The 136,143-nt window shown below is 47.3% G+C and overlaps 2 protein-coding genes across 4 annotated transcripts; one reads left to right on the top strand and one right to left on the bottom strand.

Moving 5' to 3' along the window:
• The first annotated feature begins 64,447 nt into the window (after positions 1-64,447).
• On the top strand, positions 64,448-83,048 carry MGST3 (microsomal glutathione S-transferase 3). Of its 3 annotated transcripts, XM_008263951.5 has the most exons (7): positions 64,448-64,496; positions 76,579-76,633; positions 78,228-78,351; positions 79,377-79,450; positions 80,381-80,438; positions 82,222-82,294; positions 82,794-83,048. In XM_008263951.5, exons 3-7 carry the CDS (start codon positions 78,235-78,237, stop codon positions 82,928-82,930), a joined length of 459 nt encoding a protein of 152 aa, XP_008262173.1. In that variant the 5' UTR covers positions 64,448-64,496; positions 76,579-76,633; positions 78,228-78,234; the 3' UTR covers positions 82,931-83,048.
• An 8,674-nt stretch (positions 83,049-91,722) lies between these two features.
• On the bottom strand, positions 91,723-123,059 carry ALDH9A1 (aldehyde dehydrogenase 9 family member A1). The gene is made up of 11 exons (XM_051858419.3): positions 122,819-123,059; positions 120,596-120,741; positions 109,271-109,400; positions 108,486-108,620; positions 104,341-104,537; positions 103,559-103,699; positions 98,337-98,525; positions 98,016-98,103; positions 95,154-95,295; positions 93,960-94,072; positions 91,723-92,461 (listed from the first exon to the last, which is right to left on the bottom strand). Exons 1-11 carry the CDS (start codon positions 123,003-123,005, stop codon positions 92,367-92,369), a joined length of 1,563 nt encoding a protein of 520 aa, XP_051714379.1. The 5' UTR covers positions 123,006-123,059; the 3' UTR covers positions 91,723-92,366.
• Between the last annotated feature and the right edge of the window lie 13,084 nt (positions 123,060-136,143).

The raw sequence follows: 136,143 nt of genomic DNA, 5'->3' as shown, positions 1-136,143 counted from the left end.
CAGCGCTGGCTTAAATAAAATCTTTTTAAAAAAAAGGAAAAAAGAAAAAAGAATCAACCAATTAAATGTACAGATGCAATGTGAGTGAAAAGGGGAAACCATAAATAGAACGTATGCTCATGAAGGCAGGAATTTTTGCCTGATTTCTCTACTAATATCTCCCAAGGCTTAAAACAAACACTACCATGAAAGAGGTTCATTTTTCAGGTTTATGTGTTTGAAAGGCAGAGCAACACATAGAGACAGACAGATCTTTCATCCGTTGGTACACTTCTCAAACCCCCACAAAAGTTTGAGTTGAGCAAAAGTCAGGAGCCAAAGTCAGGAGCCCAGGACTCCATCTGGGTCCCCAAGTGAGTGGTAAGGACCCAAGTACTTGAGCTATCACCTGCTGTCTCCCAAGGTGTGCACTAGAAGGAGGCTGGATGGGAAGCAGAGGCAGAGCTCAAACCCAGGCACTTTGATATGGGATGTGGGCATCCAAGCAGTGGTTTAACCCCAAGAGGCACTATTTTAAATACACTATTGAACACATTAGAAGAATGCCTGTAAGGGAACCAGTGAGCATGATTACATAAAGTAAGAGATGAGCTTGGGGGCCGGTGCTGTGGCGTAGCGGGTAAAACTGCCGCCTGCAGTACCAGCATCCCATATGGGCACCGGTTTGAGTCCCAGCTGCCTCACTTCCGATCCAGCTCTCTGATATGGCCTGGGAAAGCAGTAGAAGATGGCCCAAGTCCTTGGGCCCCTGCACCTGTGTGGGAGACCTGGAAGAAGCTCCTGGCTCCTGGCTTCAGATGGGCACAGCTCCAGCAGTTGCGGCCAATTGGGGAGTGAACCAGCGAATCCAAGACTTTCTCTTTCTCTCTCTCTCTCTCTCTCTCTTTTTTTTAAAAAAGATTTATCATGTTATTTGGAAGGCAGAGGCAGAAAGAGAGAGAGAGAGAGAGAGAGAGAGAGAGAGAGAGAGAGAGATGAGCTTGGCATGGGCCATTGATGACAATGTGCCATTAAACTGAGGAACATGAGTTGTCAACCACCTGTGTATGAGGCTCTCAAAGCAGGTAACAAAAAGTAGTCTGCCCACCCTGCCCTGGGTCCACCTGCTGGAGTTTCTTTCTCCAATAGGACTTTGCATAAATAAGCCCTGGCCATGGGAAGGAACTCTCTGAGGTTGCAGGCTGAGTCAGGGTAGCACACAACCCCACCCCATCTCTTCACACTTCCTCAAGCACCAAGGAAGAGAGGCCTGGGCTCCAGATAGAACAGTACCCGACAGTGCTGACTGATTTCCAGCGCACAAAGCTGAAGGATGTTACTGACCCCATTGTATGGATAAGAAACACTAAGACTTAAAAAGATCATTAGTCACCCTATGTCACTCAACTGGTAGCTGGCAGAACTGAGAGGTTCAATGACTTGGGTCTTCTGCATACCACCTTTTGTGTTTCCTCTACCACTTTACTCTTCCCCTATGTACAGGGAAAAAGACTTCTGTGTTGGGGAAACTAATAGCATACTTTTTCCCAGATTTCATTTTCCATGACCCTGCTCTCGGTTCCTTTCTGTTCCTGACTGCTCTCCGTCGCTAGAATTCAAACTCAAAAGCTGTGCGTTTGACACAGGCTATGCAAAAGCTGGTGTTAGATAATGAGGCCAAACAAATCATCTATTACTATTAAGTCTTTAACAGGATTATCCATTCTTTACAAGCAGCCAGATGGTGGAGACTGCACTAGCCATCAGCACTGGCATAGCACGTGTGATTCTTCTGAGGGGTACGGAGGGGCCACAGAGAATGTGGGGAAATCTCACAGCATTGCTAAGTGTCAGACAGGAGTCAGATGATGAAATGGTGCACGCTGGCTGGTTTATTAAGCAGGCCAATTATTTAGGCTAAGAGATTAACACTGGAGAACAACACAGTCAGGTACATAACTTGGGGTCTACTTGCCCACCTCTCCCTGGGCTCATTTAAGTAACCACCAGCCTCATTCCCAGCAAGTAAAATGGAATAGAACTGGTCTATTCCTGTGATCTTATCTCCCTCAGAAATTGTCCATGACTCAATTGTCCATGGACTTGGTACCAAGCAGGACACGTGGTAGCAGCTCCAGGAAGCTCCCTGGATTGCAAGATCACTTCATGCAGTGACTTTACATGGAAGAACTGCACCCCACAAGTCTCCTACTCAGAAGCCTCTGGGGATTACCAGGCTCCAGGGAAAAGCCCATTAGGCTGATCTGGTCTTAACCTCTCACCCCACCCAATAAACAAGTAAAAACCTCACCATGATGAGGTTTTAGTATCAACGTGGACATTTCCTTGTGAGTTGTGTGGGCCTTAAGCATGTTATCATCTGTCGTTCTCATTTACCTTCATCTTGAAAATGAGAATTAAACTCAGAGTTCTAAACTTCAGAAATTCTTTATAATAAAGAACTCAATAAAATCCTCAAAGTAGGTCCTCAAAAGTTAATGAATGAGCCACCTTCCCACATCACAGACAAGATTCTTCCCTTCAAGGAGAACATCCTAGACTCACATTTTTATTTCCCTTTTTTCATAATTTTACTTATGTACTTGAAAAGCAGAGAGACAGAGACGGAAAGAGAATCAGACAGGCAGAAATCTTCCACATGCTGGGTTACTCCCCAGACGTATGCACAGAGTTGAATCAGACCAGGATCGGAAGCTCAGAACTGAATCCAAGGCATCGCCTGCTGACTCCTGAGGTGCACAGCAGCAGGAGACTGCCATCAGGATCAGCAGAGCCAGGACTCAGACCCAGGCAGTGAGCTGTGGGATGCAGCGGTCCCAAGAGACGTCTTAACTGCTGCAACGTGCCTGTAGCACACTTTTGTTCTCACTTCACATCCACCAGCTGCATGACTTCAAGCAAATCATCTCACCCCTAAATAAAGATTGTGGACAGGAGCTCTAATATCCCTTCCTCTTCCAAATCTTTTTAAAGATGTATTTCCTTATTTGAAAGGCAGAGTAACTAAGAAAGAGAAGAAGAGACAGAGATCTTGCATCCGCTGGCTCACTCTCCCAAAAAGGCTTCAGTGGCCAGGGCGGGCCAGGCTGAAGCCAAGAGCCAGGAGCTTCATGGGCATCTCCCACATGAGTGGAAGGGGCCCAAGTACCAGGGCCATTTTCTGTTGCTTTCCCAGGCACTTTAGCAGGGAGTCGGATCAGATGGGGAGCAGCCAGAACTCAGACTGGTACACATGGACTGGTACACCAGTATGAGAGGTTGCCATCACAACCAGCAGCTTATCCCCCTGTGCCACAGGACTGGCCCCTCCTCCAAATTTTCAAGCTTGTCATTATGGAGTTTAATCCCAAGAACTCTTCATGTAGAGGATTTTAGTTTCCTTTTTTTTTTTACAGGCAGAGTTAGTGAGAGAGAAAGAGACAGAGAGAAAGGTCTTCCTTCCGTTCATTCACCCCTCAAAAGGCCGCTATGGCCGGTGTGCTGTGCCGATCCAAAGCCAGGAGCCAGGTGCTTCTCCTGGTCTCCCATGTGGGTGCAGGCCCAAGCACCTGGGCCATCCTCCACTGCACTCCCTGGCCACAGCAGAGAGCTGGACTGGAAAAGGAGCAACCGGGACAGAATCCAGCGCCCCAACCGGGACTAGAACCCAGGGTGCCGGCACCGCAGGTGGAGGATTAGCCAAGCGAGCTGCAGCACCAGCCTCGGATTTTAGTTTCTAACTGGGCTTTTGCATCATTTTATCAATCATCAAAAGAATTTGAAAAAAAATTAGAGAATGAATCAAAGCCTAAGAATTTATAGCCCAGGCAGAGAGTCATAAGCAAATAATATTAGAATGTGCCTTCTGGGGCCAGCGCTGTGGCATGGAGGGTAAAGCAGCCACCTGTGGCACCAGCATCCCATATGGGTGCTGGTTCAAGTCCCGGCTGCTCCACTTCTGATCCAGCTTCCTGCTAATATGCCTGTGAAAGCAGCAAAGATGGCCCAAGTGCTTGGGCCCCTGAACCCATGTGGGAGATGCAGAAGAAACCCCTGGCTCCTGGCTTTGAATTGGCTCAGCTCCAGCCATTGCAGCCATTTGGAGAGTGAAGCAGCAGATAGAAGATTCTCTCTCTCTCTCTCTCTCAGTGTGTGTGTGTGTGTGTGTGTGTGTAACTCTGCCTTTCAAACAAATAAAGAAATCTTTTTTTAAAAGGTGCCTTCTACACACATACATAACGCATATACTTTTTTAGCCTATAAATCGGAAAACAACTCTCTTAGCCTGGAGATGCTATGGAGGGCCTCTTTAAGAAAGAGACAGCTGAGCTGGAATTTCAAAGGTGGAGGTCAGAGTGAGAACATTCCAAAGAGCCAAAAGCATGCACAAAGTCCCCAGGGTAGGCGAGAGCATGCCACCTTCAAGGACTTGAAAAGAGAGAACATTGACAACATAGTCAATAAGAAGAGTGGTGCGAAGATAAACTGGGAGAGACAGAAAAGGGCCAGGTCATGCAGGGTCCTGGAGGATGAGGAAAGGATTTGTGTCTTCCTCCCAAAAGCTATGGAAATGGGGCCAGCACTGTGGCATAGCGGGTAAAACCACCACCTGAAGTGCCGGCATCCCATATGGACGCCGGTTCAAGTCCCAACTGCTCCACTTCCGATCTAGCTCTCTGCTGTGGCCTGGAAAAGCAGTAGAAGATTACCCAAGTCCTTGGGCTCCTGCACCCATGTGGGAGACCTGGAGGAAACTCCTGGCTCCTGATTTCGGATGGGCACAGCTCCAGCTGTTGCAGCTACCTGGGGAGTGAACCAGCAGATGGAAGACCTCTCTTTCTTTCTCTCTCTCTGACTCTCCTTCTTTGTGTAACTCTTTCAAATAAAATAAAATAAATAAATCTTAAAAAAAAAAAAAAGCTAGGGGGCCGGCACCATGGTGTAGCCGATAAGGCTGCCGCCTGCAGTGCCGGCATCCCATATGGGCGCCAGTTTGAGTCCTGGCTGCTCCACTTCTGATCCAGCTCTCTGCTGTGACCTGGGAAAGCAGTAGAAGATGGCCCAGGTCCTTGGGCCCCTGCACCTGTATGGGAGACCCGGAAGGAGCTCCTGGCTCCTGGCTTCGGATCAGCACAGCTCTGGCCATTGCAGCCAATTAGGGAGTGAACCATCGGATGGAAGACCTCTCTCTCTCTCTCTCTCTCTCTCTCTCTCTCTCTCTGCCTCTCCTCTTTCTGTGTATCTCTGACTTTCAAATAAATAAATCTTTAAAAAAAAAAAGCTATGGAAATACCTAAAGAGTTTTAAACCAAAGGGAGAAATGACCTAGTTTGATTTTTTTTTCAATAACTCTGGCTATAGCTGTAATGCAGAAAAACACAAAAGGAGAAAGGGAAGACAGAGGCCCCATCAGCTTGCTTTACCCACCCACTCCTTGGTGGTGGTATTCACAACTATGTTCCAGAATCTTGGGGCAAAATTACACCTTTAACGTATTAAGTAATTAGTTAAGCAAGAAATATTCCTCACTCACTATGTTATGTGCTCCACTGGGAATACTCTGCTGCCTTGCAGCTCCCACAGCCAGACTTTGCAGGGTCAGCGCGGGCACTAAGGGCCACTGGAGCAGCACAAGCGTGGGAGCTTGCCAAGCCTGGCTTGTAAATCCTGCCCTGGCTCCTCCTGGCTCTGTGACCTTGGGAACAGGACTTTGTCTGAATGTAAGTGAATGTGGATGGTGATCACTAACTCAATAAGTTGTTTGGAGGTGAATGAGATGGGCTTCTCCATCGTGGATCCTTAGCTTCTGCCTTGAGCTGCAGAACGATTCTGAGAGCAGACACACACACACACACACACACACACACACACACTTGCTCCTTCCCCCACCCCAGGTTTCCTCCCCTCCTTGGTGGCTCATAGAAAACTGTATAACAATCGCCACAGGCAACAAATAGCAAATCCCAGCTAAATGCCAACATTTTTCCATGTCATTTCTAAATATTACCTGACATCCTCAAAACTTTGAAGCCAAATGAGTTTCATTACACTCACTTTGGACGTCAGTAAGCTGAGAGGCTAAGTGATGTGCTGCCCATCACAGCTAGTCTTTCTCACCCCCCAAGCCATGCCTTTCCAACTTGTTGAGCTGAGCTGTGTACTCTTAGCAGCTAAGCTGTGCACCTCTCTCCATTATCTTCCATGAGACTTCTGAGAGAAAAGCAAGTCTCCCAGGCTGAGCTGCACAGACTCTCAACAAGGTGGTTTGTTCTCCCTAAACTATAAATCATTGACCTAAATTAAGGGAGAGACTTCTGTATTCACAGATTTGGAAAACTCAGTATTGTTGTGGGGGCCATTGTTTCCCCCAAACTGATATGTATAGGTTCAAGAACACTCACTCACAACAAAAACAACACTACAGGCAATTTTCCAGAAATTAAAAGGCTGAATTTAATATTTACACAGGAATGTAAGAGATGCAGAACAACCCAAACAATTTGAAAAATAAAAAAGGACTTGTTGGGGTCTGCACTGTGGTACAGCAGCTTAAAGCCCTGGCCTGAAGCGCCGGCATCCCATATGGGCACCAGTTCAAGTCCTGGCTGCTCCACTTCCCATGCGGCTCTCTGCTATGGCCTGGGAAGCAGTAGAAGATGGCCCAAGTCCTTGGGCCCCTGCACCCATGTGGGAGACCCGGAAGAAGCTCCTGGCTCCTGGCTTCGGATGGGCACAGCTCCAGCCATTGTGGCCAATTGGGGAGTGAACCAGTGGATGGAAGACTTCTTTCTCTATTTCTATCTCTCTCTCTGTAACTCTGTCTTTCAAATAAATAAAATGAATCTTTAAAAAAAAAAGAACTTGCAAAATACCATTAAATCACAGTAATCAAGACAATGTGGTACTGACCACAAATAAATATATAAATCTAAGGAGCAAAATTGGAAGTCCAGAAATAATCCTTTATATTTCCTGTCAATTGATTTTCCACAAAGACACCAAGCAATTCAAAGAGGAAAGGATAATCTTTTCAAAAGATACTACTAGGACAGCAGGATACCCACAGGCAAAAAGATTAATCCAGATCCCTATTCACATTATGCAGAGAAACTAACTCAAGCAAATCACATGTCTAAATATAAGACCTAAACCTGAAAATTTTAGGAGAAAATCCTGATGTTGGATAGGCAAATATTTCTTAAATACAATGCAAAATGCGTAATTCAAGAGAAATAATTGATAGAGTGGTTTTCATCAAAAGTAAACACTTATGGGTTTCAAAAGACACCATTATGAAAGTGAAAAGTCACAAGAAAACACTTGCCAATCATATATCTAATAAGGGACATACTATCCAGAATATATAAAGAACTTTTACAATTAAATTGGACAAACACACCACTTTGGAAATGGACAAAAAAGTTGAAGACAGTCAAAGATGTATGAATGACATATAAGTACATGAAAACACCACTAGTGGAATGCAAATTAAAACCACAGTGTGACCCAACTTCACACTCATTAGAATCAAAAAGAGACACTAATAAGTGTCAGTGAAAATGAGGATAAATTGCAACTTCATGCATTACTGCTGGAGTAAAAGATAGTACAGCCACTTTGGAAAACAATTTTTTTAAGAGGTGAGACATAAATAAACAACCCTGCAAGTCCACTCCTAGCTATTCACCCAAGGGAAATGACACCCTATGTGCGCACACAAACTTGGACATGAATGGTCATGGCAGCATTATTCATAATACCCAAAAAGTGGCAACAATCCAAATGTCTATAAACTGATGAATGGATAGGTATCCACACATACTGTTCATCACAACAAAAAAAAAGAAAAAAATAACACATTGATGCATGCTACATCATGGGTGAAATAAGACAGAAATGAAACAGTATATACTGCATGACTCCGGCTCTATGGAATACTCAAAAATTGCAAAAACATAGACAGAATGAGATTCCTAGATGCTTGGATCTTGGGCTGGGAGCAGAAAGTGACAACAAACAGGCATGGAGGCTCATTCTCGGCTTATGGAAATATTCTAAAACTAGCTTGTGATGATGGTTGCAGCACTCTGTGAATCTGTTAAGATGCATTGACAAGGTAGAGTTTTCAGGTATATAAATTATACCTCAATAAATCTGCTTTTAAAAAGATATGAGTTACAAAAGGCTTCCATAGCCTTGGCAATTCATGACAAGAGCCTAGGGTGATTACTAATGCCATAAACAAGAGTGTCAATTTGTTAAGTCAACAACAGGAGTCACTGTGCACTTACTCCTCATGGAGGATCTCTGTCCTTAATGTGCTGTACATTGTAATTTAATGCTATAACGAGTACTCAAACAGTAGTTTTCACTTTGTGTTTCTATGTGGGTGCAAACTGTTGAAATCTTTACTTAATATATACTAAACTGATCTTCTGTATATAAAGAGAATTGAAAATTAATCTTGATGTGAATGGAAGGGGAGAGGGAGCGCGAAAGGGGAGGGTTGCGGGCGGGAGGGAAGTTATGGGGGGGGGAGCCATTGTAATCCATAAGCTGTACTTTGGAAATTTATATTCATTAAATAAAAGTTAAAAAAAAAAAGATATGAGTTGGTTCCTCTACAAAAAAAAAAATCCCAAAGTGAAGGAGGGAGCCTGAGTGAGATCCCTCCCAGCCCTCCTTCTCTCCCCCCCTCCAGGAAGGACAGCCAAGTCCCTGTGTCTCCACGCTAACAGAAGCATTCCCTGAACTGTGAGCAGAGGCTCTGAGCAACTCCTCTGCTCAGTGGCTCTAAGCTGCCCCAATTCAGGCCACTGGCAGCAAAGCTCACCTTGCAGAAATACTGTAAGAGTTATAAATACTTTAAGTCCTTGGGGAGCTCTGTCAGTTCTCTGCGATGGCCCCAGTGACCTAGGGCAAGGAAGCTTCTGTTCCTAGGTCTACTGAGTGGCAGTGAGCAGCCTGGATCAGGGCACTCTGCATAATAACCTGTCTCTTTCATGGCATGGCTTGAACTCCTAAAGACACCTATACTTGTCTGAAAAAGCTAATTCCTACAAGCTAATTGCAGCCAGCACCCCCTGGAGAAACAGGCTGCATACAAGTAATTCGAAGGGAGCTCAGTCAGCAGGAGGAAGGGCTCAGGAGGCTGACTTGAGAGCAGTGGAAGGCTCTCAACCTCAGCGTCATCGCTGAATCCTATGCTATGCTTTTTAAAACACTATACCTTGGGACCGGTGCTGTGGCGTAGCGGGTAAAGCCGCTGTCTGCAGTGCCCCCATCCTATATGGGCGCCAGTTCGAGTCCCAGCTGCTCCCATTCCGATCCAGCTCTCTGCTATGGCCTGGGAAAGCAGTGGAAGATGGCCCAAGTCCTTGGGCCTCTGCACCCACATGGGAGACACAGAAGAAGCTCCTGGCATCTGGCTCCTGGCTTCAGATCAGTGCAGCTCCAGCCGTTGCAGCCATTTGGGGAGTGAACCGGTGGATGGAAGACCTCTCTCTCGCTGTAACTCTGCCTTTCAAACAAATAAATAAATCGTTTTTTTTTTTTTTTAAAAAAAGACTGGGTACCTTAGAATTCTTCAAATGCTAACCCTAATTAGATATCAGAAACTGGATGTTTCTCCTTGCCCAGACTGATAAGAAGCTGCCATTGTTTCATCTGCTTCATCAGTCTCCAGAACATTCTGTGGACAGGTCTCTGCACGTGCGTTTCTCTCCATCCGAAACACATGTGCGAGCACACACACACACACACACACACCCTCCTCGGTTTGGCAAATTCACACTCATCCTTCAGTTTCCTGCTCAAGCAATACCTCTGCTTTATTTTTTTAATTGTATTTAAGGTATACAAATTTCATGTATTTCATGTATACAGGTTTAGGAACAAAGTGATACATGGTGTAGGGTTAATGAGTATAAAGTCAAAGTTAGGAGAGGGATTAAGAGAGGAAAGAGGAAGCAGGGTGGGTGTGTAGGTGGAAGGGAGGGTAAAGTGGGAAGTATCATCTCTGCTTTAAAACTTTCCCAGACACCGTCCCCACCCATCCCCACTGCTAGTGACTGCTCCAAGAACCTGAACAAACTCCACCAATCTGATCCTACCACACTCTGATGACTGAGTTCCTGGCCCCCTCACCTCCAGATCATGGATTTCTCCAACGAGCAAACATATTAATCTTTGTATCCTTGGCATTTAATATGCCAGTAACTAACAAGTGCTCCATAATCTGTGAATTTAATGCATTCCATACGTAAAACGTGAAATTACGAAACTGACTTTTGTAACTGGTATAACTGTCTCATATTGCTGTCTTTGGAAGCCCAGGTCAGAGAGAAAAATCATCATCACACAATTTTGGTCTTTATTTTTCACTCTGAATCAGAATTACTCAACTTTACCCTCCCCACCTTATGCATTAGATTTGGCCCAAATTACAGACTGCACCTCATAAAAGGGAGATTTGCCACCACTGGGGGCATTAAGAAAATTGTCTCTGACTGCAAAGGCAATGCAATGAACACAAAGCCTGTAATTACATAAAAAGAATACTTTCAAAAGTGTGCCGATGCTGATAGCAGAGCCCCTCTCAAGGTACAGACCTCCTGCCTGACTGGCAGGTTCTTCCCCAGCCCCTCTCTAAGTGGCTATATTTTTATCGTTGTCCTGATACAAGGAGCTAAGAGCTACATGTCCACACTGGCTGCAATCCCAGTTTACTTCGCTGCCCCAATCCTAGATTGCTCCATTATTAATCCCTGTCCATGCCCGTTTCTTGCTATTTCCCGTGCCTGAGTTTATCCTTTCCTTCAAATCATCGATGATCACCTTTCTTTTTTTTTTTTTTTTTTAAGCAGGCAGAGTGGACAGTGAGAGAGAAAGAGAGAGACAGAAAGAAAGGTCTTCCTTTTCCATTGGTTCACTCCCCAATGGCCATTGAGGCCGGTGCACTGCACGGATCTGAAGCCAGGAGCCAGGTACATCTCCTGGTCTCCCATGGGGTGCAGGGCCCAAGCACTTGGACCATCCTCCACTGCATTCCTGGGCCACAGCAGAGAGTTGGCCTGGAAGAGGAGCAACCGGGACAGAATCCGGCACCCCGACCGGGACTAGAACCCGGGGTACCAGCGCTGCAGGCAGAGGATTAGCCTAGTGAGCTGCGGCACTACTCACTTAAAAGCTACTGGTGGTGCAGCAGTGAAGACACTGCTCGGGAAGCGTGCATGCCACACTGCAGGCCTGGGCTGGAGACCCAGCTCTGCTCTCCATCAGGACTCCCGCTAATACAAAACCTGGGAGGCCGCAGGTGAGTCCCTTCCACCCATGTGGGAGGTGCACATTGAACTCCTGGCTCCTGGCTTCCACCTAGCCCAGCCCTGGCTATTGCAGTCACTTGGGGAGTACACCAGCAAATGGGAACACTCTCTCTCTCTCTCTCTCTCTCTCTCTCTCTCTCTCTCTCGTTTGTGTATGTGTGTGTGTTTGAAATACATAATTTTTTAAAAGAAAAGCTGCCATTTATTCAGTGGCTGTACATGCCAGACCTTCCCTATCAGAAGCTTTACATATACCCTATTATCTTAAATCCCAAACTACCTGTGGTCAAGTATTATAGGCATCCTCACACAAAAGTAGCTTAACAAGGGGTCAGTGCTGTGGTGTAGCAAGTAAAGCTGCCGCCTGCAGTGCCGGCATCCCATATGGGTGCCAGTTTGAGTCCTGGCTGCTCCACTTCCAATCCAGCTCTCTGCTATGGCCTGGGAAAGCAGTAGAAGATGACCCAAATCCTTGGACCCCTGCACCCTTGTGGGAGACCCAGAAGAAGCTCCTGGCTCCTGGCTCCCAGCTCCTGGCTCCCGGCTTCAGATCAACCCAGCTCCGGCTGTTGCGGCCAATTGGGGAGTTAACCAGTGGATGGAGGCCATTCTCTCTCTGCCTCTCCTTCTCTCTCTGTGTAACTCTGACTTTCAAATAAATAAATACATCTTTAAAAAAAAAAAAAGTAGCTTGACAAGTGAGGGAACTCTGTGTGACTGCAAAGCCCCTATCCTTAACCACTGAGGGCCACGCCTTTCATTCACTCATTAGATTTTCATGTAGTACTCTACAGATGAGGTACCATTATTCCTATTTTACAGATGAGGACACCAAGGCTCAGAGATCATAAGACTTCCTGGACCAATTCCAGATTATTTGAGCCAATCTGGTTATTCATCTCTGCAGGCTGTGGCATCAACCTTGCCAACATGGCAAAATTACAACCAACCAGGAGATGGGAAGAGCAAAAGGATGGGAAAAGATGGGCCCTCAGGACACGATCCGCGTGTTTTCAGTCACACAAACCATTAATTTGCAATTTTTCAGCTGTTTGAGTCCCCGCTGCTCCAATTCCAATCCAGCTCCCTGCTAATGTACTTGGGAAAGCAGCAAACAATGGCCCAAGCCCTTGGGTCCCTGCACCCACGTGGGAGACCCAGAAGAAGATCCTGGTTCCTGGCTTCGGCCTGGCCCAGTCCCCGTCATTGTGGCCATTTGGGAAATAAACCAGCAGATGGAAAAACTCATTCTCTCCCTCTCTCTAACTCTGCCTTTCAAATAAATACAATAAACCTTTTTTTAAAAAATTTGTGATTTTTCAGCGCCGCAGCTCAATAGGCTAATCCTCCTCCTGCGGTGCCAGCACATCGGGTTCTAGTCCCGGTTGGGGCACCGGATTCTGTCCCGGTTGCCTCTCTTCCAGGCCAGCTCTCTGCTGTGGCCAGGGAGTGCAGTGGAGGATGGCCCAAGTGCTTGGGCCCTGCACCCCATGGGAGACCAGGAGAAGCACCTGGCTCCTGCCTTCGGATCAGCGCGGTGCGCCGGCCGAGGTGTGCCAGCCGCGGCGGCCATTGGAGAGTGAACCAATAGCAAAGGAAGACCTTTCTCTCTGTCTCTCTCACTATCCACTCTGCCTGTCAAAAAAAAAAAAATTGTGATTTTTACCTTAATTAGTTTGACTGGCTAAGCCTAAGTGTCCTCCAAAATTCATGTGTTGAAGTCCTCAGCCCCAGTGTGGGTGCTCTGGGGTGATGCCTGGGTCATGGGAGTGGGGCCGCCAAGAGTAAAATTAGTGCCCTTATGAAAAAGGCCTAAAAGAAGCACCTTCCACCCTGTGAGGACACAGCACAAATATGACCTCCATACACTAAGAAACCTGCCCTCACAAGACACAAAAACTTGGCCGGTGCTGCGGCTCGATGGGCTAATCCTCCGCCTGCGGCACCTGCATACCGGGTTCTAGTCCCGGTTGAGGCGCTGGATTCTGTCCCGGTTGCTCCTCTTCCAGTCCAGCTCTCTGCTGTGGCCCGGGAGTGCGGTGGAGGATGGCCCAAGTGCTTGGGCCCTGCACCCTCATGGGAGACCAGGAGGAAGCACCTGGCTCCTGGCTTCGGATCAGCAGCGGTGTGCTGACCACAGAGGCCATTGTGGGGTGAACCAATGGAAAAAAGAAGACCTTTCTCTCTCTGTCTCTCTCTCTCTCACTGTCTAACTCTGCCTGTCGAAAGAGAGAAAGAGAGAAAGAGAGAAAGAGAGAAAGAAAGAAAGAAAGACACCAAACTTTCCATTGCCTTGACCTCGAACACCCAGAGTCTGGAGCAAGGAAATAAACACCTGTGGTCTGTAAGCCACCCAGCCCCTGGCACTCGATTGGAGCAGCCCAGACTACAGCAGCTAGGCCTTTTAACTGTTGCTTACTGCACAAAGAGGCTTATCTGATGCAGAAAAGAGCACCTGCAAGGTAAGGCCATACAAGAATGTGGGTGACTTTTTAAGACTCACACACCAAAGTGTATTCACTCAAATGAGGGCAGTTTCTTTCAAAGTAGTCATCATCCACTCAATGAAGCTGCACGTGTAAGCTAGCAACCAAAGGGAGGTGGGGAGCTATGAAAAGATGACCCACATTACAGTACTGATCAAGCAGTGGCCAGTGATTTGGAAGGAACAACATCTATCATTTTGCAAGCATGGTTATTTCATCTTATTGTCAGAAGTAGCTCAAGAACAAGAAAGAAAAATATTTGCTTCTATTCTTATTCAAACTCCAGTCTCTTGCTCTGTCAGTTGGCACAGGAGAAGTCCATTCTGGACATGGGTATATAATTAATGAGGAATCAGCTTCATACTCTTGAACTAACAACTTTGAAGCCTGCAGATAAAGTCCAGGTCCTCAGCAAGATTGAACCTTGAGTCTCCAGATGTTAGACAAGTCATATGCCAAGGTCTACCTTTGGCCTCAGAGTCTGCTGTCTTGGCCACAGCTCAGTGACTTCTCTGCTGGGACAAGGTCAGGGGTTCAGCTAGGGCAGAACATTTCCATGGCAGTCTGTGACCCTGGGACAGCTGCCCAAATTATTACACCAGTAGAATCGGGTGACAAGACCATGTTTACCACTAGCTGAGAAATGGGGGAGAATTGAAAAAAAAAATACTCCTTTCACAGCTGTGCTGATTCTCTTTCTGTGAATAAAAGGATCCTCCTGTTCATTATGCAATTGTAGAGGAACCCAGTTAGCACCAGGAAGAGTTTCTTGGGTTAGAAGAGAAAACAAGGACTTCAGAAGTGAGCCTCATCAGGAGGACAGCCCCTCAGATCCAGGTGTGGGGATGAGGGAGAACCTTCTCCTTTGCCTGCTCCTCCAACACAGTGCTGTTGGGATTGGAAGGAACAACGTCTAACATTTTGCAAACATGGTTATTTCATCTTATTGTTGGAAGTAGCTCGAGAACAAGAAAGAAAAATATTTGCTTCTATTCCTACTCAAACTCCAGGCTCGTGTGTGCTGTTGGGATTCAGCACATTTTTGCCCTCTCTTTCCTGACCTAACTTGCACATGAGAGAATGAAAACACAAGCCATCTTCTATGGTACTGAGCCTGTATATGCCACAAAACATATTTCTGACCCCCTTTTTTTAAGTATTTATCTATTTGAAAGGCAGAGTTACAGAGAGGCAGAGACAGAGGCAAAGAGATCTTCCATCTGCTTGTTCACTCTCCAAATGGCCACAATGGGGCCGGCGCCGCGGCTCACTAGGCTAATCCTCCGCCTAGCGGCGCCGGCACACAGGGTTCTAGTCCCGGTTGGGGCGCCGGATTCTGTCCCAGTTGCCCCTCTTCCAGGCCAGCTCTCTGCTGTGGCCAGGGAGTGCAGTGGAGGATGGCCCAGGTGCTTGGGCCCTGCACCCCATGGGAGACCAGGAAAAGCACCTGGCTCCTGGCTCCTGCCATCGGATCAGCGCAGTGCGCCGGCTGCAGCGCGCCTGCCGCGGCGGCCATTGGAGGGTGAACCAACTGCAAAGGAAGACCCTTCTCTCTGTCTCTCTCTCTCACTGTCCACTCTGCCTGTCAAAAAAAATAAATAAATAAAAATAAAAATAAAAAACAAATGGCCACAATGGCCAGAGCTGGGCCAATCCGAAGCCAGGAGCCAGGAGCTTCCTCCAGGTCTCCCATCTGGATGCAGGGGCCCAAGCATCTGGGCCATCCTCCACTGCTTTCCCAGGCCATAACACGGAGCTGGATTGGAAGTAGAGCAGCCAAGACTCAAACTGGCGCCCATATGGGATGCCGGCACTGCAGGCGGCAGCTTTACCAGCTATACCACAGCCACAGCACCAGTCCCCTGAGCCCCCCTTTTAAAAAAGAGATTCCCATCTCATCTTCTGTTCTCTACATGGAGACCCCCTCCAAAGTTCCTAATGAATGGCAAGCAAAGGCATCAAACACAGGTGAAACGAGGGCAGGAAATAAGAGGCCTAAATGAACAGGGAGAGGTGTGTAGGGGCAGGTGCTGTGGTGTAGCAGGTTAAAGCCCTGGCCTGAAGCGCCAGCATCCCATATGGGCGCTGGTTCTAGTCCCGGCTGCTCCTCTTCCGATCCAGCTCTCTGCTATGGCCTGGGAAGCAGTAGAAGATGGCCCAAGTGCTTGGGCCCCTGCACCCGTGTAGGAGACCCGGAAGAAGCTCCTAGTTCCTGGCTTCAGCCTAGCTCAGCCCTGGCTGTTGTAGCTATTTGGGGAGTGAATCAGCAGATGGAAAATCTCTATCTTTCTCTCTCTGTAACTGCCTTTCGTATAAAAATAAATAAATAACTCTTAAAAAAAAGACCAAGGGAAATTAAATTCATTTCTGGGGCAAGCATTTGGGGCAGCTGTTAAGACACAGCTTGGGCCATGTGCGTCTGCTATTGGAGAGCCTGGGTTGGAGTCCTAGCTTTGCTTCCAATTCCAGCTTCCTGCTAATGTGCGCCCTGGGATACAGCAGGTGAAGGCTCGAGTACTTGGGTCCCTTCCACTTACGTGGGGGATCCAGACTGAGTTTCGGGCCCCTGGCTTTGGCTTGGCCCAGGGTTATTGTGGGCATTTGGGGAGTGAAACTGCAGAAGAAAGACATCTATCTACCTCTCTATTTCTCTCTCTTTCAAGAAATAAAAACATAACTTAATAAAAGTAAATATGTTGCTGACTCTCTGCCTGGTATAGGATTTGGCAAAGATCAAGTTGGTAGTCCTTTCACTCCAAAAGAGCAATTGAGCTCTGCCTCAGCTGGTAAGAAGGTAAGAACTCCATCTGGCCTTGGGCTCCAATTACAAGATCTAAACTTGACATTGAAACCCAAATAAATGTAACACACAAGATATTTTCCATTAATCCCTCCCTTGAGTTCCACTGCATTCTGCTTAACAACCGGCTCATCCCCGTGTGGCCAGAGAAGAAAATAGCCCTCAAAGGCTGGAGAAGGCCAGAGAGACCCATGCTGGATAGAAGGCTTAGCCATGGAAACTCCACACTCCTGATTGCGTTTCAAAGGCGGGACAGACAGGCACCACCTGCCTGGGGCCAGCCTCCTGTGTGTGGTTCTCATTCCCTAATCTGGTTCCATCTATGAGCAAAGGAAAACCTGGAAATGTTATGCAGTCATCAAACATGAAGACTTTCCAAAGGATCCGCGATTCCATCCCCAGGACAAGCACCTTCTCCTGTGACCTGGATGTCTGGCCACCTACAGAAGCGCCTTGTAAATGTGGCCCTGGAGAGGCAGCTGCATCAGGCATCTCAAGACGAACCACACTGGGTGTCGGGATGCTCCAGGGAACTGCAGATTTCTCCCCAGACGGGAAAAGGAGCACATCTTAGAGCACTTCTGAGGAGCCAAGTCTGTGCATAAGCCCTCCCATTGCAGACACTGAGACCACTCAGAATCCACAGCCCCCTGGCTATGGGCCATGATCTAGCTGAGCGCTCGGGGACCAGGGAAGGCTCAGTCTAAAGCAATGCTTAAGAAAAGAAATATCCTTGTGTGGGCACAGTCTGTTGAACCCTTTGCTTAGTATATACTAAGTTGATCTTCTGTATATAAAGATCATTGAAAATGAAACTTGATGAAGAGTGGGATGGGAGAGGGAGTGGGAGAGGGGAGGGCCGCGGGAGGGAGGGAGGTTGGGGGGTACGCCACAACAATGCAAAAGTTGCACTTTGTAAATTCACATTTATTAAATAAAAAAAAAGAAAATAGATCTTAGTATAAAATAAGAATGGGAAGAGGAGAAGGAGGAGGAAGAGTGGGAGTGCAGATGGGAGGGTGGGTATGGTGGGAAGAATCACTGTGTTCCTGAAGTTGTATTTATGAAATGCATGAAGTTTGTATACTTTAAATAAAAGGATTCTGGCGGGGGGGAGGAAAAAAAATCCTGACAATGCACAGATCCGGACAGTAACAAGAGCGCTCCCCCACCCATTCATTCAGGAAATAAATATTCAATAGAACACCTCCATATAGAATGCACACATGACACGCAAAGAGAGAATATATATGTATAAAAATACATCAGGAATAGAACTTGCCTTCCCACGCCAAATCAAGACAGGTATATGAGTATAATCAAAGAAACCACAAGTAAGGGATAATGCATTCATTGTCCTAAGAGGGCCACCACTAAAGTGTCATATTCCCCAGAGCCAGCGTTGTGGAGTAGGGGATGAAGCCGCCATCTGCAATGCCAGATTCCCACATGGGTGCCAGTTTGTGTCCCAGCTGCTCCACTTCCAATCCAGCCCCCTGAAAATGGCCTGGGAAAGCATTGGAAGATGTTCCAAATGCATGGATCCCTGCTACCCATGTGTGAGACCTGGAAGTAGCTCCTGGCTCCTGGCTTCAGCCAGGCCCAGCCCCAGCTATTGAGGCCATCTGGGCGGTGAACCAGTGCATGAAAGATCTCTCTGTGTCTCTCCTCTCTCTGTAACTCTAACTTCCAAATCAATAAATAAAAATAGAGAAGGAGCTACCTGAAGTGGCCTTTGTTGATAGGAAGGATTTAGGTATAAAAGATGAAAGGGTTGACCTAAGCAATGGATCTGAGGAGACAGAAAAGCCTGGTAAAAAAAAAAAACAAGCCAGAGCCACTTTCAAGGAGGCCTTCAGCTAGAACTTGGCAAGGAGTAGAGCCCTTGATGGCCTCTGAGCCAGGGAATGGCAGCTGACACTGAGGAAGGATAACCCGGCGAGTAGACTGGATGAGAACGTGGCCGGGGCAAGGACACCAATCAGGGCAGAAACCCAATGGTGTAGGGAAAAGGCTGAGAACTGGGGTATCAGAGAGGGCATGAAGAGGAAGGGGTGGGTGAGAGAAGGGTGATCAGGTTAAGGTCGGCGCAGCTCCTTGCATGAGCACAGGGGACGTCAAAGATCATCCTGGGGGCAGGTTAAACTCCAGATGGGACACCCACACATAGTATCAGAGTGCTGGCGTTTAATATTTGCCTCTGTTCCAAATTCCAGCTTCCTGCAAGTGCAAACTCTTGAAGGCAGTAGAGATGGTTCAAGTGGTTGGGTTCCTTCTGTCCATGTGGGAGATCTGGATGAGTTCCTGGGGCCATTGCAGGCATTTGGAGAGTGAACCAGCGGATGAGATCTCTCTCTCTCTCTCTCTATCTCTCTAGCTCCCTTTTAAATAAATTTTTTTTAGAAAAAGAGGGGGCCGGCATTGCATTATAGCAGGTTGGGCTGCTGCCTGTGGTACCATGTGCCTGAAAAAGCAGTAGAAGATGGCCCAAATGCTTAGGCCCCTGCACCCACAAGGGAGACCTGGAGGAAGTTCCTGGATCCTGACTATGCTCAGCACATCTCCAGCCTTTGCAGCCATTTAGGGAGTAAACCATAGAATTGAAGATCTCTCCCTATCTCTCTATCTCTGCCTCTCTATTTCTGTAACTCTTTCAAATATGTAGTAGATAAAAAGGAAGGAAGGAGGGAAGGAGGGAAGGAGGGAAGGAGGGAAGGAGGGAAGGAGGGAAGGAAGGAAGGAAGGAAGGAAGGAAGGAAGGAAGGAAGGAAGGAAGGAAGGAAAAGGAAGAAAAGGTTCATGGAAATGGGATTAAAAGATCAGTGTTTTTTTGGTGCAAGAAATTTTTAAACCCATGCATAGTGTTTGGCTTTGCATTTTACTATTTTATTATTATTTGAGAGGCAGAGAGACAAAGAGAGAACATTCATCTGCTGGTTCACTGCCCACGTTCCCAGAATCGCAGGCCAAAGCTAGAAGCTGGGAATGCAATCAGGAAGCTGGGTGAGTGGCAGGGAAGCAGTAACTTGAGCCATCATCTTTTGCCTCCCAGGGTCTGCATTGGTGAGAAGCTGGAATCAGGAACCAGAGGTAGGACTCAAACCCAGGTACTCCAGTGTGGGATGCAGGCTCATTAACTACTAGATTATGTGCCTCTTCCCCAGAGTTTGGGTTTGTTTTAGGTTCTTTGTTTTGCTTTTGGTGTTAGGTTTTTAATGAGAGACAAGAAGAAAGAAACAAGGAGTGATCTCCCAACTACTGGTTCACTCCCCAAATGCCTGCAACAGGCCAAGGTGGGATGGTAGGCAGAATCGAGGTGCAAGGAACTCTATCCAGGTCTCTCACGTGGGCGGCAGGAACCCAATTACTTGAGCCAGCATCACTGCCTCCTAGGGTCTGCATTAGCAGAAAGCTGGAACTGGGAGTGAAGTCAGGACTCAAACCGAGGCACTCTGACAGGGAACATGGATGTCGTACCGTATCTTAACCACTATACCAAGCACCCACCAACCCTCCATAGGCCATAGGTTTTCTTTTCTTTTCTTTTTTTTTTTTTTTTTTTTTTTGACAGGCAGAGTTAGACAGTGAGAGAGAGAGAGACAGAGAGAAAGGTCTTCCTTCTGTTGGTTCACCCCCCAAATAGCCGCTACGGCCAGCATGCTGTGCCAATCCGAAGCCAGGAGCCAGGTGCTTCTCCTGGTCTCCTTATGTGGGTGCAGGGCCCAAGGACTTGGGCCATTCTCCACTGCACTCCCGGGTCACAGCAGAGAGCTGGACTGGAAGAGGAGCAACTGGGACAGAATCCGGCGCCCCAACCAGGACTAGAACCCGGTGTGCCGGCGCCGCAGGCGGAGGATTAGCCAAGTGAGCCGTGGCGCCCGCCATAGGTTTTTGTAATACATATTTTCCATAAATTTTTTGAAGACCTCTTGTAGAGGCACAGCTCTAAAGATAGCGTTCAGTCCTTGTCTCACCTCTGTGGTATTTGCCACTGTTAACTCCTCATCCTTGAAATTCTGCTCCGTGGCTCCTGGACGGTATCTTTTCCTCGTTTTCTTCCTTCCTCTGCAGCAACTCTTTCCCAATCACCATGAGCGCCTCTTCTGCTTCGTGCCCCGTCTCTCCTAGCACCAGCCTGGAACACTGGCTTCTTCTGGATCTACAACCTGCCCGTTACAGTCTCATCTGTGCCTGATGCTTCAATTTGCATGCCTACGCTGATGGCTCCAGTGGAGTCAGTGGTTACAGCTGCAGGCTCTGAGGAAGAGGAGTTCTGGTGTTCCCCAGCACCACTGATTACTGCAATTTACACCTGTTAGACACAGGCTACTTCAAAAAATTCATGGAAAATGGAATTGACAGATAAATTTATTTTTGGTGTGAACACATTTGAAATCCATGTATAGTTTCTCCATAATGTGCATTTCCCATGCACTTTTTGAAGATCTTTCATATTTTATTACTAAGAGAGAGGAGTTCACACATGAGCTCCCGACACAAAGAAATAACAAATATTTAAGGAAATGGAGATGCTAATCCCCCTGATTTGATCACTTACACATTGCATACATGTATTGACTCATCACACAGTACCATGAATATACACACTTAATGGTTGTCAATTTAAATTTTAAATGTTTTAAATAAAAAGCAAATATTTGAAGCAAGTCATTAAAAAAATAATGAATGCAGACTCTGGGATCAGCCTGGGTTCTCATCCCAGCTCTGTCACCTGCTGGCCACGTGACGTGATCTTCCTCAAAGGTAAAATGTGTTTATAGGGCGGGGAAGAGGACTTAGCATCATCATCTCACTCCTGTTCCCCTGTCCAAATTCATTCCCCACCACTCCCCCACTCTCCCATCAAACCCTCACAGTCTGCTCCAACTTCATCTCAAAGTGCTCAGCACCCCGCACAAACACGAAGCAGCCCAGTGTGAAGGACTTTGCACGAGTCTCATCTCCCTGGGCCCTCCTTCCAACTTCCTCTGCCCAATTGAGATGGCTCCTTTTGCCTCTGGGAACTCAGCTTGGGGTACCTCTCCCTGTGAAGCTTTTCTGAGCCAGAAATTAGGTGTCTTTCTCTCTGCTTCTATAGCAAGTGTGTTCCCCTGTTGTGCGGCTTACCACACTAGAATTATTGATTTGCTTGCGTCTCTTCTCCAGCAAATTGTAAGAATTTGCAAGCGAGGGCTGTGCCTTTTTTGTGGCTCCACTCCATCCCCCACCCCCCATCTAGCATAAAATGGAGAGCATGGCAAGTATTGAAATACATAAATAATAAATCAGTGACTGATTAATCAGACAAGCCAAGATAATCCTAGACACTTCCTGCTCTTTTGTTGTTGTTATTGTTGCCAGCATGGTTAGTCAGAATTCATGCTGCTTGATCTATAATTCAAAAGCTTTTCTGGGTTAGGCCACACCTCTGGAACACTAACCCATTGCTTTCTGCTCTGTTTTTCAAGATACGCATATTTTAAAGCTAAAGTGGGGTTTGTATCTGCTCCTCGGTGCTCTTCTGCATTCTCCAAATGTTGTCTGGTTGATTGCTTGATCCGTACCAAATCAAATGACCCCCTGACGAAAATGAGAATAATCAAAGGAAAGCAACCATAATTAAACTTTCTCTACTTCACACAGCTGAGTAGCATGGTTCCTAATGATTATCGCTCTAAGGGCCAGCTATCCTTGCATTGGGTCTTGGCAGTAGGGAGAATGGATAGAAATTCCAGGTGACAAAATACAAAAAAAAAAAAAACAGAACTTTTTTTCAAAACACATTCTTTTAGGGGTGGGCATTTGGCCTAGCAGTTAAGCTACTGGTTGAGACACCTGCCTCCCACACCCAAGTGCCTGGGTTCAAGTCTTGGCTGCTCCTGATTCCAGCTTCTAGCTACTGCACACTCCAGGAGCCAGCACATATGATTCCACGAAGTTGCCTCCTGCTACCCAACGTGGGAGACGTGGTTTGGGTGCCACGCTCTTGGCTTTGGCCTGACCTAGGCCCCAGCCACGTGGACATTTGGGGAATAAACCAGTGGATAGAAGCTCACACGTTATCTCTCTCTCTCTCTCTCTCTCTCTCTCTCTCCTTCACAGATCATAGCTGATAGATGATGATAGGTAGATTTAAACACACATAGATTCTTCTAATTCAAAAATGACAGGTCTTTCCTGTCATGAATGGGGGATGCAAATGAGAAATCCACTTCCCAGTTGTTACAATGAACCTTCATGAAGACCAGTCTTCGATGCCTGCCAACAGCTTCCATTTATGTAAGATGTCACCATCTTCATCCGGCTTCTTGGGGTCTACTTTCCTACCCTTTATTCCTCACATTTTGATCTTTGGGATGGGGAGGGTGGTTCCTGCTGGGAAGTAGTCTCTCTGACATGACCTGCCAAGACTCCTGCCAGGCACCCACCCTCAATAGGTCACCCCTTACTGGGCACCCTGATGCTGGGCCAGAGCAACCTCCCCTGGTGTCTGAACGGACAAGAATTCTGTATGTATCTGGAGTTCCCCCTGGTAGTGCGGAGGCTGACATTGTCTGTCACTGTAGAGGACTTTTTTTGATTAAAAGTTCTCATGCAGGTTGAGAGAATACAAGGTGCCAAAAAGGAAACTTGAAAACTAGTGACTTAGACAATGCTGCCACCTATTGGTCAAAAATAAAAGTACTGCTGGTTCTTTTCACCAAGGTTACTGACTTAAGGTTAACACTTCCATGGATTTGAACCGGGCAGTTGGCTGAATTGTTATTGCCATTACTACTGGTGCTTCAACAAGTAGGTTTTGATATTCATAACAACCACCAATTACAGCAGGCCTATAAGTTGGGGCTGCAGCAGATATAAAGCTCTGAGAAGGTGTAGCAGGAAACTAGTTCCGGCTCTAAGACAGGAAGTAGAGGGAGAGAGAGTGCCCTGGCAAGAAAAATACATGGAGAAAGAGAAAGATAACAGCACCTGTAGACGGAGCACCTCCCATGCGCCACACCCTGACTCAGTGTGGCTCATTCATGTACTAATTTCAAAGACTCGGATTCCTGTCCCTATGATAAGGTCCCCATCATTAGAGCGTAGCCAGAGAGGCCACAGACTGGCCTAAGTGTACAGCTTAGCCACCCAGGGCTGCTTTGACCTTTGACCTCAGGTCTCTCTGCCCATCTGCAGAGTCCGCTCTTATTCCGCCAGACCAGGGGCACCTGTTCTCACTTCTCAGCCTTGCTTAGGGCAAACACTGAGTACAAAGCCTCCTGGGGTGTTAAATAGAGAAAAGCAGTGTTTTCAGTTTGGAGTCTAAGTGGTGAACAGAAGCCTACCCTAGGAAATTTAGTTCCACAAATTCTCTTTATTTTACAGGGGCTCATTTTTTCTTTCTCCATGCTGCCCCACCCCCTCTCCCTTCTGAAGCCCTCTGCTGACTATAGCTACAGCAGCAGTTGAGAGCTTGGCTGTTCCAGTTCAGCAGTCACCGTCTCCACATAGCTAGTGAGCACTCGAAACACAGCTACTCTAAATTGATAGGCATTGCCCACATAAAAATATACAGCGATTTGTAAGACCTCTTATAAAAAATGAAATATAAAATATTTCATTAATGATTTTTATATTGATGGTGAAGTTTGGACATATTAGGTCATATAATTTGCCACAAAATGACCTGTCATTGAACAACAGGCCAAATGGGCAGCAGTGGTCCCATAAAATTATAATGAAGCTGCAAAATTTCTTTTCCCCAGGGACATAATAGGCCTCGGAGGGCAGTAATGCAACACGTTCCTCACGTATCTGTGGCAATGCTGGTGTAAACAGACCTACTGCACTGCCAGGCCTTATAAAAGCATGCACACACAATTATGTACAGAACATGCTACTTGACAGTAAGAGCCCGTGTTAACTGGTTTGTGTATTTATGCATGTACCATGCTATTCACCATTAAAGTGTGCTCCTTCTGCGTACCGTAGAACACCAGGCTCTTATACCAGCAGCCACCTCATATATCCTGGGCTTACCACGTCTCCGGATGGCTTCAAGTGGCCGTGCGAGTGACTGAACTGTGCCCTCTAGGTCCAGGTAAGTGCCCTCTGGGACACTCCCTCATTGAAGAAGTCACCTAACGTGAGTTTCTCAGAATGTGTTCCTTGGTTAAGCAACATATGACTGCCTGTCGTTACAATGATCTTCATCCATTTCTCTTCACTTTTTTTAATGGGACTACTAAAAAATTTTTTTGAATTATCTAACAACATAAATAGCACTGTTTAAAGACACGCAAACATGGTTTTGTAAATTAGGGGCACTTCACACGTTAATTAGTACAAGATCTTGGGCATGAAATTGAAATCCATTTCCTCCTCCATTGATGGGCAGAAAACTGCCATTTGAGGTTCAACTGAGACATCTATAATTATTAACCAGGAGTGGCACATCATGCGGAAGCTGATCTCGTCTTCTCCGGTTGTATGTTTCATGGTGACTGGCTTATTCACTAGTTTTCTCAAAGTTTTCAGCCGATTACATTAATAGTAGTGTAGGAGTCAGCACTGTGGCACAGCAAGTTAAGCCAGCTCTTATGACACCTGTGTCCCATACCAGAGTGCCAATTTCAGTCCTGGCTGCTGTGCCTGGGAAAGCAGCAGATAATGGCCCGAGCACTTGGGCCCTTCTTACCCATGTGGAAGACCTGGGTGGAGTTCCAGGCTCCCGACTTCAGCCTGCCCGAGTTGGTTGCTGTGCTCAGCTGCGGAGTGAACCAGACATGGAAGAGCTCGCTCTGTCTCTCATCTCTATCTCTCTGTCCCTCATTTCCTCCCTCTGTGTGTGTGTCTATTTGTCTCTCTGCCTTTCAAATAAATAAAAACCTAAAAAATAAAATGGTATAATTTATATACTAGAAAAATGTGACCTGTCAACAAAGAACCTCCTAATACATTAAAGAAATGGGAGCTACCAGCATTCCATTCAGAAGGGTGTTCCTAAGAAAGACTGTGGAATGTTCTTGCCTCTGCCTCTCCATGTCTCTAAATGATATGGGAATATTCCTTGTGAGCCAAAGACTGGTTATGCTCCAGGATTAAATCAGTTCCACCTGAAAGGCTAATTTCAAGTTAGGATTTCTTGGGGGTTTTCTATTATTAATCTCATCAAAAAAAAAAAAAACCTTGAAAGTGGTTTTAAAGAAATCTACAGGAGGGCTGGCTCTGTGGCATAGAAGGTAAAGCCTGCATGCCAACATCCCATGCAGGCATCCCGCACTGGCTGATCCTTTCAGATCCAGCTCCCTGCTGATGGCCTGGGAAAAGCAGTGGAGCATGGCCCGTGTGTCTGGGCCCCTGCCACCCACATGGGAGACCCAGAAAAAGCTCCTGGCTCCTGGCTTCGGCCTGGCCCAGCTCTGGTTCTTGTAGCCATCTAGGAAGTGAACCAGGGGATGGAAGAGCTCTCTCTCACTCTCTCTGTAATTCTTTCAAATAAATAACTCTTTTAAAAAAGAAGAAGAAAGAAATCTTACAGACCAATAGACTCCTAAAGAAAAGATAAGAGTCATGGTTCCTAACCAGAGATTGAAAGGACAAATTTAGTTAGTGACGCCCAGTGCTGAGAAACCACTGGTCTGAACCTGCGGAGTTACCTCGCCCAGAGCCCTCAGATCTTGGACTTGAACGCCCACTGCCCACCTGTGAGGTTCAGGGAGCCTCCTTCTGCCCCTTCATGTCAGGCTGTGTGTCCACAGTGACATGAGAAGGCAGATGGGCATATAGGCAGTCAGATCCCTCCGGTTGGAATGAGGAAAAGGGAAATCTAAGAGTGTGCAAAATGTTTGCGTCTCCCCAACAGTGGCCTTTAGTGAGATGAAATACTGAACCCCACTCCTGAGTTTCCAGGTTTCTCACAGAACAGAAGGAAGCAGTGATTCTACCTCGCTGAGTTTTGGGTTATTTACCGTGAGACCCGGAAGGAGAAGTTACCAGGCACATGGTTCGGATGGCTCTCTGTTTTATCCTGAATGAGCTAGACACAGGATAAACAGCGTTACAAATCCGGCCTTTTGAGGGGTTTTGTTCCCACCCTCTGATTGTTCGCTGCCTGTTCTGTTTCTTTCCCAACCCCCAACCCCCAAAATTGTGCTTAAAAGACTCAACCAGTGCAGTTTCTGGGGTCTGCCTCTCTTGGCGCCCCCTCCTGGCTGCTGCAGGAGGTTTCTGACTTAAACAAATCTTGCTTTGCTCACTGCCTTGTCCAAAAGGAAAGTTTTCTTTGAGACAAGATCCAAGGTCTCCTTTCTTAGCCACCATTCTACCCGTAATAATGACACTGAGTTTCCAGACGAGAGGAGGATGCACTAATTGATTTCTCAAGTTCACCTTCAAAACCACACTCTGATTCCCCTACTCTCCACAAAAGGAAACACACCCAACAAGTTTAAAAAAAAAAAAAATAACCTTGGTCTGAGGTCTCCTAGGAATCCATTTGAACAGTGCACAAAGCAAACTCCACAGATATCTCCTGCCAGCTCTTTTCAATTTTCTGTGCTATGTGTGATATTTTCCATGGATGAGACCAGAGATGTTTGGTTGCAAATGATTGTCAGATGTTTAAACAAGTCTATTGCTGAAACATGATAATTTCCAGAAGCCCCTTTCTCTGAACACGGTATCTCTTGGTAAGACCCACCACAAAGAAAATGAGTTGTACAAGAAGAATGGCAGAAGATCTGGAAATTAACCAGGAAACTGGACCATCACATGCCTCAAACAAAACCAAAAAAAAAACCATTAATAGGAAACAGGCCCGTGTGTAAGGGTCAAGGAAAGCATACGCGCTGGGTTCCCAGCAACTGGCCGTGTTTCAAAGTCGGGAACCTCCAACTTGTCAGGGAGGATTGTGGCTGATGCTGCGAAAGACATGTGCTGAAAGATTTCCAGTTGCCCTTACATTCCTGAATTTCTACTCAGGAGACCTTGCCACACATGTGCAAAGCAGAAAAGCCTGGTGAAATTGAAATGGGTTCTTCTGTAAGTAAACCCAACATATAAAATTTCAGCTTATAAAAATCAGTAAATTAGGAGGCGACCATTTATACCAAAAAAGTATTAACTGTAAAAATATTTTAATAAAAATTTCCCTATTCACATACCACCTTGGATCATTTGTAATTGCCAGTGTTTGACTGGAAAACAACCTCAATATCCTGCCAGCTCCATATGATTCAACCTGTACAGTTTATTAACAACACAGATGCTATAAAAATTTAAAGAGAACATTAGGAATCCCTACAAATTTCAAGGTGACAAAAATAAAGTTTTTTTTTTTTAATCTATACCAAATGGCAATTCAAACTCTACTGGAAAATACTCTGATCGATGTTTTCCATTTTTTATGAACATAAATTTCAGGAACATACATATGCTTCTTTTAACTTGGATTATTACCACAGATTAGTCAGTAGAATAAGAATTTTGGCAATGCCTAAAAATCTAGGCAATGTTAAAAGAACAGTAATGCTCCACATTTATATGTTATCATATTTCAAGGCTGCTTTAAATTAATCTTTTTTTTTTTTTTTTTTTTGACAGGCAGAGTTAGACAGTGAGAGAGACAGAGAGAAAGGTCTTCCTTTTTCCATTGGTTCACTCCCCAAGAAGCCCCGAGGCAGGTGAGTTGTGGCCGGCGCGCTGCACCGATCTGAAGCCAGGTGCTTCCTCCTGGTCTCCCATGCGGGTGCAAGGCCCAAACATCTGGGCCATCCTCCACTGCCTTCCCGGGCCACAGCAGAGAGCAGGACTGGAAGAGGAGCAACCGGGACAGAATCCGGCGCCCCGACCGGGACTAGAACCCGGGATGCCAGCACCACAGGTGGAGGATTAGCCTAGTGAGCCGTAGCACCGGCCATGAATCTCTTTTTTAAGATTTATTTATTTATTTGAAAGGTAGAATTACAGGGAAGCAGAGGCAAAGAGGGAGAGAGAGAAAGGTCTTCCATCCACTGGCTCACTCCCCAGTTGGCCACAATGGCCAGAGCAGGGCCAACTGGAAGCCAGAAGCCAGGAGCTTCTTCCAGGTCTCCCACGCGGGTACAGGGGCCCAAGAACTTGGGCCATCTTCCACTGCTTTCCCAGGCTATAGCTGGATCAGAAGTGGAGCAGCAGGGACTGGAACCGGTGCCCTTATAGGATGCCGGCACTGGAGGCAGTGGCTTTACCTGCTACACCACAGCACCGGCTCCTTAAATGAATGTTTAATGCCCAAATCCTTTGTGAAAATGAGACAAGGATGGGAAAGAGTTTGCACATCCAAATGAAGACAGCATTCAAAGGAGGTCCCATGGCCGCAGCCACCCCCCAACCCCAGGTGACACAGCCACATGGATGGGAATGTGTATATAGAATTCCTCCTTTGCAACCCCCTCAAAACTACCCAAGAAAATCAGAACACTCCTTAGCAGTCACATTTCTTCTGTTTCTTTGTAAAATCCAAAATGGTATTGTTAGTGAAATGGTGCCCAGCCACCACCCCGTACACTAAGTGCAGCCTCTCCAGGACCCAGCCTGGCTTACTAGAGTCAGGTGACCAAATGGCCCAACCGTAGGCTTCAGCTCCACTCCCACCCTAACAGGATCTCTGCTCCCACTCCCTCAGCTCTGCAAAGCTACGGTAAGACTCTCGCCCTCTCCCTCCAGCCTGCTGGGTTTCCCCCACCTGACAATAAACCTGTCCTTTAACTGTGGTGTTCGGTGGCTTTGTGGTGGCCTTTCAGGCATCAACCAGGTTATTCATCACCTACTGATTTCTGAAACTTAGTTCGCAATTTTTTTATTAGTATTTGCTAGTGACATCAGCATATGCCTTTACTCTCCCAGCTCCTTCCAGTGGATCCCAACACAGAAAGCGGGTAAATCGCACTGCTTTCATAATGTGGCAGAAATCCATGATGCAAGCCCCTGATGAGAAGAAATGTACCATAGCCACCTAAATAAAATGTGAATGTATATGCAACAAATATATTTAACAGCACTTCTTACACTTTTTTAACAAGTACATTTTTTAAAAAATCAGGGAATGCGATTTTACGACAGAAACGGCCGAGGGTAAGCACGTGAGAGCAAGGCTGACAGTATTCTGTTTACTTATTTAACAGTTATACGGACACATCATATAAATGCATTTCCTCTGTTACGGGATTCTTTAAGGATGACGAATAAAGCAGTCTGAGTTTAAAGAATGAAAATGAGCGATCCCCTCGCTGACAGAGAGGAGGCGTTCGGGGTTGTCCATCTCTCCTGGTCAATCCAGAAAGGCTTCCTGAAGGAAGCGGGTTAGTCCTTGGGCTTCGCGGTTGCTACGGCAACAGCCCACGCCCGAGCCCCGACACCCACTCGGCGGTGCGCGCCTGGGCCACCGCGTTTCCAACCCGCTCCGACTGCCCAATGAGCTGCGCCCTCTCTAACACGCTCTCCGCGATCCACCAATCAGGAGCTGCCTCATAAAGCCCGATTCACAGAAGGGGCGGGGCGGGGAACCAAAACGAATCATTCACAGGCCGTGTGCTCGCGTCCTGTGCCGTGGGGAATCGTGGCTGTGGTCCAATATTCCAGTTCGGGGAGGGCGCTGCCTCAGGAACCCGAGGCCGCGCGCTCGGGCGTGGGAAGGGCCCACGGAGCCCCGTCCAGCCTGAGTCACACACTGCTGGCCCTGCCGCATCAGGTCCAGCCTGTGTGGCCAGAGAAGCACCTGCTCAGCGCGCAAGGTGCTCTCTTCAGAGAGCTTCCGAACCAGTCCCAGAATGTGATGTGTGTCCTTTACCAGAATTCTCTCACGCCCACTTCAGTTTTTCTTCTCGTTCAAAGCACACGAAGCCTGCCCTTGGGCTTCTGAGCGATCCCTTTTCTGAGAGGAATGGCCATGATGACTCTTGGAAGCCTGGCGTGTGGCAGACCGCTGTGCTACTCTATTCTATTTTTTTTTTTTGATAGAACACATTTTTAAAAAAACTTTTATTTAGTAAATATAAATTTCCAAAGTACAGTTTATGGAATACAATGGCTCCCCCCCCCCATAACTTCCCTCCCACCCGCAACCCTCCCCTTTCCCGCTCCCTCTCCCCTTCCATTCACATCAAGATTCATTTTCAATTCTCTTTATATACAGAAGATTGATTTAGTATATATTAAGTAAAGATTTCAACAGTTTGCACCCACATAGAAACACAAAGTGTAAAATATTTTTCAGTACTAGTAGTAGCTTTTTTTTTTTTAATATTTTTTTTTTTTTTTGGACAGGCAGAGTGGACAGTGAGAGAGAGACAGAGAGAAAGGTCTTCCTTTGCCGTTGGTTCACCCTCCAATGGCCGCCGCGGCCAGCGCGCTGCGGCCGGCGCACCGTGCTGATCCGATGGCAGGAGCCAGGAGTCAGGTGCTTTTCCTGGTCTCCCATGGGGTGCAGGGCCCAAGCACCTGGGCCATCCTCCACTGCACTCCCTGGCCACGGCAGAGGGCTGGCCTGGAAGAGGGGCAACCGGGACAGAATCCGGTGCCCCGACCGGGACTAGAACCTGGTGTGCCGGCGCCGCAAGGCGGAGGATTAGCCTAGTGAGCCGCGGCACCGGCCTACTAGTAGTAGCTTTAATTCACATTGGACAACACGTTAAGGACAGAGATCCCACATGAGGAGTAAGTACACAGTGACTCCTGTTGTTGACTTAACAATTTGACACTCTTGTTTATGGCATCAGTAATCACCCTAGGCTCTAGTCATGAGTTGCCAAGGCTATGGAAGCCTTTTGAGTTCGCCGACTCCAATCTTATTCAGACAAGGTCATAGTCAAAGTGGAAGTTCTCTCCTCCCTTCAGAGAAAGGTACCTCCTTCTTTGATGGCCCTGTTCTTTCTACTGGGATCTCACTCACAGAGATCTTTCATTTAGGTTGTTTGTTTGTTTGTTTGTTTGCCAGAGTGTCTTGGCTTTCCATGCCTAAAATACTCTCATGGGCTCTTCAGCCAGATCTGAATGCCTTAATGGCTGATGCTGAGGCCAGAGTGCTGTTTAGGACATCTGCCATTCTATGAGTCTTCTGTGTATAGCGCTTCCCATGTTGGATCGTTCTCTCCCTTTTTTATTCTATCAGTTAGTATTATGTGCTACCCTATTCTTGTCACTTCTCCCTTGACACGGTGCTGCTAGCTCTCCCGTTGTCCCGATGGCCTCGTCTCCCTCCCAACTGAAGGGCCTGCCCATAGCTCACATCAACATACGGTCTATGCCTTCATTAGCAAGCTTGCTTCTGTTTGTTTTTTTTAATTAAGATTTATTTATTTGAAAGTCAGAGTCACACAGAGAGAGAAAGAGAGGCAGAGGGAGAGAGAGAGAGGTCTTCCTTCTGCTGATTCACTCCCCAGTTGGCTGCAATGGCTGGAGCTTCGCTGATCCAAAGTCGGGAGCCAGGAGCTTCTTCTGGGTCTCTTAAATGGGTGCAGGGGCCCAAGCACTTGGGCCATCTTTCACTGCTTTCCCAGGCCATAGCAGAGAGCTGGATCAGAAGTGGAGTAGCCGGGGACTAGAACAGGGACCATATGGGATGCTGGCACTGCAGGCAGCGGCTTTACCCGCTACACCACAGCGTCAGCCACAAGTTTGCTTCTTAATATACCACAAAAGGTGCTGTAATTCTGGGCTTCTATCTGCAGAGTTTCCAGGAATCTTCTTAATATAAAGAAACGTTGTCCTTTTCCATTATGGTGATACACTGATGCTACTGAGCTTGTAATTCATGGTCTTCTGGGCTCTGTCTTAGGAAATGAGTTTTACTCTAATTAATTTTCACTTCTGCAAGCAGCTCTTCACAGTGAGGTCTCCATTTGTCTCTTAGGAGTTTCTTCTGTTTCCTTTTTGGATCTTAACAGCTGGAATCTGTCTTCATTAGGCATCTAGCATCTTGTTCTCTGAAATGGCACAGCAGAGCCAAGGTGCAAGAAGCAGCTGGCTGACTCCTATTTGCCTAACTTAAAGAGGTCATTGCTTAGGTTCTACTGTGTCCTGGCTCTCTCTTTCCTTTTGTCCTATAGCTGATCACTTCCTGGTGCTTTTTTTTTTTTTTTTTTTTTTTTTTTTTTTTTTTTTGAGAGTTAGAGTTACAGACAGAGAGAGGTAGAGATGGAGAGAAAGGTCTTCCTTCCATTGGTTCACTCCCCAAATGGCCGCAACAGCCGGAGATGCAGCGATCTGAAACCAGGAGCCAGGAGCTTCTTTTAGGTCTCCCACATGAGTGCAGGGGCCCAAGGAATTGGGCCATCTTCTACTGCTTTCCCAGGCCATAGCAGAGAGCTGGACTGGAAGTGGAGCAGCCGGGACTCGAACTGAAGCCCATGTGGGGTGCTGGTGCCGCAGGCAGAGGATTAACCTACTGTGCCACTGCACCTGCCCCACTTCCTGGTGCTTTTAAGTCACTCTGTCCATGAGCATGAGACTTTAGCTTAATTATATCGCAGGTTATCAGGCCATTTAAAGGGGCAAGCAAGACCACTGATATCTAGCACTGATTCACTGGCCTTAAGAGCTCAGTAGGCAGGCGCCGCGGCTCAATAGGCTAATCCTCCGCCTGCAGCGCTGGCACCCTGGGTTCTAGTCCCAGTTGGGGCGCCAGATTCTGTCCTGGTTGCTCCTCTTCCAGTCCAGCTCTCTGCTGTGGCCCAGGAGTGCAGTGGAGGATGGCCCAAGTCCTTGAGTTCTGCACCCGCATGGTGCAGACCAGGAGAAGCACCTGGCTCCTGGCTTTGGATCAGTGCAATGTGCCGGCCGCAGCGGCCATTGGAGGGTGAACCAACGGCAAAGGAAGACCTTTCTCTCTGTCTCTCTCTCTCACTATCCACTCTGTCTGTCAAAAAAAAAAAAAAGCTAAAGCGAAAGCCTTTTTTTCTATTTTATTTATTTATATTCAAATTACAGAGGGAGAGAGGGAGAGAGATGTTCCATTCACTGGTTCACTCATCAGATGGCCACAACAGCCAGAGGCTGGGCCAGTCTGAAGCCAGGAGCCAGGAGCTTCTTCTGAGTCTCCCATGTGGATGCATGGACCCAAGCACTTGGGCCATTCTCCTCTGCTTTCCCAGGTGCATTAGCAGGAAGCTGGATCAGAAATGGAGCAGCCAGGACACGAACCAGCACTCATATGGGATGCGGGCACTGCAGGCAGTGACTTAACCTGCTACACTACAGTGCCGGCCCAAGTGAAAAGCCTTTCCTCAAAAGCACCTGGTTGGGGAAACAACTCTGTAGGGAAGACTATTACAGAAATAGTGGGATCTGCAGAAGAAGAACCTGAGTTCACAGGCAGATCTGAACTCGAGGTCCTAATAAAGCACAGATGTGAGGAAGAGAGAACACCCGAAGGGCTTTGAGCACAGACTCCTGGGTTCAGATCCCAGCCCCGGCAGTTACTCTCTGGGTGACTGCAGGCAAGACACACAGCCTCAGTCTGCTTGTCTGCAAAAGGGGTATAATAGTGTATCATGTTCATGGGGTTGTTAGACATATAAGTGGACTAACAATGTTAAGTGGTTAAAATAGGACCCGACATTTGCAAGTGCTAAGTAAGCATCCCCTGTTGTTATTCTAGAGCCATTGTTCCCAGCTCACAAGGTGTTGCTGTCAACATGTGTCTATGAAAGAATCATTTTTTGGCTAAGGAGAACGGGGCATGCTTTCTCATACGTATTTTCTTCTTGTAATGGGATTTACTTGGTGTCCAGGACATTAATTAAGCAAACAAGGTTTTGCTTAGAATTCAAAGAAAGATGGAGCTGGCACTGTGGTGCAGCAGGTTAAAGCCCTGGCTTGCAGCACTGGCATCCCTTATGGGCACCAGTTCGAGTCCTGGCTGCCCCATTTCTGACCCACTCCCTGCTAATATGCCTGAGAAGGCAGTGGAGGATGGCCCAAGTGCTTGGGCCCCTGTGCCCATGTGGGAGAAGCTCCTGGTCCCTGGCTCCTGGCTTCAGCCTGGCCCAGCTCGACATTGTAGCCATCTGGGGAGTGAACCAGCAGATGGAAGACCTCTCTCTTTCTGTCTGTACCTCTCTCTCTAACTGTGCCTTTCAAATATATTTTTAAAAAGTAAATATTTTTTAAAAGAATTCAAAGAAAGCTTCAGAATCTGTTTTCATTTCTACTACCATATGAGGATGAGGATGGATATGAGTCATCATCCACGATAGTGGAATTTCTGGACAGCAGCTCCTCCATGAATGTAGGAGCAGCAGCAGCACAGGGAGAGACATATCAGAACATCCTCACTCCCCATACCTCTCCTGGGTAACTCTCAGTACTCCACAATCCAAGCCTTCCATGCTACAAAGCGTAGGCCAAAGCAATCAGTGTTCTGAGACCCTCTTCTGAAATTCAGTCCTGCTTCTGGGCACAACTCAAGTGACCTTTGATTTATAAGAAATAATATAAAGGAAGTAAGAGAATGGAGAGCCTTTGGCGGGAAGTGATAAGGTGGCCACAAGGTGGCACAGCACGACAGCCACAGGGTGCTCCCTCTCTCCCTAGTGACCGGCACGTCACTCAGTTTCTGCTGCCCTCACCCTCTTACATCTTGTGCCCTTGAAAGCTGTCACTGCAAAGGCTTGTACCTCCTCTTCCACATTCCACAGTCTCTGGTGCCTTTTCTTTCCCCAGTCCTGCTTTCCTTCCAGTGATCTCAGTTCTCATTGTTACAACCCCACATCCCCTTCTCTCTCAGTTGAGCCTGAGTGCTGGTCCCGTACTCAGCTGTTGCTGTGGATTCGCTCTGAGAGGAGGAGCGGGTGGGGGCAAGAGGCGTGGAGTCACCACACAGACCCCAGGAGTCGGGTGAAAGCGGGCCAGAGGCGAGCAGCCCACAGACTCCTTTATTTCAGTTGGTACAGCAGCTTAAATAGCCAAGGCAGCCAATCCAGTCGAGGGGCGGTTTATGCCCTAACCAATCACAGCCTGTTGCCAGGTAGTATCCGAAGCCATCCAATCACAAACTGTTGCCAGGCAGGCTTTGTTGCCAAGTGGTTTCCAAAGCCATCCAATCACAGCCTGTTGCCAGGCAGGCTCTGTTGCCAGGTGGTTTCACAGAGGGTTTCACAGGGGTTTCCGAAGCCATTCCTGAGTAACTGGCTCGCTTGCCAGTGGCCATCTTGGCATGGCCTTCTAATTCCACCACATTCAGCAACTCCCCTTTGTGGAATGTTGGCTCCTCTGGTGTATTTCTGAGTCACACATTTAGGGGTTTCCGAGTGAGGGATCTGAGCAGGGTTCCACTGGTTTTTCATGAGCCAAGCTGGAGTTCAACAGGGCTGGGTATGGAAGACTGCTGGTTTACCATACATAACCTTCCAGAATTTTTGGAGCAATGTCACAGCTCTGCCATGGAGGAAATAGATTGAGTCAGTAAAAGGGGAGGGAATGCCCCTCTGGACTTTGGGATTTATTATCCCAGGACAACTGGGCCCTGAGACCTGGCTTCTAGTCCCAGCCCTGGCATTTATTATGTGTCTTTCAGCCAAGTGCTTACTTTTTCCGAATGGCATTTCCCTGTCTGTAAAATAGGAGTAATATCTATCCTGTAGGACTGATAACATATGCAAAATATCTAGCTCAGCAGACATTAGTTCTCCCTTCTCCCCTCATCTACAAAATGAAGGGGACCAGACCACCTCTTCATGTCCCTCCCAGGGTAGTATTCTGTGTTCCATGTTTTGTCACAGTGGTCCTCACAAATTGATGGAAAACTAGCAGCAAGTGGATAATAAAGGATCTCCCCATCTGAAGAGTCAAGAGGCCATCAACGACTATTTTAGGGTTGCTTTATATACCTGTGAGCATCCTAGCCTTTCTCTATATAGCTTTTTAAGGTAAAACAGTTTTTTTTTTTTCATTTTAAGGTAAAACAGTGTCTAATTCCTCAACTAAAGGCTAACTATGAATAGAGAGTGACCTCCAGCTTCAGACAAAAGACTCGGTGACCTTCCAAAGCACAGGGTCCCAGCAGAGCAGCTCACACAGTGAAGTGTCCCCCGAGACTAGCATCCTTTCAATGCCTCTGTTACCTCCTCTCAGAACCCCTAGAGAAACTACATACCCAGTGTCCAGGATGCCTGCAGTAGAAGCTCATGATTGCATGAGTCAGCTCTTCCTGCAAACCCTGGCACCTGAGTCCAATGCTCCAAACCTGAAACAGAGGTTGCATAATCCCAAAATCCGCTTGCACCTGTTTCCTTCATTCTCCCAGTACTCGGCTTCAACAGCACCCCTCACCCCCAGAATCTTCTTCCATGTGGGACACGGGAGGAAGCTACAAGTGACCATTGGATCAATCAAAGGAATGCAGGGGTCACTTGAATACTTGGAACCTGAACATTAATAAGGACAACAATTGAAATCACTTTAAATGCTTCAGACATGTTTCAGTCCGTGGATTTAAATCACACATTCTTGAAAAACCTATTTCATCGCCCTTGGAATATGATGAGGATGAGAACCGGTAAATAAAGAGAAAGAATCAGATACTTGTTCCTGCCTTTCCTGTGTGAATCAAATCACTAGGCAAGAAAATAGTGGGAGGGGGCAGGAGGTTCTCTAAGCAGCCATATTAGAGCTAATAAGTGGGGCAGGCATTTGGCCTAGAAGTTCCACCCATGAGGGAGACCTGGATTGGGTTCCTGGCTCCTGGCTTTAGCCTGGCCCAATCCCAGTTGTTGTAGGCATTTGAGGAGTGAACCAGAGGATGAGAGCTCATGTTCTCTCTCTCTCTCACTCTTTGTGCCTAAATAAGTAAAAAGCAATTTTTTCTAAAATGCTATCAAGTGAAGGAAGAGGGATTGAATTAGACTATCATCATTGTGGGGCCAGCACTGTGGCCTGGTGGGTAAAGTGCTGGCATCCCATATGGGCACCAGTTCATGTCCTGGCTGCTCCTCTTCCAATCTAGCTCTGCCTATGGCCTGGGAAAGGAGTTGAAGATGGCCCCAGTGCTTGAGCCCCTGCACCCACGTGAGAGACCCGGAAGAAACTTCTGGCTCCTGGTTTTGGATCAGCGCAGCTCCGGTCATTGTGGCCATCTTGGGAGTGAACCAGTGGATGGAAGACCTTTCTCTCTGTGTGTTCCTCCCTCTATTTGTAACTCTACCTCCTAAATAAATAAATAAGTCTTGGGCCTGTGCCGTGGCTCACTGGGTTAATCCTCTGCCTGTGGCGCCGGCATCCCATACGGGCACGAGGTTCTAGTCTTGGTTGCCCCTCTTCCAGTCCAGCTCTCTGCTGTGGCCTGAGAAGGCAGTGGAGGATGGCCTAAGTGCTTGGGCGCCTGTACCTGCATGGGAGACCAGGAAGAAGCACCTGGTTCCTGGCTTCAGATCAGCATAGCTCTGGCCGTAGCGGCCATTTGGGGAGTGAACCAACGGAAGGAAGACCTTTCTCTCTGTCTCTTTCCCTCACTGTCTAACTCTATCTGCCAAATAAATAAATAAATAAGTCTTTTTTAAAAAGAATATCATCGTTGTATGGCCCCTAAGGAGTTAATAGATCTTGGCATTGAGCTTGAGTGTCTGCTTACATCACACACAAACCACATCATGTGCCACCTAAAAAAGGACATAGTATCATGTACAAAGTACTCTTCCCAATAAAATCAAACCTATCTCATCAAAGCTTTAAATCCAATTGGCAATTTACAGAAAATAAATGACCGGGAGCATGCTACTTTTTTTTAAAGATTTATTTATTTATTTGAAAGTCAGAGCCACACAGAGAGAGAAGGAGAGGCAGAAAGAGAGAGAGAGAGAAAAAGAGAGGTCTTCCACCCACTGGTTCACTCCCCAACCGGCTGCAATAGCCAGAGCTGTACCAATCTGAAGCCAGGAGTCAGGAGTTTCCTCTGGGACTCTCACGCAGGTGCAGGGGCCCAAGGACTTGGGTCATCCTCCACTGCTTCCCCAGGCCATAGCAGAGAACTGGCTCAGAAGCAGAGCAGCCGGGACATGAACCGGCACCCATATGGGATGCCAGCACTGCAGGAGGCAGCTTTACCCGCTATGGCACAGTGCCAGCCCCAAGCATACTACTTTATATCATGGAATGTAATTCGCAAACCCATTCTATAGGAATTTCTATCAATCAAGCAGCCCAGTTCACTCAATAAATAAATTTCAAAGTGCAGGGAGAAGATGAAAAGGGAGTTATAAATTAACAGAGATTTAAAAGATCTTATCTTTTTTTAAGAAAACTGTTTTTTTAAGATTTATTTATTTATTTGAAAGTCAGAGTTACAGAAAGTGGGAAGGCAGAGAGAGAGAAAGAGAGAGAGAGGTCCTCCATCCGATGGTTCACTCCCCAATTGGCCGCAAGGGCCGGAGCTGTGCCAATCCAAAGCCAGGGCCAAGAGCCTCTTCTGGGTCTCCCACATGGGTGCAGGAACCCAAGGACCTGGGCCGTCCTCCACTGCCTTCCCAGCAGCCAGGTCTCGAACTGGTGCCCATATGAGATGCTGGTGCTTCAGGCCAGGGCACTAACCCACTGTGCCACAGCACTGGCCCCAAGATGTTGTCTTATAAACTGGAAAGATTTAACTAATATAAGGTTTTGGGATGCACATTTGGATGAAAAAGGAAAGATGGGGTTCGCACAGAAGTCAGGGGGAAACACAGATTTTTAGTGCATTCTTAATCACTGAAGGCCTGGAAGAATGTGAGTTTTTACTTTGTGAGCCCCTTGAATGCAAGCAAAGAAAAAAATAGAATAGCTCTTTTCAGAGGAGATCCTGATGACAACAGCAAATTTAAATCTTTGGGACATGGCCTGGTGCTGTGTTTTTCAACTTTATTGACAGTGACCACCATAAAATACGCCTCTTAAATCACAATTCAGTGTTCGTGTACATCTTTGGGTTTTCCAAACTATGAACCTGAAATAGGTTTTTTTTTTCTTTTTTTAACAGGCAGAGTGGACAGTGAGAGAGAGAGACAGAGAGAAAGGTCTTCCTTTGCCGTTGGTTCACCCTCCAATGGCCACCGTGGCCGGTGCGCTGCAGCCGGCACACCATGCTGATCCAAAGGCAGGAGCCAGGTGCTTATCCTGGTCTCCCATGGGGTGCAGGGCCCAAGCACTTGGGCCATCCTCCACTGCACTCCCTGGCCACAGCAGAGAGCTGGCCTGGAAGAGGGGCAACCGGGACAGAATCCGGCGCCCCGACTGGGACTAGAACCCAGTGTGCGGCGCAACTAGGCGGAGGATTAGCCTATTGAGCCGTGGCGCCAGCCCTGAAATAGGTTGTTACCAGCATTAGACAACATCACATAGAAGGAACAAACCCTGCAGACTTCGTGTTCAGCATGGTGGCCGTGGTTAGTTAACAGCATATAATATACTTGAAATCTGCTAAATGTGTAGATCTTGAGTGTTTTCCTCTCTCTCTCTCTCTCTCTCTCTCACACACACACACTCAAAAAGGTGACTATGTGATGTGATAGACATGTTAATCATTTCACAACACGTGCATATACCAAAGCGTCTCCTTATATACCACAAATCTATACAATTTTTATTCATCAGTCATACCATTCCAACTAATAAAGCTAGGGGTAAAATCAAGAAGAAAACATAGAAAGTTGAGTCCATATCATGTGATTAAAGGAACCACTATTTTACGAAATTTTGTTTCTGATGTATATTCAGGTGTGTGTGTGAAATGTGTGTGTATTTGTATGAACATGTATACAGGGTTGAATCTATTTCTCACTGTGAGAAAATGATCTGAAATGATTGGAAAAAATAACCCTCGCCATTTTCATGGGTTAGTCTTGGGTAGTCTTCATGGCTTATGTGATTTCTGAGTTGGGATGGAGAGCAGGTGACAGAGCTGGAAGTGCTTTCAGAGCGACGTGCACCTGCAGCACTGTGGACCACGTACCTCCAGCAGTAGCCAGCCTCACCCTTCCCAATTCATCCAACTGGTGTGGACACAAAACTTGGTTTAGGGGTTACCACTGGGAGAGAAGAATTGCAAGTTTTAAGTCTTATCATCATTTGTGCAAGCCCTAATGATTTAATAGATCTAAGCACTGATAATGAATGGTGCTAATGTCACACACACACACACACACACACAATTACGTGCCACTGATAGAAAGACACAATATCATCTACAAAAGGACTCTTCCCAAAACAAGCCTTGTCAGAGGTGTCCATTGAGCTGCAGTTTCTGTGTGTGAACAGGAAGAGCTGCTCCTTTCCTCTGGTTGGCTCGTCACCCCAGAACTTGTTTGTGCCTGCAGATGCTGGCTTCCTGGCTAATCCTGCAGGGCCCTTGGACTCTGTCTTTTGATCCAGCTCTCGATTTATGCAACACTGCCTTTGTAGTTGGTGGTCATTAACGGCAATGCATGGGTGTAGAGTAGAAGTATTTGATCCACTGTTGAATACATGGGAGCATGTGGGATCTCTCACTAGAGAAATGGAGCAGGCGTAGCTTTGTGCGCCTGTTTAGCTAGCCAAATTCGTCATAGGTATTGGATCCAATAATGTTGTTGACTCTATGTGGTTTGAATTCCAGCCACCAACAATTAGTCATATCTTATGGGCAAGAAAAACAACCAGGCTTTTGATATGACCACCTTTGAAGTTTTAACTACAACTAGAGTCTTAACACAACAGTTAACATTCTTAACTTTCTAAGTTAACATTCTAAGTACAACTTTTAGAATGAGAGATAAAGAATTACTAGTAACAATTTTAATACTTCCTGCTTTGGCAAATAATGGAATAGAAAAGGAAAGTAGTCTAACTTTTTTAAAGAGTTATTTATGCATTTGAAAGGCAGAGTTACAGAGAGGCAGAGGCAGAGAGAGATCTTCCATCTGCTTGTTCACTCCCAGAGGGCCGAAACAGCTGGAGCTGTGCTGATCAGAAGCCAGGAGCCAGGAGCATCTTCCAGGTCTCCCATACAGGTACAGGGGCCCAAGGATTTGGGTTATCTTCCACTGCTTTCCCAGGCCATAGCAGAGAGCCGGATTGGAAGAGGAACAGCCGGGACTCAAACCAGCACCCATATGGGATGCTGGCACTGCAGATGGAGGATTAATCTGCACTACTGTGCCACAGCGCCAGCTCCAGACAGTCTAACATTAACAAGACCTTCTATGAAAAATGTTTAAACTTATGCCAAAACCTTTTTTTAAAATTGGATGACTCAAAATTCAATTTTTAAAAATATGTATTTATTTACTTGAATGGCAGCGCTACAGAGAGAGGAGGGGAAGGAGCAGGAGGAGCAGGAGGAGAGAGAGAGAGAGAGAGAGAGAGAGAGAGAGAGAATATATTCCATCCACTGGTTCACCCATTAAATGTTTGCAATGGCTAGAGCTGGGCCAGTCTGAACCCAGGAGCCAGGGGATTCTTCCAGGTCTCCCACATGGGTTCAGGGTCCCAAGCACTTGGGCCATTTTTCACTGCTTTCCCAGGCCATAGCAGAGAGCTGGATCAAAAGTGGAGTAGCCAGGATACAAACCAGTGCCCATATGGTATGCCAGCATTGCATGTGACAACTTAAGTCACTGCGCCACAATGCTAGCCCCTCTAATGTAATTTTTTGAGTTTTACCTTTCCTTTTCTATCTAAAAGTATTAACCTTAGGCAGTGGATTATTTTTTTCTTAGAGAGGATTAGAACTTGCTCATAAACACAAGAACACACGAAGACCTGCTCCTTTTGAAGATCATTTCTACTTGGTGCCAATTAACTTCTGTCTTTTAGGGTCTGAAGCTGTGGCATAGCGGGTAAAGCCGCTGCCTGCAGTGCCAGCATCCCATATGGGTGTTGGTTGTAGTCCCAGCTATCCACTTCCGATCCAGCTCTCTGCTATGGCCTGGAAAAGCAGTAGAAGACAGCCCAAGTCCTTGAGCCCCTGCACCCATGTGGGAGACCTGTAAGAAGTTCCTGGCTCCTGGCTTCAGATCATCACAGCTCCGGCTGTTGTGGCCAATAGGAGAGTGAACCAGTGGATGGAGACCTCTCTCTCTCTCTCTCTCTGCCTCTCCTCTCCCTGCCTCCTATTGGGGCTGGCGCTGTGGCATAGCAGGTAAAGCTGCCACCTGCAGCGCCGGCATCCCATGTGGGTGCCCATTCAAGTCCCAGCTGCTCCACTTCCGATCCAGCTCTCTGCTATGGCCTGGGAAAGCGGTAGAAGATGACCCAAGAGCTTGGACCCCTGCATTGCATGGGAGGCCCAAAAGAAGCTCCTGGCTCCTGGCTTCAGATTGGCTCAGCTCCAGCCGTTGCAGCCATTTGGGGAGTGACCAGCGAGTGGAAGACCTTTCTCTCTCTCTTTCTCTCTCTCTCTGTCTCTCCCTCTGCCTCTGCCTGTGCCTTTCTGTAACTCTGCCTTTCAAATAAACAAATAAATATTTTTAAAAATTTTCTGCCTTCTTTTCTCCTAGGTGTTGAATTTTCAATTTCTTGAATATTTACGAAATTAGAAAAAAGTTATGCTTTTCTGATTGCCACTGCCTGCACTTTCAAAAGCTTATAGAAGTCCTGTGAGAAAGCCTTAATTATGTTTGAATTATTAAGACGTCAAAAGACCTACTTATCAACACAAGAGTTTGTAAAAAAACAAAAAGGAAAGAATGAAAATATAAAAGAAAAAAAAAAAGACCTACCTGTGCTAATTATTTCCATTCAAACGAGCCTATAGGTTTACTTTTTCACCTCATGCAAAAAATATTCATTGTTTAATGATAAGCACAAAGTGAACCAGAGAAAATAATAGGGAAAGCTTTATTTTTATATTTGTAAATGATGAAGTCAGCATTCCTTCTGTCTATCTTTTTTTTTAAGATTTATTTTATTTACTTGACAGGTAGAGTTACAGAGAGAGAGAGAGACAGACAGACAACAGACAGATCTTCCATCTGCTGGTTCATTCCCCAGATGGCCGCAACAGCCAGAGCTGGGCTGATCTGTTCTTCCAGGTCTCCCACATGTGTGCAGAGGCCCAAGCCCTTGGACTATCTTCTACTGCTTTCCCAGGTGCATTAGCAGGGAGCTAGATTGAAAGTGGCGCAGCCGGGACTCAAACCAACAGCCATATTGGATGCCAGTGCTGCAGGCGGCAGTTTAACCTGCTACACCACAGCTCTGCCCCTAGGGAAAGCTTTAAGTCTGATGTTTTCCCCTGCCCAGTTAAGAGTCCTTGAGGAAGAATGATGCAGAATACATAACTCCTTAGTGGGGAAATCTGAAAACATCTTTAACTCTCCCCTTTGATTTGATCATTTTGGTTTTGAGCCCAGGATTTGTTTGGTTTGGTATTGGCCACAATCCTAGTTTTTCCAACTGTATAAAATCTGGATTTGCTATCAGAAAATGATGTTTTTTTACAAAAATCCTACATAGATCATAGTTTGCTGATCAGTTCAAATCCACATTAACCAATAAAATCTATTATTAGTGAAAAAGAGGGGAAAAATAAACTATTGGCTCTACACACACACACACACACACACAAAGAAAATCTGTATGTCAGATACACACACACAGAGTCACAATACACAACAGGAAACCAGTTGTTACCAGTCCATGAAGGACTCCTGCAGTGCTGGGAAGGCCCTGCTCTGTTGTTCACGTAGACAATTCTACACCAGGAGTTCTACCATCCTATGGGATATTGTCTTGTCCACTGCTTTCCATGGTCTCCTGGCTCTGCCCTCTGACAGTGTCTTCCTGGTCTATTACTCTCCATGGTCACGTCTGGGGAGTCTACCCTACTTAGGGGATGGGCAACTTTCTCAGCCTACAAAGTGGAGAATCCAAGGGGTTTGTGAGATGGCTCAGAATGACAAAAGCCCCGTTTATTACTTCTTAAGCAGTACAATTGCTTCAAAGATTCTGCTCTATTTGTTTCCAGACAGTTCTGTGTTCTAATCATATCCATGTGCTAATCATACCAAATTCGTTGTATAGTATTGTTGTTGCTGTTGTTCTAAAATTGCTTCATTTATTTTCTTCCTTGGCCTCATGCTTGGGTCTGATATTTTCAGTATCTCTCACCCTGTCTTTCTCCCTCTCTCTCTCTTTCTCTCTCTGCCCCCATTTCCCTACCCCCACCACTAGGATTAGAGGAGGAATAACCTCAACCTGACCTTTGCCACAAGGCTGAATCACTGTGTTCAAAGGAGAAATCCCCATGGTTTTTTGGTTTTTTTTTTTGGTTGTTTGTTTGTTTGTTTGTTTTGACAGGCAGAGTGGATAGTAAGGGAGAGAGACAGAGAGAAAGGTCTTCCTTTTGCCGTTGGTTCACCCTCCAATGGCCGCCACGGCTGGCGCGCTGCGGCCGGTGCACCACGCAGAGACCTGGCCTGGAAGAGGGGCAACCGGGAAAGAATCCAGCGCCCTGGCCGGGACTAGAACCCTGTGTGCTGGCGCCGCTAGGTAGAAGATTAGCCTGTTGAGCCGCGGCGTCAGCCCCCATGGTCTTTTCTTGCTGAGTGCCTTTTCTCAGTGTAGCAGGGACAAAAGGAGTCAGAGCAACTCTGGAAGAGTTCAGGCTGGTAACTGCTGGGGAATGGAAGATAAGCTATCATAATTTATAGGTTTTCTATTCCATTCATGCCTGCTTTCAAACCAGTTGACTCTTGCCTGACATTATTTCATTGCTTTAATTCCTCACCATAAGTAACACACACCAGCACCATCCTATTTTCAGCTACATTCCTTAGAACTACTGACTCACTTGGTACTTGATCTGCCTGTCAAGTTATCATTAGTCACCACATGTCTGGTTAACTAAATGTACTTCCAGTGGTAACACAGATCTGTTTACTGGCATGCTGTATCTTTCTTCGTGGTCAAGTCAGCCGGTATCACCTATTTAGGTTTTGGTTTGTGGCACTACCCTGCCCTCACCCCAATTCAGGATGCCAATTTTTGGTTTATTTAGGAAAAGCTAAGGAACAGTGACAAGCCAACACAGGTAATAAGTAATTTTCTTTTTTAAAAAGATTTATTTATTTATTTATTTGAGAGGCTTAATTATAGACAGGGAGAGAGGTCTTCCATCTGCTGCTTCACTCCCCAAATGGCTGTAGTGGTTGGAGCTAGGCCAATCTGAGGTCAGGAGCCAGGAGCTTCTTCCAGGTCTCCCACACGAGTGCAGGGTCCCAAGCACTTGGGTCATCTTCCACTGCTTTCCCAAGTCATCAGCAGGGATGCTGGATCAGAAGTGGAACAGCTGAGACTCCAATCTGGCATCTATATGGGATGCCGTGCCACAGGCAGAAGCTTAGCCTACTACGCCACAGCACTGGCCCCAGTAGCTTCCCCTCAGCCTTTGCACACCACCCTTCGTTCTCTTCCTTGGTGCTACCTACAGAAGTGGCTGCCTTCTCAGCATTTGGGAAGGTAGTCATTGTGCCTGCTCATCTCCATTAAACAGAGAATCATGGCCACCCTCAGAACTCTAGTGAAGCTCAAGATCACCAAAAAGAGGACAAGAAGTTCATCTGGCACCAGTCTGACAGATACATCAAGATTAAGAATAATTGGCAGAAACGCAGAGGTGCTGGCAACAGGGTGCAGAGAAGATGTAAGGGCCAGACCTTGATGTCCAACATTGGTTTCACGAACAACAAGGAAGCAAAGCACATGCTGCCCAGTGGCTTCCAGAAGTCCTCATCCACAATATCCAGGGGCTGGAGGTGCTGCTGATGTGCAACAAATCTTCCTGTGCAGGGGCTGGTCACAATGTTTCCTCCAAGAGTCCCAAGGCCATCAGGGAAAGAGCAGCCCAGCTGGCCATCAGAGCCACCAACCCCAATGTGCATTGAATAAGATGAATAGACAGCCAGGGTACACGTTTTATTTGTGTTTAAATAAAACCTTGAAAATTGAAGAAAAAACACAAAAAACTAGCAGTCTCAGATGGCTGTTCCAATTGGAGAGCTGACCCTCTGCAACACAATCATTTAGGGTCCCAGGAGTCTTGCTTCTTGTGGCTCCCCCATTGTTTCAGTCCTTTCCCCATTTGCATTCACCAAATCAAAAAAGAAAAGAGCACAGAGCAACATCTATAGAGAGTCCTCAAGATATTCTCACTTTCCACTGGAAAGAACTCAGTCCTGTGGTCCATGCCTACCTACAAAGGAGGGAGTGTGGTCTAGCAGGATACTGAGAGAAGTGAAGAATCTTATTATATACTTTTCAGATCTTTTTACACCAAGGAAATTTACATTATATCCACTGTGGCCCTACTTAAGAAGACAGGGGCTGGTGGGCGCTGTGGTGCAGTAGATTAAGCCACCACCTGCAGTGCCAGCATCCCATATGGGCGCCGGTTTGAGTCCCAGCTGCTCCTCTTCTGATCCAGCTCTCTGCTATGGCGGGGAGGGAAGTGGAAGATGGCCCAGACGCTTGGGCCCCTGCACCTGCGTGGAAGATCCAGAGGAAACTCCTGGCTCCTGGCTTCAGATCAGCATAGCTCTGGCTGTTGAGCCGGTTGGAGAGTGAACCAGCAGGTGGAAGACCTTTCTGTCTCTCCCTCTCACTGTCTGTAACTCTACCTCTGAAATAAATAAATAAAATCTTAAAAACAAAACAAAAAAGACAGGGGCAATTCCATTTGAACTAGACCATTAACTCAATGTTCTCGATTTAGTGACACAGTAATCATAGCCTCCGACATAAAATAAAGGAAGTACAGCACATTCTTGGTTGTGCAATCAACATGTGAAAAATCATCCTGATGCTAATTTTTTAAATGTTTATTCATTTTCATCTATTTGAAAGGCAGAGCAACAGAGAGAGAGACAGAGACAGAGAACAAAGCTGGGGGTGGGGGTGAGTCTTTCATCCACTGGTTTACACTCCAGGCATCCACCACAGCCATGCCTGGGCCAGGTGGAAGCCAGGAGCCTGAAACTCCATCCAGGTCTCCCATGTAGGTAGCAGGGACTCAAGCACTTAGGGCATCATTTATACATTATAGCAGGAAACTGCATTGGAAGTGGAGTAGCTGGAATAGCAGGATCCAGCTTAGCAGGATTAGGTGAGACTGGGAACTCTAGCTTTTCTGTGCTTCACTATTCATTTGACAATTGTGCCTGAGCTACATTAATGAATCATTTAGACATGAGAGGGATGGCTGTGATACAGCTGAGACAGCTACTCATGCAAAGTAGAAAAGCATACACACACACACACACACACACACACAGAGTTTAAGGCCTTTGTCTTTTTGGAGAACTAACCCATTTCCTAGGGGTGTAAGATGGTCAGAGTTTTACTACACCGGTTCTCCTTCCTATGTGAAATGGATCGCTGTCCACCACCTTCCTACAGTCATTAAAATCTGCAGAGTTTCACTGAAACTACTCAAGAAAAGAACAATTAATTGAACAGTCATTAGGTACGCGGCAGACTATTTTGATTGAAATCAGATTTTGCCCCAAGATACTGGCCTCAGTAAATGCTGTTTGCCCAACTTGCAATGCTGTGCTTATACAGCATGTTCTCCCCAATGAGAATCTAAAAGAATATTCCACCTTTGTACCCCAGGCAATCTGTTGCCCTCTGTGCTGGATGGCCACATCCTCCTCACACAGCCCCTTGATAGATGAGTTCTTTGTGCCTGTCTCTTTGTGCTGATTCATGGCTTTGACCTTTTAATTAAAGAGAAAGATAGTACCTCTGCTTTTGAAACCCAGGCAGTGAGCAAAAATTTAAAGCAGTTTTTATACTGGAGAACAAAAAATAGACCCGAGTGAAACAACATGGATAATCCAAAAATAGACCAAATCCATATGGCATGCTCATTCAAGGGAAAGGTGGTATTTTAAAACAAGGAGGAACAACGTGGACCCATTAACAAGCTGTGAGTGGTGAAAGGTTAGATCTTTCTGCATTCCCTCATTTTGGTGTCTCAAAGATTTAAACATGAATTATCAAAGATTCAACATATACTAAGGAGTTGAACATAAAATAATCCATAAATTTCCAACAGAAAACATGAGTGCAGGTAGGAAAAACATAAAATTTGGAGAGTGTGAGGTGAAAAAAAATGGGTAAATGTGAATACAAATCTTTCTCTATGGAACAGACGTAATATGAACAAAGTTGAAAGATCTGTGTCAAATTTAAAAAGATACTTAAACACAAAGACAACAAAGGGCTAATTTCCTTAATTTATAGAAAGCCGGGGCATGCTTTTAGCCTAGTGGTTAAGAGCTCATTTAGGACTTGGATGCCTGTTTCCCACACTGGATTTCCAGCTCTGACTCCTATTTCCAGCTTCCTGCTAGTGCAGACTCTGGGAGGCAGCAGGTTGTGTGTCAACTAGGTGTGTTCCTGCCACCCACGTGGGAGCCTGGATTGAGCTCCCAGTTCCCAGCTTCAGCCTGGCCCAGCCCCAGTTGTTTGTGAGCATTTGGAGAGTAAACAGTGGAAAAAGGAAGCGTGCTCTTTCTCTCTCTCTCTCTCTTTCAAATAAATTAAGTAAATAAATAATTTTATTAAAAAAAGCTTCATGGAAAGGAGTGTTGTTTAAAAATGCATGGATTTCAGATATATTTGCCTCAAAATAGACTTATCTTTTAATTCCATGTTTCCATGAAACATGGGTCCTATGCACCCAAGAAAAGGCATGGTATCACTTGTGAGTCTATACCAATGTGATACACTGTTTAAGATAATGTCATTTTGTATATTTTATATATTTGCTTTTACATAATAGAAAAAGAGATTGGAAGAATGTTCACAAAATATCCAGGATGTCTAATAATAGAGTTGTGAATAATTTTATACTGTTTTGCTGTTTATTTGGATTTCCTAAAAACTTCAACTATAAAAACCTATTTTTCTTTTGTGAACATGTCTGTCTCTTACACTGGAACACTGTAAAAACAAGGCACAAACACACTTGACTTTAAAGTCATTGCTCTGTTTTCATTCACAACTTTTAACCTGGATGCTGAAACAGGAAAGCCTGGCTTCTGCAACCTTCCTAGTGAGCTTTTTATCTGGAAAGCTGAGTGAACTCATTGGCTTGGCCCTACCAAGTCCCAGTGTCATTTGCTCCAGAGCCAGGGGATCTGACAGGAGAGAGGATGGCAGAGGACAACGGGCAGAATCAGAGCCAAGGAAAGTGGATCTTCGCCGAGGAGACAATGAACAGAAGGTGGGTCACACACACACACTGAGCAGTGAGGCAAAACAGCTCAGCTTTGCAGCAGGCAGAGAGGTGAGCTGACCCTCGTCTCATTCACCACGCTGAAGCCAAGCAAAGAGCTTGGCCAATCACCACAGCGTTGCTCCGACTTGCTCATTAACTTATTAAATAACTGTTTGTTGGACACCTACCAAATGCTGAGATTGCCTGAGGCCCGGCAAATGTAAGATGAAGTGCTCTCTTGCAGAGAGGTTACATTGGAATGGAAGAAAGCGACAGCGTGGGAATACATTACAACAGAAGGTTGGGTATACAGTGCTCTGAAGATAACAAAGCAAGGAAAGAGGATAGAGAGTGGACAGAGTTTTGCCTATTTTAGTTGTGCTGTTTAGGAGAGGCCTCCCTGAGATGTGACATGAATGAAGACAGGCAAGAAGGAAGCAAGGTAGGAAAAGCAGGTACAAAGGACCTGAGGTCAGAGCAGCTTAAACATCTGGGCATTGGAACAGACATTGTGGTAAAGCAGGTCAAGCCGCCATCTGCAATGTCAGCATCCCATAGGAACACCAGATTAAGTCCCAGCTTCTCTGCTTCTGACTCAGCTCTCCGCAAATGTGCCTAGAAAGACAGCAGAAAATGGTCCAAGTACTTGAGCCCTTGCCACTCAAGTGGGAGACATGAATGGAGCTCAGGGCCCCTGGCTTTGACTTGGCCCAGCCCTGGCCATTGCAACCATTTGGGGAGTAAACCAGAAGATGAAAGATCTTATTCTCTCCTCAGCACCATACCCTCCTTATAACTGCCTTCCAAATAAATGAAGAAATATTTTTTTAAAAATCTGGGCACAAGGTAACCCAATTCTCTGCTCAGGGTCTCATCAGGCTAAAATCAAAGTGTAGACCAGGCTGCTGTCCCCTGTGGAGTTTGCAGTCCTCTTTCAAACTCTCCCAGGTTGCTGCAGAGTCCTGTTTGTTTCACATGTAGGACTGAGGTCCTCATTGTCCCTGCCATCAGCTGGTGGGGGGCGGGGCACTCAGCTCCTGAAGGCCACCCTCAGGTTTCAGTCACGTGGCCCCTTTTTCACTTGCTTCTGCCTCAGCAGACAAATATCCCTCATGCTTCAACTGTGTTTTTAAAGGTCTCGCCTGATTTGATCTAATCCACAGAGCACATTCAAACTTCTGTCCATTGTCCTCATATCTATGATAGGAGACATCTCAGGATCACACACAACACTTGGTTGTCATGTCCCTCAAGTCTCCTTCAAACCAGGACCAGTTCCTCAGTCTTTCTTATGGCCTTGACATGTTTATAAGGACTATGTCAGGGGGCCAGTATTGTGGCATAGCAGGTAAAACCACCACCTTTGATGCCAGCATCCCAGACAGGTGTTAGTGGAAGATGGCCCAAGGGGTTGAGCTCCTGCCACCCACATAGGAGATCTGGATAGAGCTCCTGGCTCCTGGCTTCAGCTCAGCCCAGCCTGGCCCTGGCCATTGCAGCCACTCTCCCACCCCTCCTCCTCTTCCTTCTCCTGTTCCCTGCCCTGTTTTTTCACTGAGATCTATTTTCATTTACCTTTATATACAAAGGATTATTCTAGGTAAAGAGTTCAACCCATTGTATGAGAAAGAAAAAGAGTGAAAACAATAACAACAAAAACTTCCTCAACAGTGCAGACAAGAGCTGTTCAAAGTTAGTGCTTTTGAAAGGTGATTTTGCTTTTGCTTTTTCCCTTGCTCTTTTCCCTTCCTTCCTCCCCCTTCTTTACTTTTAGAAAATTATCTTTAAAGAAGAATCCAAGAATGATACATCTTTTGTGAGCTCTTAGACATAATTACAACTTATGAGACATAAGAATATCCTCCACCTAATACACTAAAAGGAAGTGATGATTGAAAACAAGTTTTACTATTAAGTCTTATGATACAACTGTTTGAGGACAGAGGGCTTGCATGGGAAATTAGTACACAGTGACTGTTGTTTATTTAACAATTTACACTCTTATGTACGACATCAGTGATCACCCAAGGCTCTTGACATGAGCTGCCTAGGCTATGGAAGCCTTTTGGGCCCATTAATTCAACAAGGCCATAAGCAAAGTGGAAGTTCTCTCCTCCCTACAGAGATAAGCACATCCTTCTTTGATGATCACTTCTTTCCACTGGGGTCTCACAGAGATCCTTTATGTAGAACATTTTTTGCCACAGTGTCTTGGCTTTCCATGCCTGAAATGCTTCCCTGGGCTTTTCAGCCAGACCTGAATGCTTTAAGGGCTGATTCTGAGGTCAGAGTGCTACTTAAAGTGATTAAGTGCTTCTTAAAGTGATTGTCCATACTGCTGTATGGACTCACACAATACATTTTTAAATATTTATGTATTTGTTTATTTAAAAGGCAGACACAGAGAGAAAGAGAGAGAGAGCTTTCAATTGCTGATTCACTCCCCAAATGGCCACAACAGCCAGGTGTGTGCCAGGCCAAAACCAGAGGGGCAGGGACCCAATTACCTGGCCCACTGTCTGCTGCCTTCCCAGGTGCAATAGCAGGGAGCAGGATTGGATGTAGAGCAGCCAGGGCTCTATCTAGCACTCTGACATAAGATGCCAGCATCTTAAGCAGTGGTTTAACCCACTGTACCGCAATACCAGCCCCTTCCCCTATCATTATTATTTGATATCTTACTAAAACGTGGAGTTCTCTCATTTGCCTCATTTATTTATCTATTTATGCATTTATTCATATTGGTATAAACTCACAAATTTTTATGTAATTCAATAGTTTGTATCTGTTATTATTATTATTATTTGTTTTGATGTTGAAATTTTCCCAGGTTTGCTCGGTGGAAGCTGCAAACTGATTCCTATATCCTTGTGAATAATGGGAATAATAATACCCTTATTATTCTTTCAGAAATTTTTACTGTTTGGCACAAAAATATCTTCCAAGCTTATTTTGTCTTTGCTTGTGCCATATCTGGAATCAGTCATTTATTCAAGGATCTTCAATTCCTTTCTGTAGAAAATAGTATTTGGAAGCCAAGATTTGGACACTGGACATGCTCATTGCTACTCAGATACTGTTATTTTCATGCCTTCATAGGAGACAAAGCTAGAAATATACCAACAAACGAACTCACATGCACAAGCTACATCTATTAGCTTATGCCCTTATTTCAATCCCAAACCAACACCATGTTGTGTGCTAGAGTATCTCTTCAGTTCCTCAAGGATGTTCACCACAGCACTTTGCAGTAATAATGGGGGGGGGTCAACTAAATCATCCACCCATAAAGAGCTGATTTAGCAAAGTACAGTGGTCTCCCCTTATCCACGGGGGATACATTCCAAGACTTTCAGCAGGAGTCTAAAGCTACAAGTAGTACCAAGCCATATGTATATAAAAGTTTTTTTCCTGTACATAGACACCCATGATAAAGAAAAGAACTTTCACTGTTTCACTTAAAGGAAACACTTGATGGTTTCTCTTTGGCATATCCAAATTGTCAGCATCATTACTCTTGTGTTTGGAGGCCACTATTAAGTAACATTAAGGTTACTTGAATACAAGCACTGAAATACCAAGATCTGATACCCAAACATCTAATAAGTGACTCACAGACAGGGAAGAGGTCCCATGCACTGGACAAAGGAATGATTCATGTCTCAGGCAGGACAGTGAGGGACAGTGCGAGATTTCATCACACTGCTGAATGGCACACAATTTCAAGCTTATGCCTTGTTGGTTTCTGGACTTTTCCATGTAATTTTTTTTGGGGGGATTGTGGTTGACTGCATGAAACCTCCAAAAGCAAAATCATATGAATAAGGAGGGACTACTGTATAGGCAAACTTATATGCTGTATTAAAATGCCACAGTTAAGATGACAGCAGTAAGCCAAGTACTGATATAGGATGGCTTCCAAGATACTCTATGCACAAAGTCAACTATATGTGTAGCAGAAATCTGTTTGCACAAACAAAAGTTGGTATACAATGAAATGAACACAGATATGCAGCTGTGAGTGGATATTTTTTCCCAATTTATAAAGGCTACTTCACAGTTCTCTGAAACAATAGGTGTGGTAGGAAAGCAGAGTACATATTCTGATCTTTGCTTCAGAGCTGGGTTCCTTTTGCCAAAGAAGTCTTAACGGAAGGTCTGTGAGCAAGGAAAGTTTCATCTCCTGATATGTAAGAAGTATGATCCAGGGATGCCTCAAATTCCAAACTCTGCCTGATTCTTTTCTACATAAAAACAGGTCAGTCATTGTCTGGACTCATCTGTCTCTTATAATTCAGGTCCACAATCACTTACCCATAATTCTGAAACCCAAAAAAGCTCTGAGAACAAATTTCTCAGAGGCTCATTGCTGCGACAGCCCGGTAGTAAAGTGACCTAAATTGAAATGGGCTATTAATAGCTTTTACTTCACCTGCTCTGGGTGAGTAATTATACATGATCATACATTTCACTGCAGAAAACAGTCATGTGCTTGATTCTGAGGAGCTGCCCCAAACTCTGCTAAGGTATTCTGTACTGCATTGCAAAATATATACACTGCTAACTCTCTAAATTCAAAAAAATTCTGAGCTCCCAGACATCTGGCTCCAAAGTTTGGGGAGCTGTACCTTGCTAAAGGCAGCAGGCAGCAGCCAACTCATCATAAAGTTCTTGCTGACAGCCTTGTCCATAAATCCAGGTCAGGAGGAACTTGCATCTGCCATCCCAGCTATCCAGGCTGCTTAATTGATAACTCAAAGTTACATATTTTAAATCTTTATTATGACACTACTCCATTCCTTGTTCTCATTTCTGCATTTTAGCATCATCAGAACAGTTTTAATAAATAGAACACCAAATAAAACAGCCCATGAAAACAAACCTTTATTTCCCACTCATGTAACATCTTGGGGAAGCTGTATCAGGTTGCCAAGCAGCTCTCCCTCAAATGCAGAGACCCAGACTAAGGGTTGCTATACCAGTCAAGAGGACTTTGCTCATCCCCATTCGAGCTCAAGAGAACAGAAAAGCAAGTCCAGGTAGCACATGGGTCAATATGTATATAACAAGTAAAGTCATCATCTGTGACATCGGCATCCCATATGGGTGACAGTTCACATCCCAGCTGCTCTACTTCCAATCCAGCTCCCTGATAATGGCCTGAGAAAAGCAGTAGAAGATGGCTCAAGTGTTTGGGCCCCTGCCACCCACATGAGAGACCTGGATGAAGCTCCTGGTTCCTGGCTCCTGGCTCCTGGCTTCAGCTTGGCCCAGCACTGGCCATTGGTCATCTGGGGAGAAAATAGCTGGATGGAAAAATCTCTCTTTGTCTCTCCTTCTCTCTCTGTAACTCTGACTTTCAAAATAAATAAATAAATCTTTTTAAAATACAGAAATAACATTCTTCACTCTTCTTTATATTCTATTAGGGAGCATTTACACAGCCCCACCTGTCTACAAGAGATTATAAATGTCATATAGACACACAATCCTTGCCAACGACCAACCAAACATCCACCACCACAAACATTCCAGCCAGGTTCCTGTCTGGCCTTAGTTTTTGGGGTTTTTCAGAGATACAAAATATGGAGAAAGGGAACATGGAAAGGGAGAGGACCAAGGGTCATGCCTTAAGTAGAATAATTTAGGAAAATCTTGGAAAGGAATGACAGCAGTAGTGAGATATGAAAAACACAAAGAAAAGGGAAAATGAGGCTTTTTGATACATTATTGTAATCTGTTGGTCCCTTCATGATGTTTGGGGAAAATGCAAGGGAAACACTTGGATTATTTAGAAATTACTTTTTTGACTGATGAGCTGTTTATTTCATAGCAGTATTTCTTTGAGCCACAATGGGTCATGATTTACATGTACAACAAATGAAGTAGCACCTTGACAGTAGGGACTCCATTTTGGAGCACTTGAGACTGCATTCTGGGAAATCCCTCCCCCTCCCACCGTGAGACTCTGGTCTGAAACTATGATCTCAAATAGTCAGACAATAGCAGTGCACTACATCACCCTTGACAGAGCACAGAAAACCCCTAGCATGATTGCTCAAGCTTGAAAGTAGAAAGGTTGCACCTGGGTTAATGATAAAGATGTGATTTGTCTATGTCTTACATATAATTTGGATTAATGTCAAGAACATAAATAATTATTGTACGATTGTAACTGCTATTGTCAAGATTATGATGGATATTAATTTCACCTATGTCTTAGGTTATGTTGACCCCAGTAACTATGTACTCTCTTTTTGATCTTAGCAACCGTGTATAGCAACCGTGCATTCCCCCCCTCCGGATTTTGCAGTTTTTGCCTTTATAAACCCTATGCTGTAGTTCCTCGGGGCTGCTCTGTTCTGGTTTGATCAGAGAGCCCCAGCATGCTGGAAAAAATAAAATAAAATAAAAAAAACCCTTTGCAATTTGCACGAGAGAAGTCTTTTGGAGACATTCCTCGGGCGGTGGGCGTTCTCAACCTTAACACAAACAGGATGTTAAATGGGATGTTTTGACCAAAGCACCAAAACCTATTACATAGCAGAGCCCAAAAGGAATGGAGAAACAATATCATGCACGGAAATGGTTTCCAAGAACCAGTTAAATAATTAATAGAAACCAAAAATTTTTTTGATGTTTGGGAGACTGAATATTGGAAAGGATTTAGGGAAAGGATTCTGTACTGAAGGTCCCACCTACCCTGAGCCATTCAGGTGGGTGATGGCTCCCACTCACCAGAAGCATGGTGAGAGCGCCTGCAGGAAGACCACTTGGATTGAGGGATATGTGTCTCCTAGCACAGAAAACGATCATCCAAATGGGTGAGAGAGGGGACTGTGCTGGTAGCCAGCTCCCCTCCCCAATGGTGAGAAATGACGTATGAATATTTACATGGACTGCATGTGAGCCACAGCAAGGAGACAGAGCTGACCTAGAACCCTCTAAATTCTGCCTAGGACGATCTCCTAGAGAGGGGTGGGGCCCCTACAGAAGTCTAAATGAAAGACACCACAGAAAACCAGAGGCTTGGAGAGTACAATGTGTACCTGTGTTAGGAGGCACCAGCAGAGGAGCCAGGAGAACGGCTCACCCTCCAGGCCAGAAGGTTCTAATCCAGTCCTAATCAGTGAGCTGTCCAGATGACGAAATTCTGGATTGCTGGCTCAGGGCTAACCCAGCCTCAACTGTTTCAACGGTTGCAGGCTATCTAGGAAGAAATCAGCAGGTGAAAGAGCTCGCACTCTCTCTCTAATAAATAAAAAGTAAATGTTTATTGTGTACCTACCACATACCAGACACTGTTTTAGGCTTTTGGCACATATTAGTGGACCACTATGGAGCCTATATTCTTTAAGAAAATAGTGGACACAGCCAGCGCTGTGGCATAGTAGGTAAAGCCACCACTGCAATGCCGGCATCCCATATGGTCACTGGTTCTAGTCCCGGCTGCTCCTCTTCTGATCCAGCTCTCCGCTATGGCCTGGGAAAGCAGTAGAAGATGGCCCAAGTCCTTGGGCCCCTGCACTGTGTGGGAGACCCAGAAGAAGCTCCTGGCTCCTGGCTTAGGATTGGCTCAGCTCTGGCCATTGCGGCCAATTGGAGAGTGAACCAGTGGATGGAAGATCGATATCTCTCTCTCTCTCTCTCTGTCTCTGTCTCTCTGCCTCTCCTCTCTGTGTAACTCTGACTTTCAAATAAATAAATAAATAAATCTTTTTTAAAAAGTAGTGAATGAGGAAAGTAAATAAAAATAAATGTGATTTCCAACACCATTCCTATGTTATTGATTTCTAAATGTATATCTCAAGCTCAGACTCCTATTCTCATCAGCAAGTCTCTGTCTTCTGCTGCACACCTACAAAGCATCTCAGGAAGAAGCAGTGGCACTGACTGGCTCATCATTCATCAAATGCTTTTCACCTTGAGCACCCAGATAAATATTTCCTAGATTCCCATGCAGCTGGAGATAGCTCTAGAGTGGTGCAGAGCCGTAAGAGAGAAAAAGCTCAGATTCATGAGTGAATGCATAAAACCGTCATCCACCGGATACCCACACTGAACTGTTTTATGAAGCACACGGTTAGTCGTTACTGTTCTGAGGGTACTTGTTCAAGAGCGATAGACCCACCCAGACTTCAAGAAGCCTGAAACAGAACTTGACTCTCCTACTCAAATTCATCTTCTCCCATTCATCTTCTCTACCTTGGTCATCAACACCTTTCTTCATTCTATTGTTTTCCTTTTCCTACACTTTCAGCCCAAAAGGTCTGTTAGTCTTATATCTACATTATTGTAGCTTTGCCAAAATAACAAACAAATCTGAACTCTCAATGAGTAACAGTAAATATTTATGCCTTGCTCTCAAGTCTACAGGGCAGGCTGTGACCGTGGAAGGACGTTGGTAACATCCAGCCAAGTGTGACCCTACACTGCAGATCAGGTTGGGAGCTGTAAGTCATTGTGTCTCTTTCTAGGACTCCAGCTAAAGGAGCAATGGGGTCCTGGAACATGCTCCTAGCTTGGGAGGGAGGGGGCGACATAAGCACAAAAGGGAAGACAGATTGGCTCCATGCCTCATAAAGCCTTCTGTTTAAGTCTCAGTCACTGTGACAGTTTGAATTTGTCTGACAGAATTCATGTGTCAGAAACTTGATTGCCAGTGCAACCATGCTGTAAGGTGGAATCTAACGAGAAGTGTTCAGAGCATGAGGGAACCACTCATGTTAATAGACTAATGCCATTATAAAGAGGCCCCCAGAAGGGCAGGCCTTTGGCCCCGCAGTCAAGGTGCCGCCTGGGACACCTGCATCCCATATCAAAGTTCTCGAGTTCTGGTTCCACTTTGGAGCCAGCTTCCTGCTGTGAGGCAGCAAGTGATGGTACCTGGGTCCCTGCCACATCCATGGAGACCCAGTTGAAGTTCCAGGTTTCTGGCTTATGACTGGCCCAGCCTCAGCTGTTGCAGGCATTTAGGGAGACAATCAGCAGATGGAAGATCTCTCTCTCTCTCTCTCTCTCTCCCTTTCAAATACATTTAAAAAAAAAAAAGAATTGTTTTGAAAAATGGGCTTGAGGGAGTGGATTCACTCTGACACCATTCAACTATTCACCATTTGATGATATGGCAAGAAGGTCCTTGCCACATGCCAGTCCTTGACCTTGAACTTCCCAGCCTCCAGAATTGTGAGAAACAAATTCTGTTCTTTATAAATTACCCAGTGTCAAGAATCTTATTTAGAAGCACAAAATGCCCATATATGATAACATTCTGTGATTATCTTAGTGTTTTTATTGATAGGTTCCCCTATTAAAATGTAAGTGCTACTGGTGTCTGACATCCAAAAGGCACTTAAGAAATGTTTATAAAATTATGTTAAATGAGAGGGTTCTTGGGGTGGGCACTTGGCACAGTGGTAAAGTTGCTGCTTGGGATGCCTGAGACCCATATTATTAGAGTGCCCGGTTCAAGTCCCAGCTCCCCTGCTTCCAATTAGGCTTTCTTATAAAGCAAATACTGGGAGGCAGTAGATGATCAGTCAAGTACTCGGGTCCCTGCCTCCCATATGCAAGACCTGGATTCAGTTTTAGACTCCTGGTTTCACCCTGACTCAGCTCCAGCTGTTTCTGCCCTTGGAGAGTGAACCAGAGGATGGAAACTCTCTCTTTTCCTCCGTTTCTTTCTATCTCTGTCTCTCTGCCTTTCAATGAAAATACATTTTAAATAATGCAGGGTTCTGCAAGAGTAGTTTGAGGTGAGGCTGTTAAGGATCTGGAAATGCCAGGTTTGAGAGTCTGGGCTTTATCCTAAAAGCACAGGTCACAGATCCTGGAGATGAGTTCCACTGTAGAAAGATGACTATCGGGGGTCAGTGCTGTGGCATGATAGATTAAGCCTCCACTTGCAGAGCTGGCACCCCATATGGGCACCAGTTCATGTCCTGGCTGCTCCTCCTCTGATCTCTCGCTCTCTGTAACTCTCCTTTCAAATAAATAAATAAATCTTTTTTAAAATATAAAAAAAAAGAAAGATGACTATGATGTCAGGTGGTGAAGGATGTTGAAAAAGAAGCCAGTTCACGTGGATCTGGCTGAAAAGCCCATGAGAGTATTACAGGCATGGAAAGCCAAAACAAACACTCTATCAAAAAAAAAAAAAAAAAAAAAAAAAAAAAAAAAAAAAACACAAAAACCACCCTACATGAAAGATCTCCGCGAGTGAGATCCCAGTGAAAAGAACAGGTCATCAAAGAAAGAGGTACCTTTCTCTGAAGGGAGGAGAGAACTTCCACTTTGACTACGACCTTGTCTAAATATGATCAGAATTGGTGAACTCAAAAGGCTTCCATAGCCTTGGCGACTCATGACAAGAGCCTAGGGTGATTACTGATGCCATAAACAAGAGTGTCAATTTGTTAAGTCAACAACAGGAGTCACTGTGCACTTACTCCTCATGTAGGATCTCTGTCCTTAATGTGCTGTACATTGTGATTTAATGCTATAACTAGTACTCAAACAGTTTTCACTGTGTGTTTCTATGTGGGTGCAAACTGTTGAAATCTTTACTTAATATATGCTAAACTGATCTTCTGTATATAAAGAGAATTGAAAATGAATCTTGATGTGAATGGAAGGGGGGAGGGAGCAGGAAAGGGGAGGGTTGTGGGTGGGAGGGAAGTTATGGAGGGGGGAGTCATTGTAATCCATAAGCTGTACTTTGGAAATTTATATTCGTTAAATAAAAGTTAAAAAAAAAAGAAAAGAAAAAGAAGCCAATTAAAAGATTGCTATACTTGTTCAAGCCCAAAGAGACTGAAGACCTGAACTAGGACAGAATGACTAGAAGGGACTCTGGGGCGAGCGCCCGCTAACACAGACTGCTACTAACTGCCCCCAGAATGCCCGGAGCCTTAGCCTATCTTCATATCAGTCAAGCCAACGCGATGCTTCTCTACGAATTTTGAAGATGAAGAGTCAAAACAAGTTCAGAGAACTTAACGTAACTTCCTCCCAATGTCACACATCTGAATAAATGGCTCTTCTTGGATTCCACAGCAGGGCCATCTGACGCCCAAGTCCACAGGGTGAACCCCAGAGAATGTTGGCAAGTTTCTAGCTAAGGTAACTGCTGAGATGATGTTGTCCTTTGCTGAAATACGTAAAGATTTTATTGGGAAGGCTGTGAGTGTGGCTTTGGACATCCAGTGAATGAGAAGCCTATATACAGTGTTCCCACATGAAACAGAAACTGATTGTGGCTAACTTTCCAGATTGGATCATGCCTGGAAGGTTATCAGCTCCCAGAGTTGGTGGTAGGTTAGAGGGACAGGCTTCCTGCAGAGCCCAGGAATCCAGGGAGTTGTAGAAGGCTAGGCAACCAAGACGGTCAATCATTCACCCACTGAACAGTTACTGAGTGCCTGCTCTTGGCACTGGGGATACAGTGGTCAGTAGACAGCCCGTTATTTCCACCTTCAGATAACTTACCTTTGAGTAGGGCAGCTGCATAATATACTCATAAATTAAATCAAGAAACATTTTGGATTGAAGGGAAGTGCCTTGAGGAGAGGGAGGTTGTAAATTTTCACAGAATGGTCAGAAAAGACTCTCAAAAAGGTCTGTTCCTCCTCCTGCTGCTGTAATGGATGAGACCTCCAAATGTCCCCAGATTGTTGTTCATTGTCTCAAGGGACAGAGTCCAAGAAGCAAATATCTAACTGGCAAAGCCAGAGGCACAAGTCTGCCTCCTTGGCTCCTCCGAAGTGGGGGAGAACTGGCCTTTAACTTCAGCATTATAGCAACTACTGTCTTCACAGAACAAGTGTGAAATGAGGGATTTTCTTAAAGAGAAGGGATTTTGGACTTCAGAAAATCAAAATAGGCACAAGAGTACTTGTGATCACTAAGGGAGAAGCAAAGAAGAGACTAGAAAGAGGAAGAGGAGGAGGAGGAGGACTTGAGTTCAAGAGGAAAATCTTGAACACATCTTAAGAGGTGGTGAGATGAGGGCGGATGTTTGGCCAAGGGTTAACCACTGGTACCATGTCAGAGTGCCTGGGTTTGATTCCCAGCTCTGCTCCTAACTCCAGTCTCCTGTGAATTCGGACTACAGGAGGCAGCAGGTGATGGGGGTACCCAGACTGAGTTCTAGGCTCTTAGCTTTGGCCTGGCCCTGACCCAACTGTTGAGGACACCTGGAGAGTGAACCAGTGCATAGGGGCTCGCTCACTCGCTCGCTCTCTCTCCTTTTTCCCTTTCTCTGTGGATCTGTGTGTGTGTCTTAAGGAAATTAACAGAATTTTTTTTAAAAGGAGATAGGGAAATGAAGAGGTATAGGAAAAAAGAAGAGAAAAAAAAGAATGAAGGGAGAACAATGTTTGTGAATCCAAAGAGTTTACAAGGCAAATGGTGACCTTCGAGAGAACAGTTTGTGAAGAGGCTTGGAAGCAGAAGCCAGACTGTAAATGGAGAAGGCACTAATAGTGAGTAAAGCAGGCAGAGTAATTTCTGAGCCAACATGCTCCACACCGTAATTCATGTTGTCGTAATGGGGCTTGCCAGCTACATTATCCTGAGACAAAAGAGATGTAGAACTTTTGTGTAGTATTTTGTGATCACTTCATTTGAACTTGCCAATAACCTTGTAAGGAAGGTCTTATTCCCGTTTGTAAATGAGGAATAAAACTTCTTTAAGACTTTAATTTTAATAAAGATTTATTTATTTATTTATTTATTTATTTAAAAGGCAGATGTAGAGACAGGGAGACAGAGAGAGAAAGGTTGTTTTTTTTTTTTTTTTGTTTTTTTTTTTTTTTTTTTTTTGGACAGGCAGAGTGGACAGTGAGAGAGAGAGACAGAGAGAAAGGTTTTCCTTTGCCGTTGGTTCACCTTCCAATGGCCGCCGCAGCCGGCGCACCGCGCTGATCCGATGGCAGGAGCCAGGTGCTTCTCCTGGTCTCCCATGGGGTGCAGGGCCCAAGGACTTGGGCCATCCTCCACTGCACTCCCTGGCCACAGCAGAGAGCTGGCCTGGAAGAGGGGCAACCGGGACAGAATCCCGGGGTGCTGGCGCCACAGGCGGAGGATTAGCCTATGGAGCGCTGAGAAAGGTCTTCCATCTGCTGGTTCACTCTCCCAAGTGGCCTCAACTGCCAGCGCTGGGCCAGGCTGAAGCCAGGAGCCAGGAGCTCCATCTGGGTCTCCCACATGGGTGGCAGGGGCGCAAGGACTTGGGCCATCCCCCTCTGCTTTTCCCAGGGTATTAGCAGAGAGCTGGACCAAAGTGGAGCAGCCAGGACATGAACTGGCAACCATAGGGGATTCCAGTGTTACAGGCAGCAGCTTTACCTGTTAGGCCAGGACTCTAGCCCCCATGAGTATTATTATTTTTTTTTTTTGTAAAGACTTGTTAATTTTGAAGGTCAGAGCTACAGAGAGAGAGAGACCTCTCACATCCTCTGGCTCTGGTAGTGCTGGCAAAGCCAGAATTCTCCTGACTTTTCCATCACTCCTTGCCACCTGGGGCTGCCTTTTCATAGAACAGTAAGCAAGGGGGAACGCTCTTCCTTGGTATCACAGAAGTGTTTCCTACTGGCTCTCTCTCGATGTTCAATCACTTCAGGCCCTCTTCCCTCAACATGCCAGAAACCCTAAATTAGAAGGCCTCGCCACACTTGAGAAGGTGAAAGCATGAGAATGGCTAGATTGCTGAAACAGCGACAGTAAAACTTTTATGAGCCTCACAGCACTCCTACAAGCGCGGAAATGACAGCCCAATAAAAAAGAACAAACGCCGAGCCCAGCCATTCCTGCCTCACCATAATCTCGCAATCGTTAGGCTACCAAGTACTCAGTCCCTGGGTGAAAACGACCCCAGGGGGTCGCCAGGGGAGGCCCAGGCGTGGCACCCCCCTTGTTAGCGTGTAGGGGTGCCCGGAGGGGAGGGCGGGGGCCCGGGAAGCCTCCTGCGCGGGAGTGCTCAGCGCTTCGGCCAGCCCGGCTCCACCTGCGGGCCTCACCCCATGGCTTCCAGGCCGCCCCCGCCGCTGGCGTCCACTGCCAGAGTCCTGAGGGTCCCGCAGAAAGGACTGCGAGAGCCGAACCGCGCCGGCAGCAAGCAAGGGGCGAGGACGGGCGCCCAGCTCGCGGGCCGGGCTCGGCAGAACAATATGGATTGTTTACGGGCACCCCAAAGCCCTGACGTGCCTAAAACCTTTCACTTAGTAATTTCAGTCACTGCGCCCGCGCCCCAAGTCACGTGTCCCCGGGACACAGGCAAAGGGCGCTCTCACTTCCGTGCCTGGACCGCCGAGGGCCAGAAATCAAGCTATGGTGGCTCTACTGGGATAAACTAGTAACGTGCTTCCGCTCCGCAAAGGCAGTGCGAGAGATCACTGGCCTGGACCGTTTAGGAAGGCAACCACGAAGGCACCTGGGCAAGAGAGTGCACTTGGAAATGGAGGGGTAAACCCACGGGAGACCTGGAGAACGTAACCCCTCCGCCTCCCGGCCAACGGCCCAGAGCTGGCACATTTACAATGTGCGCCCAGGGCGGGGAGCGCCGCCTTTAGGGGCGTGGCCTCGCTCTGCCCCGCCCAGGAGGGGGACGGGCCCTGTCCCGGGCCCCGCCCAGCTCCTCTCTGCCGGAAACCGAGGGCGCCGCACCCACATTGCGCTGCGCAGTACCGGTCTGCATCAGCCTTGCGAAGGTGATACGGGTGAGTGAGTGCATTTGCGGGCGGCAAAGAGGACCCCCGACCCCGGCCCTGAGGGGGAGGAAAAGAGGGGCTTCAGCTCCTACTCTGGGCACTGCCCATCTCTTCTGCAGCCTGGGACTGAGTAGGGATTCGCTTCTTCTCTCACCCACTCCTTATCAGTACCTAGGGGTTCTCTGAGTTTCCATCCCCTTTGCCCTCTACCTGCCCTGTCTCCTCTCCCTGCTGCATGCAGTGGGTTTGGAGTATCTAAGAGGCCAGCCGCGCTGGCTGCAACGCCACTCAAGGTCAACCCTTCCTCGGTTCCCTGCTTTCCTCTCCTCGTGTTCACCACGGCCTGTGCATTCGGGGCTCCCTCCCCCTGCCTTGCAGAGCCCACCTGACCTTGCCAGCCGCAGCTCCGATGCAGAGCGTGGGCGAGCCGGGCGCTGCAGGCCTGAACCCTAACTCAGAAGTGGCCCAGAGCGCTGCGTCTACGGCCAGATGTGGACGTGTGTCTGGGGTCCTCGCGGGGAAGAGCCTGCAGGGAATTGTGTTTGTTTTCCTCCTGCCTCGCAGAGACGCTTGTTCATTCGCACTGGGACCTGTTCGTGGGTCATTTCCTACCCCTTCCTTAGAGCAAGACGCTCCTGGGGGCGTGAGGAGGAGTGACAAGGGAAGGGGGCATCTGCATTTCAGGTTCCATTTGGATTTCGGTGGGGCAGCTGCAGGGCGGTGGTCGGGACGCGGGACTCGTCCGTGAGTCATTCCCCGAAGTTGTGGCTTCTGATACTTTCCCCGGGAGTCGTGACTTTACGAGCTACAAGGCAGCCGAGGGGTAACGCAGAGAGTGAGGAAGGAGGTGACGGAAGGGGAGCTGGGGGCGAGTGGGTAGGAGGGACCACAGAGGAAGGGGTGGGGACTTGAGTCCCTCCAGTGCGGAGAAAGGGAGCGTCCCCCGAGGGACAGGGCCGTGCTGCGGGCCTAGGTGTGGCCCCGCGGAGCTGCTGCACACTGTAGATCCCTCCGAGGTCGGAGCTGGAGCCAGGGTTTTTCCGGGGAGATGCGTGAATCACCTGGCGCCTGCAGACCGCAGGGAAGCAGTTACAGGCGTGGTGTACTTGAGTGAAGCCGGTAATGAGAGCATATTAGATATCTGAGTCAGGGGATCTGGAGTTTCTTCTCAAATCCAAACAAATCATTTCACCCCGGGGAAGACATTCTGTTAGGCTTCCCTCCGGACACAATGTGACAGAAATAGAAGACTCTGTCAAGTGATTTTTTTTTCTTTGAACCAATGTTACTATATATAAAACGGCAGCGATACTGTGGCCAGCTATAGAAACTGCACTCCAGGGGGTTCCTTAGATGAAGAAACAAACCTGGAGGAGAGTAGTCTTGCCCCTTATCTAGACTTTGTCCTGCTGGCCCAGCCTTCTAATGAGAGAAGATCTTGAAAGGGAAAGTGCGCACCTCAGGGTTAGCACAGTGAACATACTTAGGAAAGAAGGGCTGCTTCTGTTGTCCAGAGAAATGCTACTGTCAAATCCATCTGCCAGAAGTGATTCAGAGGCAGGCATTTGGTGCAGCTGTTAATGTGCTGCTTAGGACCTCCGTATCCCATAGTGATGTGCCTGGGTTCAAGTTCTGGTCCACTTCTGGTTCTCATTTCTTGCTAATTAATGAGCACCCTGGGAGGCAGCAGGTGATGGCGCAAGTGCTTGAGTCCCTAAAACCCACATGGGAGACCCAGATGGAGTTCCACTCATCTGGCTCCAGCCAGGTGAGCCCTAACTGTCGTAGACATTTGGGGAGTACACTAGCAAATGGGAAATAAACAAAATTTTAAAAGGTAATTTAGTGCCTTCTGCACATCTAGCTGTATTTAAACATAATTTTCCATACTTATACTTAAATATTCTAAATCTGTACTTAGAACACCATTGCTGGCCATAATTGACTAAGAACCATTTTAAAGCAGTATTTCTTTAGAATATACTGTCACTGATTTTGCAACTGCATGCACTAATTCTACTAATGAGTATACCACTCTCTTGAATGAAAACTTCATGGTTACCATCAGATAGATTCTTGCTGTGTAAAACCAAATCCCTTACTGTGTGTACCTATCTGTGGAAAGAAAAGCAACAATGAGGCATCTAACAAATACATTTTCCAATACCTTTAAGGATTTCAGTATTTAGAATTAGTATCCCACTGCTCTCTGCCTTCTTTGTAGAGTTGACTTATTTATTAATCAAAATTTGGGTCCAAAGACTAAGGTGCTTTTAGTTCATTCTTTTTAAAAAATAAATAAATAAATAATTTTAAGAAGTGATATTTCACTTGTTCAGCTTAAGAAATGAGAATAATTCCACCCCCCAACCAAAGAGCTTTGTCCTAAGTGCAGACAGTCATGGAAGAATCAAACTTCATGTTCCAGGTAAGAGTCTGCAGCCAGACAGTCACTTCCTTGGAAGAAGCTGGTACCCTGCTGGGGATCCAGCCGCTGCTAAGGATTAGCTATCATCTGCCCACATTGCAATGGAAATCCAAGTCATATCAATGTGACTCGTTCAAGATGTCCTTCTCCCTTTTGGAGGTTATAGCTTAGCTTCTCTATAACTCCAGGCTCCTCTGTAAGATCAGCTTAAGGGACAGAAAGTGAGAATCAAGGTGTAATGACAAGGTGCCAGCTTCTCTTGCTTTCTCCTCACAAATCTGTTTGCCTGAAAGATTGGAGGAGGCAGGTTTTCTTTCCTGAAATCTCTACTACTAGTGTCATACTGCAGTGCTGGCACTCATTCAAATAAAATACTGCATTTTGGATCTTTCCCAAGATTTTCCTTCTATCCAATTAGAAACATCTTAGGCTTTAAGCTGCCACAGGCTTGGAGTTAATTATTAGCTCTTTCTCTTCTTGTTAATACATTTTATGCTCAAGAGAGGGTCTAGGCAGCTGGAAATGTCTCCAAAGAGCTCAGATGTTGTCAGACTTGCTCTTCAACCTCTTTAAGAGGCAGTGTAGCCAAGGGCTGGGAGCACAGACTGGAGCCAGGCTGCCTGGAGGTGTGAGAATCCAGGCTTGGCTCTGTGACAGCTGTGTGACCTTGGGCAGAGTCCTTAACTTCTCTGATGCTCAGCTTGAGCTAATGACATCAAACAGATGCTGTGAGGATTCAAGAGAGTTCACAATGAAGAAGGTTTGACCCATGTGAAATGATATGCATACTGCTAATAATGAGTGTTAATTAATGAGCCATGAATTTTTCCTGCCACCCTCCCTCCAGTCTGTGTCGGTAGCCTTCAGACACACTGCACTCCTTTCTCCCCCTTATATGAGAGGACTTCAAAAAGTCTGTGGAAAGTGAAAAGAAAATAAAAATTTATTTTGGTGCAACTTTTGAACCCATGTAATTTTTTTATGATGTGCATTTTCCAGTAACTTTTTGAAGGCTCTATGTGCAAATCAAGTCCTTCCCTGTCCTGGCGTCTGTGCCTGCTCTTTTCTTTATTTGTGTTCTCTCTCATACATCTCTGCATCCTTCAGTTTCTTCATCCCAAACTGTTTCCCTCCTGGTTTCTTCTCTCTCTTTCTCTCTCTCCCCTCTCTCTCTCTCTCTCTCTTTCATGATTACACATTTTCATCTACTTGAAAAGCTGAGTGACAGAGAATCAGAGAGAGAGAGAGAGAGAGAGGAAGACAGAGATCTTCCATATGCAGGTTCACACCCCAGGGACAAATTGAAGCTGGGAGTTAGGAATTCCATCTGAGTCCCTCACATGGGTGACAGGTGCCAAACTGCTTGAGCCATCATCCACTGCCTTCCGGGGTGTGCATTAGCAGTAAGCTGGATTGGAAGTGGAGTAGGCGGGACTGCTACTGGCACTCCTGTATGGGACAAGGTCGTCTCAAGCAGCAGCTTAACCCCCACCCCCCCGCAATGCCAGCCCCTCCCTTCTATTTTATGATTCTTCTGTTGTATAGCTCTCTCTTTATTTAAGATTTATTTATTTTTTATTTGAAAAGCAGAAATACAGAGAGATGGAGAGACAGATAGATCTTCCATCCTCTGGTTCACTCCCCAAATGGCCTCAATGGCCAGAGCTGATCCAGGCTGAAGCCAGGAACCTGGAGTTCGATCCAGGCCTCCCCCATGAGTAGCAAGAACCCAGTACTTGGGCCACTGGTTTTCTCAGGCACACCAGCAGGGAGCTAGATCAGAAGTGGAGCATGGGGCTGGCACTGTGGCATAGCGGGTAAAGCTGCCGTCTGCAGTGCTAGCATCCCGTATGAGTCCCTGCAGTGCTAGCATCCTGTGTGAGTCCCGGCTGCTCCACTTCAGATCCAGCTCTCTGCTATGGCCTGGGAAATCAGTAGAAGATGGCCCAAGTCCTTGGGCCACTGCACCCACATGGCAGACCTGGAAGAAGCTCCTGGCTCCTAGCTTAGGATCAACCCAGCTTTGGCTGTTGCAGCCCTCTGGATAGTGAATCAGCAGATGGAAGACCTCTCTCTCTCTCTGTGTGTGTGTGTGTGTGTGTGTAACTCTTTCAAATAAATAAATGAATCTTAAAAAAAAAAAAAAAAAAAAAGGAAAGAAAAGAAGTGGAGCAGCCAGGACACTAACTGGTGTCTATATGGGATGTCAGCGTGGTGGGCCTACCCACTGTAGCACAGAGCCAGCCCCCTGTTGTTGCTCACACACACACTTGACTGTACCTTCCTTCTCAGTCTTGATGACTGTCATATGTCTATACCTCATATATGCGGCATGGAGTACAGGGTGAGTAAGGGAAGTATCCGTCCTGAGAAAACACTGAAGTTGGTGGGCATAACAGCAAGCTTTCCTTTTAGGTTAAATGATTGTGTCCCACATCTCATTTATCAAATCAGCTTCATTTAATGAATCATTGCTTGGTCCCCTTCTGTGTTCCAGGGCGTCTCCCTCTTGTCCCTGCTGCCCTCCAAGATTACTTCCTTGAGACCACTGGAAGCATCCTGTGGGCTGTCCCTGGGGTCACGTCTCCTGGGAGGCTCAGCTCCAGATGGTCTCACAGGGCCCAGGGCTTCTAAGCCAGGAGTCAGGGAACTCTCACCCTTAGAGCCTTGTGCATGGAGACTCTCTTGGGAAACTGTGTTGTCACACCAGCAAATCCCTGGGATTGATTTTCTCTCTCGTTACAAAACTGGTATTCTCAAATTCCTCAAGAGCAGAATCACCAGTTTTTCCCAGAGGAGAGTCAGTTCCATTCAGGCGTGTGTACTTAGTGCCTTCTCACTCAGAAGACAAACTCCAGACAAGAGAGCAGATCATTTGCTGACCTGGCCTTAACGGAGTTTGTGCCAGGGCATGCTTTGGCCCACATAACCAAGAACCGTTCACTTGGACCTGAGTATCATGCTGACCCATCCCTCCCCCACTCCCAGCCAGCTCCTGTGTTGCACAATTGTTTGCAGTACGGACAAGTCACTGCAGTGTTAGCCGTTCTTTTCCTCTCCCATTATGGAAGCAAGGAACTACTTTTGTGGTGCTGCTCTCCAGCTTCCGACATTTCTCCACTGGGCTTCAGGAGGGTCCACTGTCCTGTCTGGAGATAATTGTCAGTCCTGTTCCTCTGGGGAAACAGCTGCCAGGGAAGCTGTGAAGTCAGAGGTCTCTGACTAGACTCAGAGAAGTCCATATGTATGATCAGATCAACCATTTAAGTAGCCACCCTTACAGGTTACTCTCATTAAAATGTTAATTTCTGTTACATGAAATAGATGCCTTATATAAGGAAACTGGGACTGTTACCATAGGCAGCCAATTAAGGATTTTAATGAAATATTGGGGAGTGACTGCGAGTTGATCTGTGAATCTTTTATCTTTGTGTCAAGTTCCTGTGTGCATTAAAGAAAATGCCAGCTGAGAAACTCCAGTGTGGTGCAGTCTGGGGAGAACAAAATCACAAATGGCAGTTGGGTTACCATGGTTCAACATGGATTCTTTTTTTAGAGATTGATTGTTTGATTTGAAAGGCAGCATGACAGAGAAAGAGAGATAGAGCCATACAGAGAGAGGTCTTCCATCTGCTGGTTCATTCCCCAAATGGCCCGGACAGCCAGCTCTGGGTTAGGCCAAAGCCAGGACACTAGAACTCCATCCTGGTCTCCCATGTGGTTGGCAGGGACCCATGTACTTGGGCCATCATCTACTGCTTTCCCAGGTGCGTTAGCAGGGAGCTGGATTGGAAGCAGAGTAGCTGGGACTCAAACCAGTGCTCCAAGATGGGATGCTGGTGTCACAGAGGCCTAACTGCCATGCCACAATGCCAACCCCTCAACATGGATTTATTTTTGTTTATTTAGGGGCAAAGAGAGCTGAAAGGCAGAATCTTCTGTCAATTGGTAAAAGATAGGGTGATATAACTTCCTGGCTCAGAAGTGATAAATTATTGGGGGCAAGTGCCTGAATCCAGGAAGCTCTCCTGCCCCATTTGTACAGTGCTAATTGTGCCCTGGAGAATTTCTTGGGCAACCGAGAGGGGGTTGGGTCAGTAGTGAAAGCCAACTTTACTCCAGGAGTAATTCAGGAAGTTTTCTGGGTACGCCTTGTTGTTACTGAAGGAACCCTGCGCCAGTGAGATAAGGCAAGTGGTGGCAGGCACAGGAATTGGAGGAAGGGATGGCCTAAGCTCTAGAGCTAGAACAACCATGTTCCCAGCAGAATCTGACAGTGCAATGCCTAGAAGAGAGTGCCTTAGCCAGAGGTCACAATAAAACACCGTGTTGCTAATGGAGCATATTTTCCGGGGATTAGACCAAAACTACCCCAGTCTCATCACTGTGGAAGTGAGACCTCACAATGGTGCCTGCAGCTGTCTTAAAACCTCCAGGTGCCCACAGACTCTGGCTGCACTCTGAGGTGCTGCCCAGAGTGCTGATCCACCCACCCATAGGCCTTGAGGCCCTGCTAGTTATTCTCTTGATCTCCCCCTGGAGACCCACCACACTTGCCCCCAAATCCCATTCCCCACCTGCTTCAAAATATTGCCCCTAGTTTTCTCCCTCAACCTGATATGTCCTCAGATAAATCATGTTTGGCAATTCATAAATATTTTGATAAATTTTGTTTTTAAATGTCTATTTTGATCTGCTTGAAAGAGAGGGAGACAAAAGAGAGAGGGAGGTAGGGAGGGAGATAGAGAGAGAGCACTTCCATCTACTGGCTCTTCTCTCAATGGCCACAACACCAAAGCTAGAAGCCCAGAACTCTATCTGAATACATGAATGTCAGGGGTGCAAGCCCTTTAGCTATTATGTTCAGTCCCCCAAGATGTATTAGCAGGAGGCTGAATTGGAAGCCAGGTAGCTGGGACTCAAACCCAGCTACTCCAATATGGGATATGGGTATCCCAAACAGTGGTATAACCCACTGTATCACAACACACACCACATCGTTTAGTAAATTTTTGAAAGTTACAAGTGAAGTATTGCTAGAAATAATTAGGTCTACCACTAACCTTGTATTTAATAGTGAAGTACTGACTGCTTCCCCTCTAAGATGGGGGATAGAGCAAGGAGACAATTTTCTCCCATTCATAGTCACAAGTGTCATTTTGTCTTGGTGATCTGCGATCTCCCAGTGTCTTTGAGGTCCCCAAGGAGCCTCTTCCCCTGTGTTATCTCCAAGGACATGTCAGTTCAACATCGTATTGGTTCCTGCCAGGCTCATCCATCAAGGTAGCCTTTTGTTTGAGGTCATGGTACTGAGTGTTCAGATTTGAGGTCTGCTAGGTCCGTGGCATTGAAAGTGATGGTGGCCAAGGGGCCACCCTGTAGCATAAGGAGCATCCCTCCTGAAGCAGGAAAGCCTTAAACCATGACTCATTGATGAAGGGGGCAGTCTCACCTGGTGAGTGACCGTGACCATGAAAAAAGGCCTGGGACCCAGTATCTGACACAGGTTAGACTCACAAAGCAAAGTCAGGAGAAACTGAGCTGTGTTGCCTTTTTGTTTTGTTTTGAGTGCTTTTCTGGCAGGTACCCACTGAGTGTGTCATTGTGAAGGGCTTAGCTGCAGCTTGTTCTGCAAAACAACTCCCGGCTTCATCAGCCCCACCTGTCCTTGGAAATAGCACAGGGGGAGGCGCTGGACCATGGATCACCAAGACAAGACAAAGTCTGTGGTTCTCAACTGGAGAAAATCATCTCCTGCAACTTTTCTTTTTTTGTCTGAAGCAGCAGTTGTTTTTTTTTTTTTTTAAGATTTTATTTATTTATTTGAGAGGCAGAGTTACAGACAGAGAGAGAGAGAGAGAGAGAGAAAGTTCTTCTGTACACTGGTTCACTCCCCAAATGGCTGCAATGGCCAGAGCTGAGCCCATCCGAAGCCAGGAGCCAGAAGCTTCTTCTGGGTCTCCTATGTGGGTGCAAGAGCCCAAGTACTTGGGCCATCTTCTACCGCTTTCCCAGGCCATAGCAGGAAGCTGGATCAGAAGAGAAGCAGCCAGAACTAACCAGCAACCATAAGGGATTCTGGCTCCGCAGGCAGAGGCTTAGCCCACCATGCCACAGCATCAGCCCAAAACAGTGGGCCCCCAACCAGCATGGCCAGCATCACCTTGGGGCTTGCTAGAAAGCACATTCTAGGCCCCACCTGAAACAGAAACTCTGGTGTGGGGTGTGTCCCAACAGACCCTGCACATGATTATGAGAACCACTGACCTAGAACACAGAAGTACAGCACTCTCGAGTTTCTATAAAATATGTAAATAGGACTTGTGTGTGTGTGTGTTTTAAGATTTATCTATTTATTTGAAAAGCAGAGTTACAGAGAGGCAGAGAGAGACAGAGAGGTCTTCCACTTGCTGGTTCACTCCCCAAATGGCCATAGTGGATGGAGCTGTGCTGATCTGAAGCCAGGAGCCAGGAGCCTCTTCCAGGTCTCCCACGTGGGTGCAGGGGCCCAAGGACATGGGCCATCTTCTGCTGCTTTCCCAGGCCATAGCAGAGAGCTGGATCTGAAGTAGAGCAGCCAGGACTCGAACCGGTGCCCATTTTGGATGCCAGCACTACAGGTGGTGGCTTCACCCACTATGCCACAGTGCCTGCCCTGTAAGTAGGAGTTTTATATCTCATATTCTCTGTCCTCAGAGAGCATTCAGCCTATCAGCAGACAGATATTTTCCCTGACCCGTGTTCAAGCTCATGTTTGATAGGTAACTGGCCAGTGAGAAAGGTGGCAGCATTCAGAGGCTGAACCTCTGTGCTGTGTATTTAGCACTACGTAGCAGACAAAGTCCAGAGCGAAGTCCCCATCTTCAAGAGCCTTGTCTTGGGGCCAGCTTTGTTGCATAGCACGTTCAGCCTCCTCCAGCGATAACAGCATCCCATATGGACACCAGTTGGTGTCCTGGCTGCTCTACTTCTGATCCAGCCCCCTGCTAATGTGCCTGGGAAAGCGGAGGAGGATGGGAGGATGGCCCAAGTGGTTGGGCCCATGCACCCACGTGGGAGGCCTGAAAGAAGCTCCTGGCCCAGCCACTTCATTTGGGGAGAGAATCAGCAAATGGAAGATTCTCATTTTCTCTCTCCCTCTCTCTCTCTCCCTGTCTCTCTGTCTCTCTGTAACTCTGCCTTTCAAACAAATAAAAAATAAACCTTAAAAAAAAAAAGACCCTTATCTTCCTTTATCTTGTTGTGTCCATAAAAGGGTTGCCACGGACACAGAGCAGGTACTTAACCAACAAATGGTGATGTGTGGTTCTAATGAGCTCTCACTGAGAGAGGTAATAAGTCAGTTATCAGTTCCTTGGGCCTGTTGCTGGAAGCTATCTGCTGGCTCTGGTGCTGGCACAGCCCAGGGTGTGGCTGTGGCTGCTGGGGTGGAGCCACTGAATGGAGCTGCCTTCCCAGCCCAGGGCACACCCTATACACACAAAGGTCACTCTCTAAAAACTGGGAACAGCCATCTCTTTGCCCTGGAGTCATCAAAGAGAGTGTAAGACTTTGCAGTTGTTGAAGGTTTTTTTTATGATACTTGATTGAATGAAAGGCAAGCCTGAACCAGTTTTACTCTCTATTGGACTTATGTTTTCAGCAGCAGTGATGACAGAGCTTGTCTGTGGCTCAGTTCTTCTTTCATGAGTAGTCAATACATCCAGTTTCTCCCGTGGTGTCAGTAGGTTATTTGAGAGAAGAGAGGGACACTTAGGATGGTTGGGTGCGTGCTGTATACCAAGCGTTATGCTGCATGACAAACTTTGTCACAGATGGGTGCGTGTGGGAGGATGAAGTTCATTCCTGAAAGCTACCTGGAGTCGCACCTCACAGCATTTATGCCACAAGCATCTGAGCACCCACGCTGTCCTCGGTATGGTAGGTGCCAGGCAGGCCTGGCTCCTCCCTCATGGGAGCCTAGCAGCTGCTCCGTTTGAAGTACAGGTTATGACATACAAAGCACGACTCTTCAGTTGGTAGGAGTGCCCAGTGTGAGGGGGGGCTGGTCCAGGCTTCTCACTTGTAGGTTTTGCACCTGCACCTATACAGGGGAGTCCACAGTCCCTGCAGGGAGAGCCTCAGGACAAGTGGTGCTTTCAGGTTCTGCTTCCCATATTCAGGTACCTCAAAACTCATCACTAGAGCGAAGTACAAGGCAAGCAACTTTCAGCAGGTGCCAGTGCCTCTGGGTTGAAGCCCTCGCCTCTGTTGATGCTTTACAAGAGGAACTTGACAGCAAATATTCACGTCTACTTGTAGATTGCAGCACAGTTACTTTCTGGCTGTTTTCTTGCCTGGACAGAGAGAGATGTGCTCCAGAGGCACTTCTCTGTCTTGCCACCTGGCCACCTCGGGTCCTTGCAGATTGCAAGAGCACAGGTCAGCAATCTGTGCCCCCAGGTGCTGATGTTTTGCCTGGGCCAGCCAGAGTATTCTGGGGAAGAATTGTAAAGCCTGCTCTGGTCTTAGATCTGCTCCCGTGTATCTGAGTCCCCATTTCCTTTGCTGTAAAAGTAGTGGCAGTAGGATTTGTGTAATGATTAAACTTGAGCTGACTCATGCTGCACCAATACTAGGTGGTGCCTGGCTACTGGGGAGCCCAGCCTCCATCCAAAGGGGAGGGTCTGGTCGCAGACTCTTGATTTGCAAAGTTTGGTCCAAAGTAAATACACTTAACTGGACTGTCCTCAAACAGTCAGCTGCCGACTGTCAGAGACAGCTTGGTGTTTAATGGCCTGTTTGACCCAAATGTGTGGCACTTCAAGGATATGAGACAGGCTGGAAGCCTCAGTCATTTTAAGTTATTTTCAAAGAGGTGTCCAGAGTTCACACTGTTTTTGTTGAACCACTCCTGTAACTTCTTCCCTGCACTGATTTTCTAAACTTGGGAAGAGAACAAGGGCAGGGAGGACTGCAGGACAGCCACACAGACGCAGCCTGGAGCCTTGTGTGCTGAGTCATAGAGACAGCCCTACCCAGGGTGTGTCCTGCTCAAGACCAGGGGAGTGGGAAGGCTAATGAGAACTGTGGCACAGTGGTTAAGCCACCACTTGTGACACTCACATTCCACATCAGAGTACATGGGTTTGAGTCCTGGTTGCTCTGCATCCGATCCAGATTCCTACTAAAGAGGAGAAGCAGCAGACAATGACCCAAGTGCTTATGTCCCTACCATCTACATGGGAGACCCAGGTAGACTCCCAGGCTCCTGACTTCAGCCTGGCCTAGCCCTGGATGGTACAGACATTTGGAGAGTTAACCAGAAGATGAACGATTTCTCTCTTTCTCTCTTCCTCTCCCCCTCCCCTCCATCCTCCCTCTTTCTCTCCCTCCCTCCCAAGTAGCTGAAAGTAAATCAACATATTTGTTGTAAAGACAAAGAATTATTGTGAACCATGCTAGGGGAAGGGCAAGTTTGTAGGACATGGGATGCAAATGTTATTTTTCTGAGCTTGAAGAAGCTTAATTTTTAAAGAAGAGCTATTTGCTCACCCCAAATTCTATGTTGAAAAAGATACTTGAACTCCAATGTCAGTTCTGCTCTAAATTTTCAAATGAAGCTGAAGAGGCTATTGGAACCAAATGGATCTGAATTTGAGTCTCTGGTACTTTCTGTTTTAGACCGTGGGAGCATCACTTAACCTTGGGGTATTCTTTGGAAAGCAGGCATATAACAGTAAGTATCATGGGTGTGTTTGTAAGGAGGACTAGAAACGTTCAGGAACAGGAGAGACTGAAGCCAGCTGGTTATCCAGGATGGTTTGCATGTGGTGGGCCATTGGCTGAAGGTCTCTTGCTGCATCCTAGCTGTTCTGTGTCCTGCCACACTCTGACCCTTCTTCTCTCCGGTGACAAGCACTCAGACAGGTGGGAGGGCGGCCCTGACCGGGGTGGGGGGGGAGATTGTTAGGGCTCCCCCACCTGCCCAGCTTTGTTCTCTCTCTTGCCCAGTCTGTTTCTTTCCTTGTCTCCTCTGTTCCTGGCCCAGGACAATGGTTGAAACAGTCAAAATTGCTCAACACTGGGAAATGGGCTGGGATCAGCTTTTTCTCCACCTATGTTATTGGAAACATTTTCAAACATACAGAAAAGTTCAAAGAATGCTACATTGAATATCCTTATAGCTACCACCTGGATCTGACCATGAACATTTTGCTCTACTGGCTAATGGCTTCATTTTTTGGTCAGGGAGAGGGACATCTTTCAAAATAAGCTGCACATATCAGAACACTGCATGGGGCTAGTTTGAAATAATGATTTGATGGGCCACAGGCTCCCCCAGAAGCTGGCCGAAGATGTTGATGTATCTCGGCAGTACCAAGGCTCAGGTGCCATGCCCTGCCTTCACAGCACCCAGCTGGGCCTTTCCTGTGGGAGGTTGCTGCAGCTGTACAGCACCCACGGCAGGATGGAAGGGAGGCCTCAAGGTTCCTGCCCTCACTGTGGGCCCTGCCAAAACGCAAGAACTTGAAACGGTTTTGTGTCCTGTTTCTCTCTCTCCGCCTCCCTTTTTCCTTCCCTCCTCCTCCCCACCTTTCTCCTCCTTCTCCTTTCTCTCTCTCCCTCTCTGTAATTTAATGTACCATTTAGCATTTTACATTACATATTTTCTAAAAAAAATTGTGATTTTCAGTGGCCTGTTCTATGGCAATGACTATTGCAGTGGTGTAGATAAACCTCCTAACTATGGTGTTGATGTAAGAATCCAGGCACAGGGGCCTGGCACCATGGCTCACTTGGTTAATCCTCCGCCTGCGGCACCAGCATCCCAAATGGGCACTGGGTTCTAGTCCCGGTTGCTCCTCTTTCAGTCCAGCTCTCTATTGGGGCCCGGGAGGGCAGTGGAGGATGGCCCAAGTGCTTGGGCCCTGCACCCACATGGGAGACCAGGAGGAAGCACCTGGCTCCTGGCTTCAGATCGGCGCAGCACCGGCCGTAGTGGCCATTTGGGGGGTGAACCAACGGAAGGAAGACCTTTCTGTCTGTCTCTCTGTCTGTAACTCTACCTGTCAAATAAATAAATAAATAAATAAAAAGAACCCGGGCACAAATGAGAACATACGATATATGATTATATACTTTTCTGTGTCTATATTGCACACTTGAACGATTTTCAAATCTTGTTACATGATGTACAGCAGTGTCTCTAGTGACTTCTTAGAAACATGAGATGACACATACCTCCGTGTGCACCTGCTGGTAATAAGGCCTCGGACCATGCAGCGCTCAGTGTCAGGCAGCGTCCCCATGTGCTGTTCTTTCTCATGCAGAGCCAACATGGCCGTCCTCTCTAAGGAATACGGTTTCGTGCTTCTGACGGGTGCTGCCAGCTTTGTAATGGTGCTTCACCTCGCCATCAACGTTAACAAGGCTCGCAAGAAGTACAAAGTGGAGGTGAGTGCAACCCAATCCGGGCTTTCATAGGCTTGGCTGGGGCCACAAGCTTACCCTAGAGTGCATTCTCAGTTGTGGGCGGAGAGACAGGGAGCTAATAGCAGGCAGCAGCAGTCTCAGCGCTGCACCTTTTGGAAAGTCTGCTCCTTTGTGGAAGGAAAGAGGTGAGAAATATGGGTGGCTGGGGGGCAGGGGTGGTGGTTCATTTCCATTGCTCTTTACTTTGTCTCTTCTGTGGAAAGACCAGGTATGCTGGAATTAGAACAGAAGCCTTTGACTGGATCCATTTGCCAGGAAGAGAGTTATTTTGTGAAGAGGATTAAATAGAACCATTGTTTCTTCATGTGCCACTGTAAAATCATATCTTAAAGTGATTTTCCTCTGTTGCTAGGAGAAAAGACGCTGGGCTTAGGGAGGAGGTCGATGACATACTGCCGTTAGTTCTAGCCGATTAAGAAGTGATAATTACTAAAGTTGTCCCTGGGTAGCAGTTTTCAAAGTCTATTTCCGTTTAGCCACTTCTAATTAGACTCTCCCAGTGGAGTGTCTTTTAAAGGTTTCCAATATATCTTTCTTTTTTTTTTCTTCTAATGGACACACCATTAAAATTCACACATGCTCAATTATCCATTCCCCCATCAGGGGGAAGGTCATGGGATTTGATGACTCTGAGGAAGCAGTTACTCCCTTGGTGTCCCTGTAATGCTCCTGAAATCTCCCACGGATGTGTTTATCAGGGAGAAAACACCAAGTCTGCCACAGCTCTCCTCTGTCCCTTATGGTACCCACAGAACAAGCACGTAGACATTCATGTTGCTGGCTGTTTCATAAACAATTGACTCTGCTTCTGAGAATTGACATCCTTGTCTCTGTAAATATTTAGGCAGAAATCAAGTGATCATCTTCCAAGTGTATGACGGAAGATGCTTTGGGATGTATTACTTTTAAGGTGAATTTTACATTTTAGCACAGAATGCTACTCCTGATCCTTTGACCAGTATCTGCTTTGTTTTTAAAAAAAACAGTATCCTGTTATGTACAGCACGGACCCCGAAAATGGGCACCTCTTCAACTGCATTCAGCGAGCCCACCAGAACACGTGAGTGTCCCCCCTGCTGGGCCCCAGAGACATCTGCAGAGTGGGTGTGGTCCGGCCGACAGCTCAGCCCTCAGCACTTGTATTTGCAGAGGCTAGCAGTGGCAGCAAGCTGGAGCGCCTTGCAAAGAGTATCACTAAGCAACTCTATGAGTGAACAGATCGAACACAGAGCAGCAACATTAAGAGCTGTTGGGATGCTGGGCTTTCTGGATCATCCTTTCAAAACTGCCTTTCACGTTGTAGTGCCTTGTGCAGCATGTGCAGCATGTACCGTCTAAACCGATGGCTGAGCCCCGGCTGGAGAGGCTTTGTGTCTTGTAAAGAAGCCCACGCTGCCTCCCCAAGGCTTCCCCCTGCCGTTTGCTGCATGGGAGATGGTTTGACCAGAGTCTTTTGAGTCACCTCTGACCCCATGCAGAGCAGAAGAGGGTGGACATCAGGGACCAGGGCTTCTCCCCGAGTCAATGTTTCTGACTTGGTGCATGAGCATATAAGGGGCTCTTGCTTCTACCCAGAAACACTTCAGTGGGGCACTTTTTAAAATTTTTTTTCTGAGGGTTGGCATTGTGGCATAGCAGTTTAAGCTGCCACCTGTGGCACCAGCATCCCATATGGGTGCTGGTTCATGTCCCAGCTGCTCCACTTCTAATCCAGCTCCTTGCTAATGCACCTGGGAATGCAGTGAAAGATGGCCCAAGTGTTGGGCCCTTGCCACCCACATGGGGGACCTAGATGAAGCTCCTGGCTCCTGGCTCCTGGCTCCTGGCTTCAACCTGGCCCAGCCCCAGCCATTGCAGCCATTTGGGAAGTGAACCAGCAGATGGAAGAGTCTCTCTCTCTCTGTCTGTCTCTGTCTCTGTCTCTCTCTCTCTCTAACTGCCTTTCAAATAAATAATTTTTTAAAAAAAATAAAATTCCTTTCTTTTCCAGGTTGGAAGTGTACCCTCCCTTCTTGTTTTTTCTGGCTGTTGGAGGTGTTTACCACCCAGTAAGTTTTTCCTAGGGGTGGGGTGAGTTAATCTATTGGAATTTAGTTCACTAAATTCCTGGTTGGGGGGGGGGCAGGAAATGAACAGCTTCCAGGCACCCTGTCTATAAAGGATGTCATTAACTGTTTCTCACAGATTCCTAAAAGTAGGTGGCATTTTCCCACCCTACCCCTCCCCTACTCTCCCCCTTTATTTTATTTTCTTTTTTTTACAAATAGGAAAAGCCTCTTGAATACTATTTAACTTTCCTAAGGCCACATAGCTGCAGAATAAAGAATGAGACTGAACTCAGTCTCCAACAGGTTTATGACCTTCAGGGGTTCCATGTACCACATTCGTTCATTCATGCGACAGGTGTTGGCCCACCCTCGAGGTTATAGCCATGAAGGAATCGGGTAAACACACCTGGCTGCCTGGGGCTTCCTTACTAGCTGGGGCTGCAAACAGCAGCAGAAGTAAATGCTGTGTCTTGTGAGGAGGCGGTGAGCTAGCACACTGAGGAGAGGGAGTGTGGGGCAGGGCCATCTAAAGAGGGTGGGGAGGGGACAGTTATGCAAATCTCGAAGGAGGCAGAGCACAGGAGCTGTGTGTATCTGTGTGTCTGCAAACCCCAGGTGCTGTACCTGTCTGTGGACACCCTGCCTCAGCAGTTCAATGAGCAGTGGGAAGGCCATAGTGGAGTGAAGCAAGGAGTAGGGTGGGCGGGCATAGCAGCGGCCTTGAAGGCCTCTCCGGATGGCGTTTGTGGACCATAGGCGTGGTCTGCACCTGAATGTCCGCATGAGGCTGATGAGTTGCTGTGTGGGTCTTGCTGTGAACAGAAAGCCTTCCCTTTCCAGGGGCGGGAGTATCCCAGTATTGAGTTCTGACCAGTGTCCTGCCCTTCACACCCCCACCTCTGAGCCCTTCGTAACCCCTGGTGTGCACCTCTTGGCTTGTGCTTCTGTCCCTAAGTTGCCACAGAGGCCTGGTCGATGATCTTGAAGGCTTATATTTTTTTCTAAGAAACATCAGCTGTGCTCATATCTTTCTTGGAGAGAAACACTTCTTCCCAGGTCCCCCAGTGCTGCCCTGGCTGGTCTACAGAGCCAGGTCTACCTAGGTTAGGCATCACGTGATGTCCGCCTCATCCTACTTCCCTGGATCCCCTCCCCCTGCCTCATTCTGAAAAACACTCTGAACTCTCATCATTGTATAACATTGCAGAAAGCAGTGGCCGGGCAGAGACCCCAGAGCTGCTAGAGTCTTGGAAGATTGGGGTTTTTATTTTCAGTTGCTGTACCCACCTGATATTTAACTCGACCCAAAAGCAATTCAAACCAAAGCCTGAAATAGCCACCTTATCACCATTACGAGATTGGAAGGCACTTGGGGAGAGCCACCTTCTCACACCCCCATTTATTGTCCCCCCCACCTCGCCCTGCCCCAGCTCCTTCTGACCAAACCCGAGGATTTTTTTTTAAGCTCCCTAAGCTTTTGCTCTCTCTTCTCGAGGGTTTGGGAAGGGAGACTTTGCCCTCCATGGCCGCACGCTCTGGGTCTCCCAGCACAATATGCTCTCCCCACTTGTTCTCCTGGAGCCGTTCATGGAAGAATCACACATCTTTGATTTTCCTGGCTGAAACCCATAACTTAGCTCCACCTTAACTTTGGTGGGAAGTATTTTAGCAAACTGGTGAACTGATTAACCTTTGGGTAATACATGACATCATCAAGCCCCAGTATGCATAAAAGTTGTCCTGTTTCCTGAATGCAAATCCTAACATAGTGTGTTTCTTTCAGCGTATAGTCTCTGGCTTGGGCTGGGTCTGGATCGTTGGGCGAGTTCTTTACGCTTATGGCTATTACACAGGAGGTGAGTACCTGTTGGCCTCTGCCAAGGAAATGAATTAAAAACTTAAATCATTCACTGCTGTGTTCTTTTTCTTGACGAGAGGGGAAGTAGCTTGATAATTCAGGTGAAAGCTCTAAGATTTTTTTTCTGCTAACTTTTGAAAAGTAACACAGTTTATTTGTACTGAGTATTTTCTATGTGCCAAATGCTGTTCAAAGAACTTGGTTACCAGCGTACCCCCGAGGGAAAGGGAAAGACATTTTTGGCCATACTTACTTTTTTGAGAAAGAAAGGAATGCTGGTACCCACAGAGGGTACAGAGAGAAGTTGCTGTGTTTATTACCCGGGAGTTGCCTAGGAGGCAGGCGTTGCTGCCACACCGCAGCACGCTTCTGCGCATGCATGGTCTGACCCACGGACAGCTTCGAGCCCCAGGGCCCTGCAGCATGCCTTGGGGACGTGTACAGCATTGCAGTTCCGCAGCGTCCCCGGTAACCTTCTGCTCTGCCTTCTTTTCCAGACCCCAGCAAGCGGTACCGAGGAGCCGTGTCCTCCCTGGCCCTCTTCGGCTTGATGGGCACCACGGTGTGCTCTGCTTTCCAGCATCTCGGCTGGATTAAGCCCAGGTTGGGCAGTGGGGCCAAGCCCTGCCATTAAAGAATTATAGGGGTGTAAAAAAACTCATTCACTTTGAATGACTTACTTTTATTTCCAGTTACCTTTTTTTTTTTCTGAATGTAATAAAAACTTACCTGGCATCAGCCTCCTACCTAAACCTCCTGACTCTGCCACTCATTTCCTCTTGTGTACCTTCAATAAGTAGTCTGTTCCTGTGAGATGCAAGAGCCCCACCTCCCCCTGCCAACAGCTGCTTCCATGGTAGGTGGAGCTGGGAAAAGTCCGAATGCGGTAATACGTTCATAGTCATGCCACAGAGACAGTTTAGGCAAGTCTTTTAGCTCTGTGTAGGATATATTACCACTTGCTACAAATACATAGGATATAAGTTAGGATTTTTTTTGTTTGTTTGGTTGGGGTTTTTTTGTTTTTTGTGTTTTTTTGTTTTTTTGTTTTTTTGTTTTTTTTTTTTTTTTTTTTTTTTTGACAGGCAGAGTGGACAGTGAGAGAGAGAGACAGAGAGAAAGGTCTTCCTGCGCCGTTGGTTCACCTTCCAATGGCTGCCATGGCATGCGCACTGCGGCTGGCGCACCGCGCTGATCCGATGGCAGGAGCCAGGTACTTATCCTGGTCTCCCATGGGGTGCAGGGCCCAAGTACTCGGGCCATCCTCCACTGCACTCCCTGGCCACAGCAGAGAGCTGGCCTGGAAGGGGGGCAACTGGGACAGAATCCGACGCCCCGGCCAGGACTAGAACCCGGTGTGCCGGCGCCGCTAGGTGGAGGATTAGCCTAGTGAGCCGCGGCACCGGCAGGATTTTTTTTTTTTTTTTTTTTAAGAAATCTTACTCCATAGTGCTACTATTGCTTAAAAGCTAAAGCAAGGGCCAGCACTGTGGCATAGCAGGTAAAGCCACTGCCTGCAGTGCTGGCATCCCATATGGGTGCCGGTTTGTGTCCCAGCTGCTCCACTCCCTATGCAGCTCTCTGCTGTGGCCTGGGAAAGCAGTAAGAAGATGGCCCAAGTCCTTGGGCCCCTGCACCCACGAGGGAGACTCAGAAGAAGCTCCTGGCTTCTGGTTTGGATTGGCCCAGCTCAGGCCCTTGTGGACGTTTGGGAAGTGAACCAGTGGATAGAAGACCTCTCTCTCCCTGTCTCTTAAATAAAAAAAATGAAAGCAATAGACTGAATTTAAGGAGATGAAACAACAAGGATAAGTGTAACTCCGCTTTTGGATACAAAGATCTGATGGTATAGGTACAAATGGGGAAGGCTTAGGTGGTTATAGTTGATTTAGAGAGTAAGTTGGCAGAGTAAGGTAGTTGCTCCAAAAGCTATTGTAACCAGAAACTACACTAACAGAAATACAGTACCTAGACACTGTGCTGTACTGTACATAACTGCTAGCCACACGTAGCTATTTATTTATTTATTTGAGAGGTAGAGTTACAGACAGTGAGAAGGAAAGATAGAGAGAAAGGTCTTCCATCTGCTGGTTCACTCCCCAACTGGCCACAACAGCCAGAGCTGTGCCAATCCAAAGCCAGGAGCCTCTTCCAGGTCTCCCATGTGAGTGCAGGGGCCCAACCACTTGGGCCATCCTCCACTGCTTTCCCAGGCCATACCAGAGAGCTGGATCGGAAGTGGAGCAGCCGGGACTAGAACCGGCGCCTATATGGGATGCTGGCACCGCAGGTGGAGGATTAACCTGTGCTACAGGTCTGGCCCCCACACGTAGCTATTTAAATAAATAAAAAGTTAATGCAAGCAGAAAGTCAGTTTTTCAGTTGTATCAGCCACGTTTGAAGTGTTGATGAAGTGCTCATGAAGCTTGAGGGAAGACGGAACTCAGGTCTGACTTAAAATCCAGGCACCTCCCACTGTCCCAGTCCTCCTGAGCCCTGGAGATGAAGCATTCCAGGCTGGAATGCTGTCAGGGTCGGCCCCTGGAGATGGCTAGCCTTGGCTGGATGACCGCCTGGGGCCCTGGGTGAACTCAGCACACACTACAGTGTCCGTTCAAGAAGAATTGTCACCAGCGCAGAGAAAAGTAAGACAAGTGAGGAATCTTTTTCAAAAAGCCTTTTTACATGAAAATGTTCCTTTATTAAGTGTTGGCAATGACTTAATAATTTTTTATTCTGACTTGAAAAAAATGATGTCATGAAGAATTTGTAGTAAGTCAGGTTTTGTTGTTGTTTCGTAAGACCCTGAAGAAGCTGGAGCATTTGCTGAGGTTTCCTTTCCCACGGCACAGATCCCGGGGATCAGCGAAGCAGGGCAAGAATGGGCACCAGTGGGGCTTTATGAAGAACCCAGCACGTAAAGGGTGTTGTGGTTGACTTGATGAACCCTGATCTCTGCCTCATCCACGCCCTGCTCCCCAGTCACAGCACTGCCAGGAAACCCATGGGCTTGGCAAAGTCCACTTGGCACATGGCAGTGTTATAGAACATAACTCTGCCTGGCAGGCTGGATTTAGTTCATTTCCCCAGTCTTTGTGGGAAAAAAAAAAAATGGTGCTGCAATGTATCTCATAGAGTCCATTTATTCCTAGAGGGAAACACATTCTGAGTTTTGCTATGCACAGATGGAAATTAAGAGAATCAAACCAACCTGTACAAGCCCAACTGATCCAAACTGTACCTCAAGTGCCCCCACCTGCAGTCAGCTGTGTGCTCCTAAGCAAGTTTATTAGGCTCTCTGAGCCTTAGCTAAATGAGGATAATGGTAACAGTATCTGTCAAGTTCCCGAGGATCACACAATACTACATGCCCTGTGCCTGGCAGGCTCTGGCCCAAGGCTGGGCTCAGGTTCCAGCACCAGCTGTTCTAGGGAGCCCGAGAGCCACCTGCTGGTGTAACTCAGCAAGAGTCAGCAACCTCATTACCTGTCTAATGACCACCCAAGCTTTCCTTGCTGCTTTTTTTTTTTTTTTAATTAATGAATTAATTTGAAAGGCAGAGTTACAGAGAGACAGAGGAAGAGAGAGAAAGGGAGAGGACTTTCATCCACTGGTTTCACTCCTCAAATGGCTGCATCGGCTGGAACTGAGCTGCTCTGAAGCCAGGAGCCACTTCTGGGTCTCCCAAACAGGTACAGGGGCCCAAGCACTTGGATCATCTTCCACTGCTCTCCCAGGCCATTAGCAGGGAACTGGATGGGAAGTGGAGCAGCAGGGACTCGAACTGGTGCCCATATTCTGACACCACAGATGGAGGCTTTACCCATATGCCTTGCTTCTTGAATTCATCCCTAAAAGCACTCACCTTCAAAGCTGTTCTCCTAACTTAATCAAAAGCTCCATAGTGTCTCAGCTCCTTCCCTCTCCAACAGAGGGTTCTGACATGGTGGAAGTGTCCTATATCTGCATCATACAATAAAATAATCACTACCTGTGTGTGTGTGGCTCTTGAGTACTTGGAAGGTGGCTACAGCAACTGGTAAGCTGAGTTTTAATTCCATTTTAATTACTTTACATTTATGTAGCTACATGTAGCTAGTAACTATGTGGATACCACAGCCCTTAAAGAAGTGGTTCTCAATCTTGGCTGCCTGACAGACTGGCCCAGGGACTTCTGAAGACAGCAGATACACAGAGTAAATAAGACTGAGTGTTTCTGAAGCTCTCTCTGGGCCATTTTTACTATAGTCAGCGTTGAGAACCATTGTTCTAAGGCGCTGCTTAGACTACTGTGCTGATGAAACATCTGAGGCACAGATCCAAGGTGAGAACTGAGAGTCCGCATTCCCATCAGGCAGAAGCTGTGGGTCCTGCCTGCACAGTAGCCGGGTTCCAACCCAGCCTTCTGCTCACTTGTGCAGGCACTCAGTAACTTAACAGAGACCCAGTGGCATGGCGGTGCATGATTTCAGTTTACATTCTACTTGGGGAAGACAGAAGGAATAATTAACAATTTCAAACAGTACTAAATGCTTTGAAGTAAATAAAACAGGGCAATGGATAAAAACAAGAGAAGGTGTGTACATGGCTACTTTAGTGTGAAGGAAGCCTCCAACAGGAAGAGAAGCAAGAACAAGCCTGGCAGGGGAGGGAGCGGGTGAGTGGACAGTGAGAATGGTGACGCTGATGGTAAGGAGTTTAGATTTTATTCTAACATCAGTTAAAACCCATAAAGCAAGAACTAATAAAATTTGATTTTTTGATCATTCTTCATGGCATCAGTCAACTGCTAAGTCTGTCTCCTTTATTCCTTGGCTGACTCCCCCAACCCCCACCCCGGATGCTAAGGAAAACAATGATTGGTCTTTAGGTAAATAAGAAAAAAAAAAAAAACAAGGAATTCACTTGTTTCAAAGGAAAGCCCAACAAAGACAGGCATTCTGGGGAAGCTGTGGTGGAGACTCTGGCATTGTTAAAACCAGGCAAGGACTAGGGAGCTCCTACTTCCACTTTTGAGAGGCTGAGAGACAGCTCCCATCTGCTGCTTCACTCTCGATAGACCCACAACAGCAGGGGCTGCACGGAGGCTGAAGCCAGGAGCCAGGAACTCAATCCAGGTCTCCCATGTGGGTGATAGAACTCAATCACTTGAGCCATCACTGCTGCCTCACAGGGTCTGCCTTAGCAGGAAGCTGGATTCAGGAGCCAGAGCCAGGAATTAAACCCAGGTACTCTGATATGGGACTCTAAATGGCACTTGAACTGCTTTGCTAAATGCTTGCTTCCTCTATAGTTTTTAGTAGGGTACTGGTGTGGCACGGTGGATTAGGCCACTGCTTATGATGCCCACATCCAGCATCTGAGTGTTGGTGCTGCTCCAGTTCTGATTTAGCTCCATACTAATGTACCTGGGAAAGCAATAACAGATGGCCCACATGCCTGGGCTCCTGCCATCTACGTGGGAGATACGGATAGAGTTCAGGCTCCTGATTTCAGCTGGCCCACTCCCAGCTGTTGCAGCCACTTGAGGAGTGAATCAGCAGTAGAAAGTGTCTCTGTCTTTCTCTCTGTCACACTACATTTCAAATAAATAAATCTTCATTTAAAAAATCTTAGGTAGATGATTTGGATATTGAATATTTGGCCAACTTTCAGGCTAACATTCTTGCTTTAGGGAGCAACAGGATCTCAGGTGCAAGAAATATTTCATAGAGAAGAAATAAGGAACTCAGAGGTTATCATTTTGTATGTGAAGACCTGCCCAACCTAGGGACCTTTTTTTTTTAAATGGGGTCACCAACAAGTGAGCTACTGCAAAGGTGGAGCCAAGAGGATATTGCATTATTTTATTGCTCACTTTAATTCAATTACAAAGAAAATTTCTCTTTTTTAAAGATTATTTATTTATTTGAAAGGCAGAGTTACAGAGTGGCAGAGAGTGAGAAAGAGAGAGCTAGAGAGAAAGAGAAATTCTTTAATCTGCTGGTTCACTCCCCAGATGGCCTCAATAGCTTGCAGCTGTGCTGATCCGAAGCCAGGAGCCAGGAGCTTCTTCTAGTTCTCCCATATGGGTGCAGGGGCCCAAGGACTTGGGCCATCCTCCACTGCCTTCCCAGGCCATAGCAGAGAGCTGGATCGGAAGTGGAGCAGCCAGGTCTCAAACCGGCACCCATATGGAATGCCGGCACTGCAGGTGGCGGCTTTACCTGCTATGCCACAGTGCCGGCCCCTCAAAGAAAATTCCTATCAATGCATACAGAAACCTGTAAAAAGAGATGAGTTGGATCCACTTAAATGTGGCCTCATCAGAATCCAGGATTAGTACTTATTCTCTTTAATAAAATCCCAGGAAAGATACACAGATGGGGCCGACTCTGTGGCATAGTGGGTAAAGCCGCCGCCTGCAGTGCCGGCATCCCATATGGGCGCCAGTTCAAGTCCAGACTGCTCTACTTCTGATCCAGCTCTCTGCTATGGCCTGGGAAAGCAGCAGAAGATGGCCCATGTCCTTGGGCCCCTGCACCCATGTGGGAGACCCAGAAGAGGCTCCTGGCTCCTGGCTTCAGATCAGCACAGCTCCAGCCATTGTGGTGAATTGGGGAGTGAACCAGCCGATGGAAGACTCTCTGTGTAACTGTTTCAAATAAATAAATAAAATCTTTATATATATATATATATGCACACACACACACACAGATGATCCTAAATGTCAACAGTAGTGACTTCTGGGAGGTAAGATTAGATAGCAGAGAGAGGGTACCTGCTACTTCTTAGTTCTCAGAAGTCAATAAGGGGCAGGCATCATGCACAGTGGGTTAAACTGCTGCTTAGGATACCCTCAACCCATATTGCAGTGCCTGGGATGGAGTCCTGTCTCCACTTCCGATCCAGCTCCCTGCTAATGCGCCAGAGAGGAAGCAGATGATAGCTCAAGTACTTGAGTTCCTGCCACCCACTTGGGAGACCCAGATGGAGCTCTAGACTCCTGGCTTCTGCCTTCAGCCCCAGCTGTTGTGGGTATTTGGGGAGTAAGCAGATGGAAGATATCCCTTTATCTCTTACTGTCACCCTACCTTGCAAATAAATAAATCACCTTTTTAAAAGTAAATCAAAGTAGTATTGAAGGAAAAAAAAAAAAAGACCCTGGAAAAGTTTAGCTAGATGGTACAACTTATTCCCAATCAGAAGATTTGGTCTCTTGGTTAAATCAGTAGTTCTCTAAGTGTATTTTGTAGATAATTACATACTCTTATCAGATGCTTCAGTAACCACCAGGTACATTTTTTGTTTCAAATTAATTTGTTCAACTAAATACACAATAGCTAATGACATCCTGGAACACTTTGTACCATGCTTGGTGTGGTAGGCTGGACAATATTCCTCCCCTCAACATAGTATCTGAGTCCTAATTCTCAGAACCTGTGAATGTTCCCTTATATGGCAACACAGACTTTGCAAGCATGATTAAGTTAATGAGCTGAGAAGTTATTGTATCCAGGTGGGTCCTGAATTCTACCATAAGTGTCCTTAGAGAAGGAAGGCAGGGGCAGCAGTTAGCCTAGAAGATGCCCACTTCCCATATCGGAGTCCCTGGGTTCAATACCTGGCTCTGGCTCCTGATCCTGCTAAGGTTGGTGGTGTTTCATTACAGCAGGCATAGGAAGCAGATGGGAGAAGGGCTCACCTTCTCTCTCCCTCTCATAAACAAACAAATAATTCTTCCAAAATGGGAGGTCTGGTGACTGGCATTGTAGCACAGCAGGCTAAGCCACCAGTTGGAACACTGGCCATCCCATATCAGAACACCAGTTTGAGTCTCGGCTGCTCTGCTTCCGACCAGCTGCTTGCTAATGTGCTTAAAAAGGCAGTGGATGATGGCCCGGGTGCCTGGGCCCCTGCAACTCACGCGGGAGACCTGGGTGGAGTCTCAGGCTCCTGGCTTTGGCCTGGTCCAGCCACAGCCATGGAGTGAACCAGAAGATGGAAAACTTGTCTCTCTTTTTCTGTCACTCTGCCTTTCAAATAACAGAAATATTTATGGCCGGCGCCGTGGCTCAATAGGCTAATCCTCCACCTTGCGGCGCCGGCACACCGGGTTCTAGTCCCGGTCGGGGCGCCGGATTCTGTCCCGGTTGCCCCTCTTCCAGGCCAGCTCTCTGCTATGGCCAGGGAGTGCAGTGGAGGATGGCCCAGGTGCTTGGGCCCTGCACCCCATGGGAGACCAGGAAAAAGCACCTGGATCCTGGCTCCTGCCATCGGATCAGCGCGGTGCGCCAGCTGCAGCGGCGGCCATTGGAGGGTGAACCAACGGCAAGGGAAGACCTTTCTCTCTGTCTCTCTCTCTCACTGTCCACTCTGCCTATCAAAAAAAAAAAAAAAAAAAAAAACAGAAATATTTACAGAAAACAAAAAAGGAGGTTTTGGCTAAAGAGCAAGCAATAGAAAGCAAGCAATGGAAGCAGAGGTTGAAGACGCTAAGCTGTGGGCTTAAAAATAGAGAGCAGTGTGTGCCATAGCCAAAGGGTACAGGGGCTGTAACTCCAGCAGGTGAAAAGGCAAGGACTCCCCACCAGAGCTCTGGATGCAGCGTGGCTGCCAACTCCTTGGTCTCGGCCAAATGAATCCGCACCGGACTTTGGACTTCCTGAGGTGTAATATAATAAATCTGTAATGGTTTTATGCTGCTAAGGTTGGTGGTGGTTGGTTACAGCAGGCCTAGGAACCAGCAAGGGGTAGGTAGCAGGAAGCTCGGGGATTGGGGCCCACACCTGCTCCTCAACTTCCTGACTTGCTTAGGATCAGACTTGTCTACCTCTCAGCTGCTTCCTCTGAAAACCAGAACTAATGCCTTCCTTAGGATCAGTGTGTTAAATAAGACGAGTTGAGGCAGCAAGAACATAACGAGTGCTTAACCTCTGGGCTCCTTCCCTCTGCAGCCTTCCCTTGAGGGGACTATCAGAAACGCGTCTTCTCCCAGCACTTCCTGTTTAAGTTGCAGAGGGATCCCCTAAGATGAAGGGCGAGAAAACTGCTGGCCTTGCTCAGTCACCCCTGTGTCCTCTGTGCAAATCGACACCAAGAAAGGCTCGCTCAGTCGCTCTCATGCTCTGGAACTATGCTGTTTGCTTGCCCACCAAATTAATAATACCAAATTAGATCCAGGCCAGCAGCAGCCTCCACCCCTTACCTCTGACGACTCAGGCAGAGCCACTCCCCTGGGGGAAGAGCAGGGTGGGGCGGGGCCCTGCTGGGTCAGTCTGAGCAGTCACAACCACCTGATGGCTCCTGAGGGCCCAGTGGGGAAAGAACAGGCAGCCTGAAAAATTCACTGAAGCAACAAAGCTGCCTTCTTGTACCCACTGCTTCTAACTTCAGCCCTGTCCCCTCGACTGCAGTTCAGGTGTGTTTAGTTTCAAAACACGGAACTAGAAGGGTTAGCAATGCGTTTATTGTTAATTTCGCTATACAACATCCGCCTAACAGTTTGTACACTCAGAAGGCGACTCTTGTTAGGAGGGTACGCACGGCTCAAGGAGCAGAGGTTAGGGGGTAGCTCTCCCTGCGGCAGCACGGTGTTTCCCAAGGCAAGTTTATCTCTGCACCCCACGGTCCCGCCTGTGATCTAATCCCCTCCCTATCCCAGCTGGCAGCTCTCTCAAAGCAATGACAAGGGCACAGGGTTTTTAAAATGTCAGTGAGCAGGAATCCACAGTACTGATTCTACCAAGACCTACACAGGAGCAAGGTTCTTACAATCAGCCAGAGAATTACCACTGCCAGCAGATGCCCGTGTGGGAGCACAGGCTGTCCCTTCGCCTGTTCTCTGGAACAATCTGCTGACACTTAGATTTCACAGGGATCTGCTCTGAGGACAATCACAACTCTTGATTGGTGTCTACAAGGCACTTAGGAAGGTGATGGAAGGAGGTCGAGTAACACTAAACCATTCTCTTATCCTCAATGACCAAGATTCGGGACTGAAAACAGCATCAGTTAGGCTGCCTCTGACGAGAGAACAGAGCCCCCCGATTCCACAGCCTGGTCGTGTCAGCAGCTTTCACTGCAGGCTTTCAAAACGTAGACTCCACATCGCCCATCTCCACACACACGGTCTTGAGCTGTGAGTAATACTCGATTGTCACCCGGCCGTTCTCTCTGCCAAAGCCTGCAAGGAAGAGAGGGGATGAGCATGAGCCACCTCTGCACGGTGTGTGAAGTCACGGCATTGTCGCAGCTAGGCACGGCCCACACAGCATTCAGTCTGGGGGTGCAGCCCTACCCCTGCCCCTGAGCTGTGGAGCCAGGCACGGGAAATACAATGCACTGGTCTCCAGAGACAGGAAAACACCAGGTCCTGTGCTTACCAATAGGAATCTGAACCTCAGGTATCTACTACTCTAGGTTCAAATCTGAAAAATGTTCAAATTTTTATTAAGCGTTAAAACAGTCTCTACTTCAATCAACCTAACGCTCTTGAAACTCAGTGCTAATTTCAAACTTAACTCTCCACAACAGGTCTGTCAACGCTTTCTTCCACTGAATCTGTAAGCATGACTCTGACTACCCACAGTGGACGGGGACAGCACCTCAGGCATGGCCTTTCTTGTGCACTCGGCCCCCAGTTCACAGAGGCAAGGCTCAGGTCCCCCAGAATGCACATTTCTCAGGGGCAGCATTTAGAAGCGACATACACACAGCTAGCTGGGTATGCTGGGCCAGGGGCTGCTCCACAGACCTACCCGTCTTCATCGCTTTCTCATCCCATGTAGGCGCGTCTGATCCAGAGGAAAGGAAAAGCTGGCCTAGGCGGCCCCACTGAGGCCTAGGCTGCAGTTCTAAACTTACTGTCCCCTGCACCGAGAGCTGTGCATTAATGGTGCTTTGCCCCCACTTGCATTTGTGTGCACGTACAGCTCCTCTGAGTACACCATAGGGGCTAAGATGACTCGGGGAGTATGACTAGGGAATGCCAGGAGGAGGCTGAAGTCCGGCCAAGACTCAAAGGAACGCCCACTGCCTCAGGACACCCCAGGGTTTCCTGACCCGCCAGCACTGTGACAGCCGTAAGCATCTGGGGCTCAGACTCTTCGACCAGTGCCGCTACGAAGTCCAAGGCCACTGCCGGTCTACATGAAGGAAAGCACGGGAACAAACTCCAAAGAGAGGGCCTCGGAACAAGGGCTACAGTAGTCCAAAGCCCTGATGTACCAGACTCGCACATGTGCAGTGCTGGGTGACACGTGTCAGACAGAGTCCTGAATAATGGAAACGCGTGAGCAGTGGCTTAGGGCGAACATCTCCACAGGTCACTACGTGTGTACATGATGACTGTAAGTGGTTGTTAAATGTTAACAGATTTTTTTATCCATTTGGCATCACGGAGAAAACGAGATAAACTTTATGCTGTGTTACCTGAAAGACACTTTAGCTAAACAGAATCTGAAACTGCCCCAGCGGCTGGTACAGGCCACTGCCCTGATTCCACCCTGGAGGAGCTTCCATCCGCAGAGGCAGATGCAGGGGGCCCGGGGAGGCCCAGGAATCCGTGTATTTCCCCAGGCGATGTGGATCTGCCGCCAGGTCCGGGGGACGCTGGTGTGTGGGGCTGGGTCCCGACAGCGTGCCTAGAAACCTGCTGGCGCCCGCGCTTCCCAGCTGCTCACCTGACTTCTTGTACCCGCCGAAGGGCAGCTCCACTGGGCTGACGTTGTAGTTGTTAATGAAGCACATGCCAGCCTGCAGCTCAGCCACCACGCGGTGCGCCCGCTGGATGTCCCTACAGAGACGAGATGTGCGGGTGACTTGCACTGTCCTAGGCTACTGTTTTTCACTAAAGGAAAAGTCAGACTGCCAGTTCTAAGGGTCCCAAATCTTGCCAACTTCTTGTTTCTTCAAAATGATTCACCATGCTTCATCATCCAGGCAAGAGACACAGATTTAGGTGTTGTTTCACCCAAAAGTCATCTACAAAGCAAGTGTGAACAGGGACGCCAAGGCGGTTTGGTGAAGACAGTCTTCCACAGATGGTCCTGGGAAAACTGGGGATGAACACGCCAAAGGGTGGGGCCCTTTGTTATGCCACCACAAAATGAACTCAAATGGGTCACAGATCCAAAATGTCAGAATACCTGGAAACAGGCCTACATGACTTTGGGCTGGAAAGTTTTCTGAGAGAACAAATACAGATACTTTAAAAAGTTCATGGAGCTGGGCAGCATTGTAGTGTAGCAGGTTCAGCCGCCACCTGCAATGCCGGCATCCCACATGGGTGCTGGTTCCAATCCTGGCTGCTCCACTTCCAATCTAGTTCCCTGCTATTGTGCCTGGGAAAGCAGTGGAAGATGGCCCAGGTGCTGGGGCCCCTGCCACCCACGTGGGAGATGCAGAAGCAGCTCCTGGCTCCTGGCTTCAGCCTGACCCAGCCCTGGCTATTGCAGCCATTTGGGGAGTAAATTGGCAGATGGAAGCTCTCTCTCTCTCTCTTCCTGTTTTTCAAATAAATCAATAAATTTCTCAAAAAAATTCATGAAAAACAATACTAAAACAACAGCTTGTTTTGGTATGGAAAATTTTGAAATCTATGCATACCCATGCATTTTCAACAGACACTTAACCAAATGCTCTACACAGATCAGAGCCTTCAATGTTTAGTCAGTGAATAGAAATGGACAGGATTTTCATCAACAAAGGCCACAGCTCAGTTTTAGGATCGCTGTCATCTTCTGACTTAACCTGAAGCACACAGAAAATGCCGGTGGCTCCGGTGAGGGAAAATGCCCACATGGGAATAAGACCAATCCCACAGCCAAGCAGACCCACAGCCTTCAAAGTTGCTGCGGGGGTCCCTCTCCGTGTACCTGGTAAAGACGCCAGCTGCTAGTCCGAAAGTGGTATTGTTGGCTCGTTCCACAACCTCGGCTTCAGTGTCAAAGGATAAAATGGACATGACTGGTCCAAAGATCTCTTCTTTCACACAGGTCATGTCATCCCTGCAATTTGCTGCAAACATTCATAATAAAACCAATGTCAGCGAAGGCCTGGTTAGCCCTAACATTTGTTATTATTATTATTTTTTTTTATCTTTTATTTAATGAATATAAATTTCCAAAGTACGACTCATGTGTTACAATGGCTTCCCCCCCCATACCGTCCCTCCCACCCACAACCCTCCCCTTTCCCACTCCCTCTCCCCTTTCATTCACATCAAGATTCATTTTCGATTATCTTAATATACAGAAGATATTATTATTATTTTTGACAGGCAGAGTTAAGACAGTGAGAGGGAGAGAGAGACAAAGAGAAAGGTCTTCCTTCCATTGGTTCACCCCTCAAATGGCTGCCACAGCTAGCGCGCTGCGCCGATCCGAAGCCAGGAGCCAGGTGCTTCCTCCTGGTCTCCCAGGCAGGTGCAGGGCCCAAGGACTTGGGCCATCCTCCACTGCCTTCCTGGGCCACAGCAGAGAGTTGGACTGGAAGAAGAGCAACCGGGACAGAACCGGCACCCCAAACAGTACTAGAACCCAGGGTGCCAACGCCGCAGGCAGAGGATTAGCCTAGTGAGCCGCGGTGCTGGCCAAGCCCTAACATTTGAAAACATCTTCTAACGCACGGTAAATGATGAAATGCATAGTTTAAAAAAAAAAATTCAGTATGATACCACCAGTGCCAATATCAATTAGAACATCCATTTCATATGGCTATTAATGTGTATTAAAGAATCATAGCCTTTCCGTAACTCCGCCATCTACTCATTTTAACGCATCATAAGAAACTCACTCAATAGATTAAGATTTATCTAATATAAACAGGATAATCCACTCTGTGGGTGTTGGGTTCACAGCTTTACATTTTGAGCAAGAGGAGCCAGTACTGTGGTATATTGGGTTAAGCCCTGGCCTGCAGTGCCAGCATCCCATATGGAGGCTGGTTCTAGTCCCAACTGCTCCTCTTCCAATCCAGCCCTCTGCTTTGGCCTGGGAAAGCAGTGGAGGATGGCCCAAGTCTTTGGGCCCCTGTACCACGTGAGAGACCTGAAAGAAACTCCCAGCTTCAGCCTGGCCCAGCCCTAGCCGTTGTAGCCATTTGGGGAATGAACCAGCAGATGGAAGATCGATTCTCTCTCTCTCTCTCTGTATTTCTGCCTTTCAAATAAATAAAATAAATTAGGGGTTGGTGTTGTGTCATCACAGATTAAGCCACCACCTGCAGTGCCGGCATCCCATATGGGTGCCAGTTCAAGTCCCAACTCCACTCCCAATCCAGCTCTCTACTATGGCCTGGGAAAGCAGCAGAAGATGGTCCAAGTCCTTGGGCCTCTGCACCCACATGGGAGACATGGAAGAAGCTCCTGGCTTTGGATCAGCACAGCTTTGGCCGTTGTGGCCATCTGGAGAGTGAACCAGTGGATGGAAGACCTCTCTCTCTCTGCCTCTGCCTCTCTGTAACTCTACCTTTCAAATAAATAAGTAAATATTTTTTTACAAAAATCTCCATAAAAAAATTGAAGGGAGGTGCTAAAAATTACTAAGTGACATCATTTTTTAAAAAATCAACATATTATCTCCCAAACTGGTTTTGTTATCTTGATGATCTATACAGTTCAAATGAAAAATACTCTTAAAGTGTGTGACATAGCAGTTAAAAATGCAGCTTGGACATCGCATCCCTTATTGGAGAGCCTGGTTTGAGTCCTAGCTCCTCCAATTCTAATCCAGCTTCCTGCTAATGCACACACCCCAAGAGGCATTAACTAATGATTCAAGTCCTTGGGCCACTGCCCCCAACATGGGTCTGCCAGATGGCACTCCCCTCTCCTCACTTTGGCTTGGCCTAGCTCTGTTTGAGGCAGGCAGTGGGGAGTGGGCCAACAGATCAAAGATCTCTGTCATTGGCCAGTGCCGCGGCTCAATAGGCTAATCCTCCGCCTTGCAGGGCCGGCACACTGGGTTCTAGTCCCGGTCAGGGCACCGAATTCTGTCCTGGTTGCCCCTCTTCCAGTCTAGCTCTCTGCTGTGGCACCAGAGTGCAGCAGAGGATGGCCCAAGTCCTTGGGCCCTGCACCCCATGGGAGACCAGGAGAAGCACCTGGCTCCTGCCTTTGGATCAGCGCGGTGCGCCAGCAGCAGCCATTGGAGGGTGAACCAACAGTAAAGGAAGACCTTTCTCTCTGTCTCTCTCTCTCACTGTCCACTCTGCCTGTCAAAAAAAAATTAAAAAATAAAGAATAAAAAATAAAAAAAAATCTGTCACTGTCTACCTTGCAAATTAAAAAAATAAAGAAAAAAAATTCTTCATTTTTTCAAGGAATTACAGCCATTATTTAGTTTTCGCCAAACATGATCTTTAATCATTTTTTTTCTGAGCCCTTTGCATCTGGAACAGACTCTGCCCCAGGTACATTAATGCACATGGTTGTCCTCCAGGAGTGGACACTGAAACCCTCAGACAGTGAGGACCTGCACTCCTTAAGCCTGCACAGTGGGACACAGTGTTTGCGATGCGTAATTTATCCATATATACAAGGTCTTCAGAAAGTTCATGGAAAATGTAGATTGCAGAAAAACAATGCTTGGGTTTCCAAATTTTTTGCTCCAAAACAAACATCTTTTAATTCCATTCTCCATGAAGTTTCTGAAGTACTCTTATATTATTTTATAAATATTAATTTCTAACTACTCAATATATAATCAAACCATTTAAAAATAAACAAGGAGACATACTTAATACACAAGGTCTCATGTAATAGCCATCCTTTAATTTGGGGTCTTCAGGTACATACAGATCTCCACCACAAAGCACTTTAGCACCCTGCCAAAAAAAAAAAAAAAAAGGCATGTTTTGTATCAGACAACATAACACACATTCCTGAATCACTCAGTATATCCTGCACAAATATATTTGCCCTACTGGAAGCTGGAAGCAGAACCATGTTCAAGATTCTAGTAGCCAGATGGACAGTCATATGTGGAAAGGGCACACAGCGGGTAACTTAGGAGAATGTGACCCTCTCTGCAGCCCCCCGCCTCACCTCCACTTCTCACCTGCTCCTTTGCCACTTTAATGAACCCAAGGACTCGTTCCAGGTGTGGTCGGTTGATGAGAGGCCCCATCCGCGTATCTTCCAGAAGGGGGTCACCGATTTTTATCTTCTGGGTCTTTTTCACCACTTCTTCCGTAAATTTGTCAAGAATTTCCTTTTGTACAAATACTCTTGTGCCATTACAGCAAACCTAAAGGACAGACACAATACCAATTTATACGTGTATAAAGAGAAAAAAGGAAAATAATCCAGTACCTTTAAACTTAGGAACAGCACTTTTTTTTTTCTTTAAGATTTATTTATTTATTTGAAAGGCAGAGTCACAGAGACAGAAGGAGAGATACAGAAATCTTCCATCTGCTCATTCACCCTCAAAAGGTCACAATGGCTGGAGCTGGGCTGATCTGAAGCCAGGAGCCAGGAGCTTCTTCTAGGTCTCCCACGTGGATGCAGGGCCCCAAAGACCTGGGCCTTCCTCCAATGTTTTCCCAGGCACACTAGTAAGGAGCTAGATCAGAAGTAGAGCAATCAGAACTAGAACTGGTGCCGTATGGACGGGATGCCAGTGCTGCAGGCGGCGGCTTTACCCTCTACGCCACAGCGCCAGCCCCTGAATAACACCTTTTTAAACACATATTTCCATTGCTAAAAACCGTCCCCATACTGAACAGGAAGGATCAGACATGTAACTGGACACACTATATCACAAGCACAACCTGTACAAGAAGATGAAAGTTCATTACTTTGCTTTAATTTTCTTGAGGCCAGTACTGCACCCTGTGGCCCAGGACTTCTTCCAGTCCCTCGTGCCAGCTGTGCACGTTAGCAGTGGAGGGGACTTTACAGTACAAAAAGATCAAGAGCATCAGTCTTAACTTGATTTCAGAAACTGAGCGTTTCAGTTTGTCTCTAAAATCACAAATAATCACTATTTAGATTCTCCCGAGGAAATGAACATTCATATTAAAAAAAAAAAAAAAACACACACACACACACACCTGGAACTAGTGTTGTGGTGTAGCTTGTACAGCTGCCACCTGCAACACTGGCATCTCATATATACTCCACTTCATGTCCTGGCTGCTTTACTTCTGATCCAGCTCCCTGCCAATGCCCTGGGAAAAGTAGCAGAAGACAGCCTAAGCAGTTAGACCCCTGCTGCCAATGTGGGAAACCCAGACGGAGTTCCAGTCTTCTGGCTCCAGCCTGGCTCAGCTTTGGCTGTTGCAGCCATCTGGGGAATGAACCAGTGGATGGGATGGGAGATCTCTGTCTTCTCCCATTCTCTGTCACTGTGGGCCAGGCCGAAGCCAGGAGCCTGGAACTCGCTGGACTTCCCACATTGGAAGCAGGGGTCCAAGTACTTGGTCATCTTCTGCTGCCTTCCCAGGCACATCAGCAGGGAGCTCGATCAGAAGTAGAGCAGCTGGGACCCAAACTGGCATCCATATGGGATGCTGGTGTCATAAGCAGAAGCTTAACCCACTGCGCCACAATGCCAGCTCTGAAATGAACATAGATTCTGTAACCAATGACTGTCTCTAAAATCACAAATAATCACTGTTTGACTCTTCCATCAACATGAACATACATACTAACAAAATGCAGTAAGAACAATAGAATAGAAAACAAACTCCAAAAATAGGTCCAGGTAACTCATGGAAATCTGGCTTAGGACAAAGGTGAAATCTCAAACCACCGGGACAAAGATCAACTAAATAAACAGTGTAAGAACAACTTGTTAGCCATGTGGAAATGAACAAATACACCAACTAGGAGAAGATACAAGTAATTCCTCTATAACTGATGTTTAGGAAAACGTTTTATATTACTCAAAATCCAGATGCAGTGAAAGGAATAAATTGACAGATTTTGACTAAGTAATTTTTTTTTCATTTTATCTGAAAGACAGAGAGATAGAGACAAAGTTCTTTCATGCCCTTGTGCACTTCCCAAATGCTAGCAACAGCCAGGGCTCAACTAGGCCAAAGCCAGGAGCCCAGAACTCAATCCAGGTTTCCAGGAGTAGTAGAAACCAAGCACTTAAACCAGCACCTGCTGCCTCCCTGAGTGCACGTTGGCAGGAAGCTGGAATCAGAAGCAGAGTTGAGACTCAAACCAGGTATAGGATGTGAGTATCCTAAGGAGTATCTTAACTGGGGCACCAAATGTCTGCCCCCAAATAAAAATATTTTGCATGGTAAATACCCTAAACAAGGCCAAGAGAGTCAAAAAACTGGAAGAAAATATTTGTAATGTTTATTTTGGATAAAAGAACTCTTAAATACTCAGAGAAAATCAAGTCTCACAGCACCATACACCAAAAGTGTGAAATGTACTTTATGTAAATAAGGCATAAAACTCCAGAAGCAGTTGTTATGGTACAACAGGCTGAGCCATTGCTTGGGATACCCACATCCCACGCTGGAGTGCCTGGTTCAAGTCCTGACCACACCTGCTTCCTGCTAATGCACCTGAGCGGCATGAGATAATGGCCCAAGTACTTGGGTTCCTGCCACCCCTGTGGCAGATGCAGATGGAGTTATGAGCTCCTGGCTTCAGCCTGGCCCAATTTCTTTTCTTTTCTATTGATGTATTTATTTGAAAGTTGAGAGTTGTAGAAAGAGGGAGAGACAGAGATAGAGAAATCTTCCATCTGCTGGTTCACTCTCCAAATGGCCGCATTGGCAGTGGCTGAGCTAGGCTGAAGTCAGAAGTCAGGGTCTCCCATGTGGGCGCAGGGGCCCAGAGACTTGGGCTTTCTTTTGCTGCTTTCCCAGGTGCATTAGCAAGGAGCTGGATTGGAAGTGGAGCAGCTGGAACTCAAACCAGCACCCACATGGGATGCCTGCACTGCAGGCAGCAGTTTAACCCACTGCACCGCAGTGCCAGCCCCATGGTCCAGTTTCAAATAAAATAAATCTTTAGGGGGCTGGCACTGTAGCACAGTGGGTAAAGCTGCTGCCTGCAACACCAGCATCCCATTTGGGCACTGGTCCATGTTCCAGCTGCTCCACTTCCAATCCAGCTTGCTGCTAACGACCTGGGAAAAGTACTCATATGGGCACTGGTTCAAGTCCTGCCTGCTCCACTTCCAATCCAGTTCTCTGCTCTGGCCTGGGAAAGCAGTGGAGGATGGCCCAGGTCCTTGGGTCCCTGCACCCACATGGGAAACCTGGAGGAGGCTCCTGGCTCCTGGCTTCAGATCAGCAAAGCTCTAGCTATTGCAGCCAGTTGAGGAGTGAACCAGCGGATGGAAGATGTCTCTTTCTCTGCCTCTCCTTCTCTCTCTGTGTAACTCTTTAAAATAAATAAATCTTAAAAAAAAAAAAAAAGAGAGAGAGAGAGAGAGAGAGGCTGGCGCTATGGCACAGCGGGTTAACGCCCTGGCCTGAAGCGCTGGCATCCCATGTGGGTGCTGGTTCTAGTCCTGGCTGCTCCTCTTCTGATCCAGTTCCCTGCTATGGCCTGGGATAGCAGAATATGGCCCAAGTCCTTGGGCCCCTGCACCCGCGGGGGAGACCCGGAAGAAGCTCCTGGCTCCTGGCTTCGGATTGGTGCAGCTCTGGCCGTTGTGGCCATCTGGGGAGTGAACCAGCGGATGAAGGACCTCTCTCTCTGTCTCTACCTCTCTCTCTGTAACTCTGTCTTTCAAATAAATAAAATAAACCTTAAAAAAAGAGAGAGAAAAAGAGAGAGAGAGAGAGAGAGAGAGAGAGAGAGAGAGAAGTACTCAACAATGAGGACATCCCACGAGGCACACAGGTTCAACCCTGCAATTATCTGAGCATCAAAATAAATAATAAGGGCCGGTGCCGCGGCTCACTAGGCTAATCCTCCGCCTTGCGGCGCCGGCACACCAGGTTCTAGTCCCGGTCGGGGCGCCGGATTCTGTCCCGGTTGCCCCTCTTCCAAGCCAGCTCTCTGCTGTGGCCAGGGAGTGCAGTGGAGGATGGCCCAAGTGCTTGGGCCCTGCACCCCTTGGGAGACCAGAAGAAGCACCTGGCTCCTGCCATCGGATCAGCGCAGCGGCCATTGGAGGGTGAACCAACAGCAAAAGAAAGACCTTTCTCTCTGTCTCTCTCTCACTGTCCACTCTGCCTGTCAAAAAAAAGAGTTCAAAATAAATAATAATAGCATTGGGTTATAACTCACACAGTGAAGTTAGAATCCATGGGTTCATTCTGATATAAATAAGCAAACAAAAAAGAGAGAAAAAGGAAAAGTTTTTTCCAACAGTAGAAGGTAAACTAATAGATCTGAAAGGAATGGCAAAATTGGAAAAATCACCATCTGGCAACTACCACGATAAAACTTTTCAGCAAGAATCATCAGTGGTGATAAAAGGGTGGAAATTTGATGACAAACAGGACAGTCTCAAAACATCTCTTCTAAGATACTTATTAGCCACAAAGAAAAAAAACAGTAGCTCTATAGTGATCAGAAAGTGAACAACACTGAATCACTGCTGACCTAACACATCACATCTGCTAAAACATGCAACTAAGACTCCAATTAACAGGAAACACCAGACAACGCAAAAGAGGGACAGTCCACAAAATAAATGGCTTGTACTCTTCAAAAGTGTCAAGTTCTTGAAAGAACTGGAGAACTCTCAATTAAAGGAGATGAAAAAACAAATGCTAATCACCTAATGTGATCATTATACATGCGTACATACATCACATTCTCACACTGTACCCTCATGAATATGCACAACTGTTTTAATTTGAATGGGAAAAAAGGGCAGGGGCCAGCACTGTGCTATGTAAAGTAGGTTAAGTCGCTGCCTGCAAGACCTGCACCCTAGATTGGAGTGCTAGTTCAAGTCTTGGTTTCTCTGCTTCCTATTCAGCTCCCTGCTAATGAGCCTGGGAAAGCAGCAGCAGAGGGCCAAGTGCTTGGGCTCCTGCCACCCACATGGGAAACCCAGAGGGGGTTCCTGGCTCCTGGTTTTCGGCATGGCCCAGCCCTGGCTGTTGCAGCCATATGGGGAGTGAACCCGTGGACGAAGATTTCTCTCTGTCACTCTGCCTTTCAAATAAAAATATCTTTAAAAAGTACTTAAAGAATCTGGCTCAAGAACACACGAGAATCCTTTGTACTATCTGGGCAAGAAGTTTCCTGTAAGTCTGAAAGTGTTTCAAAACACAAAGCTGTGCTGCGTGCCATTAGCTTTCGGGTGGGCCTCCTCTGGAAGCTTTCCCGGGGACAGGTACAAACCTCGCCTTGCGTGAGGAAGTTGGCCATCAGGGCCCCGTTCACGGCATTCTTCATATCACAGTCTGAGAAGATGATAAGTGGAGATTTGCCTCCAAGTTCCAAGGTCACGGGTTTGATTCCTTTAGCTGACATCTCCATGATCTTCCAGAACAAGAACAAAGCATTCAGATGAAGTGAACACAAACTAGGCTGCATGCCAGGTCAACCAGACCCTGAACCTATAAGGCCACCTGGACCCGGAGACGTTATTCTCACCCAGACTTTGCCCGTGGTCTACTTAAGATTCCTGTCCAGAAGACTGCAAAGACCCCGCAGACCCGCACTTGACCTTCCCAAGAGGGCATTCATTTAAAAGTCTGTGTCAAGTCACAGGACTAGCATCCCTGGAAACTTTTTTGTGACACTGTTACAGTGCTTGAGGCTGACAGAGCTCAGAGTACAAGCTAAGGTCAAAAGGCTGAATCTTTACTAAATTCGAGAACCCTTCCTTAGGAAGTTGAGTCACCCAAGAGTACAAGCAGCAGCCCAGGCCCCAGCCCACTCCAACACATCAACTCCTCACTGAGGAGACGAGGGCTTCCTCCCCATCTCAGCCTACACACCACCCGCTGAGGGCTCCCTACCCACTCCCCACTCTTGCAGGAAGCTTCAGGTCTTAGCTGCCCCATTCCCAATACAAGCGAGGCAAAATCAGAGGAGAAGCTTCCAAGATAATTCTGGGTGGGGCTGACTTGGCCCTCCCGGCTGCTGTCAGTGTTAACCGACACCGGCTCCCTCCTCACCTTCGAGCCAGTGGGCACACTGCCAGTGAAGGACACTTTGGCCACGTCCTGGTGCTGACACAGAAGCTGGCCTGTCGCGGCCCCTCCCTGCACCACATTGAAGAGCCCTGGAGGCACGCCTGCTGCGGTATAGATTTCAGCCAGAAGCAATGCAGACACAGGGGTGAAGGGAGACGGTTTAAAGATCATGGCGTTACCTGCACAAACCCAAAACACAAACATGGAAAGACTTTAGGATTGGTGACCCTTGGAAGATAGGTAAAGAGGATGATTCAAGAACAATTCCAGGGGCCGGCGCTGGCCCAGTAGGTTAAGCCTCTGCCTGTGGCGCCTGCATCCCATATGGGTGACAGCTGCTCCACTTCCAATCCAGCTCCCTTCTAATGTTCTTGAAAAAAGCAGCGGAAGATGTACTTAGTACTTGCACTCCTGCTACCCATGTGAGACACTGCCCCTGGCTTCAGCCTGGCCCGGCCCTGGCCCAGCCCTGGCATTGCAGCCATTTGGGGAGTAACCAGCAGATGAAAGATTTCTTTCTCTCTCTCTCTTTCTCTCCCCATCTCTCTCCCTATTTCAATGTGTAACTAGCTTTCAAATAAATAAATAAACCTTAAAAAAAAAAAAAAAAAAAGAATTCCAGTTGTCTCTTGTTCTCCCATCAAATTCTAGACCAAAAATGTTATCAATAACTAAATGTATCCTGGCCTTCCCACCTTCATTTCTCTCAGCAAACAGACCCTAAATCATAATTTGCCTCAAACCACAATACCATACACTCACATGTCTAGACCTTTTCACAGATAAGATACTTCAAAAAGGTTTTGGAAAATGGAATTAAAAGATACATTGTGGCCGGCAGTGTGACATAGCCGGTAAAGCTGCCGCCTGCAGCACCAGCATCCCATATCGGCACCTGTTTGAATCTCAGCTGCTCCATTTCCGATCCAGCTCTCTGCTATAGCCTGGGAAAGCAGTAAGAAGATGGCCCAAGTCCTTGGGCTCCTGTACCTGGGTGGGAGACCTAGAAGAAGCTCCTGGCTCCTGATCGGCCCAGCTCTGGCCAATGCAGCCATTTGGGGAGTGAACCAATAGATGGAAGACCCCCCCATCCCTGCCTCTGCCTCTCTGTAACTCTGCCTTTCAAATAATAAATAAATAGGGGCTGGCGCTGTGGCATAATGGGTAAAGCCACCACCTGCACTGCTGGCATCCCATATGGGTGCCGGTTCATGTCCCGGCTGCTCCACTTCCAATCCAGCTCTCTGCTATGGCCTGGGATAGCAGTAGAAAATGGCCCAAGTCCTTGGACCCCTGCACCAGCATGGGAGACCCAGAAGCAGCTCCTGGCCCCTGGCTTCAGATCGGCATAGCTCCGGCCATTGCGGTCATCTGGGGAGTGAACCAGTGGATGGAAGACCTCTCTCTCTCTGCCTCTCCTTCTATGTGTAACTCTGACTTTCAAATAAATAAATAAATCTTTTTTAAAAATAATAAATAAATATTTAAGAGAGAGAGAGAGATACATTTACAGGCATCTGGCGCAGCAGCTAAGACAGCACTTGGGATGCCTGCATTGCCTGTGAGAGAATTCCTCTCTGCTCCCAATCCAGATTCCTGCTGATGCACACCCTGGAGAATACCAGTGATGACTTAAGTATTTGAGTCCCTGCCACCTACGTAGGAGACCCACATGGAATTCTGGGCTCTTGGTTTTGACTGTTGCAGGAATCTAGGGAGTGAATCAACGGATAAAAAAAAATCTATCTACCTATCTATCTATCTATCTATACCTATCATTCATTCTTGTTCTGCCTTCCAAATAAAAATGAGTAAATATGGGGCCAGTGCTGTGGCACAGTAGGCTAAGCCTCCACCTGTGGTGTCAGCAACTCATAGGGGTGTTGGTTCATGTCCCATTTGCTCCTCTTCTGATCCAGCTCTCTGCTATGGCCTGGGAAAGCAGTAGAAGATGGCCCAAGTGCTTGGACCCTGCACCTGCATGGAGACCTAGAGGAAGCTTCTGGTTCCTGGCTTCAGATCAGCCCAGCTCTGGCCATTGTAGCCTTCTGGGGAGCGAACAGAGAATGGATGACCTTTCTCTCTGTCTCTTTCTCTGTGTGTGTAACTCTACCTCTCAAATGAATAAATAAAAATCTTAAAGAAAAAATGAGCAAATATTTTTTAAGAACAGTAAGTTTATTTTGGTACAAAAATAACTTGAAGGGGCTGGCACTATGGCGTAGTAGGCTGGACCTGCACCTGAGGTGCCAGCATCCCATTTGGGTACCAGCTCATGTCCCAGTTGTTCCTCTTCCAAATCAGCTCTCTGCCTGTGGCCTGGGAAAGCAGTAGAAGATAGCCCAACTACTTGGGCCCCCGCACCCGCATGGGAGACTTGGAGGAGGTTCCTGTCTCCTGGCTTTAGTTTGGTCTAGCTCTGGCCATTGCAACCATTTGGGGAGTGAACCAGCGGAAGGAAGATCTTCTTCCCTGTTTCTCCCTCTCTCTCTCTCTGTAACACTACCTCTGAAGTAAATTTTTTAAAAAAATCTTGAAATTCATGCACAGTTTTTTTTCATAAAATACATTTTTCATGAATTTTTTGAAGACCTCTCATATGCATGGATTTCAAAAATTTCTTGCACCAAAATGAACTTGTTTTAATTCCATTTGTATGAACTTTCTGAATCACCCTCATATTATCTCATCTGATAAAACAGCAGTGAAGTCGGCAGGATTGTCTCTTCGTAAATGCTGAAACTGGGCCGGCACTGCGGCTCATTCAGCTAATCCTCCACCTGCGGCGCCAGCACCCCGGATTCTAGTCCCAGTTGGGTCGTCAGATTCTGTCCTGGTTGCTCCTTTTCCAGTCCAGCTCTCTGCTGTGGCCCGGGAAGGCAGTGGAGGATGGCCCAGGACCTTGGGCCCTGCACCCGCATTGGACACCAGGAGGAAGCACCTGGCTTCTGGCTTCTGGCTTCTGGGTTCGGATTGGCGCAGCGTGCTGGCTGCAGTGACACTGGCCGTAGCGGCCATGGCGGGGGGGGGGGGGGGGGCGGGGAACCAACAGAAAAGGAAGACCTTTCTGTCTCTCTCTCTCTCTAACTCTGCCTGTCCAAAATAAATAAATAAATAAACGCTGAAACTGAAGACCAGAAAGGTTCATGTGATCAGAGTCTCCACAGTCAGTGACTTAAACCAGGCAAGATTCCTCCTCTATCCCAGGTGTCTTTCTTTTTTTTTTTTTTTTTTTTTTTAATTTTTGACAGGCAGAGTGGACAGTGAGAGAGAGACAGAGAGAGAAAGGTCTTCCTTTGCCGTTGGTTCACCCTCCAATGGCCGCCGCTGCAGCCGGCGCACCGCGCTGATCCGATGGCAGGAGCCAGGATCCAGGTGCTTTTCCTGGTCTCCCATGGGGTGCAGGGCCCAAGCACCTGGGCCATCCTCCACTGCACTCCCTGGCCATAGCAGAGAGCTGTCCTGGAAGAGGGGCAACCGGGACAGAATCCGGCGCCCCAACCGGGACTAGAACCCGGTGTGCCGGCGCCGCAAGGTGGAGGATTAGCCTATTGAGCCACGGCGCCGGCCCCAGGTGTCTTTCAAACAGGAATGCACTACAACATCCACAGGCCATTGGTAACTGGACAAAAGCTGCATTTCCACAGCGTGTCCTAAGGGCACTGCCTTTCTAACACTACAGTCTTTCCCAAGATGCAATGCCTTCTCCCACAGCTGCTGTGTAAGGAACTTCTGAAGTCAATCAGCCAATGTTCCCCCAGCAGAAGCCTTCATCCACCATTTCTCCCGAGACACCAAGAAAGCGGGAACTCGTCGTCAGCTTCTGAACTCAAGTCACACTCCTAAGTGGCAGCTCCTACAGAGGAAACTCTCGTCCAGAAAGTAAAAGAGCTGACAAGTAGCACAAATCTAGTTCAGTTTAAAATTAACTGTCTCCCTTCTCATACACAAAAATAAATTAGATAAATAGAAGATGGAAATACTGGACCTGAACTGCAAGCTCCGTGAGGGTCGAGGCAGGGTGGGAATGGAACTACCCCCCACCCCCCACCCCAGCTCCAATGTGTGTTATTGAGAGGTGAGGGGCAGAGCTGATGGCTCACAGTGAAGAAAGAACTTGCTCTTACCACAAGCTAAGGCAGGAGCAGACTTCCAACAGGCGATCTGAAAGGGGTAGTTCCACGCTCCTATTCCCACACACACCCCAAGGGGTTCTCTCCTGGTATAACCGAAGGATCCACCCGGGAGCTGGATATGTTCCCCTAAGGGAAAAACAGAGAAGTGAGGAAGCATGCAGGTCTGGGGCCCCCAGAGTCCACGGACATCCCACAAGTACACCACTCTGACTGGAACTTCAGGCCAACCAACCCCACCACTGCTCCCAAAACACTGGGGTCACCCCATCTCCATCCAGAGAAACCTACCTACCCTTCAAGCATGCGACCATCCAGCCCAAGCCACCTCCCACAAGAATCACTGCGCCTCTACTCAACCCCTCAGATGGGATGAACTGAAAACAAAGGGGAGACTCCGGGGCACCAACACCTCGGCCCTGCGGGGCCCTACCAGCTCTCTACTGCATAAACTGTCAAAGAACCATCTGTTAAGATTAGTAAATAGGACATGCTCACTCCTGGGGTTTCTCAGCAACTTGGTCTAACACTCAGGTCCCGCTCTGAATGCTCCACATGCAATACCTCATTTAATCCTTACAACCACCCAGGAAGGCCGGGGTTCCCATGTGCAGCTGAGATAAGAAAAGAGAAAGCAGTCCCTGGGTCACTGACGTAGAAAGTGATGAACACGGGACTTTAGCCCCGGCCTGTCTTAATTCTCAGAACGCTGCCCTTCACCACCTGGCCCTGCTCTCTGTCTCCTGCACGTGATCTCAGAGGCCTGGGAGAAGACTTACCAGCCATGGATGCAGCCAAGCCTGCATAGTATTCCAAGCACTGCCAGGAGGTGTCTATGTCCCAGCGGGCCTCAAAGATGGACTTTCCGTTGTTGATGGTCTCCACGGTGGCAATTTCATCCTTTCTTTCCTTTTGGATAAAACAGGAGACTACATTTAGACATATTACAGGGGCCGACGCTGTGGCACAGTGGGTTAAAGCCCTGGCCTGAAGTGCCAGCATCCCATATGGGCACTGGTTCTAGACCCCCACTGATCCTCTTCCAATCCAGCTCTCTGCTATGGCCTGGGAAAGCAGTAACTTGATGGCCCAAGTCCTTGGGCTCCCTGTAGGAGACCTGGAAGAAGCTCCTGGCTTCAGATCGACTCAGCTTCGGCCGTTGCAGCCATCTGGGGAGTGAACCAGCAGATGTAAGTCTTCCCTCTCTGTCTCTACTTCTCTGTGTTAACTCTGTCTTTCAAATAAATAAGATTAAATTTAAAAAGAGACATATTACAATGTCTTGATGGATGCAATGATCAACCAAAATGCATTACTTAATTTTTAAAAATAAAAACAGCTTGAGTATGGCATTATGCCATACGGGTTAAGCTGCCGCCTGCAATGCCAGCAACCCATATGAGCAACCAGTTTGAATCTGGCTGCTCCACTTCTGATCCAACACCTTGCTAATACACCCAGTAAAGCAGCAGAAGATGGCCTAAGTCCTTGGATCCTGCACCCCATGTGGGAGACTGGGAAGAAGCTCCTGGCTCCCAACTTCCACCTGGCTCAGCTTTGGCTGTTGAGACCATCTGGAGAGTGAACCAGTGGGATGGAAGATCTCTCTCTAACTCTGCCTTTCAAATAAATCTTTTCTAAAAAAGATTTATTTATTTATCTGAAAGGCAGAGAGAGGCAGAGGCAGAAGCAGAGAGAGAAAGAGAGGTCTTCCATCTGCTGGTTCATTCCCCAAATGGCCACAACGGCCAAAGCTGGGCCAATCCGAAGCCAGGAGCCAGGAGCTTCTTCCAGGTCTCCCACATGGGTGCAGGAGTCCAAGGACCTGGGCCATCTTGTACTGCTTTCCCAGGCCATAACAGAGAACTGGATCAGAAGTTGAGCAGCAGGGACTCGAACTGGCGCCTGTATGGGATGCTGGCACTGTAGACAGCGGCTTTTACCCGCTACACCACAGCGTTGGCCCCTCAAATAAATCTTTAAAAACTAAAATGTATATATCTATATACATATATATAGATATATAAAATATAAACATCTTTCACTTTAAATGAAAAGAAATACTCACTTTACATTTGAAAGAGAGATAAAAACCTACTACTAAACAACCTAGATTTCCTTTCAAGTAAATTAACCAATTTGAGAACACAGCCTCATTTCAAGATCAGTTAGATCTTGAAAGAATGTTTTGAGAAATGACTGTTATAAGCACATGTGTATAAATATGTACATTCTGTTTGTGCATATATGGTAAGAGAGAACAGTTCTTTAGGAAATTCTACACAACAGTCTAAGACACAATCGGCATGTACAAAATTATCACATCACTTTAATTTTCCCAAAGAAACACAGAATACTCTTTCCTAATACTTTCTGATGCACAACACTCATCAATGCTCTCTTCAAACACGGTTTCTAGTTCTGGCCCATATGGAATGCTGGCACTGCAGGCCAGGGCTTTAACCCACTGCGCCACAGCGCTGGCCCCCAGACTGTTTCCTTGTTTCTCTGTTTCTTTCCTTCCTCCCTTCCCTTCCTTCCTCCCTCCCTCCCTCCCTCCCTCCCTCCTTCCTTCCTTCAATATTTATTTTGTTTATTTGCAAGGTAGAATTACAAAGAGAGAGGGGGACAAATAGAGAGATAGAGATCTTCCATTCCTTGGTTCACTCCCCAAATGGCCTCAACAGCCAGGCCTGGGCCAGGCCAAACCAAGGAGCCAGAAGCTTCCTCTGGTTCTTCCATGTGGGTGCAGGGGCCCAAGGACTTGAGCCATCTTCTGCTGCTTACCCAGGTGCATCAGCAGAGAGCTGGATCAGATGTGGAGGAGCAGGGACTTGAACCAGCACCCATGTGGAATGCAGACACTGAAGGCAGTGGTTTAACCGTAACACCACAGTGCTGGCCCTAGATTGTTTTTAGGCTCAGATTGATTTTACAGATGCATAGTTGTCTTCTTCCTCTTCTTCTTCAAAAAGGACAAAAAAATTTTTTATCGCTTTAAAAATCAAAAGTACTAGTTGCTTATTACAGGAAGTTAGAAAATTCAGAAGAATGTATACCAAAATGTGACTCCTGGATGTCTCTGAGTAGGAGGACTGCATCGAGTTTTGGTGAGAGTGTGTGTGTTAAGGCAAACACTGCAAAGCATCTGAGTGTTACCTCTCTTGTAAGAATCATCTGTATGAGGGGATCTTCAAAAAGTTCAGTGTTGGTGCACCGTCACCTGCGATGCCGGCATCCCAAGTGTGCTCCAGTTTGAGTCCTGGCTGCTCCATTTCCAATCCAGCTCTGTGCTATTGCACCTAGGAACAGCGGAAGCTGGCCCAAATGCTTGGGCCCCTGCCATCCACATCAGAGATCTGATTGGAGCTCCTGGCTCCTGGCTTTGGCCTGGGCCAGTCCTGGCTGTTTTGGCCATCTGGGGAGGGAACCAGCATGTGGAAGATCAATCTCTTTTTGTAGAAGGTTGACCTGTGGCGGTGAATAGGATGTTTGAGGTAAGAGCTTTCTGATCAAAACGTTAAGTTCTAGTTTGGCTTATATCAAACGGTTATAGTAAAGTGAGAAAAGAAGGAAATTATAAATATGGAATTTTTTTTTTCCTGACAGAGAGTGGACAGTGAGAGAGAGAGACAGAGAGAAAAGTCTTCCTTTTTGCCATCGGTTCACCTCCCAATGGCCGCCACTGATCCGATGGCAGGAGCCAGGTACTTATCCTGGTCTCCCATGGGGTGCAGGGCCCAAGGACTTGGGCCATCCTCCACTGCAACAAAAATATAACTCAAAGACTCAGAAGCTTTCCATATTGTGAGAAATGAGAAAACATGTTTGGGAGAGAACATGCGGCATGTGCTGAGTGATCCTTTGACACCTATGGGTCTTCAAGGCACTGTTCATCAACAGTGAAGAACTCTCTCTCTTCTTCTCTCCCTCTCACACTGTAACTCTGCCTTCCACATAAATAAAGAACTCTTTTAAAAAACAAAGAAAGTTCATGGAAAGTATGCATTATGAAGAAAACCGCCAGCACCGCGGCTCACTAGGCTAATCCTCCGCCTGGCGGCGCTGGCACACCGGATTCTAGTCCTGGTCGGGGCGCCGGATTCTGTCCTGGTTGCCCCTCTTCCAGGCCAGCTCTCTGCTGTGGCCCGGGAGTGCAGTGGAGGATGGCCCAAGTCCTTGGGCCCTGCACCCCATGGGAGACCAGTATAAGTACTGGGCTCCTGCCGTCGGATCAGTGTGGTGCGCCGGCCGCGGCGGCCATTGGAGGGTGAACCAACGGCAAAGGAAGACCTTTCTCTCTGTCTCTCTCTCTCACTGTCCACTCTGCCTGTCAGAAAATAAAAATAAATAAAAATAAAAAATAAAAAGAACCATGCCTGGATTTCAAAATATTTTTGCACCAAAATAAACTTACGTGTTCATTTTTTTCTACCAGCATTTGAAATATCCTCATAAATACCTTCATATATGCGTATGTAAGAGAGAGAGAGAGAGATTTGAAGCTTTGGATCAGAGAAAAAAATGGCTTATTGCTTACAGCACAGGGCAGCAGCCAGATCAGTGTCCTAGCACGCTAGTTTTCCAAACCCAGTCTCCACAAGGTGATGTGAGAGCCATGTTACCTGTGCATGCAGTAGGTTGCTCTGTGGCTGGAGCCATCACAGGCCTGGTCTCACCAGTTTCCCTCTCCCAAGGATCACTGCCGGAGCTCCCGGATTGATGTCTAGTGTTTGAAACACTTATTGTTTCACGTATTTTCTCTGGGGTTTTCTTCATTTAAGAAGGGAAAATAAATCTGATTCCTGTTGCTCCATGTTGGTTGGAAGCCCCTAGGTGCCTAGAGGAACTGAACATTTATCTTCACTTTTCTACATGTTTATTAGCCACACATTCCCATTTTTACTGTGAGCCCTTTGGTATTTTTACAAGATTATAAAGATCTTATCTGTGGGGCTCGATCATTTTCCAGTTGGTAACTGTCATTTGGCTTACGAGGAAAGGGAAGGAAATGGGTACTTAGCCTAGCCTGTAGGACCCTGGAGTCCTGGGTCCAGTTCCTGGCTCTGGCTCCTGACTGTAGCTTCTCATCAGTGCGGACACTGGGAGACAGTGATGATGGCTCAAGTAATTGTGCTTCTGCTGTCTATGTGGAGTATTCCTGACTCCTGGCTTCAACACCAACCCAGCCCCACTCGTTACAGTCATCTGGGGAGTGAACCAGTCTGTGGGAGTTCTGAAGAAAGACAGAAAGACAGACAGACAGACAGAAAGACAGACAGACAGAAAGAAAGAAAGAAAGAAAGAAAGAAAGAAAGAAAGAAAGAACGAAAGACAGACAGACAGAAAGAAGGAAAGAAGGAAGGAAAGAAGGAAGGAAGGAAGGAAGGAAGGAAGGAAGGAAGGAAGGAAGGAAGGAAGGAAGGAAGGAAGGAAGGAAGGAAAGACAGACAGACAGACAGAGGCAAGATTATTTAAAGCGATGACAGCACTGCACTGTTTAAAGAAAGAAAACATTATGTATATGGATTACCTGCTGGCTTCCGGGCCTGGCCGAGGTCAGTTTGCCTTGTCGGGTGCCATCAAAGTGATGCCTCTACAGGTACAGCATGTTTGACTACGCTGCTCCCCCGGGTAGATCGCCAGTGCAGCTTTTGAGACTGGCTGCCAGGCCCCTATTTCTTCAGGCTCATCTTCCCTCTCTATACACTGTGCCCCTCGCTGTCCTGCCCTACTGGCCTCCCTCGGTCCTGTGTACACTGTCCCCTCCCCACATACTGTGCACATGCTGTAATGCTCTCAGCCCTGTGTACACTGTCCCCCTACATACTTGTGCACATGCTGTAATGCTCTCTCGGCCTTGTATACACTCTCCCCCCACATACTGTGCACGTGCTGTAATGCTCTCTCGGCCCTGTGTACACTGTCCCCCCCACATACTGTGCACGTGCTGTAATGCTCTCAGCCCTGTGTACACTGTCCCCCCACATACTGTGCATGTGCTGTAATGCTCTCTCGGCCCTGTGTACACTGTCCCCCCACATACTGTGCATGTGCTGTAATGCTCTCTCGGCCCTGTGTACACTGTCCCCCTACATACTTGTGCACGTGCTGTAATGCTCTCTCGGCCCTGTGTACACTGTCCCCCCACATACTGTGCATGTGCTGTAATGCTCTCTCGGCCCTGTGTACACTGTCCCCCCACATACTGTGCACGTGCTGTAATGCTCTCTCGGCCCTGTGTACACTGTCCCCCCACATACTTGTGCACGTGCTGTAATGCTCTCTCGGCCCTGTGTACACTGTCCCCCCCACATACTGTGCACGTGCTGTAATGCTCTCTCGGCCTTGTATACACTTTCCCCCCACATACTGTGCACGTGCTGTAATGCTCTCTCGGCCCTGTGTACACTGCCCCCCCCACATACTGTACACGTGCTGTAATGCTCTCTCGGCCTTGTATACACTGCCCCCCACCCCACATACTGTGCACGTGCTGTCATGCTGAGCTTGCGGCAGTTGCTTTGTTTCTCTTGCCTCTTGTGCTCATGACTTTTAATACTTTAGGGGTTGTAGTTCACCCCTGCTTTCTCCTTTCTTTCCTTCTGTGCAAGGTACATTTCGTATATAATGGTGTTTGGTTGTCTAAAGGATCTTGAGATGCAATATTTTATCTATTTGGCAAATGAGAAAGCAAACTCAGGAAGGTGAAGCAGCTCATCTAAGGTCCTGTAGCTGGTAAGTGTAAGAGCTACGCTGTTGGGTTTTGAAGCTTGTGGCTTTTTCCCTCGCTCAGGGGCTCAAGGCTTGCCAGTGTTTCAATGGCTGTAGACACTGGGGCCTGCTTAGGAGTCTGAGATCAAACAGAGACATGAAGGGCCTGCCCTTTGCTCCTTATCTCTCATCGCAGCAGACACGTGGTCAAGTCATGCTGTGTAACAGGGTGTCTTTACATATATTTATTTATTTATTTGAAAGTCAAAATTACAGAGGAGAGGCAGAAAGAGAGACAGAGAGATCTTCCATCTACTGGTTCACTCCCCAAATGGCCACAACGGGCAGGGATGGACCAGGACAAAACCAGGAGCTTCCTTGGGGTCTCCCACCTGGGTGCAGGGGCCCAAGGACTTGGGCCGTCCTCCACTGCTTTCCCAGGCATATTAACAGGGAGCTGGATCAGAAGTGGAGCAGCCGGGACTTGAACTGGTGCCCAAATGGGATGCCAGCATTGCAGGTGGTGGCCTTACCTGCTATACCACACTGCCGCCCCCAACAGGGTGGTATAAAAGAGGAACAAGGTTGAATACAAAACAAGTATTTCACAAGATATATTTAAACAAATTATTTTTTAAAATTTCATATGAAAGACTGACACACAGTGAGAGGGAGAGAAGGGCAGAACAGGAGGACACATGGCGTAGAAAACTCCTGTCTGCTGGTTCACTTCCCCAATACCTACAATGACTGGGGCTGGGCCGGGCCAAAGCTGGAAGCTAGAACTCCATTCAGGCCTCCCACGTGGGTGCAGGAACCCAGCTGCTTGAGCCATCAGCTGTTGCCTACAAGGATGCGAATTACCAGGAAGCTGGACTTGGAGCAGAGCTGAGACTTGAACCAGGCACTCTGATATTGGGTGCAGGGGGTCCCAACCCATGGCTTAGGCGCGAGGCCAGAGAGCCACCTCTGCAAGATCTGCTTGTGGCAGTATGTTGTTATGTGGCCTGCTGTATTTATGGTTGCTCTGGCAGTAACTGAAGGAGAAAATTAATGCTGTTTTTCCCTTTTCCCTCGGCCATTTTTACTTCAGGAGAAGAGAGGAATCCCATTTTTCCCCCTATAATTTTTGTCAAGGCCAGTTTTTGAGAATCCTTATGTGGCTAAGGAGAAGATCTCATAATCTTCAGCAAGTAACGTTTTCTGTAAGAGTGGAAAATGATAGACTAAGTCAGGAACATTTTCCCAAGACCAGCTAGTAAACTGAAAATTTTCTGATAATTGGAACCTTGAATATTTCCCAGCTGTTTGCCTATGCATGATTTAAAAAAGAAAATTTCAAGAGCAAACCGTTCTCTTGGTGAATCCTGCAGGACTGAGCAGTGATGGTCACAGGTGGCGACTTGCTGCCTGCTCACTCTTAGCTGCTGTGGCAGCAGACCACAGAGTCAGCTTTGTGTCTCTGTGTGCTGGGAACGCGCCGTCCTGACTCAGCACTGCTTCCGGCTCATTAGTGAGTTAGCGCTTGCTTCCTTTCTGGGGCCTACTTTCCCTCTTGCATTCTCAAAACACAATTGAAGCTACTCATGGTTGATTTCCTGTACCTCTGAAAAACTGTTTGTTGTTAATCACACTCAACGGGTTTAAGAGTGCGGAATAATTTACGCCTGGTTTAAAATTCCATGTGTGCCATCCTCCTAGGTACTTTCTTTCTGTTATCCATATATTGGCAAGCAAGTTAATTGTTTAAAGGTTGTGTTAGTGAATATCACGTCGGAAACAGAAGGTGAATTACTGGTTTAAAAGAGAAGTTTACAGACGTTGTGGTGCAGTGGCTTAAGCAGGCTCTTGGGGTGCCCACATCCTGTACTGGAGTGCCTGGGTTCAAGTCCTGGCTCCTGTATTTCCCATACAACTTCCTGCTGATGCAGCCGGGAGGCAGTGGATGATGGCCCAAGTGCGTGAGTCTCCGCCACCCACGGGGGAGACCTGGATCTAGCTCCAGGTTCCTGACTTGGGCCTGGTCCAGTCCTGGCTGTTGCAGGCATTTGGGAAGTAAACCAGCAGGTGGACAATCCATCTGCTCCTCCCCTCTCCCTCTCTCCTTCCACCTTCTAAATGAATGAATAAGTTAATAAATAAATCTTTAACACAGACATTGCTAACTCAGTTGACCTCCCTTTAGAAGTGAGTAGTTGAAAGCAGAGACTGGATGGATCAGTACTTTTTCCTCTTTTTTTAAAAAATATTTTATTTATTTGAAAGAGTTAGAGAAAGAGGCAGAGACAGAGAGAGAGGTCTTCCATCCGCTGGTTCACTCCCCAGATGCCCACAATGGTGCCATCCGATCTGAAGCCAGGAGCCAGGCGCTTCTTCCAGGTCTCCCACATAGGTGCAGGGGCCCAAGGACTTGCACCATTCTCCACTGCTTTCCCAGGCCATAGCAGAGGGCTGGATCAGAAGTAGAGCAGCTGGGACTCGAGCCAGCGCCCATATGGGATGCTGGCGCTTCAGGCCACGGCTTTAACCTGCTGCACCAAAGCACTGGCCCAGTACTTTTTCCTCTTAAATGTGGAATGAATGTGGAATGAAGAACTCAGAGCACTTTGTGCCTTTGGTCTTTAAAGAAATACAGCATGTCCAGACCTCACTATCAGACTGTCCTTTCCTGTATTTCATGTTGATTTTCACATTCCTTTTCTGAGACTTGTATTGCAGCTAAATGCTGAAGTTAGTTTCTGTTCCATTTCATTTTGCTTTTAGTCAGCTTTCCTGCTTATCAGTTCTTTTTCTTTTTTTAAAGATTTATTTATTTATTTGAAAGTCAGAGTTACACAGAGAGAGGAGAGGCAGCGCAAGACAGGTCTTCCATCCGCTGGTTCACTCTTCAACTGGCCGCAACGGCCAGAGCTGCGCCAATCCGAAGCCAGGAGCCAGGAGCTTCTTCCGGGTCTCCCACAGGGGTGCAGGGGCCCAAGGACTTGAGCTATCTTCTACTGCTTTCCCAGGCCATAGCAGAGAGCTGGATCAGAAGAGGAGCAGCCGGGACTAGAACCAGCGTCCATATGGGGTGCCAGTGCTTCAAGCCAGGGCGTTAACCCACTGTGCCACAGCGCCAGCCTGCTGCTTATCAGTTCCAACAAGAGAACACTCATGCTTATCAACTGATTGATTCACCCTTTGTGTATGTTCTGTTTATTTTAAATTGGATTCATAATAGCAATTCTCTTTCTTCTTTTTTTTCCCTTGGACAACAAAAGCTGGTTTCCTGCTCTGGATTAGAAGTCTCTTCTGGTGGCAACAGGGTCTGGGGAGGGCAGGGGAGACTCCTTCAGGCTGGTGCTGGGTGCTTGGCACCATGGAGACACACTTTGTGTGCGTGAACCCACTGATCACCTGCTGTGGGCCAGGCCCCCACTGAAGTCCAAGGTGCAGGGCAGGGAAGTGGGGGCTGGGGTGAGGCTGGCATCCTTAGGCAGGTTTCCCATGGGAGGAGGAGGAGGAGGAGGTGGAGGCAGCCCCCCTTTTCCTCGGCAGGGGCCTTTTGCGGCACCAGCTTCTTGGCAGGCTGGTGCTGGATCTCATCACCATGTTTGTGTTCTGTCCGTCCTCCAGGTCATTTTTTCAGGGCTTTGTCATTCATTCCACATTGATTGCTAAGAGAAAGACTATTGATCCATCCAGTCCCTGCCTGCAGGAACTCCCTTCGAAAGGGGGGTGTCAGGAAAGCCTAGGTAAATATTGCCATTTCTGAATAGGCCAAGGCCCTTCAGAAAGGATGAATGAAGTGCCTCTGCTCCTACAGGGTCTAAATACAGCACTCTTTTCTTTTTTCTTTAAAGATTTAATGTAGAGGTTGGCGCTGTGGTGTAGCAGGTAAAGCCACCACTGCAGTGCCGGCATCCCATATGGGCACCAGTTCGAGACCCGGCTGCTCTACTTGCAATCCAGCTCTCTGCTATGGCCTGGGAAAGCAGTAGAAGATGGCCCAAGTCCTTGGGCCCCTGCACCCATGTGGGAGACCCAAAAGAAGATCCTGGTTCCTGGCTTCAGATTGGCTTAGCTCCAGCCATTGCAGTCATCTGGGGAGTGAACCTGTGGATGGAAGACCCCTTTCTTTCTCTCTATCTGCCTCTCCTCTTTCTGTGTATCTGTGACTTTCAAGTAAAATAAATAAATCTTTTAAAAAAGATTTAATTTATATGAAAGGCAGAGTGCAAAGAGAAAGAGAGGTAGAGAAAGAGATCTTCCATTCACTGGTTCACTCACCAAATGGTCTCAACAGCCAGGAGCCTGAAACTCCATCTGAATCCCCCACATGGGATGGCAGGGACCCAAGTACTTAGGTCATCATCACTGCCCTTCTCAGGTGCGTTAGCAGGGAGCTAGGTGGGGAGTGGAGCAGCCAGGACTATAACCTGCTATCTAGTATGGGGTGCCAGAGTCGCAAGTGGTGGCTTAACCCTTTGAGCCATAACACCAGTACCCCCCCACCCACCTTTTTAAAAGAGAGTCACTGCTGCATGGTGTGTGCCTTCCTGGAGACAGTAACATCGCCACCTTATCTTGGGCCCAGTTGTGCTCTGAGGCGCTGCTGCTGTCTTGCTGTCCTGCGCCTAGAACTTGTGTTGCCTGGACCATGATCAGGCATGCTTCTATTTCTCAGGTGTCCCAGTCTTTTCTCTTTAGGTCAAAAAGAGGCACTACTGGGGCTGGTGCTGTGGCACAGCGGATTAAAGCCCTGGCCTGAAGTGCCGGCATCCCATATAGGCACCAGCTCAAGTCCCAGCAGCTCCTCTTCCAATCTAGCTCTCTGCTATGGCCTGGGATAGCAGTAAAAGATGGCCCAAGTCCTTGGGCCCCTGCACCCATGTGGGAGACCTGGAAGAAGCTCCTGGCTCCTGGCTTTGGATCGGCACAGCTACAGCCATTGCGGCCATCTGGGGAGTGAACCAGTGGATGGAAGACCTCTCTTTCTCTGTCTCTACCTCTCTCTGTAACTCTTTCAAATAAATAAAATAAATCTTTTAAAAAGAAACAATCTGAAAAAGAAAGGCTGACTTAAGTGTCATTGGAAGAAAAGGTAAAAATAAAACAAGTACAGGTCCATGGTTTAAGGACAATAGGAGACAAGCCACACAGAGCTCATTATATTGCAAAGCAAAGCAAGCCTAACCTGCCAAGGGAGATGGCCAGGAGCCAAGATCTGGATGGGAATCACTGAATGAAAGCTTGTTTATAGACCAAGGTGAGCATGTGGAAATGATTTTCTGTTTCATAAAATCAGTGTAACCTTGCGTTGCACCAAAGTCTAACTGCAAATCGCCACGCAGAGCCCTCAAAGCACTGCAGGAAGAAGAGCCTTCTGGAAGGAACAAATCAGCACATACCCTCATTATCCTGGCAGCCTCCAAAAGGATTCGGCAGCGCTCCATGCCAGATTTTTTACTCCATATTTTAAAGGCAGCCTTTGCATTTTCCACAGCCAAATTTACTTCCTTTTCTCCAGAGCACGTGAAAGTCGCTATCACTCGGCCTATAAAGAGGGAAAGTCAGTTTTCTCTCCAGCTGTTAGCACACATTTAAAGTAAAATGTTGTGGGCAGGGGTCTGGCCTGGGGTTGTGATGAGCGGCTGGGCTGATACCTGCCCTCCAACTCCTGATTCTAGCTCCCTGCTAATGCACACCCCGGGAAGCAGAGCAGTCATGACTCAAGTAGCTGGGTCCCTACCACCCACATGGGAGGCCTGTATCAGTTCCTGGTTCCTGGCTCCCACTGGGCCCAGCCCCTCTGTTGTGGATATTTGGGAAGTACACCAGAAGATGGAAGCTCTCTCTCTGCATCTCAAATAACTTTTTTAAAACTAACTTTAATACATAAATAAAATACTATGTATCAACATTCTAGGAAGCTCATCCTGTTTTCAAATATGGCCTCACTTAGGGACTACTTGTACACCTGCCATTTCTCAACTGTGTTTGCAGGCACTGGACCCCTTTAGGAGTCTGATCAAACCTTTTCTCTTATAAAATACAAAATGAATGGTGGGAGATTGTTCAAATACTGGCTTTCTGTGAAGACATAATTAGGTCAAATTTACACTATTTATAGCACAGTATCAATAAAATTCTCCATTCGGGCAGTTTTAGTAATTACTACTTTAAAAAAAATCCGAGAAGAGTTGCAGGCCCTTTTCAGAAAAATGTATTTAACCTCATCAGAGAACCAGCGCGATCGTGTTCCCTGTCCCACACTCAGCACGGATTTTGGGCTAAGAACCCTGCCCTGCCCTACTCTGCGGCTGAGTTTACTACTAGTTATATCTATAAATCATTCTGCAACACCCTTAAGATAGCTCAAGACTCTCCGGAGTCCTGCAAAAACAAAGTCGAAGGTAATCAATCTGGTGGGTTAGGAACCGTTTGAAATCCCTTGTCTGTGGTGCAGGTTATATCACATTACTGATTCCTGATGAATTATTCAGTTGATATACAGTAACACCAGGAAAAGATATCCCAAAATGCAAGAAAGTTGTTTTCTCTACTAGAAAATTGAGTTTCTTTTTTTCTTATTCCAACTGTTATTCCCTATCCATGTCCTAGGGCAGAACATGAAAAGATCAGATTTTCCCAGACCCATATCCTAAGGATTGGAACAGACCCCACCAACAAGGATTTTCAAAGTATGCCAATTCAGCAGTTTCTTTTCACAAGAACTCCTGCACTCTGCTTTTTGCACAGACACTTCACCGATGCAATTTCTGTTACAAACTTGAACGGCCAGTCCCAGTCTGTAAAGGCAGTGACTGAAGATCACACACACATACACACACTGCAAGTAATTCAGAAAGAGCAACTTCATAGGGACAGGAAAGGGGCAGCTGCTATGACCCCCGGGGCCCCTGTCGGTCAGTGCTGACAAGACACTGTTCAGGGCTGGGTGCAGCCAGTGGGTCCCAAGTTCTCCCCGGCTGTTGCAATCCAATTTTACTGCTCTGGTCACGTGGCCTTCTTGTTCACACAAAACACTACACCTTCCTCCCTAAAATACTCCATAACACCCAGCAAACCAAAAAAGCTTCTTTCTTGCCTAGTGATCTTCGAGGTCCCAGAGCCAATCCAGTGCCTGGCAGACCTTAAATGGTCTCACTACAGAAAAAAAAAAAAAAGTAGGTTAAAGCAGCGGGTATGTGATTTAGTCTGACTAGGGTGGTCATGCAGTATAGTGTGTCCACAGATCCATACACTGCGCTGTGCACCTTACATATACACAACTTGCATTTGTCCACTGCAGCATAATGACCCAGGGAGAGAAGCACTAGAGGCAGGAGGGTGGTCTTCCTCTAGCAATCCCGATTCATGCACACACTGCTTTAACCCTGGAGGACGGCGAGCAGGGCCTGACCTGTGCAGACTGGAGTCTCCGTGCCCCTCGACACCCAGCCCTAGGCACGCAGCTCAAGACCTTACCCGGCAGCGGAACCGGGTGGGACTCTGCTCGGGCCTGTCCCACGACCCCGAGCTGCCGGGGCCGGGGCTCCCGTTACCCTCCCTCTGCAGCGCACACGGCTGCGCCCCGCGCCGTTGCCCACCGCCCCACGCCGTCCCCTTACCCGTGGCCGGCTCGAACGCCTTTTCCGTGCCCGACGAGTCCGCCGGCTCCACGCGGGCCCCGCCGCGGTAATTGAGCGGCTGCGACACGACGAAGGTACCAGTGCTCATGGCGGCGGCGACAGGAGCCAGCCGAAGAGTGCTGCTGAGAAGAGGAGAGAGAGCTGCCCAGCCGGCTCGGGGGAACATGGAGGGTGGGCGAGACCGAACGAAGAACCCGGGGCGCGAGAGCGGGCGAGGGGCGGGGCCGGAGGGGCGGGGCCTAGGAGAACGGAGCGGGCGGGGGCGGGGACAGAGGGGACGGGGGCGGGACCTCGGGCACTTCCGGGACGGTGGTCGCTCCTCCGCCCCGTGGCGCTGTTCCTCCCACGCACGCGCACAGAGCCTCCCGGGGCAGGAGATGGAGACGGGACTCCCTGCTGCCGATCAGTACGTGGCTGGTACTTCCCAGACGCTGTCGGGTGCGTCGTTTCATGCGCACATCCTGGGACCCCGCGCTTAACTTCACTCTCAGGCCTCCGTTTCTTTTTCTATATAATAACAGTCTTTGAAAGGTTGCTGCAGGATCAAGGAGGTGTATCGTATTGTGATGTTGAACGGCTTTTTACATTGTCAAAGAGCAGTGAAAGCGGTATTCAGGACAGTTATTCCAACAGAAGCCTAACACCTGATACAAAGAGCCAGAGGCCACATGAACAGGTGTGGGCAGAAAGACAAACACCGCATGTTCTCTCAAACAGGAACGTCTGTAAATAGATCTAAACCTGAACTGATGATTGCTAGAGGCGGGGGGGGGGGGGGGGGGAGGGTTTTATCATAAAACACCAGGGAGAGAAGTGCTAGGTTCTAATGTTGGTGAGCACCGTGGAGCCCCTGCAGTTCACTGTGAAACATTCCACGCTGCTGTAAGTGCTACAGGAGATGAGCCGGTAGGCGCCAAACATGACAAAATAATAATAATAAGGAAATGCAAATGCAGATTATGCTGTTCGCCCATGTTGAGATGCCGCCTTGTTTCCAGAATAATGCACAGTATTTACGTGTTCACCAAAATGTGTTTTTAAAAACTATCGGGATAAACGGCCTTCAGTGTGGCAGATCTGCCAGTTGGGGTCGTGTCTGAGGTGTCCGCCAGCTCCGGGATCTGGCATTTTCTTTCTGTCTCCCCTGCATCTGCAGCGGAGACTTTGCTGAAGCGGAAGCAATGGGCAGTTGGGGTCTTTGCTGCAAGTTTGTTTCTCTTCTAAAGGCTCCAGTCTTCCTCGTTTGTTTTGTTTTGTTTTGTTTTCTTTACCTACACCAGCAAAATATTAGGGAGCCTGGTTTTCTTTAGAAGACTTTAGCTAAACTTTCCTGGTCTGCTTTCCCAACATCGCAGCCCAATTTGTTAACCCTTTCAGTGCTACTGAGACGTGTAGGTCTTGGTCCTCGAATAGAAACGCCAGAGCCCAAACTCAGAACACCGGGGTGGGGGTGGGGGGTGAAACTCAGGGCGGTCCCCTTTGTTATTATTGCTCACCAGTGATACAACTGATAGCTATCAGGAGTCGCAGATCTGCAGGATTCCTGGAGCAAGGATACTCATACTCGTTTATGTGTACAGAGACGGGACATCTTGAGTTTTGTGGGGCAGTTCCTATTTACAATGTTCCCTTCCAAGGAATGCCTTCTGGCTTGTGCCAGCGTGATTACTGATGTTTGTTTTGGAAATGTGGTCTATTGAACTAATCCAGGGGTGGGAATTGTCCAGCCTGCAGGCCCGGATGAGACCCTGTCAAGGTAACCACAGGCGGGGCTTGAAATTCAATAAATCTACAGCAGGCTAATTTTTAAATTGATTTTTTTGTATGATGATGCTGTAAATATCCAATGGCTAATGGCAGAAAACGGCTCCCTACCCTGATGAATTTATTGATTATAAAAATGACAAACCCAGGGCCAGCGCTGTGGCACAGTGGCGCAGTGGGTTGATGCCCTGGCCTGAAGCGCCGGCATTCCATATGGGCGCCGGTTCTGGTCCCAGCTGCTCCTCTTCTGATCCAGCTCTCTGCTATGGCCTGGGAAAGCAGTAGAAGATGGCCCAAGTCCTTGAGCCCTTGCACCTGCGTGGGAGACCCAAAGGAAGCTCCTAGCTCCTGGCTTTGGATCGGCGTAGCTCCGGCCATGGGGGCTATCTGGGGAGTGAACCAGCGGATGGAGGACCTCTCTCTCTCTGTCTCTCTCTCCCTTTCTCTGTAACTCTTTCAAATAAATAAAATAAATCTTTAAAAATGACAAGCCCTTTCCAAAATGTCTAGCTGCACCCCCTACCTATCTGTGCTTTTATTTTTAGCATTATCAATATTATTTTTATTAGCAAAATTCAACATGTAAATAGAGCTTAAAAGTTTGCAAAGCCCTTTCGCTTTTATCTTCTCACTTGTATTCATAACCCATGAAAGAAAAGGAGGCTAACGCAGATTGAACTGGGAGCTCCTATGTGGCAGTTTTACTACTAGTGAAATTGCAGGGGCCAGCGCTGTGGCGCAGCAGGTTAAAGCCCTGGCCTGAAGCGCCGGCATCCCATATGGGCACCGGTTCTGGTCCCGGCTGCTCCTCTTCTGATCCAGCTCTCTGCTATGGCCTTGGGAAAGCAGTAGAAGATGGCCCAAGTCCTTGGGACCCTGCACCTGTGTGGGAGACCTGGAAGAAGCTCCTGGCTCTTGACTTCAAATAAAATGGCTCAGGCCATTGCGGCCATCTAGGGTGGAAGACCTCTCTCTCTCCCTCTCTGCCTCTCTTTGTAACTATTTCAAATAAATAAAAAAAAATTTTTTTTTTGACAGGCAGAGTGGATAGTGAGAGAAACAGAGAGAAAGGTCTTCCTTCCGTTGGTTCACCCTCCAATAGCCGCCACGGATGGCGCACCGCGCTGATCCGAAGGCAGGAGCCAGGTGCTTCTCCTGGTCTCCCATGGGTGCAGGGCCCAAGCACTTGGGCCATCCTCCACTGCCTTCCCGGGCCACAGCAGAGAGCTGGCCTGGAAGGGGGGCAACCGGGACAGAATCCAGTGCCCCGACCGGGACTAGAACCCGGTGTGCCAGCGCCGCTAGGTGGAGGATTAGCCTATTGAGCCGCGGTGCCGGCTAAATAAAAAATTTTTTAAAAAAGAAATTGTATACTAGTGGCAAGCCCACAAATAGGCTTTATCAAGCCCCTTGTATAGATAGGAAAGTCACTGAGAAAGGTCACAGAGCTTCCCTCTAGAGGAACAGGATTCAGGAGCCAAAGCATCCAAAGCAAATGTCCTCTTTCCATCCCAGGTACAGATGTCATCGTCATCGTCATGAAGGCTGCTAATAAAACTCCCTCTTACTCAACTGATGATTTATCAAAGAAAAGGGAGATTTCTGAAACCCAGAGAACGGCCCTTGTGTACTTTTCCTAGGATAAGTTTGTCAGCAGCACCCCTCCCAGGCAGCAGGAAGCCACAGCCCGTGCTGACCTGTGGTGCAGAAAGAGCCACCAGCAACAGGAGCAGAGTCGGAAGAGTAGCACTGTGCAGATGGGTGCACGTTGGGAAGAGGAAAGAGATGAAGAGAGTCAGAATCATTGTTGAAGGTGGAGGAGAGCCCAGGAGAAACTGCCACCCCCAAAATTTGCCTGAGGCCAAGCTTGAGTGTGGGTGATCCTGTGCCTGGCTGGGAGACTGCCTGCCCAGCCCATGGAGGAGGTTAAGAGGGCGTGGCACACCATGCCTCTGGGGAAAGACCCTATGACCTGTCTGCTGGCAGGAGCCCCAGGCACATTTCCCCCACCCTGCTTCCTGTTGAAGGGCCCTGTAATTGCCAATCAAGTAAACAGCTCCCAGGTGTGGCCCAGGCCCATCAGGACAACCTGGGAGGCTGCGGAGGCTACATGACCTTCAAGCTGATTGGAGAAGTGTAGTGGTGCCAGTATCAGTTTTATCCTATAGAATTAGTGTTGCCCTGATCTAGCTTTGCCCCCTCTGCCTGCCCTTTAAAAGCTTGAGATTGATTGTTAATCAACAGACATGTTCATTGAAAATTGTCTCCTGTGCTGCTTTTTTTTTTTTTTAAAGATTTATTTGAAAGGCAGAGTTACAGAGAAAGAGGAGAGGCACAGAGAGAAAAGTCTTCCATCCACTGGTTCACTCCCCAGATGGCCACAAAGGCCGGAGCTGCACCAATCCAAAGCCAGGAGCCAGGAGCTTCTTCCGGATCTCCCACACTGGTGCAGGGGCCCAAGGACTTGGGCCATCTTCTACTGCTTTCCTAGGCCATAGCAGAGCTCCGGTGCTTCTTGTCAAAGAATGCCGCCACCCCACCATCCCGGCATTGCGGGTCTCACAGGCCTAGCCCGCACTTGAGTGCCACTAAAGTCCTCTCCACTTCCATACTCCCTGCCCCTTACCTCTGGAGGAGGAGGACGACAGCAACTGGATCCCTTTCCCCAGCTCCAGGTCCCCCAAAAGAAGGAGCCCTTCACTCCCCCAGGCCCAAAGGCCGTAGTTGAGTTTCACTATCAGTAATACTCCATTCCCTGACATATCCTCCATGAGTCCATGAGTCTTTGGAGTGTAGGCAGCTCTTCGTCTGGCCTCTAGGCCTACAGTAAAAAGACACACTAGGGCCTGCGCTGTGGTATAGAAGTTAAGCTGCCCACCACCTGCAAGGCTCACATTCCATCCAGGCACCAGCTCTGTCCCAGCTGTTCCACTTCTTATCCAGCTCCCTGATAATGTGCCTAGGAAAGCAGCAGAAGATGGCCCAAATGCTTGGGCCCCTGTACCCACATGGAGACCTAGATGAAGCTCCTGGCTCCTGGATTTAGCCTGGCTCAGGTCTGGCTGTTGTACCATGTGGGGAGTACTCAGCCTTTCAAATAAATAAGTACATAAATTTTAAAACACACTCACATGCACATCTTCATTTTTTGAGTAATAATGTCTATCACTAAAATCCCTTTGTTGAGGAGCTAGAAAACCACCTGTACAAAAAGATAAAAAAAGGAAAAAATTATTCAGAAGCCTCTTCCTGTTTTTTTTCCAAGGTGTATTTATTCAATTGAAAGGCAGAGTTACAGAAACAGAGTGAGAGTGAGAGAGCGAGCGAGCAAGCGAGCCAGAGATCTTCCATCCACTGGTTCACTCCCCAAATGACCACAATGGCTGCAACTGAGCAGATGTAAAGTCAGGAGCCAGGAGCTTCTGAGCAGAGGCCCAAGTACTTGGGTCATCTGCTGCTGTTTTCTCAGGCACATTAGCTGGGAGCTGGATCAGGAGTAGAGCAGACGGGACGCGAACAAGCACCTATATGGGATGCTGGTGCAGCAGGCAGAGGCTTTATCCACTATGCTGTAGAAGAAACACCACCACAACCAGAGACAAAGAAAGAGAAGCAGACCCCTTCTCCCAACACAGACCTTGAAAAGTGGCTGCTCACAATTAACTAGTGAAGCAACTGCCCACTGTTATCTTATCTATGGAGGGAAGAAGTCCTAAGTTCTGCTTCTGTAAACTCCAGGTATAAATCTGTCCTAATGGTTCTGCCCCTGGTATCTCTTTTACAAACATACCAGGCCCACCGACCATTGGAAGTGTGGTCCTAAGTCACGTAGGCTGCAATTTAAACCCACCAATGCTGTAACAGCTAAGGTATGATGCTGATGAACCTATAAATATTGTAAGAAACTTGGGATTTTTGCTCAGTTCTCAGGAAATGATTCCAGGTGAGCCTGCTGGTGTAATAAACTACTTCAATCCTCCACTGTCTCTGGTGCCTGTTTGAACAAAGGAAGTCTTCCCACCTCGGATTTCTGTAACAATGCCACAACGCCGGCTCCATTTTCCTGCCCTTTTAACGGGGACTTTAAAAAAAAAAAAAAAAAAAAAAAGATTGATTTGAAAGCCAGAGTTACAGAGAGAGGTAGAGACAGAGAGAGAGAGGAATTCCATCCGCTGGTTCACTCTCCAATTGGCCGCAACGGCTGGAGCTGTGCCGATCTGAAGCCAGGAGCCAGGAGCTTCTTCCTGGTCTCCGACGTGGGTGCAGGAGCCCAAGAACTTGGGCCATCTTCTACTGCTTTCCCAGGCCACAGCAGAGAGCTGGATCGAAAGTGGAGCAGCTGGGTCTCGAAACGGCGCCCATAGGGAATGCCAGTGCTTCAGGCCAGGGCATTAACCCACTACGCTACAGCGCTGGCCCCATAACAGGGACTTTTCTTATAATTATCTTCTTAAGCCTGAGTGTCCTCATGTTCTTTACATCCTCGCTCAAGACCTCACAGCTTTCCTGAGCCAGGCAGCCTAACACCAGGATTAGGCCCTTAATGAGTTATTTGTTGAGTAGACAATCAGGGTTACAAACCTGGACTTTGAAATTGCCACTCTGATAAGAATGTGTCCTGAAGCAGTTAGCTCTCTCAGAGAAGCCAGACTTCGCATTGTCAACAGATTTTTCAGGCTATAATTGTCGTATTTTTTTTAAATAAATTGAATTTATCAGTCTTGAATAGCATGAAACAGAGGTCTAAAAGTTGAAAAACACTAGACAAGTTTTATTGTTTTAAAATGTTCAGAGTTTGCAGTGCCTTCCTACTTCCCTGCCCACACCCTGTTTCCTCCTACCTCTTATTGATTTTGGAGTTTGTCCCTGGAGCTGATAATCAGCAGCATACTAAAGATAAATTACAGATAAATGTAGAACCTGTGTGAGAGAGGAGTCGTGAAGAAATTCCAACTCGTATTTTATCTTTTGATAGCCAGAGAGAACATCCATCTGCTGGTTCGCTCCCCAAATGGCCACAGCATCCAGGACTGGCTGGGCTGAAGCCAGAAGCCAGGAACTTAATCCAGGTCTTGACATGAGTGGCAAGTGACCAAGTACTTGAACTATCCCCTGCTACCTTCCACAGTGGGCCTTTGCTGGAAGCTGGAATCACAGGGACTGCAGGCACTCCAATATGGGATGTGGGTAACCTAATCAGTGGCTTCAGTGCTAGGCCAAATGCCCGCCACCTTCAGTCCTTCTAAATGTATAAGTTACATCAGTAGTTGCATCAGTGTTTGTCCTAGAACCTAGTAGAGGAACTTTGTACTATTTCTGCAGCTTCCTGAGGGTCTATACTATTTCTAACTTAGTAGTTTTTTTAAAAAAAGGAATAAAGCTGGCGCTGCGGCTCACTAGGCTAATCATCCACCTTGCGGCGCCGGCACACCAGGTTCTAGTCCCGGTCGGGGCGCCGGATTCTGTCCCGGTTGCCCCTCTTCCAGGCCAGCTCTCTGCTGTGGCCCGGGAGTGCAGTGGAGGATGGCCCAAGTGCTTGGGCCCTGCACCCCATGGGAGACCAGGAGAAGCACCTGGCTCCTGCCATCAGATCAGCACGGTGCGCCGGCTGCAGCGCGCCGTCCGCGGCAGCCATTGGAGGGTGAACCAATGGCAAAGGAAGACCTTTCTCTCTGTCTCTCTCTTTCACTGTCCACTCTGCCTGTCAAAAAAAAAAAAAAAGGAATAGGGGCCAGCGCTGTGGCACAGTGGGTTAAAGCCCTGGCCTGAAGCACTGGCATCCCATATGGGAGCCGGTTCTAGTCCCGGCTGCTCCTCTTCTGATCCAGCTCTCTGCTATGGCCTGGGAAAGCAGTAGAAGATGGCCCAAGTCCTTGGGCCCATGCACCCACGTGGAGATTAGGAAGAAGCTCCTGGCTCCTGGCTTCAGATCGGCACAGCTCTGGCCGTTGTGGCCAATTGGGGAGTGAACCAGCGGATGGAAAATCTCTCTCTGTCTCTACCTCTCTCTGTAACTCTGTCTTTCAAATAAATAAAATAAATCTTTAAAAAAATAGAAAATAAATAAATAAAAACAAGGCTGTGTTAACAACAGAAATTTAGCTCTTACAATCCTGGGTGCTGAGAAGTCCCAGAGCAGGAACCAGCAGATTCAGCCTCTGGTAAGCACTGGCTCTGCCTCCGAAATGGCACCTTCTTGCTGAATCTTCACGTAAGGAAGGGGGCAAGGGACATCCCCACACCTCTTCTACAGGGTCACCAATCCCCTCTGTCCTCGTGACTTAACTACTCCCTGAAAGGCGTCACCTTTCAATACTATCACACTGAGCATTAAGTTTCAACATGTAGATTTTGAGGGGTCACATAGCATTAACTATGGGTTGCTTGATGTTATTTCACTTATTACTCAGCATGACACTATGATGTGGAGGTTTGAATGGGTTATCTCCAAAATGCATGTGATGGAAACTTAATCCCCAATGCAATGGTGTTGGGAGGTGGATTAATGCAGTTATAAAAGGGCTTGATGGAATGAATTCATTCCTCATTTGTCCTTCTTCTTTCCACCATATTATAACACGGCAAGAAGGCCATCACCAAATATTAACACATGAATCTTGGATTTCCCAGCCTCCAAAACTGTGAGCATATAAATTTCTTTCTTGAAAATAGTTTATTGGCCGGCGCCGCAGCTCAATAGGCTAATCCTCCGCCTTACAGCGCCGTCACACCAGGTTCTAGTCCCAGTCGGGGCACCAGATTCTGTCCCGGTTGCCCCTCTTCCAGGCCAGCTCTCTGCTGTGGCCAGGGAGTGCAGTGGAGGATGGCCCAAGTGCTTCAGCCCTGCACCCGCATGGGAGATCAGGAGAAGCACTGGCTCTGCCTTCGGATCAGCACGATGCACCAGCCATGGCGGCCATTGGAGGGTGAACCAATGGCAAAAGGAAGACCTTTCTCTCTCTCTGTGGGGAGCAACTCGGACTATACTGTTACTAGAATTAAGACTTATTCTATGCATCTGCTCTCCCACAATGTGGCGCTGGGAAAGGAGCGTACAGCTTCTACCCAGCTGCCCCTTACCAACTTGATAAGCTGCAAGAGCCGCTCCTGATTGGAGGAGAGCGGCGCGCTCGGCATGTGGGTAGCAGAGCACGGATTGGTGGAGAGGACTATAAAGGAGGAGAGAGACAACATGCACCAGGAACATCTAAGGGGAACACCTGAGGAACACCTGTGCAGCCCCCAAGAGAGCCGGCCGGCGGTGTGCCGCTCCCCGGCGGAAGTGGGGAATGTGGCCAGGGGGAACCGCCCTTCCACGGAGGTGGAAGGGACGGTAGCCAACCCGGGAAGAACCAGCAGCAAACCCGGGGAGGGCCGAGCAGACAAAAGAACAGCGCAGGGTCCTGTGTCGTTCCTCCACGAAGAGGGGGAGCGACATCTCTCTCTCTCTCTCTCTCTCTCACTGTCCACTCTGCCTGTCAAAAAAAAAAAAAAAAAAAAAAAAGAATCAGGTTGGGTGAATATTGAGAGACCACTGAAATTTAACAAGTAATGGATCTTTAATATCTTTAAAGTGATATCTTTAGCATGATTTCAGTTGAACAGCAAGAAGTCAGACTATAATAAGTTATGGAATGAACCAGAGGTGAAATGGATACAGTGAATTTGTACAACTATAATACTTTCAAGAAGTTTAGTTGAAAGCAAGAAAAATGCAGAGTAGTTTCAGGAAGAGAAAAGGAGCCAGAGGGGCTGGCGCTGTGGCATAGCGGGCAAAGCTGCCACCTGCAGTGCAGGCATCCCATATGGGTGCTGGTTCAAGACCTGGCTGCTCTACTTCTGATCCAGGTCTGTTATGGCCTGGGAAAGCAGTAGAAGATGGCCCAAGTCCTTGGGCCCCTGCACCCATATAGGAGAACCTGGAAGAAGTTCCTGGCTTCAGATCAGCCCAACTCCAGCCATTGCAGCCATTTAGGGAGTGAACCAGAGGATGGAAGACCTCTGTCTCTTACCTCTCTCTCTCTTTCTCTCTCTCTCTCTCTTTCTCTAACTCTGCTTTTCAAATAAATAAATAAATCTTAAAAAAATGAAAAGGAGCCAGAAAGAGGGGGGCCTTGCAAATCCAATAGAAAGAAGTAACAATTATTGAGGTCAAGGGGACAAGTAAAGATGTGAAGAGAAGGAATATTAGTTTTCTTCCTTGAAAAAGAGAACAGGTAAAAATATGCGTGTAGACATTTATGTTTGGAAGTGAAGGAGTGAGGCTGAAAGACGTTTTTCTGGGCAAAATAGGGGAAAAATCACCTGCTAAAAAGGAGGTGAAGAGAAAGGCTGCCTGCTTCACGAGGGAGATAAAGTTTCTGAACAGCACTTATAGGAAATAAGAAACATTGCCAACTAAGGACTCGTGAAATGATTGTGCAGAACTCAATTCTGAGCTGAATATTGAATGGATTTTTCTCTATCCTCACTCAACCGTCCAGGAAGAGAGCAGGCAGGTGTTTGGACTCATCTGGAGTCAAAGATTAACTGGGCAGGTAAAGAGAAGTGAGGGAGCTGACGGCCCTTGTGAGAGTGTTATTCAATAACATTATTGGGCTGTAAGGAAACTAGAGAAAGGGAAGAATAGGGGAAAGTTAAGGTTTTGGAGATCTCCAGAAGATGGAAGTGCCGAATTGAAAGTATCATAGGGGGGCCTGCACTGTGGCGCAGCAGGTTAAAGCCCTGGCCTGAATCATCAGCATCCCATAGGGGCGCCAGTTCTAGTCCCAGCTGCTCCTCTTCCAATCCAGCTCTCTGCTATGGCCTGGGATAGTGAAAGGTGGCCTAGGAACTTGGGGCCTTGCACCCACGTGGGAGACCCAGAGGAAGCTCCTGGCTCCTGGCTTCAGATTGGTGCAGCTCCGCCCATTGCAGCCATCTGGGGAGTGAACCAGTGGATGGAAGGCTTGTCTCTCTCTGGCTCTACCTCTCTCTGTAACTCTTCCAAATAAAATAAAAATCTTTAAAAAAAAAAAAAAAAGAAAGTATCATAGGATATGTTTATAGAGATTTCTATATGGAAAATTTCAAGCTTCTAGATGATGATTAGATCAATTCATGGGCATGAATTGTTGGCATGAACTGGATGGGAAAATTGTCCTAGTACAGGATATTTAGAAATTTTTTTTTAAAGATTATTTATTTATTTGAAAGGCAAACTTACAGAGAGGCAGAGGCAGAGAGACAGAGAGAGAGAGGTCTTCCATCTGTTGGTTCACTCCCCAAATTGCTGCAATGGCCAGAGCTGAGCCAATCTGAAGCCAAGAGCCAGGAGCTTCTTCCAGGTCTCCCACAGAGGTGCAGGGGCCCAGGCACTTAGGCCATCTTCTACTGCTTTCCTAGGCCATAGCAGAGAGCTGGATGGGGAGCGGAGCAGCCAGGACTCTAACTGGCACCCATATAGGATGCTGGCACTGCAGGGGGTGGCTTTACCTGATAAGCCACTGTGCCAGCCCCAATATTTAGAAATTGTAAAGATGAGGTGGGCATATGGCCTAGTGGTTAAGACACCAGGTTGTTGTTGTTGATACTGTTGTTAAGATTTAATCATTTCATTTGAAAGGCAGAGTTGGGGTGGGGAGTGTGTGCTGAGACAGAAGAAGCAATCTCCCATCTGCTGGTTTAGTCCCCAGTGACCACAATGGCTGCAGCTGGGCTGGTCCAAAGCCAAGAACCAAGAGCTTCCTCTGGGTCTCCCACATGGGTGCGGAGGCCTAAGCACTTGGGCCATCTTCTTCTGCTCTCCCAGGCATATTATCAGGGAGCCGGATCAGAAGTAGAGCAGATAAGACTGGAACTGGCATCTATATGGGATGCTGGCTCAGCAGGCGGAGGCTTTATCCGCTATGCACCAATGCCAGCCCCAAGACAACAATTAAAATGCCCACATACCCTATCAAACTGCCTGGATTTGAGTCCCAGCTCTAAACCTGATTCCAGCTTCCTGCTAATGTACAACTTGAGGGGCAGTGCTGTTGGGTCAAATAGTTCAGTCCCTGACATTCATATGGGCAACCGGGATTGAGTTCCCATCCCCCAGCTTTTATGGGCATTTGGGGAGTAAACCAGCAAATAGGAGTGTTTCTCTCTCTCTCTCTCTCTCTCCTTCCTGCTCTCAAATAATAATGAGAAGAAGAAATTATAATGCTAATAACAAGGTATAGGATATAGAGAAAAGTGCAATGGCTACCTTTAAATCTTGGATCTGCCCTTGAACAATTAATGGAGTTGTACGGTTTCTTTACCCTCTAATAAAAAGCAGGAGCAAATGATAACTACTTGGTTGGAGCAATGCAAAAAAAAGATGGCATAGGTAAAATATCTGGCAAAGTAGGCTCAACAAATAGCAAGTATTCACATTGTTCAGCTAGGAGGGTGTTGCAGACACCTGGACTGATGGCAGAAAGAAAGATAGAGATGAGAGAGAATACACTGCATGGCTCAATCCTCCACGTGTCTGAGCGACTGATCTGTGAATTGCTGAAGGAGAGTCCAGGGGCTGGTGCTGTGGTGTAGCAGGTAAAGCTACCACCTGCAGTGCCAGCATCCCATATAGGCACCAGTTTGAATCCTGGCTGCTCCGCTTCTGACTCAGCTCTTTGTATGGCCTGGGAGGGCAGCAGAAGATAGTCCAAGTCTTTGGGCCCCTGCACCTGTGTGATTGACCCAGAAGAAGCTCCTGGCTCCTGGCTTTGGATCAGCCGAGCTCCGGTTGTTGCCGCCATTTGGGGAGGGAACCAGTGGGTGCAGCACTTCTCTCTCTCTCTCTCTCTCTCTCTCTCCCCGTCTGCTTCTCTGTAACTCTGCCTTTCAAATAAATAAATACATCTTTTTTTTTTTTTCCAAAGAGAGTATGAAAATCTGGGAGAACCTCTGTGTAAAGTCCCTGCTGGTGCTTGCTGGGAGGAGCTTTCTTACCACCATCCTCCATGTCCTCATCTGAAGTGGGAATTGAGAATGCTGCTCCCAACCACAACAGAATAACTGGGTCCAGATTTGCCCTTGTGCTTTAAACAACTGGAAAACTAGACAAAATATGGGAAGCAGCAGTTGACATACACTGGGCACAGGTAGCTTAGAGCAGTGAGTGAAGGAAACCAAAGTGAACTCTCCAAGTTTCTCAGCTCTGCCTAAAAAGAATTTTCAGGTCAGACTGCAAGATTGGAGATACAAGCAGACACAGCCACTTCCTGGATGGAGGAGACATAAGTCAGAGTCCAGGAAGGTTGGGGTGCAGAGCATTTGTGGGGTGGTACCACAAAGGACAAGCTGCACGGAAGAGTTTTGGAGATCTCTAGAGAATCTCCCTTTCTCTTCTCCCTGCTTTATTTTGGTATAATGTACAAATTTTAAAAAGTATCCATCTAAGATAGTGTGTTTTGATATACATAACTTTGCGAAATGATTACCATGAACAAGCTCATTAACATACCCGTCACCTCACATGGTTTTCATTTCTTTGAGTCTGTGGTGAGAACATTTGAGATCTACTCTTTTAG

This window comes from Oryctolagus cuniculus, chromosome 7 (genome assembly GCF_051225735.1).
Source record: "Oryctolagus cuniculus isolate XC-2025 breed Fujian yellow rabbit chromosome 7, ASM5122573v1, whole genome shotgun sequence".
Classification (NCBI taxonomy): domain Eukaryota; kingdom Metazoa; phylum Chordata; class Mammalia; order Lagomorpha; family Leporidae; genus Oryctolagus; species Oryctolagus cuniculus.
The sequence above is the reverse complement of the archived record's forward strand: the minus strand, read 5'-3'. Positions and strand labels throughout refer to the sequence as shown.

Bases quoted from the DNA above. Each gene is read 5' to 3' on its own strand.
- MGST3 (XM_008263952.5), top strand. From the start codon at position 78,235: ATGGCCGTCCTCTCTAAGGAATACGGTTTCGTGCTTCTGACGGGTGCT. The intron at 78,352-79,376 runs GTGAGTGCAACC...TAAAAAAAACAG, and splicing joins GCAAGAAGTACAAAGTGGAG to TATCCTGTTATGTACAGCAC. The intron at 80,439-82,221 runs GTAAGTTTTTCC...TGTTTCTTTCAG, and splicing joins TTGGAGGTGTTTACCACCCA to CGTATAGTCTCTGGCTTGGG.
- ALDH9A1 (XM_051858419.3), bottom strand. From the start codon at position 123,005: ATGTTCCCCCGAGCCGGCTGGGCAGCTCTCTCTCCTCTTCTCAGCAGC. The intron at 120,742-122,818 runs GTAAGGGGACGG...CCCTCTTTATAG, and splicing joins GGCGTTCGAGCCGGCCACGG to GCCGAGTGATAGCGACTTTC. The intron at 92,462-93,959 runs GTGAGCAGCTGG...TCTTCCTTGCAG, and splicing joins CGGCGGGTACAAGAAGTCAG to GCTTTGGCAGAGAGAACGGC.